The following is a 144179-nucleotide window of genomic DNA, read 5'->3' on the forward strand; positions in this document are numbered from 1 at the left end:
TCGTTTTCTACAAGGTGAAGGCCATAATGCTGCAGAATTCCATCGGAGAATAAGTCGTGTATATGGGAAAAATTTCATGATGGTGTTGTGCGTGAATGATTTTGAAAGTTCAAAGATGGGCATGGTGAAGGGCGCAAACTTGTCTTTTATTTATAGCCTATTGCAGGTTGAAAAAAAAGCGGTCCTCGTGTTTATACCCTCTAAATGAGTTTTTATTTATAAATATTGCTTCGATTATGCTTAAAGAATTTCAATTTCATTAACTCTTGTAATAAACTTTAAAAAAGACAAAACATGTTTCATATTATTTCTGATGATATTATCGAGACCATTATTTCAGTTTACGGTAGGTATTTTATAAATAACCATTCGATAAGGTGGGGTTAAAATCAGATACGTTGTCGCCTAGTCTGATGTGATTTTGAGCTCCCATCCCGCAACTGACAAGTAATCTAGTAGGTCGTTAGGCTGATGTGTATTAATGGATTAATGCAGTATTGAACTGTCAACATACTCTTCACTCATCATCCAATAGCGACAATATATCGATCGCTCGCCATTTTGATATGCACTCTAAAATATAATTCACTGTCAATAATCCATTTCAATTCATTGGTTATAAGTAGTAACGTTTTTTTATTACTTTAGCGCTGCCGTTTCTTCTAATGGATGATATTATTGTAACCGATCTAATGGATGGTGTAACTACAGGAATTATTCAATAAGTATTAATTGAATGTTATGTCTATTATTCAATAAAAAAATTCAGGATAATTTGTAACACGTATAGTATATATATATATATATATATATATATATATATATATATATATATATATATATATATATATATATATATATCGATATGAACACATGATAAAAACAAGGTTGTCATCTTATTGAATACACTGTTTACACCACCACTACACCAACACTCACAATTACACTGTCTGACGCGAGTCAGTCTTTAAACAGTTCACCTTCAGTCTCTGAAAACGATAATTTGGTTATTGAAACGCGCGTCAGACAGTCTAATTGTGTTGGTGTAGTGGTGGTGTAAACAGAGTATTCAGTATAAATATCGTCAAAGGTTCCAGCAATTCCAACTCAGTTATCTTATCTAAAAATATTAAGCTCAATATACCAATATTCACTATTATTTGGTAAACTTTTAGTTCGAAACGTTCTTAGGAAGTCGGTTTGTCAGTATTTTGGAAAAATATATATAAGGCATTTCAAATTTTCAACTAAATGTTTTATTGGAATAATTATGTTTATACAAGGTACGCATGTTTAGCCTGAAACCTACTCTTTCGAATGCGATGTCCATCGTATCTGTGGACAAACCACTGTAGCCGTTGCCTTCGTTTGTATAGAGGCTGCTATTTGTTGTGAAATTTCACATGAAACTTGGACAAACTGAAACTGAAACTTATAATTTATCGGTAATTTTGATCGATCTGAACCTACAAAAATGTGTGCGAAAAATTTTATATGCGAAAAGTGTGTACAAAACTGATGCCCAATTCCGCACTGTCCGTTACGAGGTTTCTAGCCGAGTACAACATCCTAATGTTAGACCACCTACCTTATTCGCCGGATCTTGCACCATGCGACTGATATCTCTTTCTCAAGATCAAGTCTGCATTAACAAGAACAATATTTGAATTTGTTAAAAGTTGTGAAAGAAAAAAGCGACATTGTTTTGAAGGAACTGACAGAAAAAGACTTCCTGTACTGTTTCGAACAATGGAAGATTCACATGGAGACATGTAGGAATGGGGGAAGGGTACCTATATATTGATTATGATGATAAATAAATATACATAATAACAAAAAAAATATTTTTTATCACTAGTCTCGTTATTTAACAGCCACACTTCGTATATTACTATATTTTTAACAGTTTTGATACAGTGTTCTAATAAAATATTTTGGATTAACACAAACCCAGTCGTTATGTTGTTTGTGCGATGAACTATATTGGTAAAAAACTTTATGAAGACCATGACTTGATGAGATACATATATAATAGTAATTTTATATCAATTAATTTATTGATAAGATAATCCCAAAAGATTGGTACGAAAGAACAAAAAGACACTTATTTTAATATGAAAACTGATGACCCATCACGTTACTGATCGGGGGGAGTAAGATCATGGCTAGAATTTTTCTGGAGAGAACTACTATACGACAAACAAGGAAACAACAAAGCTGGACTCAGGAATGGTAACTCTTGCATTGACCATATTATGTGAGGATAATACTAAAGCATATAGTGAAGTAAACCAGAGTTAAGCAATAAATTGAAAGAAAAAAGATGTCTACAGAAATTGTGAAAATCGAAAAATTGGAGTATCGAGCCATCATCTATTACCTCTATTTAAAAAGAGTTGAAAGGTAAGCAGATTTACGAAGATATGCTTAATACCCTTGGTGATCAATGTCCTTCGTGTGCGACCGTGAAAAATTAGACTGCAAGCTTCAAAAAAGGTAAATTCTCCAACGAAGATGATGACCGATCGGGAAGGCCAGTTTCTGGGTCAGTCCCCGAAAATATCGATGCAGTTCATGACATAATTTTATCAGACTGTCGAATTGGGCTAAAACGGATATCTAAATATTTCATACGAACGCGTTCATCATATAGTTCACGTCAATTTGGACATGAACTATATGATGAACGTATAAGTGGTAGAAGCATCGTGTTCGATCTGTGCTCGATTTGAAAACGATGTAGACTTCTTAAACCGAGTTGTTACTATGGATGAGACTTTAGTACATTTTTATGATCCATAAACAAAACAACAATCGATGGAATGGCGACACTCTGGTTCTCCAAGACCTAAGAAGTTTCGTGTCTAAAAATTTGCTGAAAAAGATCTTGCTTCAGTTTTTTGGGATTGCCAGGGAATAATCATGATTGATTTTTTGGACAAGGGTAGAACAAATAACTGGACATTACTATTCGACATTACTGACCACTCTACAGGAAAAAAGTTAAAGAGAAAAGATGCGGAAAGCAATCCAAAGGTGTTTTGTTTTTGCAGGACAACGCCCCTGCACACAAATTTCATGTTGCCATTTAAAAAATTCGTGATTTAGGGTTTGAATTACCAGAACACCCCCCTTATTTACCAGATTTCGCTCCGTCCGACTATCATTTCTTTCCTCAAATGAAAAAAAGTTTAAAAGGTCGTAAATGTCTCCAACGAGGAGATAATAAAAGCTGTGCAGGTCTGGTTTGCAGAGCAAGAAAAAAGGTCTAGAGACGTTGCAGGTTCGCTGTAATAAATGTATCTAATTAAGAGTAGAATATGTTGACATTGAAATGCTGTTTGGTTCTATAGTAGGCTAAGAATTTTTCAATATATCCTCGTAAAATAGCAAAATGGAGATATCTGATTATATAGTTTAGACTTCTAAAAAGCATTTGATTCCATAAACAAATGTGGATAATCTTAAAAGGTAAGTACACAACAATAATACAACTTTTTTATAACATTCCCACAACCAGGATACAATACTAAGGACAATTTTCCCAGGAAATCAAAATTGAAAAGAGAGTGACATTGTTCTAGATGATAAGGAAAACAAAACAGAGGATAAAAGGTCAGGAATCAACTGGAACCTAATAGAAAAATTGGAGGACCTTCATTGGCGGTAGACATATGTCTATTAATAACAAATACATATCACATGGAAGAAGAAATAACTAACAGACTCAACGCCAGTTGGATTTAACGTAAACAATAATCATATGTTTATAAGGAAGCAGGTCGGAAAATTTTCCTATTTAGTCACTGTAAAACATGGTCTTCAACAAGTACCTCAAGAACAACAAAACTTAAATTTAAAATATGTTCCAGAAAAATCAATTCTTCCTTTGAGAAAGAGCTACAACAGATAAACCTAGCATGGAAAGAGACTACCGTCAAAAATAGAAGGAAATGAAGAGCCCTTGTCAACAAAATTAAACGGAACCCACAAAACGACGTAGCTGCTGAAACATCGAGAGGGAGCTCTGGGAGCTAAATCAAAGATTCATTATCTCCACTGCTTCAATGCAATTATAAAATTTTTTCTGTTGATTATCTGCTCTCCTGTAGACTGTTAATGTCAAAGTGATAGGGAATACGCTGTTTTACATTTTGTATTTTGTCTCTAGTTAGAAGTAGTAATGGATAGAATAAAACATTTTCTTATAAATTTGCCAGATCAATTTTTATGAGAATTCCTGGATATATATAGGTAGTTTTAATTGATTCGTATTGAAAAGAGCGTTTTTTAAATCAACTTATGTCGTTATTGCGTTTTTCCGTGTTACAGTGAAAAAATCAATTAGAAATTATTACGATTAGTGGGGTTTTTATCAAATTCATCTGACTGCTCGAGTTGCATTGCATGCATTACCTCGCCGATGCCGATACCTTTGCCGCTCGCCGCAGCTGTAAACATTCCCAATAAATTCATCATTGTTTATCAATTGTCATTACCGATGCAGTTCTGTTCAAAACAACTTCATAGCACACAACAATTCATTTAAAAATTTCGATTTGCATCCGGTGTCTGTCAGTTTATTTCTCACCGTGATTTATCTATGGCTGGCTGTAAATGCTCGTGTTTCTAAAAATGCATAAACAACTATGAAATTATGCGATGATGATAATTCTTAAAATTGTCATGGTTTGCAAGATTTAGAAAATTTTCGACAGAAATGTTTCAATATGGAATTGAGATACGCTATATAAAACTTTTATTAGCTTTTCTATTTGTTCGTATGTTAATTAGAGCTTCTATTGTAGCGCTATATTAAGAAGATGCATGCATACATACAGAAATGTGTAAGCTATATCAAAAATACGCAAAATCAATAGTAACATAATGAATTCTCTTATTTTCTCATCCCCTTTTTTTAATAATATAGAAAAAATACTCGTAGGTAACGGTTTTATTAATTCTTGTATCTATCACTATTCGAACAAGATTTTTAAACATAATTCTACTATAACTTCCATAAAAACAATGGAGACATTCAAGATAGTCAAATCAGAAGTGGAAAAAAATTTAAACACTACTTCAAAAAGATACAAAATTAGTACTAAACTACTATAAAATCCTTTCAAACTTTCTTGTTCTTTTTTTACATATACAACACAACTTCTGAACCTGGATAGCGAACCAACGCAGCTTATCAAAAAGCTACGCCGTCATTTGGACTTCCTACGACCTATGTGCTGGTCAAGCGTCATGGCCGCCTCGTTTTTCAAGATCTGGTCACAACAAAAGTTTTTACATACCATGAAAGAGTAAAAAACTCGTTTCGAATGCCTTACAACGGACTTTACGAAGTGATAGAACGAGGAGAAAAGATTTTCCTCCTCAAGGCCCACGGAAAAGAAAAAACCGTAGCGATCAATTGGCTGGAACCAGCTTTGACGCTAAACGCGATATCACCAGAGGACAATGGCGTTACTATCCACTTACAAAAGCAAGAGGTACCAGTAGCAGCTTGAAATCCGTAACAGTAGACAGTAATAACCAATCACAGCCGATGTACTTCCCTGCAGAAAACGATGTGGTAGCTCAGAGTAACGAGTTCGATTTATATAATGTTATCAAGCCAACACACACACTTATTCACACGTACAAACAAATATACATAACGTAAGACTAAACTTAGCCGATATACCTCGCGCGTGCCTAACCTCTAGCAGCAGCGTAGCTCCGGCTTAAGTATTCGAGATTCGCTGTCTTGATAGAAGAAAGAGTCCTTAGTACTAGAATCTAAAACGTCTCGCTTGGTGTTGTCAGAATCGTCAGTTAATTGCAAGCTATTACATCATTAAGAAGATTAGGAAAGAAAGGTTACTTGGAATTTCTTTTTCAATTTAAGAGAGAGAAAAACGATTTATTGTCAAAAAATTGTTACAATTTGTAGACAAAAGCTTGTAAAAACTGAAAAACATAAAAATAACTAAATAAAGATACAAATACGATCAAATTTCAGCATACAGAAGAAAACCACAATGATTAACAAAATTATAGGTAATAGTAATAGGTATTAGTTTATAGGTCATATAAAATCAACCAACTATGCAGCATGCCCGGAATTGAATATTATTATTAGAATAGAAGTTTACAGAGTAGAAGGCATTTTCCAGTAATATTCCCTCAAATTATTGCGGAATGCGGGAAAAGATGATATCGATTTGATTTCAATTGGCAAGTGATTGTGCATTTTTTTGCATTGAAAAATATTGAGCCCTCAACTAATTCTGAACGTGGAATAGATAGGTAAAGATCGTGCTTTGAGTCGCATCACACGTACCCCAGAAGTGAAGGGCATATCGGAGATGCGACTCAATAAGGGTTTAGGGGTTAAACAGATACTTTCTTTTTTCCTTGCACATTTTAGTCCATTCCTCATTCTACAAGTGTGCTAAATTTTTTGAAATGTACTTCTTCATTAAGACTTTGCTTAGCAATTTTATCTGATCCCTAATTTCTTTGAATACTCTTGTGGCTACACTTCTATAATAGATATTGTGGCATAGATCCTGAGAATAGAATTTGATTATTTCGAATACTTCATCTAAGGAAACTGAGAATCGAAAAATATGACTCACTCAATTACTCTCATGGATTTATTCTTAAAATTTTATTTCAAAGTAAGCAGAACTTCTTAAAGCGGTAGTAGAATCTTTATTATCCAAATCTATCCAAAACATTTACATCTATTTTGAAGCTCCTATATTTTCTTTTGACTCCTATATTTTATATAAAATATTTCCAGTAAAAGGATTGTCTTGGTGAAATATTTCAGGATTTAAAATTCCATTCACGATATCATGTATTTCCTATATGCTGAGATAAATTTAAGCTATAAAATTTAGGGATACGAACGATGTCTGACTCATTTTAACTGTTAAATCTTATACTTCATCAATCTTTGTATCGCAAGACATATTTCAGTGCTGCAAAAATGAGTTTGAACAAGAATAGAAACTAGTAGAAATAAAACATTGCGTGTATGAAGCTATGTTATTTCAATTAAGAGGTTATGACGATATGGTGTAAAGACATAAACGTGAAAAAAGACATATATTTTTTTAATGTGACTTATTAATCTCAACCCTGGCAATTTGTAAACAGCAGGGTTCTAAAGACAGGGGAAAATGAAAGTGACACTGACACATAAAATGATATAGCGGGTTATGTAGACCCGACTATTAAATTAAATTAAAATGTAGACGAGATGTTGGAGAATCACTTATTAAATTACAACATGCAACTATACTACCATTAAGGGCCGGGAACTTAGACCCCAAATATGTATATACGTTGTCTACGACTCCATATTGTATTTCCCTTTGATTTAAATGAATAAATTGAACGAAATATTAAATACGAGGTTTATTTAAAATCACTCAATTCCATTTAAACGTAACTAAAATGCATAGATATATATTTGGTCAACAGAATTAAATATTAGCCAATTCATTGATTTATTGCTTCTTTATATTTATTAATGAACTAACTTTTTCACGAATTTATAGAAATAAAAGAAAAACAACTCCAGCAAGCTCTTTGCGACGTTTGCTAAAACTATTCTTTGGGCTTAGATGCAAAAAATTGTTCCACTGCATTTTAAACATCTCCTAAATGCTAGATGTGGTAGAAGCTCTTATTCTGGTTAACTAAACCTAGATATTTCTCCACTAAAACCTAGTCATTGATAGCTCAACCATCTGGAGTGATTTTGATGTACACCAAACCTTCATAATTCCACCAGACACACAAGATTTACCGCTCTTTGCAACGGGTTCTGGTAATTGTCCTTTGTCTAATCCCTGATTTCATATGTTCAGGTCATTTAGATAAATCCATTTTTCATGAGAGTAATAATGCGTCTGATAGAGCGATCATCTTTTGACAGAGCAAGGAGCTGTTTACAAACCTCTACTCGACGTTTCAATTGGAACTCAATGGTACTATTCAAGTTTTATAAATCTTACCTGATTATTTTAAATGGTGATGTGTGGTATCGTTAGAAAATCCAAAGAAGACCTGAGTGCGAACGATCTTCAAACATCAAATCTTCACTATTGAAACAATCAAATCGACGCTGTGCCGTTCGCTCATTAACCTTGAATTTATAAACTCTTAAGTTCGCGCCTGCCCTGACGATCATTTACGTTACGTTCGAGTTAGAGTTTTATTTATAAAGTTTTTGTCTTGACTACAGCTGTTTTCTAGTGGTTAAATTGGTTTAACCGGGTTCAAATAATTTTGAAACCAAGCATTCTTGCGTCGAAGTGATGACGTCACATTGGAATTGGTTCAAAATATTTTGAAACAAAACTGATCCTCGTTTGAAAATAGAGACATGCGCATTATGTCAAAAAATGTTCAGGTTATGTAGATTTGTTATTATTTATTTCAATTCCTTGACTTCAAGGATAAAAATTATTTTATTTTTAAATTAATATGGAGCAAATTTATTGAAGGAAATGATAATCTGACTCTCAATTTGGATAGTTCATCTGAATTCTCCTCTTTTGGAGCTGCGCTCTTAGCTTTCGAACCACTTGGTACTCTTTTTGGGGTGGCACACTCAGAATCCAATGCATATGGGGGACAAATCTTGTGTTTTTTTCCTAATACTTCATTCGATTCAGTATAATCAGGCGGCTTATCAACAGCACCTTCACCTGTGCGGCGTCTTCTACTTCTACTTCTTTCTTAACTGCAACAAAATAATAGAAGCAAGGTGGTCATTTTTTGTTGGTCATTTTGGTGACTTCCAGAGTTTTGAAACTTCAGGTGCAAAAGTTTTATACTGACAATCAACAGCAAAGGCAGAACTAATAGAAAGGATAACATTTGGGAATTTTGGGATGCCAGAATTATTGGTCTCAGCCTTGGTCTCAGCGTGGTCAGCAATAAGCCCAAAGTCTTTCAAATACTCACTCCCCTGTAAAGGTAACATGAAATGTATAATACCCAGTGGTAGTATTAGGTACTAAGGAGTAGGTACAGATCTACCTACCAACCAACCTTTGTCATCAAAAACTTTACACTGAATTTCACTCTTATCATTTTGGAGGATATCACCACTTCCATCAACTACTATATTGCTGAAAACGATATTTTCCATATTTTTTTTGTGGACAACCTCAAGGAAGCAAAAGGGGGCAAAAGCAAAATTCAAAAAGCTTTGATTTGAAATTGAGGTTATGTCTATGTCGATGACGTTTTGACGTTGACGAATCGGTTTAAAAAATTATATTCCCAATTTTTTCAAGACATTTTTTAAAACAAAGTGACCGCGAGAAAATTTCTTATGCCTTTGGAATTTTATTGACTGATTGAAAATGTCATTCCTCAAAACTACAAGATATTTTTCGTATTTAGACATTTCATTTACATGATAGAAAAAAAGTTTCGGTTCTATTTCATTTATTTCATGATTCAGCATTTTTTTGATTTGTTAAAAATTCGTCTATCCTAGTTATGGTTTAATTTGTTTATTGTTGCTGTGTATGCGTGGTCAGATGACCTGGACACCAGTTTTTATTGGCTAAGCGCTGGAATGTGAGCGTCGAACATAATTGGCGATATCCCAGCGCGAACTCGGTGTGAACTTCAACGCGAGCGTCGGCGTATGTGTTTATAAATCATACTTCGTAACAGTTTATAGATTCACCTTAACTATATCTCTTCTTTCAATTTTGTATATTTTATATATTTTCCTAGCTGTATTAAACTTTTGTATCTAATACACGAATTTCATATTTATCGCACTCCATACTATAAACTGTGCTGCCAATGAACAAAACGAGAATGATTAGAAAGAAGATGCAATTTTATTATTCATAGAATCAGAGGCTAATTTTAACAAGTTGAAATTGAGGCGTAGGAATTTTCCCAAAAAAAAACCGACATTACTTATGAAACACCTCTGTACAAATATCTATATCTGTATATATAAATTTTTTGCATACCAAAATGTCTACCAAAGGCATATGTTTTTGGAAAAGCTAATGAAGCTCATATTTTCATAGTCCATGGTAAAACAGCAAGACTTGCCCATGTGCTTGATCCTCGGAAGTGTGAATTCTGAGTACTCAGAGATGACGTGGATTGTAGTTCTTCACCTATAGCATAGAAGTGGCGTTTTAGAACTGGGTCAGATCCAAACACCAACAGAATACGGAAACTATAAAAAAGAATTAGAAGTGAATAAAGGACAAATGTCAAAACTGTCGAAGAAGATTTGGAAATGACTGCAAACGTAGGAGTACACACATCGATGGGGAGACGAAGCAAAGAAAAATTATACATATCTGCTGGGATCAAAGAGAATTAAGCAAAAAATTGAAGCGAGAAAAGAAAAAAAGGTGAAACATCGTCATTTCTACTGCTAATTTATCAGAAATTTGATGAAATTGCGATGCACCGCATTAATACGAGAATTTAATTCAAACGCATGGAATATACAGTTTGAGGAAATCATTTTCTAAATATTCAGACCTACTCCACTGTTTTTTTTTCAGATGTTGACATGTATATATGTTTTTGATAACTAGGAATACTTAACTAAATCACGTATAGAGAAAATCCTGTTGAAACGAACCGCAACAAAACAATTAAAGAGCATTTAATCGCCGCTTAAAAAATCGCGTGATATTTTTTTGACTAGTCCCCTAGGACCCAAATAGTCATTAACAACGGAAGCCATTCTTCATAGCCGAATAATTGTTGGTTTTATTTACGTTAAAAACTGCATAATGCGAATGAAATGAATGCAATTTTATCTAGATTTAGATCTCCTTTTGCAGAATGACACGCAATGGTCTAGTAAAATTTATTTGTCACTATAAATAAGCCGTTTTGACTTTTAAATATACAAAATTAGTTGAAACCACGTAATGTTAATTTTCCTACTAATCACATCATTTTAACTAATTCTCTTAAAGTGTTGGATTTATTTAATTTAGCGAGATCTCCGTGATTTGCAACCGTGTAAAAATTTCGTGTATCTCAGCTTCTGCGGCATGATGTTATCTAATCTCTTGCTAGTTTCGGAATAATTTATTCCCAAAGAAGCTAGTAAATCCAGCTAAATATCAAAGATCGGTAGAAGCAAAGGATAAGTTGAACTGAAAGTGGAATGGACGAGTGATAAATCAGGAACAGGTAGCCCTCCCGAAGGATCTGATCTCGAAATAAGAACGGCCGCAGTCCTTTCCCTTCAGGACCCTAAGATGGATTGACTCACTAGCCTGTCATTGCTTCTTCCAATCTAATCTTCAACGATCCTAACCGCCTTCATGCAGCGGCGTTTCATAGAAAAATATAATTTTATCTAAACTTTCGAAAACTCTCTCATCTGATATGCAAACATTTAAAAGTGTCAAACGCAACGAAGATAAATTACTTATTGGTACAATTTGTATATTTTAGGGGTTTTTTAGTCATACAGGATACTTTTTTCATGCAAAGGTCTTGGGAAAAAGGTAGTTTTCACGACGAAAATGTTTTTACGAATTAAAATAGAGGTAAAGTCCGGAAAGACAGCGTATGCTAGGTTGGGCTATAATATGTTATAGTATAAATGTATATTATCATTTTAATAAATAATAATCGTCAGGAGTTGTTTACGTGCATAAATACGTTAAATAAATAACGAATTTTTCAATTCTAATTTATTAGATATCATCGATCTATAAGTCCACGATTTAACGGATCACAAACGTCAGCTGTTAAATTTGGAGCTCAGTTTCTCCAAAAGCTGATATGTTCGAAATTTTTAAACTAATTATAAGTTTTTGACCGTTAAGACAAATTCCTGACTTGACCAAATTATAGTAACTCTACTCTGGGAAAATCATCATATATCATCATAATTGACTGGTATGCGAAGTTTCAATTTAGCAGTTCAAACACCGATGAGGATCAGAGTTCAAGACATCAGAAATCACGAAAATATTCAAGACAATTGTAATGGTGAACGAACAAATAAAATTGTGAGAAGTAGGCATTGCATGAAAGTCTTTACATCATTCTGCATAAGTATTTCAGCATAAAAATACCAAAAACGTAGCTCGTTTCCTTGCAATAAAATGAAAACTGTTTGTCAACTCGGAACGATTTTTGAACTGATAATTTATTTCCTAATCATCATATTCTCCAGATCTCGTCTCTACTACGAGGAAAGAAATATCAATTAAATCATGAACTCATCGCTTATTTTGTAAACTATATTGATGAATACAATGACAATTAATTGACCTATGACGATAATTTATTTTGTTGATTCTTCTACAGAGTCATCTACAGAACTATATTATAAAAATTCACCCAAATTCAAAATTCCTTTTTATTTATCTTCGTTTTATTTTTAAATTCGTGGTCTACGCCTCTGTTTTCTATTGTTGTTTCTTGTGTCGCTTGCCACCCTCTGTTTTTAATCAAATCTTTATCTAATTAAGGCTGTACCCATTTTCACTTTACGATACACTACGCGCATCATTTTCGAAAATTATATTTTCGAGACTCTGTTTAACTTATTTAAAAAGATTAGTCAGTTGAATTTTAATATACATAATTAATTTATTGCATTGATATTTTTTTATTAAGATATCTATAAATGTTACTTTATACAAGTCAGTTAAAGATGGTAATAAGTAGTTATGTTGCCATTGGATGTGTTCTGTATTTTTCATAATAGTGAGTAAGTTGGAATTTCTAAAACCGTTGGTGATATTTATACCGAACACACTGTTTACACTACCATTATAACAACACTCACGATTTCACTATATAACGCGCGTTTCGATAACCAAGTTATCGTCTTCAGAGACTGAAGGTAAACTGAGTCGGTCTCTGAAGACGATAAGTTGGTTATCGAAACGCGCGTCAGACAGTGTAATTGTGAATGTTATTGTAGTGATAGGTTGGGTATTTACAGAATGTCGAAATTACCTATATGGATTGACCAACGCTTAGCCAGGACTAAAAACCTATCGAGAATTTATGAGATGAATTTAAAGGCTAAAAATCCTGCACCAGCCACGAAATCGGACCTCAAAACGACACTGACTGAAGGATGGGATAGCATCGATCAATATCTAGTAAAGAAATTTCTTTTTCTTCGATTCTTTTCGATCGTGCGACCATGAGTCGATTTTTTTGCTCACGAGTGTAGTATGTAGTATCAATTCGTTTGTAGGATTTGAAGACGGTACCTTTAGTTATCAAAACTCCCAACAGTGAAAGTGTTTCTAATTCTAATTAGAGAAGAAATATTACTCTAAGAATTATAAAAAATGTTTTTTCCTTCAATTTCACTATCACCTATTATTTCAATAATAATTAATGAACATGTGCTTTTATTCAATGAAGTTAACTTACAACTCTCCCCCTCATCTCCACTTACTGACCACAATTCACGTACTGCTGGCATAAATTGTTTCAGTGAATCATCTAAATCTACATTTTTTTTACATCTGCCAACTGTATTTAGTTCTTCAAAGGAACGCCTTTCGTATTGTTAGTTCCAGTTATTGATCTGAATTATATGATATTTTCAAATGTGTTTTGGTTCTCGATTCGCGACATATTGAAAAATAAAACGATGAACGTTGGGTGTTACCGTCTGATCTAAGTTAACTCGATATGAGCATAAGCGAATTTGCGAACAAGCAACGACGGTTACAGGCGTATACTAAATAATTCAAAGAAAGAGACCATATCAGTGAATTCCCCTGAGCATGTGGCCCCATCCCAGCGTTCTTTAACCCACGATTCGGTCACGTGTGCTATTTGGTATTGTCTACCACCGTTAAAACACAGAACTGTAAAAGATTAATAGCGTCATTTGAATTTTTCATAACGAGAGATGACCCTTCGACATCTAAATATGACTCGTTATAATGCATCACCGATTTATTTATGACTTATCCTGATATCACACATATTTTATGGGAAATGTTCCGGACGCGAGGATCGGTCATTTTCTTTTGCCTTTTTTTTATCCTTATTTTCTAGCTCTTGCCTCCAATCACTCACTTAAATTATAGTCAATGGTATATTTATACAAGGTATTCGTTAAATTAGGGACGTGGTAAATTATTATAGGAAAATATTTGAAATATCTCAATACAAATTTTCTTCTAACCTTGTAGGATAAAATAGTTTGAAAAATATTTATAAATTATATATAAGAATTGTCTATCTCATAATCATAATCATTTTTATTTCTTAACATAATATTATCTTTTTTCGCCAATCTTATAATATTTTTAACCTTCCAAGCAATTTTTCTCCTCAAAACATACGATTACGTCCTTATACGAAAATTTGCATGTGAAACTTTAAGGTTATGAAACAGGAGAAAGTCGCTCGCTGGAGGACAAATCTGCCGATCATGCTAGGTGATCAACAAATTCGAAGTGCTATGAATTATAAATAATAACCATGACGAACACCCAAGTGTGAAAAAGTGCGTTATCCTGATGGAAAAGTACTCAGTTCCTTGTTTTTTCAGGAACAGAGTTTCTTGACTATCCCAAAAATCGTCTTTGTCTATGTCGGAACAGGTTCATAATTTGCCAGCTACTGTCTTAACTGGTTTTTTGCATCCAGAGTGTTGTGGTGAATCCAGGATTTATCTGCGGTTATGAATCGACGCGAAAATACCAATAATTTTACTTGAATCGTGTCAATTAGACCTTGGAAAATGCGCTTTTGGTCCAAATTGAGCAAAGTCGGTACCCAACGCAAGCATAGTTTACTCATGCATCATCCTTCAGTCAGTATATGTCAATTGCATTCTTCTGATATGTTGATAACCTCTTCTATCTCCAATACCATTTGGTAAACATTTTGTGCTGATAGTCGGAGTTTTTCGTCGTCCCAAACGCTCGACATCAATAAATCCGATACATCTTATGAATCCGTTACGAGTTGAATTATGTACTCACACAACCTTTTCGTTTACCTGAAATATCCCTGTCCCGAGTGGCATCCTTATTTGAACGGATTAAACATCGTCACGAGTTGTAGCGCACCCATAAAACACCAAAATTTAGATTAACTCGGGTACATTTATGAAAAGTACACAAAATCTAGATGATCCTGTATTAATATTTAAAATAATTGTACTAAATTTTGTAATTATCATCGCAGTTTGACTTCCCTGTATCCTATGGAAAGTTTTTCCAAGAAAAATAAAATAATTTAATAAACTTTCAAATGAGTCATATCTCAGTAGTATACTATCAAAGAGGAAATAAATTTTCGTTTCTGAATCTCGGAGTTAGGACGTTATCTTGACCGATGACTTTACTCACATGGGCGACATCAATTTTAGCGAACTCTCGACATTTTCATTATATTACGTTATTACGTTATGGATGCATTCGTCTTATGATCAAGGACTTCCATGTGAGGGTCAAACACGTCTCTAAGTTGTTATTTATCTTCATAAGTTTTGTCATGTCTTAGAGACATTTTCTGATAATAATTCAAGTATGTTTTACTTGAATATCATGAATGCTATATAATAATAAATAAAACTGTGCATTCCAAAAATGTATTTCATCGGAATAGATTCCTAGAAATTCATCTTCAAGCACAATGATGAAAAAACAATAACTAAAACCTGATTTTTTTGGGTGAAATGAGATCTAATTCTTCGATGTAGTCTCAACGAAATGCATTACAAGCTTTTTTATTTGATATCTCAATACAAAAAATATTTTAAAAAAAGCTTTTTTGACTGAATATTTTGCAAATTAGCTTTTTTTAGACTTTCAGTTAAGTAACTTACTGGGAATAAAATGTGGAGATTTGAACGGGAGTAAAATAAATTTACATAAATCCGAAAACAGGAACATGAGCTATTCTAATGAGAAGAAATTGATATAATGATTAATAACGCCTCTACGGTGGCATGATGAATCTCGAATTGAGAAAAATTACATACCCAAAATAGAATTGAAACAAAATAAACAACTTCGACCCTACAGCCAGAGAAAGACAATTAAATCATGATATCAAATATATTAAAAAGAAAGTTAAAAATCTTAGAAATAAGAAAACTTTTTAAAAAGGAGACCTGGTAATAATAAAAGTATTACGAGTACCAAATCACAGAAATGGATTATGTTTAAAGTTACAATTACCTTCATATGAAATCCATATATTTGCGGATATAGGATACTCAGATAGATTTAGGTACTTATTGAATAATTGTCAAAAAACTAAATTTGATAAATATATTAAACAAATAAATCGACATATTAATCGATACTTAAGTTTAAGTGTAGATTTGAGTGACAAAAATCCATAAGAAAATTATTTGACCGGAGTGATATTAAGTGAAATAAACGCAATTATGAATAAATTGATGGTTAAAATAGGAGAGAGTTGTTGATGTAAAAAAAAAGAGTACGGAAGTTGAAAGAAGTTAGTGTGAAATTAAAATCAGAAAAAGAAAACTAATGTTATGAAAGGTGAATCTGTTTAAACATCATCATCCTGGATAGCTTCGTCTTTCATATTTTGTTCAATTCCTTCCTTTCAGGTCCTTGAAGGTCTTCCTCGTCTCCTTCTATTCTGCGGTTGATGCATCAATGCTTTCTTCGGCTCCATCCTCATCATATGTTCATACCAGAGCAGCTGCTTAATTTGTTTTATCTCTGAAGTCGTGTATACTCGACTTGTTCTTCGTCGTATATGCTCTGTTCTGGATATCCTGTACGACCTTCATAAGTAGTCAATTTCCACAGTCTCTATATTTTGTTCCTGTCTACCTGTTAGTTGCCAGCACTCAGATCCATACGTTAAAATAGGTGCCACTATGACTTTGTCTATTGCCATTTTTGTGTAGCTTTTCTCCCTTGTTACACTCTATTCCTTATATCGTCTTTTGTTCTTCCATCTTCCGAAATTATGCTTCATAGTTATTTGAATTGTCTACATCGTCTAACCCTATTTATTTGCAGTTCGGGGTCTCCTCGTGTACTTCCTACCGGTAGATATTCTGATTTTGACATATTAATAATCAAACCCCATTTTGTATATTCGTCGTCCAATTTTCTCAGCATATAATCTGCATCGTCCTCGTCGCCAGCTATAATAGCTTGGTTGTCTGCGAAAAATAAGCTGTTAAGCACTTTCTTCTATCTCAATTCCCATTCTCGCAATTTTACTCCTCAAACTACTGAAAGCTTCCTGAAGGTATATTTTAAAGAATGTTGGTGATGAACTGCATCCTTGTCTCAAACCTTTAGAATGCGAAAATTTCAAGGAAATTTGTGTAGACCCGTTGACGCAAGAGCTTTTGGTCGGGAGTCAGATTCTTTGGCACCACAACTTCGAACAGACTTTTGTCATGTGTAAAATTGTTTTACCCGTTTCTTTATGGGCGTTTACAGCCTCAGCAATGATCCGGATGCTCATTCTACGATCTGCACGTACAATTTGGTTGATTTTGGTGACTGTTTCCGGAGTTGTAACAGTAACAGGACGACTTGGGCGCTGGTCATCTTCAGTGCTCTCACTAGAGCGCTTACACCACTCAAAAACACACGTACGAGATAGAGAATTGTCTCCATAGGCCAGTTGCAACAATTTATAGCACTCAGTCGGAGTTTTTTTTCAATTTAACGAGAACTTGAGATTGATACGTTGCTCCTGTTTTTCGGCACAAGAAACAAAAACGTTCGTTTCAAATCGTTACTGCACAAATACTATAATGGTGACGGAAACGTGTTTTGGGACGTGCATAGACAAAATATCTAGATACCCAACGCAGTACTTGTCCATCTAAGGCACCCTCTAGGCGCGCAGTCTCGTTATTTAATAGCCAGACCTCGTACATGAGCGTTCCGGTATGTTTTTATATTTAAATAATATTTTTAAATTCTATTTTTCAAAACTCTGCCGTACAACCTTCGAATCGCGCTACTTAGACTAATGCCACGATAATTGCCTTCTTTTTATTTCGTATCTTGTATATTGATGTAATATATGCACTTGTTGTATAGCTTTGTTATAATTTGGTGAAAAAAAAATTCTGTGAATTTTTTGCTTTGTACTAATATAACATATATGTTGTCGAATCTGTATCACGAATATTCGTTTCAATAAACAAAGTATAGAATGTGTATGCAATGAGGAAATTGATAGCGGTAAAAAATGTTTTTTAATAGGAATTGATCAAATCAGACCTCATCTCATGTGTTAGTAGCGCGTGCAACGTGCCAAAGTAAATATTATTGTTGGTTCTATAAATAGTGGAATTGTCGCGAGTGTCGAGATGAGATCGTGCGTGTTGGTGCTGGTGTTAACTGCTTGTCGCGCGATTTGTTTATAAAAAGCGACATGTGTGTCTGCAGTTTAGCGTCAAGACGCTGTAAACAGATCGACGCCAAAACGATCGCTGGCTTTATGACGATAGCGACGAATGTAACTCAGACCACCTTTACATTTTGTTTATACGTTTTCGTGTGTTTAAAACTAGACCGTTGACAAACTGGGTAATTGCTTTCAAAGATTATTTACACTACTTCACGTTAAAAGAAATTTAATAGAACGGAGGCGCCGGAACATCTACTAAAATAAAAACGCTTATTACTACAACGATATTTATTTTCATTGCCGAAATTTATACATTCCATCTATTATTAAACGGAAGCATTAAACAAATCCCTCTTCCTACTACATTTTCACCAATGGGCCAGGAACCAGCGGTAAAAAACGTTAAAACTGTGGAATTTTGTTAATCAACGTCGATTTTATGAAAATTTGGATTCAAATTTTTATTACCCCCCTTTTCAAAATCTACTCCGTGCTTGTTATTTTTTAGGAGTGAAAACAAACTACCCCTTATCGTAAAAAATTTAAAAATCTTCGATTTTAGCATATATTTGAGTAAAATGAAGTTTAAATGAATTTTTCGTATTTCTGTTGATATTCTCTAACAAATTTATGATTAATCGAACCAAACTCGTGTCCGCAACGAATTCGCTGCACGTGCGGTTTGAAGACGCTCGCAATTCGCTAGTATGATGAAACTCTTGAACAAACCCACCAAAGTGATGATTTGGTCAGTTGAGGCAAGATAAGTACAGAAAAGTATTACAAAATGGGTTGATTCCGCAGCTCAGAGAATCCATTCACTTACATGTAAGATGGAGCTCTCTGTCATACTGCTAGGTCTGCTGAAGCTTTTTTGGCAGAAGAAAATATCCCAATTGAAAATGTGTGGGAGCTGATGAAAAAAGAAGTTGTAAGGAGAAGAGGTGATCACCAACAAATCCCAGCTCCTAGAAAAGAATACTTATGTGTGGAATCACCACCCTCAAATGCAGGAGACAGCACAATCATGCCGAACAGAATTAAAGTTTTAATAGCTGCAAAAGTTGGCTTAACTAAATATTAAGTATCACTCAATTATTTTCATTTTTTTTTCAATTTCAATAAACATATGAGTTTCTAAATTTCTGCTGTTTTATTATGTTAAATAAATCGACAAATTTGATCTCCACTGCCTTTAAAAAATTAATATTACCTCTATGATACAAATTCGTACAATACATAAAAAGTTTTTGCTGATTGATAGATTTAGATGCAGTTTGCCTCCCGTGTGTGGTACAAAATACTTATTCACAACTTCTTAAAAAGGGATTATTTAATAAAGTATAGTTTTGGCACAAAATTTAGATTGCAATAAAACAATATCAAAATGGCTGTTTATTATCTTGAAATTATGTAGACAAGCATTAAAATATCTTATAAGCTGGAAATAAGAAGAAGCATCATTATTTGGTTGAACAAAACCCTTAGCCTGACACAGTTCGCATATTACAAAACCAAAATGTTTCGCTGCACCCGAATGTGAAGAAAGAATACCATGCCTCCAAAAAAATTGAAGACTAAAAATTTCCACCCAAGAAAGAGCGAAAGACTGGTAAGAAGAACAAGAGACAGAGTCAGAGTCAGAGAGACAGAGTAAAAAAATTAGCTCGCGAATATCAGCTCTTCGAGGAAATTAGCACCGATACCAAGACTAAAGCTGATATATTTTGCGAATGAAGGTAAATCCTTCACACTTGCAATTCTAAAATCAAAGGAAACGATGGTTTCCATACGAACAGTATAGAAAATTCCCCTAATAATGTAAAATATTGAGAATAAGCAAAATTCGCTGGTAAAGTTCCGGACTTGTGTGCGATTTTGACAAAAGGAATATCCAGACCTTATGTGGGTCTATTAAGGAGAAAAAGCTGTAGATTTTGAAACGTATATTAATAACTGCCTAAATTAATTGCTTTTGTTAACATCACGTTGGAGGCGATATAATGTTTTGGCTGGACTTAGTCCTGTCATCAAGATCTATTCAAAATTGTCTAGCTTTTATACAAAAACGATATAACTACTCTAAGCTACCAAACTCATATCAGAAAAATAACTTTAACGACCCAGCAACTAGACGTACTTGATATTCCTTCACAAAATTGTGACGAATAAAATTGACTGTCCAGAATCATGGGATGCCATTCGGTCCTATTCTTTATTCTACTTTCCAGTTGTTAGAACTAATGTTCTCAAATTTTCTCTATTATATCGATTGAATCAATATCAATGTCAATCGCAGAACTCACTGGATATGTTTTTCTTTCTTTCTCATTATTCTTATTTGGTTAGTTATCATTGAATACTAGAACTGTTAAATTTACTTTTTACGTATTTTTGTGTGTAATTATTTACACTTTATCCAAATGTTCCATTGTTTAATTGTACTTTACAACTTTAATTGTTCAATTGTTAACTTTTATGTACGTTTTTTCCACCTTCTAGTTAGATCTTGGGCTGTAGGGTTGTGTAAATAAATGAATAAATAAATGAGTAACAACTACGGTGTAGAATTTTTTGGAAAAGTCGTTTAAGAACTAATAAGACTGGTTCACAGATAATTACGCCTAGATGAGGATCACGGACTCTCCATTTAGTTTAAGCCGTTAATTATGGGAAATAAGAAAAATTTCATTAGAGATATTTATAACAAAAATAAGTTGGTGAATATTTTGTGCAAAAACTATTGATACATACTTCAAGTATCTGGAGACGAGACGAAATACATCGGAAAGAACTTTGACAACTGGATCATTAATAAGAAGGGAGATATTTTTAATAGGAGACATAAAGTAAATCAAAATTTAGGAAAAACAAACTGGTCTATAAGATAAGATAATTTTGAAGGAGTCGACTAAATTTTTTTGAAGATTGAACTAGAATATACGCGCCGTATACATAACAAAAAAACTAATTTACTACTAACGATTAAAAGAATCATTATTATGGATATAGGTAACAACGAGGAACGAAAAGAGTATAAATCGAACGTAAGTGTAGTCTATAATATAAGAGATTTGAAAATAAGAATTTACTTTACACTCTTGGTTAATGGATTTTTAATTACCCACAACAAAGTTTTTCTAGATGCAGTTCTCCGATCGAGATTCTAATTATCAGATGTAATTAACATTGCTAACTCATGTCAATTTCAATTACACGATTATTAACAAGTTACTCTTTTTTAATACTATATGGAATTACTTTTAAGTGGTCGAAACGTTATAATTAAAAACAAATTAAAACGATTGGAACACACTATTGGTTAAGATCGAAAAAGGGTTTTTACCTGTTAACAACTATTATCAAAATAACGAGCTTGACTTTGTAATTTTATTGACGTACGGATTCAGTTGTGGATTCCGAAATTACATTTCTACGAGGATATATTGAAAAATTCTTAGCCTACTATAGAACCAAACGAAATTTCAATGTCAAAATATTTTATTACTCAACGTCTCTAGACCTTTCAAAAAAAAAAGTTTCTTCTTGCTTTGCAAACCAGACCTCCACAGCTTTCATTACCTCCTCATTGGAAGAAAATTTACGACCTCTTAATTTTTTTTCAGTTGAGGAAAGAGATGATAGTCGAACAAAGTCAAATCTGGTGAATAAGGGGGGTGTTCTAGTAATTCAAACCCTAAATCACAATTTTGTTGCATGGCAGCATGAGATTTGTGTGCAGGGGCGTCGTTCTTCAAAAACAAAACACCTATGGATAGCTTGCCGCGTCTTTTCTCTTTAATTTTTTACCGTAGAGTGATCAGTAATGTCGAATAGTAATCTCCAGTTATTATTCTACCCTTATCCAAAAAATCAAACATGATTACTTCATGGCAATCAATCCCAAAAAACTAAGGCTAGAACTTTTCCAGTAAATTTCTTAATTCTTGTAGATCCAGAGTGAAGCCATTCCATTGATTGTTGCTTTGTTTCTGGATCGTAAAAATGTACCCGAGTCTCATCCATAGTAACAATATAAGAAGTCTACATCGTTTTCAAATCGAGCACAGGTCGAACGCGATCCTTATACCCTTGCACGCTTTTGGTCAGCATTCAAACATTTGGGGATCCATTTTGCAGCAATTTTTCTCATGTCCAAATTGACGTGAACTATATTCAGTGCTTCAGATATCCATTTTAGCCCAATTCGACGGTCTGATAAAAACATATCATGAACTCCATCGATATCGGGGACTGACACAGAAAGTGGCCTTCCCGATCGGTCATCATTTTCAATGGAAAATTACCTATTTCTAAGCTTGCAGTCCAATTTTTCACGGTCGCATACGAAGGACATTGAACACCAAGGGTACTAAACATATCTTCGTGAATCTGCTTACCTCTTAACCCTTTTAGATACAGGTACTTGATAATGGCTCGATGCTCCAATTGGATATCTTTTTTCTTTTAATTTATTGCGTAACTCTGGTTTACTTTTTTGGCGTCAAACTTTCCACTGACACTTCTAATAATTTATTGTTCGTTGCTATGGTAACGCAATATTTTGTTTATTCATGGAACTGGTCTAGGCTAACTAGATATCAATACATCCTCGTATGAAAGCTCAAATAACTCTATCTATATATTAAAATGTAATTATTGAGTATTAAACTTGATAACATATTTTTAATGTAAAGTGATTTTATAGTTGCTAACTTCGCCTTTGTCTGAAAATATTAATTATTCCCCGTAATTTGGCAATTGTCAAATGTCTCAAGTATGTAGGACAGACGATGTAGTGATCCCTTCAACATCGGAAAACGAGCTTAAGGAAACCTGCAGAGCCTTCAAAGAAATGGCAGAGACAGTGAATCGTTTACGGTTAATCACTTTGTAAGAATGGGAATAGTCAGACAAACAATTTACGATATCTGTTAACAGGTATTTCGAAAGAACGAAATTCATAATCAGCCAGAAACATGAAAAAAATGTCAAAAATAAGAGCGGTTAAAGTGGCTCACGGAAAACTAGGAGTCAGTTTGCGAAAATTGGGAAGAAATTTCAAAATAGATAAGAAATATGTACAACGCGAAAGTGTTGGTATGGTTGGCAAAACCTTCTTTTGGTCGTTCTTCAGCATACTTTTGTCATTCTGGACATTCTGTCATCACCAAAATATATGACAATGAGTGTGTGCAAGATATAAATTGATGAAGTTCATAAAGAAGAAGTATCCTGAAGAAAATCTTGTGTTTTGGTCACATATAACAACTGCTCATTATGCAAATATGGAAAGCAAGCTAACTGGATGCTGATTCAATTATATAAAGTGTGTAGTAACCTTTGTTTCATAGAGTAAAGTGCAAATAATTCTAATTTAGAAATAAATCAGCTCCAATCAGGTGAACAATTGATATACAGGGTGTTTCTAAATACAAGGTCTGGCTATTAAATAACGAGACTGAGCGCCTAGAGGGCGCCTTAGATGGACGAGTACCTCATTGGGTATCTAGATATTTTGTCTATGCATGTCCCAAAGCACGTTTTCGTCACTATTATAGTATTTGTGCAGTAGCGGTTTGAAACGAACGTGTTTTTATCTCGTGGAGCAACGTATCAATCTCAAATTACTCGTTAAATTGAAAAAAAACTCCGACTGAGTGTTATAAATTAATTGAAAGAGGCCTATGAGAACAATTCTCTATCTCGTACGTGTGTTTTGAGTGGTGTAAGCTCTTTAGTGATGGCCGAAAGAGCACTGAAGATGACCAGCGCCAAGGTCGTCCTGTGACTGTTTCAACTCCGGAAACAGTGACCAAAATCAACCAAATTGTGCGAGCAGATTGTCGAATGAGCATCCGGATCATTGCCGAGGCTGTAAACGGTAAGAAAAATTTCACACGAGGAATTAAACATGACAAAAGTCTGTTCGAAGTTGTGGTGTCAAAGAATCTGACTCTTGACCGAAAGCTCTTGCGTCAATGGGTACGCTCAGATTTCCTTGAAAGGTTACAAAAAGGACAACACACCTGCCCATAACGCGTTATCTGTGAAGCAGTATACGTCCAGTAAGTGCCCTTTAGACTTTTTTTGTTTCCAAAGATAAAATTTGCTTTGAAATGGACACGATTCGACTTGAAGGAAGCGGTAATGCCAAAAACGGCAGAGCTCCTAACGGCACTGACCAAAGAAGACTTCCAGCACTGCTTCGATCAATGGAAAAAAACGTATGGAAAGGTGTGTGGCGAGGGGAGGGTAGTATATTGAAGGGGAACATGCGAATGTAGAATAATTTTCATAATAAAACTCTTTTTCGTAACGAGTCTCATTATTTAATAGCCAGACCTCGTACAGACCGAACAATTCATGAGGTGATTGCTCATATGAAATTAAGATGGGTCTTTCCAATCAAAGTTTCCTCATCTCGTCCTTTTCCAGGATATCACACACCAAGTGATGACTAAAATTCAGCAATTACCTCCTGAATTTTGTCGCATAAATTTAGATAAAATTAAAAATGTTATACAAAAGTTCATCCAAATAAAAGGTAAAAAGCTTTGGGATTGAAACTTGTTTCAAAACTTCAATTTTGATGTTATAATTGAGTTGGTATTATTATCATTGGGGAGTTGATGTATTCTTTTATAATAATATGGATGGTTTTCCACAAATATCAAATTTCTAAAACAGTTATTCACATAAATCTTTCTTCTATCGATTAACTTGTGAAAGATATCTCACATACTTTAAAAAATATAAATTTTTTATGGAAATCTGCCAAAAATTTTATCGTCTTTGACCAGAAAATTAAATACAAGTGAATATACAAGGGAGGCACTATATATTTTGATATACAAGACAACTACTATAGAAAATTGATTCTTCATTTTCAAAGTACTTTTGAAACCGAAGTTTCCATAACTTCAAAGCTTAACACTTGCCAAAAAATTGCTTCTTCTATCTCATTATCCGTCGTGAAACTTTGACAACGTGAATTTTTTGTTAAACAATAACCAAAAATCACACATGGCCAAATCAGGCCAATAGAGCAGTGCAAAGGTGTAACGTAGAATTAACATACGAATAATTAGTGCCTCAAAAACTAGAAGTAAATATTGTGTCAAGCGGAATTACTTCCGTTCATAAATTTCTTGACACACCTTTGGTTTATCGCTTTTATTGCTGTAAGTAAACCTTCGTGAATCCACATATGGTTTTCATGGTCGTCAATAGGAATATCATAAAATGGTATGTATGCCTCATTACCTGTTATTATTCTGCTGTTATTATTATACTTGTTCTGCTTTTTGAAAATCGTTAATCACAAAACTAACAAGTTTTTCCACGTGATCATGAATTTATGAATCCAATACGAAGAGTCACGCCTATCAGCACGTGTCTCATCATCAAGCGATATACATTTTCTTTTAAATTCGGTACACCGAAACACTGTTGTTCATGAAGGGCTTTTATCAACAAATAAACTTTGTTGTTCACTCGACCTAGAAATTATAGCGCCCACATGTTATCTTCACAAATTACTTTTTCCAGTTCTTCAGTTTAGTGGCTTGTCAAAATAAACAAAATGGTCTCGTACAGAAAAATTGATGCACTACTACCCAAAAGCTATTAAAAATTTTCCGATAAATTTATGTTTTCAAAAACAACTGACTGCTTTATGTTCAGTATATAATACATAATTACGGTTATTTTTTGTTCGCACTCTGTATATACGAACAATAGAGTTGAATAGAGAAATAAAATATGACAGTTTAACTCGAAAAAGTGTACCGAACTGATTAATTCTAATGAAAGTTTACTGTGGATAATGACGGGTATTTTAGTAATTTTAATCACTCTTTTTCTTTTGGAAGATGAATATAAAATTTGTTAATTATGATAAATATTCACAGCTTTTTCCTGGGAGAGCCATACAACTGAGCGGAAGTCTGTATTGTTATTCTGGGGGGTTTGCTACGTTTGTATTAGTATTTAACCCTTGCCTTTCAGCTCCGTAACTTCCTGCTATATTCCTGCTGCCCCTTGGGAGAACGCGAATGCCAGAGTCCTGCCAGCATCAAATCCTTTCGGTCTTATCTTGATGCTTTTTCCTAAAATATCCCATACTATATATTTTCTCTACTCCTCTGTTCTATCTAATACCTTACTTCGTGTCTCCCTTACGTTGCTCTTAATGATCAGTTTATGTATTCCGCAGTCAATAACGTTTGGTAGCTTATATATATATATATATATATATATATATATATATATATATATATATACAGGGTGTGGCACGAAGTATTTGTTGAAAGTAATGCAGATGGAGTTATGTTAAAAAATTTGTAGCTTCCCCAGCTGGACACTCTTCATCAGTTAATGCATTTAAATAACTGTTGCTCAGATGGAGTGGACGATTAATATTAAATTGGATGCCACCAGCTTATCAACGAACGACGTTAAAAGTAAAAAAAAGGTTGAAAAGCTAGAAACACTTTATGACTTAAATTTATTTAGAAATAAACTATCCCGGACACGATTCTCCAAATTAATAATTATTGCTGTAAGCAATAAAAAAAGTTTCAGTAACAAATAAATTTATTAAAAAAAATAACAAATTCGCATTAACTGTGTATCCAAAAGAGCATCACAAATAAAAGCAATTATTAATTAAAAACCACTCAGATTTCTATACATTAAAGATAAGATTGGGATTTTTATATGGAAAGTCGGGATGGTTGCAGCCCTCAACTAAGTTCCCAGTTGCTGGAGTTGAATTTAATGAGATGGTTGAGTGCTTTGTGTGGCTGAACTCCTGACAGCTGTAGAACTGTGGAAAAAAATCAAAAAAACGGATGAAACGGGAACACAGATGGAAATTACTAATGAAGGAACTAGTAGGTAGAAAAGATATAAAAGAGATTATGCTCTAACATATAAAAAAACTGAATTTATATTTTTTGGAAATACATATAAACAAACAGGAATTTGTTCTATTCTATTCGTTCTGTTCCCCTAACAAATGGAAAATACGGATTTACATGAAAATTATTATATAAAATTTGTTTAAAACAAAAAGAAATTAATAGAGATAACTGGAATTTTGTGAGCGTGTGGTAGGTTGATAACAAATTAATTTCTTCAAAAACAGGAATGTTATAATTAAAATTGAAGTGACTACTAAGGTACAATACGTGAATAAAGGAATATGCAAAATTTTTGAAAAAAACAACATAATAAGCCGAACACCATGTTACAAGTTATAGTCTATTTTTAATAGAACCTATTTACATAACGTACCATCTTTATTTAGATATTTTAATACAGGATAGCCCACTAGAACGTGTATAATTAGATAACAGATCAATAAATAAATGCAAAAAAGGTATAATTAAATTAAAACTAAAGAATTATTAAGTAATAACTGGAGTTCATTTTATAAAAGTAGTACGGTTTATTTTTTTAAAATAACACCACCTAAATGATGACCCTCTCTTCGACGGCACTCTTCTAATTGTGAATAGAAATTATTGAAATTTTCTTCACGACTGCTGATCATTGTTTTTCAAATAATTACTGTGAATTATATGTGTGAGATATCTCCATAAAAGAGTCAAAAGGTGTGGCCTCTGTCTACCTATGACCATCTGCTCCACAACCATCAAGAAGTAATTTGACGTGTGACTGGTAGTTCCGTCTTGTTGAAACCAAATCGTAGAATTCACTATTCCTGAAGTATCTAGTCCCGAATCCAAAAAACCTTCCAATATATCGTTCGGTATTATTCGTGACGTTTTACCCCACATTTTATATGAAACAAAGGAACAATGGGTAAACAAACAACAATTCTTCTGCACGAATTTGCTGTCCATGCTGTCACCTCAGGACAATGCAGTAGTTTCTATGAGTTTGAGATTCTCATTATTCCAGTAACGGCTATTTTGATAGTTTACAAACCCATTGATATGGAAATTGACCTCATTCAAGAAAACTAGAATTTGAAAATCGTATTTCTTAAGTAGATACGAGCATTTTTCTAAGATCATATTTTAATTCTTGTGTTAATTGCAGCTATATGAATACAGTTGCAAACTTACGATAACGGTAAGACAGACAATCGTAGATCTTCCCGTACTGACTGCATCACACTCTTAATATTGTCTTCGGTACTAGATGTTCTAGGATGACCTATTGCTCATGGCTTAAACGTTGAACAATTCTTCTCAAAACACAAAACGCCCAAATCTACGAGCTCCGACTATTAAATAACAAGACTGCGCACCTGGAGGGTTCGGTATCTAAATATCTTGTCTATGCACGTCCCAAAACGCGTTTCCATCACTATTATAGTATTTGTGCAGTAGCGGTTTGAAACGAACGTGTTTTTTTCTCGTGCCGAAAAACAGTAGCAACGTATCAATTTCAAATTTCTCATTAAATTGAAAAAAACTTCGACTGAGTGCTATACATTGTTGCAAGATGCCTATGGAGACATTTCTCTATCTCGTGCGCGTGTTTTTGAGTCGTGTAAGTGCTTTAGTGAGGGCCGAAAGAGCAAATCAAAATTTAAGGCTATATTTATCGTTTTTTCCGACATTAACGGTATCGTGATGACTGAATGGGTTTCAGAAGGTCAGGCTGTCAACTAGACTTACTATTTGTCAGTTTTGACAACACTGTGAGAACGAGTTCGTGAAAAACAGCCCGATTTTGTACCAGGACAACGCACTTGCCCATAACGCGTTATCTATGAAGCAATATTCGGCCAGTAAGTGCCCTTTAGACTTTTTTTTGTTTCCAAAGATAAAATTTGCTTTGAAATAAACCCGATTTAAGTCGATGGAAGCGATAAAGCAAAAAACGGCAGAGCTTCTAAAGGACCTCACCAAAAAAGACATCCAACAGTGTTTCGATCAATGGAAAAAACGTATGGGAAGGTGTGTGGCGAGGGGAGGGGAGTATATTGAAGGAGAGCATTCGAATGTAGAATAATTTTTATAATAAAATCGTTTTTCGTAATCAGTCTCGTTATTTAATAGCTAGACCTCGTACATGAAGGGTGTATGAAGGACAGTTCTCGTAAAATACGCGACGTTTCTTTTTCTGAGTAAAATTCTATGTCTAACAGTTTAAATATTGAAATTATGTAGAATATTATATTTGGAGAGGTTAATAAGAATAATCAAAAATTAATCAATAATTCAATTCAAATAAATTCAAATAATCAATTAATTAAATCAATATAAAGTCAAAATATGTCAAACGGATCACCTTAACAACTTAATCATTTGTCGTCATATTATTTAAAAAAAGTGTTCAATGTGCATGTCGTCGAAACTCAGAAATGACTTTCGGTACCATCAAGGGATGTATATGAACTAACCTTATATTTCCTCGATGAAGAAAATTCCCATTTTCAACTGAAGGGCGTCCTTTTGAAATTTTTAGAACAATACTTGTAGCTCTAGTATCTAACTAATCTAATTACTAATCTCTCAGTAGCTCCTTTAGCTAAGCCAGTTATTTTTCTAAAATTTTTCAATTAATATTGGAGTCGAATCTCTAGAAAACGATATTGATTATCTGTTTCTCGTACAAACTCTCCTTATATTATTGAAAATACACTACTGCTTCATATTTTTTCCTCTGTTACTTTTTTTTTAAATACATCAACCATCTCGTTATTATCTAACTTACAGTGTCCCAGCTCTGTTAGAACATCTCATTACAGTGTTTGCCTAGCCATTGGAGTTTGCTTAAGATTATGAACCCCGTAAGATCGGTTATTAGTGGCTGTCTCCAAGACAATATCAAAATTTCGAGCTTATGTCTTATGAATCTGGAACCCCTTGTTTGTTTTGCTCAACTCGACTGAAAACAATCTTATTACATAAAGTTTGTCTTCTCCTTTAAATACATTAAGGGAGGTATTTAATCGTCTAATATTCATATTTTTTCCCGAGTAAACAAAAATTTTAAAGCAAATAATAAATTATATCAGATCAATATAGAATAAGTTCTATCAAATTAGGAATTATTTGAATTCTATCTAGTAACAAAAATAATAAAGGGTGATTCATTGAGCACGTCTATTTATATTCATCATTACGAGGGATGATCAAATATTCAATGAACAAATCTTATTATAGCTGTTATTGGTAACGCTTCATTTTTTTACAAGTATGTCTCATAATATCTTGAGACATGCATTGACCAGATTGACGCTCTGACTTTTCAATCGGCTACTGTAGCTACTTCATTGAGATCATGTCCAGTGTTTGTCATGAAATTAGCATTGCACAAATTACTTACTACTGAGTTTATGGGTTTTTAAAGTTTTTCTTTACGTTCCAGATTTAGTGATGTGATAAAAATAAACGTTTCAGATCATCTCATGAAGCATTTCAAAGATATTTTCAGTTTTGGTTTCAAATTACTAATTCATATTTCACATTTTGTCTATAGCACATATAATTTTTCTATACAAGGCGGTACCCAAAAGTAACCGGAATAGCTTTGCCATGGGTGGAGTTTTTGTAGTACTGATTTCTACCGCTAGGGCCTGCTTAGCGCAATTCGTTGCCAGTTCAGTGCCGCGCGGGCCGTTGACCTGCCACGTTCTGTAATCACAAGTGACCGTTTTTGCTAGTGCTGTTTCACTGCTGCTTCGTTTTTTTATGATGGCAAATTTGTTTGTTTTCTACTCGATAAAAACGCTGCTGAAACTGTTTTAATGTTGAAAACTGCTTACAAAGATGATACTATGGGCAAAACTCAAGTGTATAAGTGGTTTTCTCGATTTAAAATTGACGACGTGTCGATTGATGACAAACCTCGCTCTGGACGTCCATCAACTGCCCAAATAAATGAAAATGTTGAAAGAATTCGAGAGCTTGTGCACACAGACCATCGACAGACAATTGATCAACTGTCTGAAATCAGTGGAATAATCTTGAAGTTCGGTTCAGCAAACAGGTTACTGGTTCTTCCGCCATGACAACGCACCTGCACACTCAGCCATCACAGTTAGCCAGTTTTTGGTTGAAAATAACATGGTTCCGCTGTCCCACGCACCTTACTCGCCACCCTCAAACAATGTTTCGAAAAGTAGGACAAATGTATTACTTGTAATGGAGAGTATTTTGAAGGGGATAAGGTTATTTGTAAATATTTGTAAATATATAGCATTTAAAAAATAATTCCGGTTATTTTTGGGTAACCCATCGTACAAATTTTTCTAGGCGTAATCGAAAAATACACACTAAGATAATTATGTTAAATTAAACCTATCACTATTCCTATTCCTATCGTACCATAACAAGAATTAACTGCCATGGGTCACTATCGCAAATATTTAGGTCTAAAATATCGTAAGCGACAAACTTTCACACTCCAATTTTGGTTAAAGTACATACAGTCCCACATCAACCACCTATTTTAGATAGCCAACTCGATTTCTCGATTTAGCGCTATCTCTGGGTTCATTAGCTGTACTAAAAGTACTTAAAAGCAACAGTTTTTTGCTTTTGACGGTATATTTTAAATTGTATTTTGATGATCACTTTTTTTGTTATTTAGCAAAATGATTCTTAATACTTATTATTTTATATAACTACATTCACGTATTCAAGCTTTTTTTTCGATTGATTATGATAAAAATACGTAAAAATTTCGCTTAGGTCTAATGTTTTTTTTTTCCAAAATTATATCTTGTGGTCGGTTTCCACTTAATATGGCTCACAAGAAGCTCGATTTGAAAGATTGACCTTCTAAAACGACATGGTATCTATATGGTAACATGGGGAAGGAAGGATCATCTGCTAATCAACTCTTGGAGGCATTACTTAATTATTTACTCTTGAGCATAGTGCCATACTAGCAGCAGAATCTATAGAATATGACCCAGAGCAGAAATAAGAGCTACAAGCGTACCTGATATAAATAATGTGATGACTCCTTCATTCGAGCTTTAAATCCTACAGAATTCAAAAAATAAAGGTTGTAATACCTGTGCAAGATCCTTGATAAGGGGAGAAGGAGCGAAAAGAAAAAAATGGATAGAAGCATGTAGAGAAGATGTAGAAAATATAGGAATAGAGAACTGGCGTGAAGCAGTAATGAACAAAAATAAATTGAGGAAAGTAGTATAACAACTCCAAGCCTTGTGCCTATAAGGTCTGTGTTGAGCTGTTTATATATATATATATATATATATATATATAAAACTGTAATGAAGAAACTGGAAAATACCAAAAGCTAGTCGATTATAGCAGTAATAAGTCAAAAGGATATTGGAAAATATAGAAAATATAATGAGTAAATCTAATGATGATGGGTCTATCTTCGGATCAGAAAATAAATGTCCCTTATTTCTTAAGGGTAGAAGAAAGAGGGAGATTGAAAGTGCCAATAAAAGGAGCAAAAGAAGGCGATTGATGGAAGAATCGTACGTGGCCTACAAAACATAGAAAAGAAAAACGTGGCATAAGCGACAGATAAGATACTGAGTAGACAAAAAAAGAAATTTTAAGTGCATAAAAAGGCGTATGTGCCATTTTTTTAAACAGATTTTTTGGAAGGCTTGAAGGAGACGTCAAAATTATTCGCATCATAATATAATTGTGATAATTTCTACTATAAATTACAAAATGGATCGAAATCAATCATATAGATTGGTAAATATTTCTGAAACATGTTTTTTGCATTTACTGGAAAAACAGGTTCAAGACGCTTACGCCCTTTTGTCATAATTCCGTCGATATAATGACAGGAATCTATTTCCATGACCAGTTCATTTTATAGAGTTTAATATTATGAATTCATTTATTTGGGGATAGAGTAAACGTCCATTCGATTCCGTTTGCCTATAAGCAACGAAATGATGGACAAAATTAGGTACATCATTTATTTACTTAATAATTAACTAATTGTTTTATAGAATTTCAATAAAACCTTGAAGAGTTTTTTAGTAAAACTCCATCTTAGTTTTCTCCAGACTGTCTGCTTTTTTTCAGAATATGACGAAGTAGCTTTCCTAGATAGAATAAAGTCATCACAATTTCTTCTCACTTTTTTGCATTCGAACATTCACATTAGTTAATAGATTTGAGTATTTAGAAATTATACAGGGAAGGGAAAAATAATAGTATTACCACAAATTTACTTTGATTTTAACCTAAGTAAGCATTGCAGAATGTCGTCAGAAGACGTTTTAGAATCGATATGGTGATTTTATTGAATTTGTCGAATACAGTGGAAGTGAATTTCTTTCAAAACTTGAAATATGAGTGTAAATCGGGAATAATAATAAGTGAACAAAAGAAAATAAAAAATATTTGGAAAAACACGTAACAGGCCGAATGGTTATTCAAAGAAATAACTGAGAATTTATTAGAAATTAATTTACTATGAGCTTTTTCAACAGTTCTAGATGGACACAAATTGCAGGGGCTCAAATGGGACGAATAACGGGTTGCTATGAATTAAAAATATATCACTAAAAAATCTAGATTAATTCTAGCGGTAGTAATTTCCTGTAAACATATTGTTGTCGTGAAACCCAAAATATTTTATTACACAGGTTTCCGAGTAGGATCTACAAATTAAAATGAATAATTCAGAAATCATCTATTACTTAATCTGTGGCAGCAATTATGAGTTAGCAGGGCAGGGGTAGAATCTTTATAAAGAGCAAAGACGGCGTTGACGGCACCGAGCTGCCAGTTAAATTGATACCATAATTACAAAGCCAATCAAAAAGTTTTCTTGGATTTCAATTACGTGCAAAATTGAACTTAATTACTCTTATTTCTTGGCAAACTGATAACTAAGTCAATATTATTTGAAAATGGATTTAGGCTTTATTCCAAAGGTTTATTTAAGACGTTCTTTGTGTGATAAAGAAAATTTGTTATAACTCATGAATATTATAATTGACGTAACGTATGACTGATAAACTAATTTCTTTAAGACATAATTTATAAAAATACTCTTCTCTCAAAATAGGCACAATATTTGAAGCACTTTTTTCCACTTGAACCAGAGTTTCCTCAAACAACAGGGACTAGGACAAGGTTTATATTGAATCATAGAAAAAAAAAGTTATTCTAGAGCTATTATTTCAATTCCGTTTTCTTCATATTTTTGGTGAAATGACTCTAATGAATGAATCTAAAAATATGGACGCTTATTAACCTCACTGGCTCACATCGAATTTATGGTCGTTTCCTTACCCTTTGTTCAGTTTAACATGGAGATACCTAGACAAGGACAGATATAGAACCCCTCAAACCCAAAACATATAATGAATTTAATGGATAATATCAATGGATATGGGTCATTTCAGCGTAACGGTCACTTAATATTGTAGAACACATGGGTGCAAGCTGAAAATTAGGATTATATATAATTCCAGGAAAATATAAGTTGGACAAGAAGCTTTGCCCAAATCCAATGTAACCAATGATCAATTTCAGACTTTTTTTTTATTAAACTAGGTATAGATAGTAAACATCTGTGTGAAAAACGTTAGTGGAATTTTATGGAGGCTATACACTCCCGAGCGAGTGCTCTCGCCAACTCTCGCCGAGCGCTCACGCCCAAGAGGCTTATCCACGAGCGCTACCATGTTCAATCTCGTCTATTCAGTTGCGGTTGCGAACGGTGAGAGGATGGAAACATTAGAAGTAGCTTCCGCTGTTAAGCACATTTCAAAGAATTTTGAATTTGTTGTAGCTTTCCTCTGTATGTTGCCATTAAGGAGTCCTTGTTTTTCCTCAGTTTATCCACAGGGAATTCAGTCTATTCCCATATCCTAACTCAAGAATCATGCAACTTTTTTGTCTTTATGAAATGAAATATGACTTGGATGGATGAAAAGCGGGCGAGATATGCTGAGAAATATCGAGACGAGGCGGGAGCTCTTTCGTACTCGGTATGTCTCGGGTCGTCTCGCAGAGAGTGTAGTCGCCATTATTATTGTTATACTACTGGAAACAAACAAAAAACGAGGTACCAGGTAAAAATTAAAAGAAATGTTAATAGGATTTATATCAGCATAGCTGGACAGTTGAGAGTTTGTGTTTTTTTGGCGAGATATATTATGAGCCAAGAACATAAATATATGTTATATTCGGTTAAGACGAAAAAATAATATTAATACTACAGTCATTCACTGATAAAAACTGTTTTTTTGTCTGTTTGTTGTAAATTCGATTTTATTCAGAGCAACTTCCTATTTTGATTGTAGCAAAGGTGGAAAAACAATGCGTCATTTCCTATAAACAGATTTCCTTATCCTTTCCACATCTTTGATAGTTACTTCTTACCAAATTATTCAGCAAAACCGCAATTAATAATTTTTATAGGTCCTCTGCAATGTTATCCGTGTCCTTTCAATTTAAAATATTTTTATATTTTCTCAAATATGTACAGAATTTAAAAAAGAAATCGTACTTTACAGAGGAGAGATGGTTGTGACTGATTTGTTCACACAAACTTAATCTTTACATTTGTTGTTTGTTATAAATCATCAAGGTTTTTCCACGTGTACTCAAAATAAATTTCATGATGTACACACTAACAATGTCTTCAACACAATGAGTAAAGTGGAGAAAATGTTTTATAAGGCTGGTAGATCTTGGTTCAACTGTCTTATATACCTTTGCTTTTATTAGTTTTCCAATTAGAAGAAGTGACGAAATGGCCAATACCTATATTAATAGTTTATAGAAAGAAAAAACTACCGTCATGTTTCTAATTATGTTTTCTTATATGTTTTTGCGAAATATTCGTGGAGCACGTGTCCGCTCATCTTAAAAGTTCCCTACTTGAAAAATTGCAGATTATCTAATAGCGGTATTTGATGCAAAGGAAAATTGGAGAAGCAACCACTCCTACCAACTTCTAAGCTTAGTCGTGACCTAAACGCTACTGAATTATATAAAATGATGATAGAGCGTTAGATCGTTTTGTAAATGCAGGTACTTGACTTTTTTTCTTTTCAACTAAAATCACGATTCGAACGAAGTCAAAAATCTTGTAATAATTTTCACCTGTTTTCACTTGTGATGAAGCAACTATTAAGAGTTATGTCGTATAGAATCTAATTCACTTTTGATCAAGTCAAGCATGAACTAATTTAATTTAATTATTAGAAATTACTAGTGAATGTGAATTATTAGAACAGAAAGTGAGTCGGAAGATTCAAATTAATTTAACAAGAACTTGTTTTTATAGGAAGCAACACCTTTTATTCGTGAGCCATTATAATCGTTTAAATAATAATAAATAATAACGATTGGTAACTATCGTACAACACATTACCCAAACGTTCATTGCCCGCAACAATTAAAATAATATCATATACAATAATATCAGCAAACTAAAAGGACTCCTCGATGATTTTGTTTCGTTAATAATAAGCTTAAATCAAACTGAATGACATAGTACTTTCACATTATACAAAAAAATAACATTACATCTTTCATTTTCATTTGCTACAATCATGGTTCATAGGTTTCACAACATTTGAATTGAATCTTCAACTGTTAGTGGGGTAATAATTATTTGTTATAATTTTTTTCTGCGTGGAGTTAATCAGGATCCAAAACACGAGGGTGGTCTCAGCGTCAATGCAATTGAACAATAGTTAAGTCAAAGAAGACTGTTTACAATTGCTTTGTAGAATTTCGTCAAGATCGTGCGTCCGTCAGTGATGAATGTCGATGTCATTCCAGAAACATCGATGCAGTGCACAACATGATTTTAAAAAAAATGGCTTACAGGCAGATAAAGGCGTCTCTTGGGATATCGCGTTGCGATACAATCGATTCTGCATGAACATTTAGCTGTAAGAAACGAGGGTGAACCTTATAACACTCGAGTTGTTCCTGATTTTTGGAGATGCCTGTGGATATTGATCTTGAACTTCTGTACGTTATAGTGTTTGGGAAAGACGTGCCTTGGTAGATGATTCCACAGGCTTGTACTTTTTCAAATAAAGGAGTCCCCATAAATTGACGTTCTGGACATCTGCTGGCGAACTCGGTGTTCATTAGCCACGTCTGCCTGTCGAGTAGGTCTTGCAGATACTGCTCTAGGTAGGGTTACGTTGCACAGGTTCGAGAAGCATCTGCCGTGGTAGTATCGGTGAAACAGAGTCAGATCAGTGATCTTTCTTTTATGCTCTAAGCTTTCCAAGTTTCTGGTCAACTCTGGATGGCCAATAAGTCGAATTGCTTTCTTCTTTAGTCGAGCATCCTCGTCAACGTGACTATGTCAGGCCATATTGTTTCCAACCTTAACACCTAACAAGCGAATTTGCAGTCTTGATGATATTTTGTATCCAGACAGTATCGAACCCTGACCCTCAGTGTAATCTGGGTCTTTTCAGCATTAAACTCATATTGCCACTCCAGAATGTGTTCGAGATCGGTATTGATGGTGGTGATCTGTTGGTGTCTACGGATTTGGGTTTTAGCCGAGTTTATTAAGGCGGTTGATTTGAACAACGACACTAGTGTCGAATATATAGTTGATGTACAAGAGAAAGAGAGTAAGTGACAAGATGCATCCCTAGGGAACACTAGCGTTGAGCTCAAACCTTTCCAAGTATGTCCATGGATAGTAGCCTAGATGGATCGGTCTTTGAGAAAGCTACTAGACCAGTTGATGGGTGAGGACGACAAACCGTACAATCTTAACTTACTTATTTTTAAGCCGTAATGATGACTGAAACTAAAGCTGAGACTAGTTGAAGGGAATCGCCTTTTTTCCGTTTTTTTGGAATGGGTTGAGCCCGAACAAGTTCCAAATCTGCAGGGACGTAACCTCTTAAGATATGATATCGGAAAATCCTCGTACATATGTCGTAAATAAATGTGATTTTATTGCATTTTGTTAGTTGTTTTTCAGTGTCGAGAGAAAGCAGTTCTTGCTGTATCCTTTGCCATATTTCTCTAATGTTTGTAATCGATTTATCAGATCGAACATTTTTTTATGAAAAAATCACGCTCAAGAGGTTAAACCGTATTACACTCGCTTAGTTCGAGTGGCGCCTGCCGTTTGAAGATGCCTGTGGATATTGATCATGAATAGACTCATTGAATCGAAAATTGTACAACTTTTTTAAATTTTCGTAAACTTAAATTATGTCTATTTTGCTACCATATATTTATATCAATACATGAACAACTATTTAAAAAACTGTCATAACCACGAGTTATTTATTTTGTAATTTGTTGTATACAAGATCTTTTATTCGAGAATTTGATTTATTCAATCTTCAGGGTCATCTCTTATAGCAGCAATCTCGGTATGTCAAATGTCGAGCTAAAAGAAAGTTTCACAGAACGTTCTTTATGCTGTCGCACAATAGAGATATTGTATTTAATATTGTGATGTGTCACAGAGATGCATGTTATGCAACAGCGTTACTGTCATAAGAAGACGGACGACAGTCTCAAGTTACAGTGGTGTCCGGCTTCATTTTATGAAAGTTAACCAACAATTATAATACGTTCTAACATATTTCTTGTTGACTTACTGACTACCGACAAAAATCTCTGGAATCTATCATCTTTCCTTCTAGCTGTAACATCGAATACTCGAATTTTATTATACTGTCCCTTTTTTAGTTACGAAGTAGGTTTCAGTGCGATATTGACATCGATAACAGATTTCTATGTTTTGTGAAATATATATATATATATATATATATATATATATATATATATATATATATATATATATGTTGAATTTTATAAGAATTTTAGAGAGTTATAAAACCTTATTTCTAATGAAAAGCTTAGTAAGTTCATTTCAAATATAATTTTCTGAAATTTTCCTAAATATACGAGAGCTAATACAAGTTTTCGATATTTTATAGGATTTTTATAAACATAAGCTGCACAGAACTATAAGAAAAGGTTTGGAGTGGTCAAAAGCCCTGTGTATTAAGCCAAATCAAGAATCTTTTCTCAACCAAAGTCTGATTGTAGATTTTTTCATTGATATATAATTATTTTGGCAGTGAAATTAGTTAGTAGTACGCTTGGTATTAAGAACAAAACCGAAACCAATTTGAAACACATTTGAAAGAAAAACTATGAAGAAAAGTACATGCGTTCTTCTTTGTAAATAGATTTCCGATAGTAGACAAAGCTATATTCACGTTTCGAGATTATAAGGATTATTCTGAAATGAGTCAAATCATATTACCAAAAAATTACAAGATAAAGAGTATAGATAGAGTATATAATGAGTACCATGAGGACGTGAATGCTGATGTTTTTAAAGAATGATTCGAACAAATAATAGATCTTCACATAACCCAGTTCCCAGATAGTTAAACTTTGTTACCCGTTCAATGTCTTTGCTATTGTATGATAGTTTTACATTCAGAAACTCATCTAATTTGCGGGTGATTACTAGGAATTTTGTCTTCTTTATGTTGACATTAATTCCCATAAGCCGACTGTGTATTCCAACTATGTCCAGAAGTCTTTGGAGGTCATTAATGTCGTCTGCTATCAGGACTGTGCCATTGGCATATCATCTATTGTTAATCCCATAAGCCTTTAATTATTGACCCTCGAGGACTTGACACATCTCTGTCTAACACCTCTAAGGATTTTCTGCGCCTTTGAAAGTTCATTGTCAACTCTAATTGCAGCTGATTGGTTCCAATACAAATTTTCAATACAGCGTATCACTTTCTGGTCTATGTGAAGTCGCCTCAGTATTTGAACGAGGTGTTGCACTCTGTCAAAAGATTTTTCACAATCTAATTTTCCTTTCCTCTAGTCGTAGCAGTTCTGAACCAGTATTTAGGCTGCAACTAGTGCCTCTCTCGTACCGAGACCCCTTCTAAATCCGAATTGAGAAGAAACAACAGCGATTTCAAATATTATAGAAATTCTGTAATGAATCATTATCAGAGTATTCAAGTTAATTAATCTGTGGTCTTCGTATCTTGTAGCGTTGTTCTTTTTTGGCAGTGGGATGAAAAGAAATGCGAGCCATTGTGTTGGGAAATTTCCTGCGTTGTAAATTTTGTTAAAAAACGTTTTTAAGCCTTTTGATACCTTAGTTGTCTAATAATTTGAGTAATTCAACAGGTACTAGATCCGTCTTAATCTTTTTATGTCTTGAGCTATTTATTGCTCTAGTAATCTCTTCTATTGTAATTCACTGTCCAGACAAAACATATTCCAGGTTATTTTCTCATCAAGGTCTTCCATTTACTAATAGGTTGTAAATATATTGTTCCCAGATAGCTTATCTGTTTCTATATATTCCCGATGTTTCTTTTATTTTTTTTTCAGGTTATACTCATCGTGTTATTTTGCAACGTTATATATTTGTCTCGGTTGTCTTGTATTTTCTTCTTTCCTCAAACATGCCTAGTATTTCGTATGTCATCAAATTTTTATTTTTGATATTTTATTTGTATCCTATTTATTCTTTGGCCGAATTTATCATTATTTCTTCTATCTCTTTCTATGTGTTATCAAGATTTTTGTTTTCAGCTGGTTGTGATATCACTAACGTCGTTAATGTTTCATTTAACTTTTTGTTTACTTCATTTTTGATGTTTTCGTCTTAATCTATCTTTGTTTCTGCTTTTTGTTTTTTCATCTTAGTGATCTTTATTTTTATTTTTGTATAATCAGTATGACACAATGCTCTTAACATATTTTGTGGAAAAATATGTTAAGAATATGCAAAAAATGCATTTTTTCACCCGATACATTCCTTACAATTATTCGAATATCATTTCATACAAAAATATTCCAAGTATAACTGCAAAAAATATTTTTATAAAAATAGTGTATAAAAGATTTTTTAACAGAATTAAAGATTCAGAAGCATAAGATGTAGATGTAGATCTTATAAAAAATGTATATTTATTCTACAATAGATAAATACTTAATTTAATTCCATTATCAATAAGAGTAATATTAAAATAATAGAAATTTAGTGGTAATATTTCAAATAAATTTCATTGTATTATCAAATAACTCTTAATAACGTTCAAAGATTTATATTAGTGCTATTTATACTACCTTACATCTCTTTGATGGCTTATTTAAAAAAAATGATTGAATAGCTAGATAAGTAATAATTAATAACATAAAACTAGCTAATATGAACAATAAGATATCACGACATGATTCAAATGTTTATTATTAAGTTTTGATTAATTCTTTGTACAAATTTATATCTTCATTGTCTGAAGTAATGACCAATTATCACGAAAAATTATAAGAAATTTCCGTTTCAAGGTAGATGTAAGTAGATTTTGTATAAATAATACTTCAAATTTCACATTCAAGTTCACGCGATTTCAGAAAACAACCTCGAATAACAAAATTTTTAATTGAAAAAAAAACTGCCATTTTCCATTCCAAATATTTTTACTATCAGTGATTAAACTGGTACCAGTTAATTTTTTTAATAAAACAGTAGTTAAAAACGAATTCCAAGAGTATCTGTCAAAACAAACAAAACCGGGAGTAAAAATTTTATTTATTTCACTTTCTGTAATTTAACTGTTCAAGAACGACGCAAACAAACTCCAATTCAGTAAACATAAATTTATAGTGATTTGTTGATGGCATAGTTCATAAAATGTTATTCTATATATTGAGCAAGAATTCTTAATATCTTTCGTCAAATTGTAATAATTTTGTGTGCGAAAAATCCCAATATACTCATAATGCAAGTAGTGATCCAGTTCTCTAAGGATTAACTCCACGGAACAAAGTCTTCAATACCACTTCTCTATACCATCAATTATCTTCTATCCGATACTTCGATTGACCACCTTGTTTTAATGGTAAGTTAATATTTCCAAGTTAAAAGCGTCCGACTTGACTGGACGCGAATGGACTAGACTGGCTTGGTGCGAAATGGGTCTAAGTGTGTGGTAAGGTAGCACAAGTTTTCTTCTATCTTTTTGTGATCTATTCAGGACGAATAAATATTTCGGAATTATAAAAGAAGATGAACAAAAATCAAACGTTTCCTTTGTGATGACTGAGTTGCCGCAACACCAAAATATACGCCAACATCGCTTGTCCGAATAACTCGCTTCTTTTCATGTAGTGGGTTTTTCTAAGAGGACGACATTATATACTTCAGTCCAGTCCTGGATTAAAACTCTGTATATTAATTAAAAAATGGTTTACAACTTGTTTTCGTCTGAATTCTGAGTAGCAATCATCCAGATAAATATTTATCCACCTAGTCCCGAAATCACTGACTCTACTAACATGGATACATATGATGATGGGCATTCCATAATGTCCTTTAATAGACACTAAAAAATATGACACAACGTAGACTCAGTTTTGTGTAGAAGATTATTTAGAAACAAAAGAGGTTTAGGAGGCAAATATCCATTTATGGTTTGTTGGTGCCTATCGATTTAAATAAATTATTTATCGAATAAATCTTGTTTAATGATAGGTATTTCAAATCACGTTTTGGCGGTTTAATTCATTGTTAGAAATATTGAAATATAAAATAGAGGAAAAATTCTTTTGTATTTATTGTGACATTCTTTTGGAATAATATCCTATCAAGTTCAAGTCACGTTACTTAATTTATTGTTAGTAATACCTGTAAAAGATGTAAATATGATTGAAATTTTGTTATGAAAATCTGTATGATTTATTATAGCTTTTTTGACGTATTTCATTATAATAAAAAATTATGTTCATCACACATAATTTGTAGATTTATTTTCCTGGCTTATGTGATCGAATTACTCAAGAGATATATGTTATTGTTTCCCCCTCGTATAATTATTTCTCTGTTGATGATTAAGTAAGAATTTGTTTGAATTGTTTAAAGGAATTTGCTGAATAAATGAAAGTCGAGACCAATGAAATGATAGGAGAACAGATGAAGGGGTGTGGAAGGAAGTTAAATAGTTAACAGCCATGTTAGAACAGCGATCTCGAAGAAGATAGTTCTATATCTTGTCAATGATTGGAAAAGCAATTAATTTTCAACACGGTGAGAATTACAATAAAAAGTAGTTTGGAAATATGCTTAATTATAGATTGATAGATTCTACCATAGCAAATAAGGTAAGGAAGAGGAATAGGTGTAGGTAAATGTCATGAATCTTTTTATTTCACAGCGGGAGGTAACAGTCTGAAAACTGTGGGTCAGAAACATTTGACGTAGTATTTCTATGTTACAGGTCAAAAAAATATCATTTATCTCATTAAGTTTTCATGTTTTATTTCATCTTGTTATTCAAAAACCTTACTAGACTACGTAATCTGATAATCTGATTATATAGAACTTTTCAAAATTGTAGTTACTACAAAGTTATCAGTTCGGTGATCTCGTGGAGCTCCACATCGTTTTAAAAACTCGCTCATCACCATAAAACGTGTATTCCATGTATGTACATTCCAATATTGTGTCTAGTGGCAGTGTTCCATACCAGCAGCTGATTGTTTCCTATACTGAGAACTAAGTACTAGTCATGTGAAAAAGGAAAAAACTCGAACAGTAAGAGCTGCAAAAATATTGGTAAGGCAATCTGCTTCTGCGAAGCAGATCCTCTATCAAGTGTAGTCTAGTAACCCAACATACATAAATTTATTGCTCGAAAAAATTCATAAGAACCAATTCGAACTATGATTTTTTTTTCCAATAACAAAGCCCACAGCACGATATTTTAGGAAGAGAAAAATATAAGAAGTCTCTGCTCGGTTCTTCAGTCACGAGGGTCGTGACCTCTTTGGAGTATACCTATTCCTTCAACGAAATATGAGAAAATTGGTCTGTGAATTTTTTGATTTCATCAGACCAACTCAAAGGCGACCGGCCTCTTCTTTTTTTATAGACTGATTAGTCCTTTTTAAAATCCGCTAAATTCTAATGGAGCACCAAACTTCAGCTGAATCAATATATTTGTGCTCCTTCCAATGTTCGGACCAGATTCATTTTAGTGTTTTTGGTTATGTATGCACTTTTGGCCAAGTCTATTCTTCGTCTACGCATCCAGCAATGTAACTTATTATTGACCCCAGATATGTAAAGCTATTGACCCTTTTGAAATCGTCAAACAGATGGATTCTGTTTACCATTATCATTAATTCTATTTTGTTTCTGGCCATTTCCTCCTACGTTCCGGCAAATATGTTGTGGTTAGCATATCGTAAGCTGCTTATTCGATCTTCCCCAACATGAATTCTACCCTTTCATTCTAGAAAGTTTCTCATTATAGCTGCTGTTGGTGATACAACACACCTTTATTTTACACATCTTTGTTGATCTCGACTCAAAATATGTTCTATTTTGACTAGAGAGGTACTTGCAAAGGGAAGATTTTTATTAAGTTGATTAAATGATCTAAAATGTCCATTTGAATGACTACAGTTTGGCAAATACAGGAGTGAATGAAAACAATGAAATTAGGTACCGACGCAGTACTCTTTACTATCTAACAGACACAATAGAACTGACAATACTAGTCAAGTATACCTATTTGTGAGACCGTACTAATCCCTACTACCATCATCTAGTAACGCGCATTGACGGGCATGGCTATTTCTCACCCATTCCTGTATTTGCCAAAGTGTACTTTCTATGACCTATTGCAGAAATACTCGATAATAGTTGACATGATCTGTCTTTTATATTTCCATTTGTTTCCGCTGTTTCCTGTATAGTAAAAGCAGGTATAACGATTTATAACGGTAAAAGTTTATTGATATGCTCTATATTTGACAGATTAAATATGACAACGTTGTATGTGTAGATTTCTGGCTATGGTTGCGTAGAAAGAATCAGCAGGGGGCCGTTTCTTCTGGACCACGTATTGTGTCGCTGGCTTCGATTTATATTTTAATGTGTTTTCCCCAAAACAAATGGACGACCATAGTCGGTACTTTTGAGTCCCGATACTTCGGTGTCGGCTGGCCGTTGTCGGTGTATACCCGTTCATCGAAGCTATATTTATTATGTGTTATGAATGTTCAATGTCCAACTGTTTAATTTAGTCTATAAACACTATTATTTATCGACGGAATAGACCAACAGTTATTATATGTTAGGTTTATTTTGTCATTATCTGGAATAATCGTCATAAACAATATTATGGCATCATTGATTTCTATATAACTTATGAATATATTCAATAAGAATTAATGGGAATAAAGTTTCCCAGCAGATACCTTTTTATATACGGGGGAGGGTGAACAACTTTATTATTGGCATATTCTATCTAAAAGCATCAGACAATAAAATTTTCTCTCAACCACCGTGCTCATAGCAAATGAGACGGAACTTTATACAAGCCACAGCCTATTAGAATATGTCTTTTAAAATTATTGGTTAAAGTATATTGTAATATATGAATAATATACCATAAAATGCATTAACAAGCAATAATTGAGATTAGTAACGGAGGCTTTAATTCGAAAACGTAGGTAGTGCGGTCCATGAGCTCTTAACTTAACATACAAAGGTCATAAACATCCACTGTGATTATTTTTCGATATATTCCCCCTGTACTTCCAAACACTTTTCAAAACGACTAACTAAAGCTTCTAAGTTACTATAAAAAATATGATGATGCACCTTTAGAGTCAAAATATTCGTATACCGCCTATTTAATTTCATCGTCGCTGATAAATCTTTCGATCCTTAACTGGGCGTTTGACTTTGCGAGCATAAAATAGTCGGGCGGTGCGAGATCAGGGCTATATTGTGGGTATTCAATCTTTGTGGAACCGCATTCGTATACAGTGTCCTTTAAAACGAAGCAGTGTGGACTGGAACAACTTCGGTTGCTTTTGCCACGATAATTTTTCAACGCAACTGAGTCGGACTAATATACCGGTTTTATTTGATACTTCATCAATCAAAAGGGTACCCTCGCAGTCCCAAAATATTGCAGCTATCACTTTTTGATGCTTCTCGTGACCATATTTTTTTGAACCCGAGGCCACTCCGTGAAACCCCTTTTAGATGTCGGATATTAAAAAATCGTAGTTTCATCGCCCGTTATAACTGATTAAATTACACTTCTTTGGTCCTCAGAGTAGAGCTGTACAGTATTTTAATCGACGCTGCTTCTGCCCTGCGCTGAGGATTCGTGCACTAATTTTTGCCACACTTAAATGCTCATGTAGTATCCTTAGAACACTTGTTTTGGAAATACCAGACTATGCTGCAAGTCCTTCACAACAATTTCTTAGACTACCTTAATGTTCTCTGGAGTAGTCACAGGACCTCCTACAAGTGGGTCATCTTCTAATGATTTCCATCTCCATCGAATCAACTTGGACCATGTTTCAATTGTGGAAAATAATGGACACAATTTGAAACTTTGTGTATAGCTTGTTGAGATTTATCACTAACCCGTGAAATGAAGTGAAGAATTTCGCGAACTCATTCACTTATCAGAATCTGCATTTTGCATTCTCTCTTAATCCTAGCATCTTCGGGAGTCCATTGAGGACATAATTCCTCGACGAGAGTTCTGTTAACTTATTTGAGATTATTTAATTTTATAGCGTTTTCTCTATTGTATTGTAGCTGATTCCATGGAAGGCTTCAGGTCCTACAAATCGTTCATCCGCCTCTTTCATGCAATTTCAACGGTTTTATAAAACTACCTCTAGAATTTTGATTTAATTTAATCGAATACCACCCCACAAACTGCCCTCCCTAAAAAAAGTATGACATAGCCTCACATATTTTCGAAATTTTCTTTGGGAACCGAAATATAGAAGGTGGTAGGCTTTCAAATTGACACACTGCAGATATTTGAAAATTGTTTTTATATTCTTACTGTTGCGAATTGTTGTTTATCGATGTTAAACAGCAGAACATTTAATCTAAATCAAAATCATATGACATTAAGAATACCTAGTTATAATTCAACTACCAACTAGTAATTGATGAGAAGTACTTTAGCAGGTTGAAAGTAAATCTTCAAATGCGATCACAACTGTTCACTTCAGCTTAACTGATTCTGCAACGGTTTGTTACTCATTTAATTAACATCAATTTAGAGACAATCTGTAACCGCATCTATCTACAATTCAATCTAATTTTTTGCGTAGAACGATGCCACGGAAAACCGGAATACGGTTAGAAATAACCTACACTTTAGCTCTGAATTACAGTAATAAATTAACTGAAGGTGTTTTGAAAGTATGAACAACAAATATATATATATATATATATATATATATATATATATATATATATATATAAGTGTTAAGTTAGTGGGATTGTGGCAGAATTAAAGACAAAAATGTACTAACTCTAAGATATTCCGAACTTTAGAAAACTTATGTATTCATTGTCTGGGTATTAAGAATTGCGGAATTTATCACACGAAAACGCTCATATATATATATATATATATATATATATATATATATATATATATATATATATATATATATATATATATATATATATAGATAGATAAAAATGTGAAAGGTTCAGTAAATTGATTAATTCGACTAAATTTGACATAATTTTCGACAGGCATTAATATAAATGATGAATAACAAATTAGATTCGCCACGATTACTTTTGACTTGAGTCATGATTTTCTTGTATGTACTTGATGGAACTGGCGGTGACAGTATAAAATTACGTTATAATTCAAATTATAATGAATTTGCAACGAAAGACCGATGTCGCTTTCTATATCATAATCAGCCGAAGAAATATGTATTATAATGTCATTAAATAACTTTATTTTAATCTGTACAAGCACCACATCAATTTACTTAGAATCAGTTGTCAGTTAAAAAAGTTCAACAGTTATAATTTTTGGTACGCTACATGTCACATTAAAATATTCGAACGCATAAACAAGAGCTAACGCCACAAGTCAGATTTCTGTCGAGAACGCTATGTTTGGTTAATATTTACGGTCGGTTTTTTGTTGTAACCCGTGGTTAACTATTCGTTTAGACTGATCACAGGTCCACTGTGGATGACCGACAAACAGTTTTTATAAAGGATGTCCCAAAACATTACTTTATCACTGTCATAAAGGAAGCTTTGACATATATTTTTATAAGGTATGAAAAGTGGAAAACAAGCAACAACAGCAAAAAGTGTTTGGCAAACTAAGCCTAAGGAAATCGCTGGAAAACACACTTACCGCAATATTAGGAGAAAAAAAAGTATCAGAGAAAGAGGTTATTAATCAAGCTCGAAATAGAAAAGTGTGCAAAAATTTATGAATAAAAGATAAAGCATAGCGATTGACCATAAAGCCCTGATCTGGAACCGTCCAACTATTTTTTGGTCGCTAAAGGCCGAGGTGTTTTGACTTCAAGATGGATCATATTTTTTATAATGGTATAGAAGCTTTAGTTGGTAGACAGGGAGAATGTATTGAAAAATAACAGTTTTTTTCATTGATGACTAAGAGCTCATGGACACTACGTCTATCAGCAAATTACAAAATTTTACAGTTTCTTTAGCATTCTTATTGTCCCGATGTAGCTTGTCGAATTTCCAATTCAAAATTTCATAAAAAATAAAAATATAGTTCCATCAAAACCAATAGTGATTTTCTATAATCTACACAATTAGATCTTTTCCAATAAGTTGATAGTTATATACCAAAATTATCATTAATAAATGATTAGTTTATTGAATTGGAATTTATCACAACAAATTTGACAAAATTTCTAGTTTCTTCTGAATTAGATATTCTAATTATCATTTTTATATCATAAAATTTAAATTCATTAATATTATCGTAATCACTTTCATCCCTCTATGAGGAAAAGGTTACAAGTATCAACTAAGGACAAAAATTTAAGAGAACTTGAGAGGTATATTTGTTCATCGCTTTTCTACAGAAGAAATGTGTGACTGCACATCATTCGTGTTGCTTTGGACTCATCAAATGAAGCACGTAGAATCTAGAGATCACACATCAGAAACAATATGCTGCAAGTCACCATAGCTTATCAATCATGTTGAATTCTGTCGTTTAAGAATTTCCACGCTGTATCTATCTGATTAAAAAAAGCGATACTATTTCCCTATGTGTTGACTGCTCATTGCTTTTTCATTGATAACTTCCGCGATTTGATTGTGAATGTGAGATGGAGACACACACTTCCATAAGAGGCTAATTTTTAAGCCTCTTGTCATTTCAATCATCCCGAACGACATCATTTCGCTCTATGTTATCTGCTTATTGCTTCTCCAACTTTTATCTTTCACGAATCGACTGGGAATGTGAGATGGAGACACACACTTCCATAAGAGGCTAATTTTTAAGCCTTTTGTCATTACAATCATCCTAAACGACACCATTTCGATTTATGTTGTCTGCTCATTGATTCTCAATTATTAACTTTCACGATTTGACTGGGAATGTAAGATGAGGGCACACACTTCCATAAGAGAAAAAAATTCTAAGCGACTTTAAATTTGAATCATCCCAAACCCTCTAGGCATTTTCATTAAGGATACACATAGTTATCATCTATTTCCACAATTATTATATTTTCTCGAAGAAAGTGAAGTTTACTCAAAGTCTTAAGATATTCAGACGCTGCCTGAAGCATCAGAAAAGCGAAGGGTGGACTGCATATGTTAATTGAAGCCTTTTCTTTGACCCTTTCTGAATAGAATCGATCCCGTGGATGAAGCCTCGAGGTCCTGCAATTTAGTATACACTGGGGAGAAGGACGACCTCGTTACTTATTTTATCAAATCAAACATAACGTTGTTTGTTAATCATTTATATACTTTATCATTTTCAATCATCACTATTTATTTTGTATTGTAAAGACAACAAATGAAAATGATTTTTTTTTAATTTAAAAATAAAGATTCAAAGGGACGTTAATAAATATATTAACATTCCGTAATATAAATGGGGTACAAAAGTAGAAGCCAGCCCAACACAATACTCTGGTCTTTTAACAAAGTTTTCAGTAAGAAAGCTTCTTGAGTCGGAGCATAAACAAATTCCCGTAGGCAAGAGAATAAACTTTATGAGAAAGAGTTGTCAGCGGCAATGTTGAGTAAAATCTATAAAATGGCTAAGAATATACTCGTTGGAGAATTTTAGAATATTTTAACATATTTTAAAGAGCTTTGTTGGCTTAATTTGATTCAAAATAAACCAGAGATGCTACTAGAACCAAATGTAATTTAAATAAAAAAAAATTCTCAATAATTGGCTATTACAAGTATTATTCATATAGAATATTGTGAATTTTCGTTTAATTTTCCATATACATTTTTAGGTATACCACATGTGTCATAAAAGTAATGAAACCGATTTTTAATTTAACCAAAGCCTCTTAGTTTTCAAGTGGTATGATTTTTAGTTGCTCGATTACAGCCTTTTGCATGTTCTCCAGACCTCTCCCAAGATTTGTTTCAATTTTGGAAAAGTCATAATAATTCTTGGTGATTAGCTATCTTCTGAAAAAGGTTCCTTCGATTGCACTTCTGTTTCGTTGTAAGATTTTTCGGCACCATATCAACATGAGTCCTTTGTATGTTCAAATCGACTATCATAATTTGATGTACATCCTTTTTCTTAAGCACCGGTCAGATCTTACAAGAGTCCTCGCACGTTTTCGACAGTTTTTGAAGTTAAAGGTCTTACCAAGTGAAGTCAACGTCTTTTCGGTTTTTCAAAAATGATTTTTGTTAGCAGTTCTCACTTTTCTACAGCGATTAATCAAGTATTATATAATGTTGCTTCAAATTTCAATGTTTCATATTTGTAATACATAACTTCACTAATTAAACTATGAAAAATAACTTCTATCAAACCATGTAAAGTTATTTTTTCAATTTAGTTAATGTTGACTGTCTCAAGGGTATTAGAGGATATAGGTTGCCCAGTTTGGTTTCAAATATGGAAAATCTAGAAGTATACACACGACGTAAAATAATTGCCAAAGTTTTATGAACCAAATCAAGAATTGAAGAAATCGTTTACAATTAATCATTATGTAGGAATAGGAATATCCAGGTATTTCGATTGAAAGATCGACAACTTATAAACAACGGTATCATAATAAAATCCCACAAAAATATCCAATATAATTAAATTTGGAATGAAACACCAAGTTTATTATTGAATATTTTAGATCTTTTCTTTCGGATTAAAAATATATTGGGTTTTATTTGTATTCTTAAAAAAGAGAAAAGACAAATTCATGCCATTCCTATGTTCTCGATTGTCAGTTTTCAACATAAGATGTCACTTGTTGATTAATCAAGTTACCGGGCAACCTATCCTCTACCAGCTTAAGCTGTACCTTCTTCGTCTTGCCACCCTTTCGAATTGTCTTATTTCGCTGTCTGTCCTTTTTGTCCTCTTGACTTTGGCGTCTATCGTCTCTTTCTATGATGTACTTTATTATCTCAAGCTGGACGTATCAACTTGACTAACGGCGAGCGTTTGGAACGGTCAAAACTGCGACAACCAGCGATATCCTCGAAAAAGTTCAATAAATGGTACTAGGTAATGTATAGACTCAAAAAGAGACTGAACTTTTCAGACAGTCCTCGTATATGGTGTAGTAGTTCTATAGCAAAAAATTGAGTGGTTGATAAATACTCAATATTTATTAAAAATTGTAAATTTCTGATCCTAAAAATGATTAACTTTCGTCATATTTGCCATAGCTTTCACTTTCGGTTGAAAAATGATATAACGTCATTATATCTGACCATTTAAATAATTCCTCATCGATTATTCGTAGACTTGGTGACTTCCTTGCAGTCTCAGAACAGTATCTAATTGATTATGCATCTGACTAATTTTTATTAGTATACTTATGTCGGTGATGAAACTAAATCATATGAACTCGCCTTCACGACAATAAGTTCAAATATTGTGTAAAGATTATTTGGAGTAATTTATTATTTTTTTATTTAATATTAATCCACATTTAGGTTCACGTATCTTGGGCGATGTCCCATGCTGCGTTCTTATAGATTGATATATTGAACCAGCGGCATATGCTTTTTAATTGGAAGTTATTTTTTATCTTTAAATAATGCTAATCAAAGAAGTGACCCCCTCCGTGTTTCTCAACGTATTATAAAACTATATTGTGTCTATTGATGTTGACTGTATAATTAAGAGGCTTTCCAAAGTTGCACTATTTTGAGGTAATAAATCCATTATTTCAAAACAGTTGATAATAAAATATACAAGCTGCAGCTATTCTTGAATAGGACAAAAAAGCATTTGCCTTTTGTCGTAATTAAATCATAAATTAAATATGATTCAGAATCTTCAAAATGTGTATTAGATATGTCATAATGTATATCATTTATACAAGCGCTAGAAATCATTAGAATGTTAAGAAAAGTTTAGATTCAACTACAAAAACTGATAACGGACTATCACTGTTCGTTTGTATGAGAAATTTAGAGACATCTGTGGCCATAAGAGGACAGTGGAATGTGGACTGATGGACTACCCAAAATAGCAACAACGCGAGGGTGCCAAAAGAATTTCTAAATACTGACGAAAAGTGACTTTGATATCTCAAAAGAAAAAAAATTTATTTCAAAAATAATCCAAGGTAAATAGTTATATATAGATAACAAATAACAACTGATGTCTTCTACACAGTCCATGGCAACAAATTTTTTGACCACATCGTTATCTTTGAGCCCCTTGCGCTCGTGAAATTTGACGGTTTTTCTGCCTTTCGTAACAAGCTATTGAAACTGTTTGTGATGATTTGCTGACAAATTAATTTATTCAAAATGGACACTAGCTACAAGGGTTGCCTTTTAAGTTTTTACAAAAAGTGAACTAGAAACTAAAAAGTTCGAAACATGATATTTAATTGTTTTTTAGAACTATTCGCTCTTAAAGTCTACACATTTTTTATACGCTCAAAACATTCTGAATACATTTTTTCCACTCTGTAGAAACATGGGTTTTAAAGTCTTAGGAGAAAAACAAGTTAGTAGGCGATAAATTGGGTGAATACGGGCAATGAAACATTAATTACATGTTTTTCTCCTTCAAATATTCAGTTTTATGCTCAATCACATTGTATTGCTGTATGCGATATCCTAAGAAACGCATCTATCTGTCTGCGAGTCACATGCCGATCTTTTTTAATCATGTTGTGTACAGCATCGATGACAATCGATTTTGGCTGAATTTCTCAACATTCATCACTGACGGGCGCGCAACCATGACGAAAGTCTCCAAATCATAAACAGTCTTCTCTAACGATGCTTCATTAATAAAAGTTCCACAAAACGATTCTATGCATTGTTGTTGTGTGGTTCCATAAATCATAAGCGCCACCTATTGTCCGATTATAAAACTTAAAAGGCAACCCTCATATAACAATTAGAGCACTACCAGATTGTTTTTTGGTACGAATGTTCTGAGAACTGAGGTTGTTAGGGTGAATGAGCTCGATAACTTGAGATGCCAAATGAAAACATTAAAATCCATCAGATTTTCAAGCGAGCTAGTCATCCCCGGATAACAAGATATTGTTTTATAAACAAGTATTGTAGTTAGAATATTTTCTCAATGAAATAAATATTATAGTTAATGTTTTTATTCCAACTATCATATAATCTAAAATAAGCGCCCTTAGAGCAGCTGTAGATTTGAATGTTTGTCTATAAAGACAAAAGCAAGATTACATACCACCATAATCAATTCCAGGACAATCTATTTTGGCGAACATAAGGACTAATTCAAATTGGGAAACAACAGAACTATAAGAAAGGAAATTTGTGAAGATAATATTTGAACTTTGAAAATGATAATTGAGAATCTTCTAAAGTGAGTTGTTGTCAAGCAAATTCAAAGTGGATTAAGGAGTTCACTTTTAAGATAAAGACAAAATAATGGAATATATCGCGGATTCAGTTTTCAGAAAGTAAGATTTTTCACAAATTGGAATTAAAGTTTTGAATACTGTAGAAAACATAGTAGTTTGTGATGAATATACTCAGAAAATTTAATCATTTTTACTTTTCAAAAAAAAATGACTTATCCACCTTCTCCTGTACGAAAAGAGAAAACATACTTAATCAAAATGAAATGCAGTACAATGTAATCAAAACTGAACTTATTTTGTTATATAAAACTAATTTGAATTTTACTCCGAATCACTTTCATAGTTGGGTGGTTCTGGTACCATAGGTTCCATTCTCCCTATCAGAATGATTTACATCAGTCATGAAATTCTGGAGGAATAACATTTCTTAAGCATAACCTCAAAAGAATTTTTTTTCTTTTCCTTTAATGCTGTTAATAGAATGGTTTACAATGGTAGAGTATTTCGTGGAATATCAGCTGGTCTTTTTCTACCATAAACTCGTAGAAGATTGTACTTGAAAAGGGATTCAACTAGGTTTGGTTTTCTGATAACGCATGACTTTTTAGTTATGATATTTTATTGCCGCCATCTTATTTCTGTTTTTCAGGATAACTAATAATAAGGATTCTAACCTGAGAAAATTTCTCTACATGGTAAGAACTCTTTTTAGCGTGCAGTCTTCTAGAACGAGCCAATTTAAAAATGCTCAATAAATTAACCATTCTTCTTTGCAATTGGTTAGTATTTTGTAGAGTTTTTTCAAGCCCTTTGCTCTTATTACTGGTTTTATCTTTAAATTAATTGCATGCTGCGCCCTTATCTTTCATGGTATCATAAATGTAATGTTGTAGTATTTAAAAAACGTTCTACGATAGGTTATTTCTGATACTTTTACCTGTTTCCAAGCCAAATCGGCTTTGTCATGTTTTGCGAGCGACGGGGACATTATTAAGAAGTAACATAGGGTAAATACAAGACTTGGTCAATTATTTTGAAAGTTTAATTCACTTGGTCAGAGTAACTTCAAATAATTAATTTTTAATTGGTCAGTTTCGGTTTTAAACTCACGATATACATGTTCAATATCGTACTTTATGGTCACTCGTGAGCAAAAAAATCGACTCAGGCTACATACCTGCAATCGCAAGTCCCTGGCAAAAAACTGAGCACGAAATCTGGAAGGAACCGTTTGTTTTTTAAGCTGATGCTTTCCTCTTTTTGTTTCTTTCTTCGAACCCCGTTTGGTCGTTCGTTTTTTCTTTCCTCAGCCTATTTCTACCCATCACTATCAATTAACCATCAAAGGTCAAGTCACACATCTCCTTTAACAAGAATTCTAGCTGAAAATGGACATGACATATAAGCTGCCCAAGTGGTCACCCTATTGCGACAAGGCACTGAACAAAAGTCAGTGTGCTGTTTTCAGAGTTTCTAAGTTTACCATCCTTACGAAGAGACTGGTAACTTTCTGGTTCTGGAGGAAAAAGGTACACATCCGAGAGAGATAACCCAATGTCAGCACATCGCTGTGCAATCGGGCCCTCACTTGTGTTCAAGTCCAACTAGAGATGGAACCTTTTTTCATTCACCAAAAAAACAACTCAATAACAACATGGACCACTCATTATAAAGCTTAGACTAATGGTTTTGGGATGCTAAAATAAGAAAAAGAACCGCGACGTTGGGACTTGATTCGATTTTTTTGTTCACGAGTGTAATCCCAAAAAATTTTGATGTTTGAATTATTTCAATGTACCTACGCCACTGAAATTCTGGTTTATGTTTATCGACAAGAATTGTTTGAATTGTTTTGCGGGGTATTGTTTAATTCTACCCCTTATATGTAACAGAGTGTGTTGTCCGACTCTTTCAAGCTAAACAATAGCTAACTTTTCTACTCAATTCTCATTTATCACTATCAACATTATTTATGTGTTTCAACAATGAAATAAAGTATTTCTAAAGAGAGTTTTACAAATATTTGTTTATTATTTAATTTCAAAACACCGGATGGTTTTTATAAGTTTGAATATAAGTAGAAACCGCAGTTTCTCTTTTTAATTGTTCCAGATCTTCACAAAAAACTAACGAACAAAAACATGTTTTAATATTTTCTAAAATATAATATTTATAATATTCACACCTCTAATGTCTCTGATCAAGCATTAGAAAAATGATATTTTTAAATTTAAATAAATTTTAAACGAATAACTATGTAATTGTAAAATTGAATTTTACCTTTTTGTCAATTGAAACTTTGAAAAAATACTTTTAACATCAGAATACAGCGACGTCTTCATTCTTTTCATTATTTTGGTGTCCTGGCAATATCTGTTTTATAATTCTTCTAAAAAGAAAATAATTTGTGTTAACATCGACGTATTTGCAAAAAAAATCTTCTATGTATTAATTCCAAAGTTTTACTATATTTATAATAAGAAATTTATGCTTTACTCACCATTTTTCACTGTTACATGATAGTATAGCTTCTGGATATTAACTTCCTAGAACAGAAACATACAACCAGAAAATACCCTTACAAATTTCAAATGGCAATTGAAAAAAAATTTGTTTAGTATAATTATGGATGAAAGCCCAAACTACATCTTACTCTTCACAGAAACCGAATTTGTTCAAAATCCAATACAGATCTCCGTGAAAAGCTGATGCAATTTTTTACGAAACCACGATAACGCAAATTTACTCAATTTCCTTCATTAATCACACATGGCAGCAAAATCGGCGGTACATAAACTTCAACTACCCTTCACAGAAACCGAATTTGTTCAAATATCAAAACGGATCTCCGAAAAGAGCTGTCGCAGATTTGTATCTACGAACTATCGATGCGTTTGGTTAAAAATGATTGTAAATGACATCACCAATAATACATTTACTCTGCACGAGCACCTTATTGATTCAAATTTCAACAAGAAGCTGCGAGAAGAGCTGATGTAATATAGAATATAAATTGTATCCACTGAGTACAATTTCCTACGTAATCAACAAAAAACCAGATTCATTTTACATGTAGATGTTTGTATGAAAACAACATTGACTCTATTTGTTCCGATTAGTGAATTTTAATTTCAATAAAAACACCAAAACCGATATCCCTCGATGCAAATAAAAACCACATCGAGATACCACAAGAACACTTTTCCTTCAATCAATAAAAAGTGCTCCAATGATATGGCGATGTAATCCTTAGGAATGATATGTATAATCAAATATCATATGCTTTGATATTAAATTACCCATCATTCGTGAAATATATAACGATATATTAACCAAACACAGACTCGATCACATCCATCCTCGAAATCTTCTATGGATCAGTAAACCCTCTGATAACTAATCCTTCCTATTATTCTTCTTTGATGTCTTTACGGCTGGGTCAATTGTTTTCTCGGCCTTGAGTGCCTGCTGATGTCCATCGTTTAGATGTTGGTGTGGGTCCTCAGTCTTTCACAGCTTCTAATGGTGTCTTCCAATTCGGTAATCTTTTTCTGATCCATCTTTGCTGGGTTCTGATGTACTAGGGAGTGTTCACTGTTTATCTAGTACTGTTGGAAATATGTCTCCGTGGTGTATATGTATGCAGTATTATTGAAATGAGGTAGAACTTCCTTTTCGGTTCCATCTAAGATCATCCTCCAGTCTTTCCAGTCGTCTTTCTGACATTCTTGTCTTGTCTACTAGATAGTCGACGTGGTCCTTAAATTTCAGTTCTTGGTACAGTATTTGGATTTGGTGATCAAGCAGATTTTTTCTTCCGCTATATTCACGTTGTATTTTGGTTCTATATATGTCCTATGACGACAGAATAAGGTTCTTACTGATTCTAAAAAAACATAAATTATGTAGATGAAATTTGAAACTATCTATCATTTATATTTAATTTTATTTTTTGAGTTTAACTGATATTGAGTTGAGTTCAATATCTTATATTGAACTGATTTTATCTGGAGAACTTACCTCTTAAAATATCATTGTTCGAATTTCATTGAATTTTCATGTTCAATGAAACCTAACCAATATTAGGTTCATGTTTATCTGCTTATGTTGATCGAAACGAAGCAGGTTCTATTGTTATATAGACCAAATATTCCTTGGTCTCATTAAAATTCCTAAAAATTGGAATATTAAAGATTTTACTGTGAATAATGATTTAATTAATACTGTCAGTGAAATAAACATTCTATATATCAATATAACGAAATAATAAATTGGTAAAAATCTGTCACATTTCTAGTTACATCTTTATTGAATTGATTTACAATAAAGGAACCCTGGAAATGGTTTTTGCGAATTATATATGGCAACCGTTCGACCGTTTTTCCTATAAATTGAGAAAACGGGTAGGTATTGCCAGGGTAAATTGTATCTAATTTATTCAACTTACATTCATTTATTTGCTGAGCTTACTGCTTGTATCGAAGATAAGTCCCCGTTGCCACTTTCATTTGTATTTCATTCTTAAGATAAAATATATATTTTCCGCACCATAAACTGATTGGAATTTTTGAGATCTGAAACTTATAAAACAATTTAACGAAGCTCATGAAAAAGATAAATCAATAACTATTGTTTGATTTGAAAAGCCTTTTAAGTTTCTACAATTTATCAATAGGTGGCGGTAATAAGTTGTGGCACTACTGTATTTGTGAAAATTGACGTTTGTTATTGCAATTTAGAAATTAAGTGAATAAGTTGTTGATAGTGAACGTTTAAAAGCAGCAAAAATTGAAATCAATATTGGAAGGTTACTTTGGATGATTTCAAGAAAAGCTTTACTTAGCAACAATGCATAGAATCGCTTTGTGCAAATTTTGGTAACGAAGAGAAGACTGTTCACAATGGATTAATAATTATTGCCGAGAAGGTCGGTTGTTATTTCAAAAGACATCGATACTGCGTACAACATGATAGAAGAAGATAGACAATTGAATTGCAGCTAGATAGAGGCGTCCCTTAGCATTGACATTTAGGTGCGAGATGGATTTCGCATGCCAGCTCCCATAAAGTACGTCAAAAACTGAATATTTGTTGGTTTTATCGCCTAATGATTAATTGAGCCCGCAGAAAGCATCAGCTACAGACACTTTAGCTTCACACCTATAAACGCCATAAAACACTGTTACATACAAGCTGGTTACATAGGAGGCTAGCAACAAACTCAGAAATGGTTTGCTTTTTAGTCTGGTAAGTTAACAAAAGTTAATGCTATACGACAACAGCATTCGGCTTTAACGAAAGTAGTTTTCTGGTTTCAACCAACTTTGCATACGTCTGATTGTTGATTGGCTCATCAGGCTCTGCTGGTTGGTGCGCATTCTGGAAACTTATACAACACACATGAAACAAATGAGAGGTTGAGGCCGAATATTTCGCTTAGTTTGGAATTTGTTTCACTATTTTATAAACTTCAAAATTCACAAATAGCCACACAACTTTTATTTAAAAAAACTACACAATGAAAAACTATGGGTAATTCATGATGAACTTTGGGACACTTAAATATTTATAAAAAAAATATTGTCACCATTTCAGTTACCTCTTATACGATTAATTCACAATGGCGGCACCCTTGAAATGGTTAATTATGTATGGCAAATAATGGACCGTTTTCTTAAAATTCAGAGAACGGTGCGGTCTTGCCAAAAATCCATACAAAAATGGAAGATAACTTTATTCCTAGAATTTTGATTATCTCTTCATTCTTTCTCTTTTATTGTATTATATGATATCTACTACTGTCAAACACATATGAATTAATATCAGAATTTGGTGTAGGTTCAACAATCATTTGAAGAATTTGATCACAACCATATGACACAAAATCTACTCATATGTCATACAAATGATTTTGAGGATGTTGAATTCAGCTGAAATTTGCTTAAACTCCAACATCTAATGATGTTACTCTATTTAATACCAGTAAACAGTCGACCTATGCTTTTTTCAGCTTCTCACATCTGATGGAAACATTTGTAATCTTGGATGGGGGGCTCTGAATTGACATTCACGAAATTTTACCCCTCTAATAGAAAGTATGTAATCAGTATGCTTTATCACTCAATTTTTATTTTTCTGTTGTTCAGTTAATATTTATATGGAAGATGTATTAACAATAAATAAATTCCAGTTTTATTATGATTCCAAACCACACCAAATTTTTCATAAAACTAATCTTAGTTCTAAGCTCATTTGTAGCTTTATTTTTGTAAGAATACGTCTAGTGACCACTAAATCAAATGAAATAACTTGGCAATAGCTCCAAAAATTGCCCGAAGAGTTACTGCTAGTAGTTAGCGGCACTTATTGCTGCTCGGGATCTGGAGCTAGCTCAATTAAAACTGAATCAGGTGATCAACAGATAGATGGAGAATCATGTATTATCGTTGGTCTTAAAACAAGACCGAAGCTGCCATTCTTATATATATAATAAAATTGCTCCCATTTGAATGGGACATGAGCAACTTTAAACAAAAGGCACAGCCAAGTATCTTAAAATAATTATAGATCGTGGGCTGAGCTAGGAGCAGATTCGTCTTGTAGCTTAAGAAACTGTAAGCAGGTTGACGAGCGAAAGGCGATTGCTGATGAGCAAACATACTTTTGTTCAATGCGGTTGTGTGGGCCGAAGCCGTTGGAATACAAAACTTTCAAAAAAGACTAACACAAGTGCAGAGAGGACGGTGAACAGAAAAGAATCGGAATATATACAACAGACACAGTCGTGGTGAAGATGTTAAGAGAAGAGAACAACTGGTATCTAGTTTCATTCCAATTCTGTACAGCAAACCTAGATCAGGCAGCGATTTCAGTGAAAAAAAGTAAGGTACGAGCCCGAAGGACGAAAGAAGGGTCCCAACCCAAAGTAATATGTCAAAAAGTTCCAGGCTGGTGTTCGGAAGAAGAGGCGGATATCTTAATTGGTGCGGGGGTATGATGAGTTTCATAGCGCAACACCCTATGCGGAAATGCATGACCTTCTGCAGATAAAAAATCACACGTAGAGCTCATGAGGATTCAAATGAGTTATTACTGAGATGCGTACTACTTTTCAAATGCTAGTAAATGTGTAAAAAATACATCGACCGTGGCCAAAGTCGATTTATTTCTTAAGAAGAACCTTAATTTTAATATATAGTTGTGCTTAAGAGACCGAAATTCCTCTGTACAGAAAAAAATAACATTGAGATACCAATAGAGCGCTTTTCGTTGATGTTTCCAAAAGTTCTTGAAGTGATATTTTTTATTATTATCAAGAAAAGTAACTAACTAACCAAAATATTTTAATCATGTGAGTAGTTTTGTAAAAACCACAATAACCATGCACCAATCCAGTTTTGTTTCAAATTTCAATACTGAATCAATGAAATGGTCACTGAAATTTTCAATGAATACCAAACCAGATGTTTCCACTTATACCAACTTTGCTAAACCAAAAATTATTTGTACTTCTGGATAATATAGATTACTTTTAATATACTTCAGTTTTATGTTGCCTCGTGTAGAATTTCTAGAAATCTCCCAAAAGGACCATTCTACAATACCTTAAATTAAAGATGTTATTATCGAAAATTTCGCTGTATCACAAACTAGCAGATGGAACCACAAGCTACACCTGCTCTGCACAAGCAACGTATTGATTCAAATATCAATACTGAGCTTCATGAAGAGCTGATGTAATTTGGAATGTAATTGATTTTAGTTCAATTTTTCATTTGTTACTATTTTCGTTCAAATGGATACACAGGATCACTTCTAATCCAAATGTTTTATGTCATGTTTCCTTCCAACTTAAAAAATAAATAACTCTTTCCAAATTCGAAATTTTCGTAACTGTGTTAGGAAGTAGTAGTTTTTTTTTAAATCACATTCAAATACCACAAGAATAACATTCTTCTAAATATCAAAAAGGACTCAAGTAATATTATGACGTAATTTTTACGAAGAAAGTATATAATTAGTCCCTAATGAATTAGTTTTTTTCTCAGGAGAATTGTTTTCACTTTTCATGAATTAATTGTAATGAATATATTATTATAAATAAAATTTTAAGGAGTATCTAGTTCAAAATCATTATTTTCATCTAAAATGTAAGTCTAGAGTAACCTTTGAAAAAATTAATAATAAGGGTACATTTCTCCAACAAAATTTTTATTTTTGACATACCCTGTATACGTACAAACTGAGGGTACAATTAGGATTTCAGAAGGCTAAAGATTTTTATGAAATAAAGTTGATAATGAAGAAGTTTTCGATTTGTATTGGGACAAATGTTATTTACACTGTATATAGGATGTCTCATAAATAATGTCAGTTTCCAACGTTCATTAATAGTCGAAGTATAGTCCATCGTATTCAATGGTTCTAACCAAAATTCAACACACTTTTTGAGCTCCTGATAAAACCATTCTTTGGTTCTGGATGCAAGAATTGTCGCATTGAATTTTCAACAACTTCTCCAAGAATTTCACCAGGTATCTGAATAAATAGTAATCTGAAGGTGCAAGGCCCGAACTAAATACTTGATGTGGTAGGAGATCGGTACATCGGTACCACCAAGTTCTTCAATCTTATTCTGCATAACCAGTATATGGTACAGCATTGTCTTATTGTAAGAGAACTGAATATGTATCCGAAAAAACAGCTGTCCACTATATGCTTCGGCATTGACATCTCGATCATCTGGAATGATTTCAAAGTAAACTGAACCTTCATGATTCCACCAGGTACTCAACTAGACTTTCCTCTAGAATCGAACTCTTTTTGCGACTTATTATAGTAATTGTCCAATGCCTAAACACTGATTTTCCATGATCGATTGTTTAGATAGGTAAGTAGGGAGCTGTTTATACACCTTTACACCACGTTTCGCTTGATTCTCGGTTAATTCGTGTGGCAATAGTTGACAACTTTCATAAGTCTCACCCAATGATTTGAAATGGCGAAGTATGACATCTTTAGAAGGTCCAAAGGAGTCCGCTAATGGACGAGTACTGGTACTAGGTTAGTTTTCTACTGCTTCATTTGTAACCTCAATATCCCATGCAAGTGGACGACCTGAGTACAAACGATCTTCAAGCGTGAAATCTTCGTTGTGAAAACGATTTATCGAATGCTGTGCCGTTGACTCTGAATCTTCTGCTTCAATTTCTCATATTTTTCTTGATACCACGGCTGCTTTAAATTTTTGTTTCGAATAATCGCTTAACAATACACGAATTTCATATTTATCGTACTCCGTACTATAAACTATGTCTGTCAATGAACAAAGCGAGAATGATCAAACGAAAGTAAAGGGATTGTAATCTTCATAAAACTAGAGACAAATTACGACATGTTTAAATTGTGATATAGAATTTTTCACGTATGAAAACATCACTTAAGTAAGTGTAAAGTCAATTCCGAATTGTATGTGCTATGAGGTTCTGTTTTTTTTATTAAATTTAGAGCTACCAGCAGCTGATTCGGGAAAATTCCAAATTACAAACTCACACATAATGATAATGAATAAAATACTGTGAGGGATTTAAAGTCTTGCTTTGGTCGATCACAAAATCTGTGAGTAGAGTAAATAATGAAAAGTCACTAGTAAAATCACAGTGACTCCAAAACTTACCCCACGCACAAAATTTGATACTAAATGTACAGCAACAATGAGGTTAATCCAGATAATTCGATTTTTTTTATGGTCTTCTCACAACATGTACCGGGTGTCCCAATAAGAATGGCTCTCGGCCATATTTCGGGAACCGTTTATAGTACAGCTTCGGATTTTAACGCAGTTTCCCGGTTACAAAGGAAAGACAATTTTGAGGAGTCAAAAAATGTTAAAATCCGTTCGGTAAACCCGGAGTAATTTATGTTTAAAGGAAAATGCTTGAAATTTACACATTTCTTAAGATATCTCGTAATACGAAAAAGATATCGACATACGGTTTTCGTTATTCTGTTGCTAATTTGGTCTACTTTTATATTCCTTAACTAAAACTATTTTCCATTTAACATTTTTCAAGGCTAGATTTAAAAAAATAAATAAATAGCGCCCTCTATAGTATACGTTACTCATTAGGTTGTTTCGAAATTATAACTCTTAGGTACAACTGGACTTACAGGCGATTTTTTATAATAAAGTTCCCGCTCCCCCCCCCTCTTATTTGAAGAGGTATACTAAAACCTGTAGAATCAAATATACGCTGAATTTTTTGAAGAATACGATAATCATAGTTTAAATGCATCTTAATTAGGCAAAATTTGTAAATTATTCATTTTATAATTTTTGGTATTTAATTACGCCCTCTGGCGGTGGACCTACAACTCTGTAAATAATTTCCAGGTTTTTCTCGAGGTCACTTTTGTTATAAATTTTTTTTCTTGAAGCTGTACTATAAACGGTTCCCGAGATATGGCCGAGAGCCATTCTTATTGGGACACCCGGTACAATAAACTAAAGGGCTTCTGAATCTGAATAAGATAATCACAAAAAATCTCACAGGGTGTTCCACAATGCTGTGCCATATCAAAGTTACTTTTTTTTTCTATAAAACACTATATTATTTATTTCGTTAATGTTCATGGAATCTGATAAAGGTAGAATCAAAATACCAATACATCGTTATTTCGATTTTTGCAAATAAATCAACCTGTATTTTATGTATTCAAAAGTACTACTTAAGTTGGAACCATGGAAAACTTTTTTATTATGGTTTTATGAAAAAAAGTTATTCCTGATAAAAAGTTCTGCATGGTCCAAAAGTTGAAACGCAATCCTCAGATTCTAATTTTTAAGGCAGTATGCGAGGTTTGTCAAAAATTTGAATTTGTGCAAGAGTAAAGTACCTATCTTTTCACAATTCAGAATAAAATTTATCGCAATCTAGGATGCCCTGACATGAAGTATACAATAGTGAATATCAGAGTGAGTTGTTGTTACATTACTATAAAAATGGCAAATTTACTAAATCGCGAAGAAAAAATAGAAATTGTGTTAATTGTTGTAGACAATTACAAAACACATAGAGAGGCCGTAGATATTTTTAATAATAGACATTTGTATAGAAACATTAGGCACTCAACATTTACAAAAATTTGAAATAAATTCAAGGCTAGTGGAAGTATAGAACATAAATTAAAGAATAAATGCCGAAAATGGGTTGCGGATGAAGATACTGAATTTATGATGCTCTCTGTCGTAGAAGACCCAAAAATGACATTAAGAAAAAGGGCCTCTGCAATCCAAACTACTTCAGTAAGTAAAGATACAGTGGCAAATATTTTGAAAGGTAATAAATATCATGCATACAAATAGCAATTTGTACACACGTTACTACCAAGGGATTATGATATTCGTTTCGAATTCTGCGTTCTGATCCAAGGAAAATTGGATTAAGACCCCTTTTTTACAGGAACTATAATATTTTCCGTTGAGAAAACATTTTCTTCATACCGTCTCATCACAAAATTGTTGCTGGTCGTCTAACAGTAATCCAAACTTTGTAATAAAAACTCGGAACAAACATTCTTTTAAAACAAACGTATGGTGTGGTGTTCACAAAAATAAATTAGTTAGACCATTTTTTTTTCGACATTCCTTAAATGCCGCACGAATATTAGAAAATCAAGTAAGTGATTTTTTGCACGACCTTCCGTTACAAGAACTTATGACAATTTGGTTCTAGCAAGACAGCGAGGACCATTTGATGATGTAGACCATTTAGAGAGGGTTATATGTGAAGAATGCGAAAATATTACTCCAAATATGATACGTGAAGTAATACAAGACTTTGACAAAAGAGCAATTAAATGCTTACAAAGAGAAGGTGGATTTGTCGAAGCTGTACGACATCGAATTAAAATTTAACTATGTTTGTGTTTGTTTGATAAATATTCTTTCTATGGATTTTTAAATTTCTACAATAAATAATCATTATGCATTCATTACGTATGTAAATTGCAAGGTTTTCCAAAAACAGTTATAAATAGAAAGGTTATTATATTTTTAACAGGTATGAGAAATAAATTGTATCCAGCCAGAATAATTAATTATAATTTAATTTTCCTAATAAATGGCTGTAATTGCTTATTTGGATATAACTTTCAATTCAAAACAACTTTACTTCACAACATTTTTCTGAATTGTAAAAAGATACTTTACTCTCACACAAAATTCAAATTTTTTGACAAACCTCGTAAACTGCTTTGAAAAATTGATATCTGATGGCTGCATTTTAACTTTTGGACTATGCAGAACTTTTTATAAATAAAACTTTTTTTCATAAAACCACTTATTAAATAATTTTCCATATGGTTCCAACTTAAGTAGACACACTGTATATAAATAAACTTCAAAACTTCAAATTAAAAGGGATTTAGAATCTAAATGAGATAATCACAAAAAAACAGAGAAGGAAATGACAGTCACTCCAGTTTTTATATATTTATATAGCCATATCATTATCCGTCACATTTTAAAATTATATACAATCTTACAGGGTGTTCCATAATATTGTGCCATATCAAAGTTACATTCTTTTCAAAAAAATACTTTATATTATTTACTTTGTCATTGTTTATTGAATCTTATAAACGGTGAAACAAAATGTACCTATATCTAATCATTTAATACCTAATTGTGAGTTGGCTATGAATTATTTGTCAAAAAATGATATTTGACAATGACTTGACGTTATTGTTTTTTTTTGGTACATTTTTTGGTGATTTAAAGAATTTGGATAAGGGTAAAAATTTTTTATTCTCTGCACACAACATGGAAAATAAACTAAAAGTGTTTTAGAATCTGAATAAGATAATCATAAAAAATAGTCACTCCTAAATTTGCCTAACATACAAAATTTCATTTTATATTCGTAGCATAGATTTTTGATAGATGCTAAAATATGTGTATAGTGCTAGTAATAAAAAATCACTATAAATACACTGGTTTCTATAATTTCTTATTTCTTATATCTGATATATTAATGTATCTAAATATTCTTGATTTTAGGTCTCTCCTGTTTTAAAATTATATCTTCTACATCATGAACATCAAAATAAGAATAAAATCAAAATAGAAAATGTTCTGATAAGAAAAATATATTTTTCCTTAGTCTTAACATCTCAAATATGTAGCAGTAGTCAATTAAATTATTTATAGTTTCATTAGAATTTACAAAATACAGCTTTAAATTATTTAGATCTTTTCTATCATTTATAGCTTTTTAGTTTTTATGGATATTTCTAAAAATTCTCTTTTTCTTGCATTAGATTTTTGAATCTTTATAATTAAATTTATTTTATTTTACCATATTGATTACCTTTTCTAAATACTAGGATGTTCGCCCTATGTAGACAGCGTCACAATTAGTAAAAGTCACTTGATACATAATATTACTACAAATTATTTAATTGATTAAGTACTGCTACATATTTAAGATGTGAGGACTAAAGAAAAATCAATTTTTCTTATTAGAACATTTTTTATTTTTATTCTTATTTTGATGTTCATGATGAAGGTCTATTGATTAATATAAATATACAAATTGTCAGTGTCAATATCATATTTTGATAAAGACTTAAATAAAAGTCGAAACTTCAAATTTTATCTTTCTTTTAAAAATTATCAAAAAAAAAATTAATTTTAAAACAGAAGAGACCTAAAATCAAGAACATGTAGATGAATTAATACACTGGTTTAGCTAGGCGAGGGCGACACAGATTTTGAATCGAATTTTCGTCAGCCAAATGCTTCAAGGTTTTACAAATTTGTATATTTGCCTCAAATGTTTTTCGATGTTTGTAAATAGAAAAAAAGCCGTGAGCATCAGAGCTCCATCACGAAAGTCGAATTTTTCGTCGAATGAAGAATTTAACTAATACACCAACCAATCTTTCCATAAAATGAATTTCTAGGAAATCAAGTAAAAATGGCCAGATTTGGCTAAGGAAAATGTGTTGTTTCATTAAGACAATGCACCAGCACACACATCCGTTATTGCAATGGCCAAAATTAATTAAATAAAGTTTAAGCTGCTACCTCATGTCACCATATTCGCCAGATTTAGGATTATCGGATTATTTTCTGTTCTCTGACTTGAAAAAATGGCTCGGCAGTCAAAGATTTTCGAACAATGAAGAGGTGATGCCGTCTATTTTGAGAAGCTTGACGATTCTTATTATCAAAAGGGTATCGAATAACCGTGGGAAAAATTGAAAGATAGTTTGTTTTTGTTGGGCCAGGTATTTCTTGGACCATCCACGTATGAACAAAATTCTACGGAAACTTCTGAGAACTATGAAAGGTTTCTTTATAGTAGATCTTAGTATTATAATAAAAACCGTGAGCAGTACAGCTCCTTCATGAAAGTCGAATTTTTCGTCGAATGAAGAATTTAACTAATACACCAACAAATCTTTCCATAAAATGAATTTCTAGGAAATGATATCAATTCTCAAACTTATTTCTTCATATGGAAAATTTGCTATTCCTCAATAACTTTTCATTTCACAATTTAACTCTCTCTCTCGAATGAAAATTCATAATTTCAATAGACCCAGTGGTCTCGAACCCTCTTGTTCAATTCCAATTTATAACAAAGAAAAAATTGTCATAATGACAAGAAATTTCAAAAATGGGAAGTAAAAACAATCACCCTAGCAACGATCATACTCGTATTATTCATTAAATAGAAGGCGGTCCAGTTCAACAATTACAACTATCAAAATGATTTCGGGCGTTTTGTGCTAGAAGAACTGAAGAATAAAACTTTGAACTTGAGAAAGACAATTCTTCAACATCACCCCTACTTGCACGCGAAGTTTGAACCCTCTAGTTAAACTTTTTCTGGCCAAAAAATGACCATAAAATGGAGAGGGGTGGAGATGGAAAGTTTCGACCTTAGACAGGAAATCATCTCGCAACTAATTGAACCTACATGTGAAATTTCATTTTTCAGTTGCTTTTTTTGCATTGCGACCCCTCGAAATATTCATTTGATTTCAACCAAACTCTAATAACATCAATCCGCCGCCAAAAAAGAGCCATGTATGCTAATGTTGAACCAAATCGGACCCATAGCAATTGCTCGAAAGACGAAAATAAGAATTGTAGCTTAAAAAACCATCATAATCTTGTTCAGGAGGTCTCAAAGCATGGGAAAAATGATGTGCCCCCCATTTTTCTTTTAGTCATGCCTACCGTAATAGTCTAATTTTTCCTTGAAAAATTCAACTAAAAAATCAACAGAACAAATAAACATTTTTTCTTAGAATCCTTCTGTAGTTTACAAGAATGTTAACAAAATTTGTATATAAAGTGAGTAATTGAGGCACTTGTAAAATGACAGTGACTCAAGAACTCACATATTATACAAACTTCTGAACTAAATTTTCATATAATTTAATTATTTATAAAATAGTATTCAGAGAATGAATGGAATCCACTATCAGTTTTTATTATAATTTCACTCTTCTCCCCGACCAAAAAATCCATATTTTTTTCAGTATGTCACTAAATGGTGGATAACATACGACGACTGGACGACCATTGGATTAAAGTTAAGGAGATGGAAGATTTAAGGGATTTTTGTATGCGTTTATAACAGTAGATCAAACCTGCATCCATCACTACACTCTTGAGAAACGAAAAAAATAGTCAAGATAGTGGATTGCAAAGGGCGAACCAGCTCCGAAAAAGGCAAATATTCCCATCTACAAAGATGTAAAATAATAGCAGGAGTGACCGCATTTGAAGAAGAAGAAAGTGCTTTTCCATAAGGACAACACTCCTTCGTATACTACTCGCCATGGTTAAAATTCATGAATTGTACTTTGAATTGGTTCACCACCCACCTTATTCACCAGATCTTGCCTCCAGCAACTTTATACTGTTACCTTACTTTATATTTTCCTTTGTAGAGTAGAGATTTTAATCAGATGAAGAAGTTATGCCGAAGATAATAACGCCAACTATTATTTGGAAGGATTATAAAAGTTAAGGCATTACTGGAAAAATGTAAAGACTCAAAAAGAGACTTTGTTGAAAACTGAAAATGTTTATGCTTGTTCCTTTGTTAGAATGAAAACTTTCCAGACAACTCTCGTTATTTAATATAAAAGGCTTGAAAATTATCAGCAAATTCCAAAGATATAATTAATAATGTAAATAATAATGATAAGCTTATACTTTGAGTTTCATGTTTATGTTACTAAGTTTTGATAAGGCCATTGCTATGTGAGCTATTTTATGACTCAATCAAAACAAGATATTTTTATTTTGACTACTTGACTTGATTGACTATCATTGAATCTGTAAAGTATGCAATATTATATGTTAAACAAAACAAAACTTTTATTATGTGAATATTTATGTTTAATATTTACCAATAAATAATTTCAGTTATATAAAACATCAACAATATATCAAATAACAATAATAGGATGAAAAAAATAGAAAAGCCGGTAACATACGTCAAGGAAGGAAATTTATTTAATTTAATTTATTTGAAATTGAAATTGAACAAATTTTGAAATATGTAGAGTTTTGGCAGGCGTTTCAGGACAAAAACAATTTTATGCATCTGCTATTCTGAAGCAATTACATTTATTGCAGTTTTCATAAAACTAATCTCAAACCAGGTAGTCTTCTATTCGGGGTTAATTGAGAAAATTGAAGGTAAAATGCACTGACAGTGGCCAGATTTGTACAAGAGACTCTTTGGACCTTCATGCTTTCTACACCGGTTCCTGGAGATAATTTTTTCTCATTTTGTCAGTTGTAGCATCGTACATGAGAAAATCTGGTCAAAATTTGAAAATATTTTTCCTAACTTAACACGTGTAACATGTGTTGCCCATGCTTAAAGTTGCTGAAGAGATTAGCAGACATTTTCTTCTTGTGAATAATTTAATTTCAATCATGGAAGAGAATCTTTGAGGGTTCAGTTCTATAATGGAAAATTATCTTCCAGCTCAACCTCTAATTACAAGATGTTGCACCTGGTTGTATCCCGATTTTTGTTAACTAAAAGATTTAATTTCAGAATTGTCTCACGAATCTTCTCAAACCCTTCCTCATGTTGGGCAAACAACTTTCTAGAACCAATTATAAATCTAGTTTATCACTAACCCGAAGCGTAAAACTGATAAAACAATCTGAGGCAGCTGTTGAAAATGTCAAGGGAAGGCATTATTTTTCAAAAATTCAAATATGTTATTGAAAAGAATTGCAGGTTTCAATATTTTAGCCAAGTAGTTAATATTTTAGAAGATTTTACTTAATCCATTTGGATCCTGAAATAAGTTGTAACAAATTCTGAATAGTGATTATGTAGATAGCAGAGTAGAAAATGGAATTATGTTTGACCGATATATCAAATACGCTTTTCCATCGTGGAATTATAGCATAAGAATCGATTAAAATATACAGCGTGTTCCGTGACGTGAAAATAATTCTGTGACATACAAAAATCTCATAGTTATAGGACTTTAAAGTTACAAAATCTGAGGTTTTGATATATTAATGCATCTAAATGTTCTTTATTTTAGGTCTTTTTTGTTTTAAAATTATTTTTTTTTCTAATTTTCTTATTAGAGTAGTTGATTCGGTAATAGATAGTTGTATGATTTGGAAAATAAATTTAGATAAAACGTGATTTTGATATTCATACTCCAGGCGACTATTTGTAAATTTAATATGGGATGATTTTAAATTTGGGCAAGTAGGTTTCAACTTATTTTTTTTGTAGTAGAAAAATTCTTTGGTTTTTCTGTTTTGCAGTTTTTCAGACTTTGTTTGGCTTCAGTTCCATATATATGTTCAATGTTATGGTAGTTGGGTATTATTTCATCCATGCCGGTATAAATTTCTTTAATTTCTTACACCTTTTATATAGTAATGCTTCCAAATGTTCTTGATTTTAGGTGTGTTCTGTTTTAAAATTAGTTATTTTAATAATTTTTGAGAGATTGATGAAGAATTTATCAAATTATTATGAAGACTGAAGTTGAGTCGAAACATTGATTTTTGATCAAACTCTCGAAAAATACTTAGAAATTATACATTATGAATTTGTTTGACGGAATAAACAATTCTACACTACTACCAGAAGGCCAGGACCGGCTCATGCCTAATGGTTAGCAATCCGTAACTTTTAGAGAGACAACCTGTACAATCTAAATATAGCAAAAATGAATTTTTCAATCGATATTTAAACAAAAATTTAGTTTGTTCAACTCGATAAAATGTATGGTTTAAGAGATATGTAGATTTTTAGATCGTTGCACATGCCAAGGAAGCCGTTCGCCATCAAAAGACATTCTGAAGAAAATAATCATACATTGTAATTATTTATTGAAAATACGTACAGGAGGGTATTAAACTTTGCACTTCTTCACACTTCCAGAGTCTACGGTGGATATTTCTTTGAACATAGAAGAGCATTACAAGATTCTGCCTTAAAGCATTAAAGCGTCACAATGGAAGTTTGTTCTATTGATCATTTCGTTCCTTGTGTTTACCGGTGTTGCATATACCAAGCTTTTGAAACATCCCGAAAAAAATTCCATTGGATTTAATTCAAGGGAACGTGGTGGCCATGCAAATGGACCTCCTAACCAATCCACTTATTAGAAAAAATGTTATTAAGATGATTTTTTACATAATTTAGTGGAGAGGGGCTCTATCGTGCATGAACCACATGTCTCTGCGAACATTTAGAGGAATATCACATAACATGGGTGGGAAATCATTTTGGAGAAAGTATCCGTTGATCTCCTGTAAATATTATCAATAAATAATTACAATTTATGATAATTTTTTTTAGAATGTCTCCTTATGGCGAACGGCTTCCTTGGCATATACAACGATCTAAAAATTTACATATTTCCTAAACCATAAATTTTATCGAGTTCAACAAACAGTACCTTTTTGTTAAAAAATCGAATCAAAAACTTATTTTTACTATCTTTAGATTGTAGAAGCTACGGATTGTTAACCATTAAATCCATTAAAAATTTGTGATGTTCGAATGTATAAGTTCCGATTTTGCAACATTAAGGGCCTATAACTCAGAAAATATTGTATAAGAAAATTTTTACATATCATCTACTCACTCACGAATTTTTTGCCCCGGAACACTATGTAGATTTTGAAAATCGTCCATACTTCTGTCAAATGTGAAACATAAACGTCAATTTATAATCTTTTAATTGTAGTTGAGATTGAAATTAGATATGGAACTTTTGCCGAAAAGAAACAGTTATAATATAAAATGGCCCACATTGTATGTAAAAAAGCAGAAGAAAAATATATTATTTTCAAGAGCTGAATCAAACGAATAATGCTTCATCTTTGTAGTGTAAATATTCGATGAATAAAATTGGTGCTTGACAATAAAGAAAACATTAATATCTCCAATTATTTTTTATAAAAGAAATTTCTTCTTACAAATCCAAAAATGCATATACTGTTTCAATATGTAACATAACAGAATTTATTTCGGAAACAACAAATTACAAATGAATTCTTTCAAATGACTATTTTTTTAGTTTGATTAATAATAAACAACTTTTCTATGACTTTTCGGAAACTAGGATCGGGTTAAGCTGATCGTAATCTAAATGTTCGGAAACTAATCTGGATCACGTTCATTGTTGTTCGGAAACTGATCAAGTTAATAATCGGGTAGTAGTCATATGATAGAATCCTTTCCACCCTAGTAGACCGCTGGGTACATTAGATTAGCTGACGGGTTGTTTCATTTGTCTATGGTTAACATTAAATACTATTGATAGGTTATTAAGATTTAAGGTATTTATTTATACTGCATTTCAGGAAAAAAGCTTATTAGTATTAAACTGTAGAGCAAAATCTGTGTGCGTAGGTATATCGTTAAAACTGCTCAATAACATTGATTGAACAACAAGAATCTTTTATACAACTAAATAAATATCATAGAAACAGTAATAAAAATCAAAAGTTCTTTTAGATCATGTTTTAAATTTGAAATTTCCAGCGAAAACTGAACGCGACGCGACGTTCGGAATCTGTGATCTAAATTTCGTTCTGGGTTAATATCCGCATTTAGCTGATACGTGATCTACCTTGACTCAGGTTGTAGCGTCCGAAAAGTTCTTCTTCCTCAATATGAGCAAGACTTAGAAGTTCTAGTGAGAAAAATTTTATTGTTCTACTTTGAAATCATATGTTCATAAATTCGTGCAAAAACCGTCAACTAAATAAGTATATGATGGATACTAGAACGAAATTTCGTATGTTAACGCCAACAAAACCCCTCAAAATTATTTATATCGATACCTTTTAGGCATATGGATATAAATTTTTTACTATAATTGATACTTTTTTTTTAAATATGTGGTTGTAACAATGAATTAAATTTATAATTCATCATGGAACACCCCATATGAAAGTATCCAGTTCTGAATTTAAAAATGAATCTTAATATATAGACTTTAAGATTTAAGAAAAAAATATTAAAACAAATATCTTAGGGTATTTTAGCAATTATCAGTTCAATATATAGCGAAACTAAACAAAAACCAATTGAAATATTAATTTGAAATGGGAAAATTTGTATAAGATATCCAAAAACTAACAGTGAAGTTTTCTGGAAATCAGAACATATTTTCAAGTATGACAAAAACTAAGCTAACGGTTATTTGTTCTCCACGAATTAATAAATTTGTTAGTTATGAAAGGTGCTGCATCTTTTTTGATACAATGAAAAAGATATTTCATACATCATTTAAAATCAATTTGAAGAATTAAAAAGTGAAAATTATTAAGGTATATGAAAAAAAATTGGCTATTAATTGGAAAAAAATTAAAATATGTTATTAAAAATCATTTTTTGAACCCTATTTCAGAAAAACTTGAGCAACTAATCTTATGAATGAAAGGGAAATTTGCTCTGAGAATTACAAATTTTCGATAAAAAATTGGAAAATGAGAATAGCTCATTTCCACATAATTGAATTATCGTAAGACCAAATGAAACAAATTTGAAAAAAAATTAGATAAATTATCAACAGTTTTAGTATCTAGTGAGAATTTATTCTTCCAACCCTTAGGAGAGGTTTTAATTTAGTGGCGTGAAACTTTTAAGTCTACCACCTTTGAAGACCAAAGTTTTACTCCATGCTACTTAAAATTAATATTCTTCAACAATTAAACAAATGAAACGTAAAATTAGAAAATAAATAATAATATATCGAATATTTTACCCTTCACCAAAAATAAAAATTCAAAAAATTATGAAATTTCATATTCAAATATCATTTATAATAATATTGAACAATTAAATAACAATCAGTGAAATGCAAAAAAATTCTCACCATCTTTTGGATCTGGAAATTCACTTCTCACACATAAGACACAAACATTCAATAAACAATATTTTTCACTTCACCAAAGCACTTATTGAAAAGCCCCCGAAAGTTTGCTGCTTAGTGCGCATACTCGAAATAAAATGTCACATGACTTTGCAATACTCTAATTAATATAGGTCAGGTGCGGATTAAGTAGATTTGTAGCTAGATTCAGAAGAAATAGTCAATTAAGAGTCCTCATTTTATTTACAGTTGTTCAACTTATTCAACAGTACTTTCATTCGAATTCAAAAGATCGCAGTTTGCTATAAAATTGTAATTTCCATTGACTTATATCAAGTAATCTGTCAATTTAGATAGATTACCTCCTTTACTTTAATAACTTACATCATTTTGTTATTTGGGCTTCTTTGAATTAATGGTTTCAACTTATTTTTCAGCTATTGCGATTGTATCTATAGTATAACAAACTAAAATGAATTCAGTCAGCAACATTATAGGTACATAAAAACATTCGAATTCAAACGAAGACATCTGATATATCTATAATAGTCCCGCATTATTTAAAATAGTGGCTATTTTTTTTTATTTATACACAGTTTCGTGATTACAAATATGTACAAATATCATGAGTATTCAGGTGAAAACCCTCATGTAATAATTCCTCGACATTTCCAACGTAAGTCTAAAGTGAATGTTTTAGTCGGACTTATTGATCATTATTTGATTGGACCAATTATTACCAAACCGGTTAACTTGCAGAACATTCTCCAAAATAATCTTTCATTTACTTTATTATACTATTTGACGATTTACCAATACTAATGAGATTGGAACATTGGTTTATGCATAATGAAGCACCACGTCATTTAGGAAAAATCGAACTCTAATAACATAACATATCCACTTGTTCGTTAAATGATAATGTTTCACTTTAAGTCAACTGATAGATAAAAAACTTCTGTGAAATTTTAAAGCTACTTCACCCCTTCTTAACTCCCCAGAATGGTTTGATCGCATTCTACTCACCATAACTTAATACTACTAACCGTCTTATACAGTGTACTAAATTTGGTATTTTCAAGCTAAAGGACTGTAAATTAATTCATTTTTCCAAAAATCTTATGACCTACTTTGAGGCTCTATAATTTATTAACGATCCAGCTTTATATAGTTGTTGGTTCTTATTCGGGACACCCTGTATATCAGTGTAGTGATTACAAGTGACTATGTTTTATTGTGTACAAATATCCATTCTAATCAATCGTCTGCATTGGTTTGTATTGTCATTTCATTATGCAACTAGGTGGTTCGAGGAACCAACATGATTTCTGGTAATCCTAGCTCAATCAAGTGATTCCTTAATCCACAATGTCCAAGCCAGTGAGAAGAAGTATCGTATTGCCAGATTATTCCTACTCCTCGGACTCTTTCTTGTAGGTAATTTTTCCTATACTCTAGAAACCCACATTCAATTAAGAAACTATAAGTCACTTTCATTTGCCTGTTGGTGCTTGACAACCTATGCATAAAACAGCATTCCAGTTACCGTAGGTGCAGCATTTACCCTTGTCACTTTTACTTTTCCCATTTTTCGATTATACGAAGATAGACCCAAAAGTACCTGACCTGACCTATAGATGACGGTAGTTGCTTGAAAAACATCGCAGTGGTCGACCAAATGAGGTGACAACTCCAGAAAAGTTAAAGAAAATCCACAAAACGGTACTGGTTGATCGTTGACTGAAAGTGCTCCAGCAAGAAGACGCAGGAATTCCAAAAAGAGCGGTACATTGCCTATTAACTGAAAATTTGAAGATGAGAAAGCTGTGCGCAAAATAGCTACCACAATGGAACAAAAACAGCCAGAAAAATGGCCAGATTTGGCTAAGGAAAATGTGTTGTTTCATCAAGACAATGCACCAGCACGCACATCCGTTATTGCAATGGCCAAAATTAATTAATTAAGGTTTGAACTGCTACCTCATGTCACCATATTCGCCAGATTAAGGATTATCGGATTATTTTCTGTTCTCAGACTTGAAAAAATGGCTCGGAGTCAAAGATTTTCGAACAATAAAGAGGTGATGCCGTCTATTTTGAGAAGCTTGACGATTCTTATTATCAAAAGGGTATCGAACTTGTTGAATAACCGTGGGAAAAATTGAAAAATTAGATATAATTTTTGCAAAATTTTCGTGTTTTTTGGTTGGGTCAGGTATTTCTTGGACCATCCACGTATGAACAAAATTCTACGGAAACTTCTGAGAACTATGAAAGGTTTTTTTATAGTAGATCTTAGAATTATAATAAAAAGCCGTGAGCAGCAGAGCTCCATCACGAAAGTCCAATTTTTCGTAGAATGAAGAATTTAACTAATACACAAACAAATCTTTCCATAAAATGAATTTCTTGGAAATGATATCAATTCTCAATCTTATTTCTTTATATGGAAAATTTGCTATTCCTCAATAACTTTTCATTTCACAAGTTAACTCTCTCTCTCTCGAATGAAAATTCATAATTTCAATAGACCTGGTGGTCTCGAACCCTCTTATTCAATTCCAATTGACAAATTGTCATAATAACAAGAAATTTCGAAAATGGGAAGTAAAAAAAATCACCCTAGCAACGATCATACTCATATTATTCATTAAATAGCAATTGCTCGAAAGACGAAAATAAGAATTGTAGCTTAAAAAAACCATCATAATCGTGTTCAGGAGGTCTCAAAGCATGGGAAAAATGATGTGCCCCCCATTTTTCTTCTAGTCGTGCCTACCGTAATAGTCTAATTTTTCCTTAAAAAATTCGACTAAAAATCTAAAGTATTATCATTATGGCACTATTTGTAAAGAAATGTGACAGTGATGTCTGTCCGCCACTGATAAAAAACGTATTTAAAAAGTGCTTTCTTAAATTGGTTAAAAATTGTAACTGGATATCTTCTTCTATCGATATCCAGTTTCCATTTAACTCGTTCGAAGATTTGAATCTTCTTGTTATTCAGATGTTTGTGTTTCTAATTTCACTTAACGCGCTTTGTAAGCCATTATGGCTTTATCATAACTGAAGATGACTCAATGATTCAGCACGTACAAATTATAATTTATCTATATGCTATATGTATCAATTTCATTTGTATTTAACACAAATTTTTTTCGTGACTTGTTTTACTGACAGATGCATTTTAATAAAACAAAGTGGATTCACAAATTGTTCTGAAAAAACTTCTAGTCTATTGTTAAGTCGAAATGAAATTTCACCAAGTACCTAAGTTACCTAATCAGGTAATACTAAAAATCTGTAAGGCTAACACGTATTATTAAGGAAAGTTTATTTGGGTTTTGAGAGAAAAATAAAGTTGACTGCTTTGATCTTGTATCACTTTATTACAAAGCTGCATTATACATTCAAAAATATCTATAACGATTACAATAGTTCTGGTTCTAGTTTCTTTCCACATAATTAAAAAAAACGAGTTTGTTTACTCCCCATTGTCTCAATCAAGTAAGTGGATTTATAGGCGCTAGTCCTAGGGTTGAGGATGGTGAAGAGATAGCACAATAATCATAATTCGATAATTATTTCAACTTACTATATGTAGACCAAAAAAAACAATATATACCAAACGTACAATTAAACTTAATAACGCGTGTCGAATCTCTAGGAACAACGTAGTTCCGCTGAGATCCAGGCGTTCAAGATCTGCTTGCTTCGTTTTCCCGAGAAAGAGTGAACTTCGCTTCGATCTAAAACGTCTCGCCTGCGCTTGTGTAGGTAAATAAGGAATAGGCAGTAGTTATGTTGGTTGTTCCTGAACCGTGTTCCAGGTATATCGGAGAAGACTATTTCAATTGCTTTCTATTAGTACATAAAAGTATGTTATAAAAGAAAAATCACTTGAAATTTCCAAAAGAAGACAACTTGGAATTCTCGGGGTCGAAGGATTATTGTTTTATTGAGGAAATAGTTCGGGGAAATGGTCGAAGGATTAAAAAATGTCGTTGATGAATGTGTACCTGTATTATGTCCTTATTATCTGTCGCTGGGCAAAGTATATAGAGCTCAAAAGCCACAAAGGAAATATGTGAAAAATAAAATGAGTTGTTGATTGGAAATAGTCGTTTATCACTTTAATATCATTACCTGAACCATACATATATATTTTTACTTCTAAATGAAAGTCCTAAATCAGTCATAATTGACTCACCGAGTATCATCATATTTCTCTGTTGGACGAATCTCCCGCATCAAATTCATAACGTAAATTATTTTTTTTGTTCGATGTCAATAATGAAAACAATACGGTTTTGTTATTTTCTTATCGCATTTTCAGCAAAACCTTTCTTAAATCATATAAAATATCATGAAACGGATATTGAGAAAAACCAAAACAGTTTAATTTATATGGACATTAAGTTTTAGTTTATGTAATATCAACTATTGGGTTTATATTTGATTAGTGGCTTTGGGCTAACCTGGCCCTGGTTGCTAGTATACAGGCACATAGTATACATAACAGAGCTCATAAGATCGAGCATAGTCCAGAATGCACAATTATCAAAGATAGGAAACAACAACATGAGCAGTAACCATTGACTTTGATAGTCGTTCTCCCTTTGCCCCCTTTACTGCTGTAACATGTAACAATTATGCTGAAATTTAATCATTCGAGTAGCGATTATCTTACGCTTCGTGATCACAGAACACGTCGCGAGGAATGTCCAGACCAGAACTACGATTAATACAATGCAAATTGTTGACGATTCCACACCGCTCAAAAAAATATTCATCAAAGAGAATTCACTCCAGTAGGAAGCACCCCAGTTCGCTCAAATAATATCAATGAAAAGCTAAACTCTTCACTATACAGTGAAAGAATCTTATAATATAAAAAATATGTAAGGGTTTTCATTATCTAGTTGTGGATCCAGTTAATTTCCATTCTCAAACATCTGGAGAATCGATTTCATAGTTCCGAATATCTTCAGCTTTAGTTAATCTGAAAAAAAAAATTAATGAGTATGAGTTTCATTAAAATACCTGAAATTGTGTTTACTCCACCATTTAAATAAACAATGGAAACATTTATTGTATTACCAGATAGGTGGACTAAGATTTAGATTGACCATATGTTAATAGAAAGAAGACATCAAAAGTTGGTGAAAAATGTAAGAAGTTTCAGAGGTGCTGATGGAAATGGAAGAGATGCAAGTAAAAAAATTAATGGAAAACCGGCAAAGTAAATGCTAGACTTGGAAAAGAAAACAAGCGAGAAAGGATAGTTCGATGAGGGATGTAAAAATAAGCTGGAAAAAAAATCTAGTACGATTAAGCACACTAGAAAATGACTCAATAGGAACCAAGATAAAATACTCAGAAATCTGAAAGACAATTAACAAAATAGTTAGACAAACAAAGACAGAATATACATGCGCAATTAACCACAAAATATTAAAGAATACTTTAGAAACAAAGAAATCAAGAGAGAGCTTAGTTAATCACCAAGTACATTTGATCAGGGACAACGAGGGAAAATTTTTGATAAATCCATTTAGAAAAATTGAAAGATGGGCTTAATGCTTAAAAGGAATATTGAATGGACAAGAGAGAGAACCGAAACAGGAGGAAGATATAGGAGAGAAAATAGAAAATGAGAAAAAGATAGAAAATTTGGAAAACCTTCAGAGTACAGTAGACAAAGGGATTCCAGTATAAATTATCAAATTCTGCAGGAAATATATACAGAAAAGAGTATGATTATCAATACGGAAATTTTGGAATGAAGAACAAATGAATAATGAAATAATTTGTCCAATATAGATGAATAGAGATAAAACTAGATGTGAAAATTATAGAGGGTGATCACTTCTGGATGCGGTGAACAAAGTTTTGACTAAAGTTGTGAGAAACAAACTCAACGAGTATCGATAAAGAGTAGGATGATACCAAGGGGGTATCAAGAAAAGAAAAGGAACAACCCTTAAGTCAATTACCGATAAAAACTATGAGCGTAATCAGGATTCATGTTATGAAAATTTTTATTCAAATACGCTTTACAAATACTCAATTATACGATTGTCAAACAGAAAATAAAATAAAATTTTAATGAGAATCTTTCAACACATGCGCAAATATATTTCCGAATTTATACTAATTAATGATAACTTCTTGAGGATCAGATTTGTAACTTTTCACACAACCGTCGTACACAACAGCTTAACTCTTCTCAGAAAACGAAGCAGGAGTTATTTCATAATTTTAAAAAAATACAATGTTGTACACACAAAAAAATTAGGGATTGATCCCCGGGGTATTAATATTGAATAAAAATGGTCTCCCCAATATCATTTGACGTGTTTTTACATTTCCGAGTACATTAAATTTTTGTTACAACACCGTGTATACCTATAATTAATATAAAATGTGTCATAATCAACTTAAAATTTGTTAGTCGCCGCCTATGGAAGTACAGAAATTTTGCTTAAGCTGTGCTGTATGTAGAAATAATAAAATGATTGAAAAAGAAGAATGTCTCGGCAATTACAGGCATGTTTAAAAATTTCTAGTTAACAAGAACCACTTCAGTAACAATGAGATTTCTCAGCCATCAATAGAGTGGGCGGATAAGAAGTCTTATAAATATTTTAAACAATATTCACCTTTAGAGTCGAAGTTCAAGAAGAAATTCGATGAAGTCCAATGGCATCACAGCATAAGGATTTCACAATAGAAAACTTTATTTTTTACGTATGTACCTTAAAAATATTAGCAAAAAACAAAATAATAGTTTTTATATTCTTACATATATATCTTAACAAATTTATTGTTATAAAAGTTTGTATATTACAGAGGTGGATTATAAATAATGTCTGTAATAATATGTGAAAATTACTACGCTTCAAACACGTTAAGACTAGTCTCTAATTTCATGAAAACTACAATTGTATTTTCTTCTAATCATTCTTATTATGTTTATTGGCAGACACATTTTATAGTGTGTCTGGCAATAAACAGTATGGAGTGCTTGTATTTTTAAGACATACTTGGAAACAAAAGTTTAAAGCAGCCGTTGCAGCAAAAAAAAATATGTAAAATCGAAGGCTCAGGATTCCTTCAATAGACCAAATAAATAATAATCGCATGGCGACAAATTTGGTTTTCGAATCAAATTCGTTCAACGTTTTCATGGTTAGCCTAGGTCTGGCATTATCTTACAACAATACCGCTCTACAGAGTGGAATATCGCGTAGTTGTGATCTGTAGAGAGGTTTTTACATGGTTTTTTATGAGGTTACTCTATTACTACTGATTCAGAAAGAAAATCAACCGCAATTCCTTATTTAAGATCCCAAAACACGGTACACAACACTTTCTCCGCTAACAGTATAACCTTAGTTTTAACTGGCGCTTCTTCTTTTTTCTTCCTCCACTCCATAAACTCAAGTCTCGTCTGTGATGAATATTCGGTGCAATGAATTTTCTCCTTTCCCTTTAAACCGCTTCATGACACGCGTACAAATTTACCAGCGTGTGAATTTCTGCTCAAAATTCAGAAATTTTGGCATCAATCTGGCTGAAATTTTGAGGTAATCGAACCGTTTATAAATTATTTGCTTAATTTTTCAGCCATAGCGTATTCAGTGCTTTGTCTGTCTTCCAAAATGAATTATCCTGCTTTACGCTGAGATCAGTTTTCAAAGAACTCAACTTATCCATCTCCTTAACAGTCTATTATGCCCTTATTGAATCGCATCTCCGATTTGCCCCTCCCTTCTGGGGTACGTGTGGTGCGACTCAATTTAAGCGAATCTTCAAACTACAAAAGGGAGCTGTTAGATATTTACTCGGACTAAACAGCAGGACACACTGTAGGAACTTCTTTAAAAGATTAAAAATTCTGATTCTTCCTTCCTTCTTTATCTTCGAATCCGTGTGCCTAATTTGTAAGATTCTCGAGGTTCAGAATGCACAATCAATTGCTAATTGAAATCAAATCGATATCATCTTTTCCCGCATTCCGCAGTAATATCTACTCTGTAAACTTCTATTCTAGTAATAATATTCAATTCCGGACATGCTGCATACTGGTTTAATTTTTGCTATGGACTCATATACTAATTATTACCTAAAATTTTGTTACTCATTCTGGTTTTATTCTGTATACTCATTTTTTAGTTTGTTTTTAATTTTTACAAGCTTTTGACTACAAATTCTAACAATTTTTTTGACAATAAATCATTTATCTCTCTATTCTACAGCGCTGACGTTCTCATCGCTAAAACTGGTTCTGCCCTTATGTGACACGTTTGCCACCAGTTCTTGTCGTTTCCAGAAAGTAAAATAAAGTAAAATAGATTTCCGCAGATTTTACATTATCTTTGACTAGAAAACGAATAATGATGCTTTGAGCACCAAACACTGGTACAACCCTCTCCCTCATGGCTAAAAGTACACTAAAAAGCGAGGTTACGCAGTAACAGACCAGTCTAACGCCCTGTGCAGCCATTTTTACAGCCATAACTTTCTCGCGCGTTTATTCAAAAATTACATTTTATATATGAATCATCCTCGTAATATATTGGATATTTTAATACTTTTTATATTTTGTTTATTGTTGTGACTGTCATAGTGAAAGTAGAGTCATCGTGAAATTAGAACAGTAATAAGATGGTACCGCGCCTGTGCAGTTTGTAGTTACTTTTTTATTACTTCACTTTCAAGTTATCTAACCTTGCGTCCACTGTTGTCTTATTATAATCTTACACTATAAATATCAAAAATGTAAATCAGCTGCATTGTTTTTAAGAATTTTGTTTCGTAGTTATATAAAATTTAGTTTTTCGGTTGCTTTACCTAGGGTGATACATAACGAGTGAATTTCAAGGGGCGTACATACAAAAGACAATATTTATATGATGTTATAGCGGGTGAAGTGGACCATGGAAAATTTTCATATAAAGTTGCATTGTACATACTGCGGCCTTCTTTGATACAAAATTTCGAAATTCGCTAGAACTACTCAAACCCAGGCAGTTATCTTTTCATATTACATGCATGATTTAGTATGTTATTTTGTATAGAATTTTTTAAAGACACAGGTTCGTATTTTTACCTTCTCGTGTCAAATATTTTTGGGTAATATAAACTGACAGAGCACGTTAGTTGGTTTTTTATGATGATGTAAAAGAAAATAAACATTCTTCCTTGCCGTGTATTGACATAAGCATTTAAGAAAATTTCAATATGAAAATATATTTTTTGGTGTCAAAGTATTATTTGTTGAAATAATTTTATATTTAATTTAATGAAAACAAAGTAGCCATATCAATCACGTTTAACTTCAATTCTTGACTGTTTTGAAATTAAACAAAATAATGGATTATTAATTCGTGTTGTTCGATCCACTTAGTATATAACGATACCTACTCAAAATAAGGTTATGTAGATAAGTATAAAGGTTTACACGCTACGTTTTATTGTACGTTTTGTAGAACATGACAAATCCTATTCACATGACGTGTAAACACTCATGTGACGTGTAATTCATGGGAGATGTATCGTTTTGCGAGAATGAAACGTTTAGACGAGACCTCAGATCACAAAACATACTCAATAAGAAAGTCAACTAAATTTCAACAACCCAAATTTAGTTCTGTCACTTACCAATAGTGTCACTTGTGTAATAAAAATGTGTTAATACTGTCAATGTCAATTGTTAAGATGAATAATCATTTTTTTAAGTTTTCCAAACGCTCTCCTGATGTTTTCTAAATAGGAAGAATTTTGTAAAATTCAATAACCAACATCAAATTATCGCTTAGTGATTTTACAAATTTCAATGGAAAATATTCGGAGTATAAAGCTACCCCACCAATTCCTACCATTCATCTGCTTTCATTGTCTACTTCCATTTATGAAGATCACAGTTATGTCGAAGTTCATGACTGTAAAGTAAACCAAGACCATTCATTTGCTGTAAATACAGATATAGTAGACACTGTTATGATCGTCGAAGAGCATCAAGTTGATAGTTTACGCCCACACATCTGGCAATTTAGAAGAAGAGCCATTGGGGTTTTCATGTGAATTTTCAGATTACATGGTTACAGTAGTACTGTCAAACAAAAACCGAGTTTTTTTACTCTAGCTGGAACTAGTAAGAAGTTGATTGGACACCTAGGGAAATAGTAATGTATCAATTTCATCGGAATAAAACAGCCAATATATCAAAATTGAAAAACAGTTTGAAGAATAAGAAAGAGCAGGTAAGGACATTGAAGAACATGTATGAAATTTGAACATTTGAGTGTATAGACAAGGTACAGCAAAACGATGGACTATATATGAAAAATAGTTTTATTCTTTCTATGTACAAAAGAAGTCTGTACAACCTTTTATTTTAAGATTTTGTTAAATCCCAAAATTATAGTACAATCTGTTCAACTGAATTACTGTTTTATTTCTGGTTAGTATTTATTCACTTTCTGTAATCTTCTCAATCCATTTTATATAATATTCGGTCCAAGTATAGTTCTCAGTATTTGTCTGTCGTTTATCTTCAGATCTTCTTCTATTTTAGCCATGATTGTTGTTGACTTGTTGTTTGGCGTATGCAATCACTGGTCTTATTAATATTTTATCTATTTTTATTTTGTTATTTTTACCAATACTTTTGCTTATGATTATGATAAATGCACAAAAAACAATTCGATTCTATTTAGATTGTTAAATATTTTTGTAGATGGACAGCTGCAATTCTCGACACGGCTCGTCATATTGCACAATCATTAGTAAAAACGACTTCTATTTCTTTTTAAAAATTATTATTAGCGGCAAAAGAGCATTCATTTAATTTGCCCCACGATATCGACACTATTTTCGGTAAAACGCTTAGACAAAAGATAAAAGGCAATCGTGGGCTGTAGAGTCCCTAGGGTGGATTCGAATTGTTTGAATTGTGTCAAAGAGTTTCCAGCTGCGCCCCCCTGCGTGCGGGACAACATCCTGCGGCATCCGACAGACCAAAAAAACAATGTCCCCTCAGACAATCGTGTTCTTTTAATTAATACCAAATTTTAATATGAACAACCATCATTTCGAGACGGGCCGAAAAATATACAGGATTGTATAACAACTTATATTATAAAAACCGTAAAACAAGATACGTAAATAACAAAAATCATCGTTATCTACGATAAAGAGAAAAAACAAGGAATAAAAATGAGGCTAGTGATAAACACATAAAAAAAGTATATGGGTGAAACATAAAAGTAATTTAATCAAAAGTTATGCTAGGATACGCTGGAAACTTAATTTTTCTGATTAGAGAATATCATTTTTAAGCAATATTATCAGAGAAATAACTAATAGAATCAAAAAACAAGAACACGTGTTTGTAGAAGGAATCTAATGTCTATATTGGGTTTGGTACTAATCATTAGCTCGTTCCTAAGGTTTAAAATAGAAAATAATTAATGATAAACTAATAAAAATATGATTTAATTCAGTCATTTATATATTCACTTAAATCCATATTTGACCTTATCACTGTATGATTTTGATATGATTTTAAGTAGTATAACTTGTTTTAAACGTATTTTTTATTTTAAATTTAGCAAATCAGTTTGGAAATTCCTAAATATAATTATTTATCTGGACAAGCAGCGGTTGAACGTTTTCTTCACGAAATTACGCCTCTGTTAATGAAAATAACCGTGATTAATCTATTTTTGGACTGACTTTGAGAATCTACGACACAATGACTAGGTTAATGAAAATAGAGTTCGGTTCACTTAATGATTCTTTACTTCCATCGTCGTCTTCTTATGTAACCTTTCATTAATTAATGTAATTATAGAGACACAAGTGATGCAATCAGCATTTTTTTCTTCATACAAGCCATTGAGAACGTAGCCCGAAGGTAAAACACTACAAAAGTTAATTATAGAGTAAGTTAACGTTGGTCGAGGTTCGAACTCGGTGATTTTGTCTAAAGCGACATATGACAAATGGGATGTAGTGTTCTACGTTCAGCGGAATTCTACCAACTCGCTTGATATCTTTGACATTGGCTGATCTCAGCTTTATTGGAAGAGACAAACCCGGACATAGTTGAGTTACCCACCAGTGACGGAGCAAAACGAATATATATATATATATATATATATATATATATATATATATATATATGCTAAATAAATTATAATTTTTTAATATAATTGGGCAAGAGATTGAAAAAAAAATATATGAAAAACCAAAAAAGTGTTAAAAGAAGAAAAATCGTTATACAAAACACTTCGTTTTGATACGAGGGTTATTACTTAAAAATAAAAACAAATATTTTTAAATGGATATGACTTTATCGTTTTTCAAAATATTCTCCATTTATATCAATATACTTTTGCCTGCGTTTGAACCAATTATCCATTCCGATTGAGGTATCTTCACAGCATGTGAATTGAACCCTTGTTTAGGTGTAGAGAAACGTTGACCTCGCAATTTATTTTTGATCTTCGAGAATAAGAAGAAATCATTGGGCGCAAAAACAAGAACTGTACGGCGGATGATCCATCAATTCGATGTTTTGACTGTTCAAAAACGTTTTTGGTTGAACTCGTGTGGGTGCTCACATCGTCGTGGTGTAGAATGATTCGTTCGATGCGATTAGTTTCACTGATTTTTCCATTGACGGTTCAACGCTGCTTCAGTATGTCCAGTTTTCCGAAAAAACAGTCGACCATTTACTTTGAAGCGCCGCGATTGAATTTTTTCAGCATTTATTTGCATAAATCAACACGAACTTTTTCTTGAGCGATTGTCAAATTATGCGGTATCCAACTGAAGCAAATCTTTTGTACAGCCAAATGTTCATGCAATATTGAATGTATGCGAATACCCAAAAATGCGTCAATCTCACTGTAGGTCACATAAAGATCTTGCAATATCGCAAACATCTAGCAGCCGAAATTCATTGTCTAGTGAAGTGCAACCAATATTAAATTCGGAAACATGGTGATAGACAATCACAAGCAAATGTTCGTTATTTAGTTCTATTTTTCGACCAAGATGAATGTTTCAAATATCTGTAAACCACTCAAACAGCACTCGTATGACAAAACGTTCGGAGTACGTTCATCCTAGGATATATCAATTTCAAAACAATTGAATGATTGAAAAATTCAATAAGTGAAAGGTAACCAGTCTATGGGGCTGAATTATCAGTACAATAAAAGTAAAGAACAAATAATAACCTCGAAAACCTCGAAAAATACGACTTTCTTGAGAAATTAGAGAATATTGGTGCGTACTCAAAATTCAAGATTTAGATTTGATGATGATTTATTTTGCATACTTACTAAATACTACCTTAACGTTATCTCAAAGGTTTTCATAATTGAACATTTTTTTCTCTCAGAAATCATTGGAACTAAACTTTAAAAGGATAGATAACAGCAAGATTCTAATAAACTCGTACAAGTTTTCTATTCATTAAAGTAAAGTTCATTATCACCATGAAGCAATGATTGGAAGTATTGCGTCTACTCATTTGGTTAGTTGATTTCAACAGATTTCAAAATCTTCAAAACCTGGTTTCGCAGAACAGCACTTCCTCACTTTCTTCCCATAGTTGAAGCCACGTCATCATTGGTATGATTAAGGATTTTCCAATTGTTTCAATATCCTTGAAATATAGATTGATTCTCTAATTTTTGTAAGGCATTCTCTGTTAGATGAATAAGTTTTTCTCTTTACAGTTCGCTCTAAAATTTACCGAATCGTTGCATGTGAAAACTGGTTCTTTCTTACCGTTTCTCTGATGCTGTGTTGTTAGAAATTATTTTTAAAAGCAAAATCTACATCGACTTCATATTTTTATTCTAGATTTGACCACTGCAACTATCTGATCATAGAGTTAACACATTTCATTTCGTCCCTTTCCTGCTATCACTTCGTCCCATGGCGTGCGCATGTGTAAGGATTGTCAAGCTTTGCGAGTTTGTTAGGTTAGGTAATAAGTGGAGTTATCATTTGTGGTTCTACACAATAAAAGGACTCAAGTTTAAGTATAGAGTTTGAAACAATAAACAAGAATTAGTAAAAAATCCAATTGTACCTAGGCTTCTCTAGCTTTGAAGTACAGAAATAATCAGTTTTGGTAGACACATCCTTTTTTGACTCCATTGTAAAAATTTCAACACATACGGCAATCGAAAAAAGTTGAAAGTGACACCCAATCTTTGACTGAAAACAGAACAACTGTCTTTATGGTATTATCAATTCTGGATTCTAACATTTTTTTTTGGACATTTTGTATATTTGTGATTAAACAATTATGAATAATTTAATATTATTTAATGCTCAGTTTTTTCCTTTAGTGGATCAAAGTGATAATGCTACGCTACTGATTTGTCGTTAATGAAATTTGTTTGCTAGTTACGCTAATTTCATTCAATGATGGCGTAATTTTTTATAGAATAATAGTTTTCTCATCAACATATTTATTGGAAATAATAACTGTCATTTATCTTGTGCATAGATGATGAGGTGAAAATACCTAGGGATCGAATCAACTCAAATAATTTCAGTTTTAACTCGATCTTTCAACAGATAATTTCTTGTTAATCTAGGAATTTCCAAAATATCGTATACAAATTATAGAAACAAAAAATTTGATTAGAAAGGCAGAGTTTCTCCAACTTGGCATTCTAACAGATTCTTATTCGGTTCAATTTTTCAATCATAATTCTCCTCACTCCTTTCTTATAGTGTCTTGTTCATTTTTCAACATTCTCTCTGCCATACCTCGAATTTCGTGTGTCAAACCAGTCAAAGGACATCAGCCTTTGGTATCAAAAATCCTATGTGCTTAACGGTCCTTGGCAAAACACTTTTTTACTATGAACTATGAATTGTCAAATCAGGAATCAAGAATATCAGTTGTTTGGGCAACTCTGTATTAGTAATTATAAAATAACTTCATTCAATGTGCTACTGTCATGTTATTGATGTCATATGTACATGCAATTGTAATAGAATGTTTTAAAATGGTTTCTCTTTTCTTAATAAATAGTTTCAAAGGTTGCTTGCGTTCATAATAGAAATATTTTTTTCATTGTTAGTACCTACGTGAATAAATATTTTGAAAACATAATATATTATGAATAATTATGAAGAAAATTTTTTGCTCCAGTAGAAATCAATTAATTTGAAGTTAGTTGATTGAAGACAACCAATCAGTCCAACATTATACTGAAAACAGATCCCATAGTCTGGATACAGACGTTTCAAATATTTAATATTTCAAAATGTCACAACTTGGTTGTAATAATGACAAGAATATTACTGAAATTATAGAGTCAATCAAACCAAAAATACCGTATACAATAAAAAATTTGTATGGAAAGCATTTACGAATTTTTGCAATGATAGAAAATATTGATTTCAAAGGATTGAGCTGTGAACATGAGAAAAAAAGATGGTACAGAGTTTAAAGAATCTACAGTCAAAACCATGTGGAACCTAACAAGAAAAATATTATAAAGAAATGAAAGTTATTATTGACCCATTCAAAAGTATTTCAACAAGCGCGCGCTATCAGCGATTCTATACGACGAAAACTGCAATCAGATCCCTGTAAAGAAAACAAAGTTTGGCGTTTGATAGCATTAAGTTCCGTAGAAATAACGAAAATGATAAATTTTTGGAATGAACATTCCCCTGAAGTGCTGCAACGAAAATTCTATCACATAGCTGCGGAGAAGCTGCTGCTTGCTTTGACTTTTTTTGGTATCGAATCAAACAATGGTGGTTGTGTAACAAATCGAGTTGAATATAACCCTGTATTAAGAAAGACTTGGAAAATGGTTCAAGAATGTGTAATGAAAGTAAATTTTTATACAGAACAACGACAGCAACGTTTGTCCTATCAGATTATTTAAAAAATAGATGTCAAAAAAGGGCTTAAGTATTAAAATCAACAGATTATCCCTAAGAATAAATCATCACTGGAAATCCGAAAATGATCACTGGTATGATAATACACAAATTGGAAAAAATACGATTCAAAATTGAAGAATATCGTCTGCCGAAGTGATTGGGGTTGAATACCAAGGGAAAAAAAATTATCAACCACCAAAGAAATCGACTGCGGTTAGTCGATTGGCCAAATTTGGTGTACAAGGGGCCACAACAATGCCAACTCAATAAAACGAAGACGAAGAAAAATAATTAACAGCATGCGTATAGGGAATACATCTTCATCAGTTATAGAAACTAATACCTTTGATTTAATTATTTGCTATATATTTTTTCTATAATTAACAAAAAATTTTCTCTTCGATTAACCCTTGAACATTGATAAATGCTCAAAAACTTTCTCAAGCTTGTTGCTTATAGGTCCAAGCAATGATTATCCGAAATCGAAAATTTTTTGAACAATTATCAATGTCCTTGTGTTATTACTTCTCAAAAAAAAAGACTTGAAGTTTTAAAAAGGAAAATGTACCTATTATCTTGACATGTGATTGTTAGAGTAAAGACTTTCATTTTAACAGAAACAATAAACGCATTTTAATTGCGTGGGCGTTAATTTTTTTTTTTTTTTCTAGTACAATAGTAAACATTTCAACGATTCGATCTATATTAATTGCCCCACCTACATCGAGATATTCTACACTGGTGAATATAGAAAGGGTATTTCTTAGTTTCGAACTGATTTTTATAGCCCACGGTTATATATAAAATAATTAAAAATTGATTTTAATTTGTTGAAAACTTTCTCTGGAATTACACAGAGGAAATATCGTCTGCTTGGAGGTTAAAGTCATTAGGTGATAGAATCAATTTTTGTCAGTAGAACAAAATACGGAAATGATAAAACATCCACAATTTAAAATCATTCTTTTTCCAAAACAATTTTGAAATATCTTTTTAGAAATAATATTTGATTCATGTGATTTTCCCATTTAATGAGCTTTTCATAAGGTTGGTGTTAACACGCAAACTGTTGTTGTACTAAGGTCCAGAACGATACGTAAAATTTGTTGTGACGACCTGTCACTGTTAAACGTCAAACAAAAAAGGTAAAAACGTATTTTTTATAATATCCTCCAAGAAGTGAACATAAATTTGCAATTAAATTCTTCACCTAGTTCTCTATCCATTTTCTTATTTTCAAGGAATTATTTACGTGTATTTTTTTATTATTATTTACGTGTATTTGACGTGTCAGCAAATAATTTTTGAATGTTTCGATTGTTTGTTATCAGTGTTACCACCCAATTATAGTTACCACAACTTTCTTAATAAAATGCTCAAACAATTTTTTAATCTAAAATGGAAACAAGGGGTAAAATAGAAAATTTTGTATTACACTTGTTTTATAAGACAAAAATAGTACCTTATAAAACAAAGATATGATAAATAACTATTGCAAAATACTTTTATTGAAAGAGAGAAATGTTTCACTAACATTTTATTAACAAAGATAAACACTTAACAAATAAAGAATAATATACAACTAAATTTGACAGTTCAAAATTAATCGAGAGTCAATTTTTCATTGTTGGTATCATCTATACAAGGCTCTAGAGCTCGTTCATATGAAGTTTCTAGATCAGGTATATTTCAATACCAATATTGGGCTTCCTCTTGAATGATTTCTTGGTCACAAAGTTGAATCAAGTCTTTTTTCTTTGAATATACGAGAAGGAAACAATTGTCATAACTTCGTGGTCTTTCACGATTTGATGAACTTTGTCTTTGAGGCTTCTGTTTTTGGGAATTAGAAACATTCGATTTTCAGCCAATTAACCTTGTTTCCCTTATGATCGTTTTATTTAAGAAATTTGTATACTTTAGCTCAAAACGTTTGTGAGTATTTTCTCCTATCCTGGCTCTTCAAGTACTATTCATTTGAAGACTCATTTCTCTTTTTCCTTTCTATACCACACACACTATTTACACTACCACTATATCAACGCTGGAACCGATTGGTAGTCAAACCATGCCATACACTGTATGTGAATTCATTTAATTTCTATAGTAGAACGCATGTGAGAATGGTGGGTCCTAACAATTCATATTTGATTATCTCGAAATGTTTAGACTTCACAACAGTATAAAGAAGATTCTTGAGAATATGATCAAAATTACTCGAGTCGAGTCCCTTAACTTTAACTAAAGCGCCAAATGAACAACTGTATGTAGAAGGCAATAGTTTGAAAAAGGTAGAAAGGTATGACTACCTGGGAAGAAAGGTTGACTGCTCCGTGGATTACTGTTTAGAAATACGGCTTCGAATCGAGAAAGTCCGTGCATCGTTTATGAAAATTAAGAACCTTTTTTCTAGCTGTTGCCAGAGTTTGATCTAAGTAGGAAGCTGCCGATGCTCTGCAGCCCCTTAATTACAAAATATCAATCATAAGCTTTTTATCTTCTTCTCTAGAACCTATTATGCAATTTCGAGCGTCAAAGAATAAGGATTTTAGTTTTCATTCTCCTTTTATTAATTTTTTACACTTTTTTCGATCCTTTGATACTTCATTTATCTGTTTTTATACCTTCTCCTATTTCTTTTTGCCCGAAAATTGTTTTATTAAGACATAGTAGATTTGGTTTTCTTATTCTGTTTTCTATCTGTACATCCATTTTTCCTCTTCTGTGAAAATAACTCTCAGATATTCCTTTCATTATGAAATCTTACCCATGTTCTCTTTTTTGATTTATTACCATCCTTTAGCAGTTCTGGATTTTCACTTCCATTCTCAGGTCTTCTATTGTTTTTAACCGTATTCTACATTTTCTTGAATGTATCTGCATATACTAATCCGTCTTTTTTACCGGTTCTTGGTTTCTGTAGCCAATTATTGTCTTTAGTTTATAGTTCTTCCCTTTTATTGTTTTCATCATGCTATCCATGTTTATTTTTCTAAGGATTTCTATTTTCCTCATTCCATGGTATTTTTTTATTTATTGATTCTTTTTCTTGAATATGGAAAAAATTGCATTTTGTGACTGTTGCATGTAAGCATATTTTCGAAAGCAAGGAGCGTCTAGGTCTAAGAGTCACTTAAAAATTCGGAGTTAATCCTTTTTTGAACCACAATTGAAAAAATTTATATTAATTCATTGCCCAGATATGACTTTTAAGACAAAAATATCTGTTGGAAAATACATAATAATTGGTTTGATGTATTCTTTAATGACTCGGTATACCAATTTCACGGCTAGTGCGGTCGAAAACAGTATAAGTCAGTCGTTCGGTTTATCGAAAATCTTTATTTGGTTTTTGGTACGCAATTATTTCAGAAACGGTGATCACGAAAATTCCATGCCGTCAAATTAGATGGTGAACAAGATTACCAAATGTCGCAATAGAATGAGTTTGAGAAGAGTCCACCGGCCACTTTTATGATAATAATTAGACCATAATTTGAAGGTGTAATCATAGATCCACATGTTTCGAAGATGTCACGATTCTGAATAGACATCGACATTGGCATCAAGATTGGAAATTGCTAGTTAGGCGACGATCTGACCATCGAAACAAGAAATTCGGCAATAAATCATCAACTTCAATATTCAGATTATACCGGGTGCTAACAAAATTATATAATAACAACTATCAAGTTAATTGACATACTTATTTTTGATTTCAAATGCTCAACTCATGTTAACGTTGAAACTACTAAGAAGTAAGAGTTAGAGCTAAAATGATCCGTCTTAAGTAATGAATAGAATTAAACTAAAATACCAATTCTTCTTCTTTAATAAGTATTATGAATAAATCAAATGAAGAGGCGAACCACCCCGAAACTGTCTTGATTTCATTTAATGAATGATTCATGTAAATACTATGTCCACCGAAATTGTGAAAATCGAAAAATTCGAGTATCGAGCCATCATCAAGTCCCTGTATTTAAAAGGGTTAAGAGGTAAGCAGATTTACGAATATATGCTTAATACCCTTGGTGATCAATGTCCTTCGTATGCGACCGTGAAAAATTGGACCGCAAGCTTCAAAAGAGGTAAATTTTCCATTGAAGATGATGACCGATCGGGAAGGCCAGTTTCTGTGTCAGTCCCTGAAAATATCGATGCAGTTCATGACATTAGACCGTCGAATTGGGCCAAAACCGTTCTGATCTGAAGCACTGTATATTTCATACGAAGAGGTTCATCATATAGTTCACGTCATTTTGGACATGAGAAAAATTGCTGCAAAATGGATCCCCAAATGTTTGAATGCTGACCAAAAGCATGCAAGGGTAGAAGCATCGTGTTCGATCTGTGCTTGATTTGAAAACGATGTAGACTTCTTAAACCGAATTGTTACTATGGATGAGACTTGGGTACATTTCTACGATCCAGAAACAATCGATGGAGTGGTGACACTCTGGTACTCCAAGACCTAAGAAGTTTCGTGTCCAAAAATCTGTTGGAAAAGTTCTTACTTCAGTTTTTTGTGATTGCCATGGAGTAATCATGATTGATTTTTTGGATAAGGGTAGAACAATAACTGGAGATTACTGTTAGACATTATTGACCACTCTACGGAAAAAAATTAGAGATAAAAGACGTGGAAAGCTATCCAAAAGAGTTTTGTTTTTGCAGGACAAGCCCTTGCACACAAATCTCATGTTGCCATGCAAAAAATTCGTAATATAGGGTTTGAATTACTAGAACACCCCCCTTATTCACCAGATTTTGGCTCCATTTATCATCGCTTTCCTCAACTGCAAAAAAAGTTCGTAAATCGTAAATTTTCTTCCAACGAGGAGGTAATAAACGCTGTGGAGGTCTGGTTTGCAGAGCAAGAAGAAACATTTTTTTTGAAAGGTCTAGAGACGTTGCAGGTTCGCTATAATAAATGTATCCAATTAAGAGGAGAATATGTTAAGTAATAAAATATTTTGACATTGAAATTTTGTTTAGTTCTATAGTAAGCTAAGAATTTTTCAATATATCCTCGTATATACGATTAAATAATAAAAAGAAATTAACTTGATTTTGAGGGTAGATTTGATAAAAATTGAGCATCAACCATACAATTCGTGTCAACAGACAGAAAGTTAAATTTTGTGAACTAGTGATACATTCTATAAATAACTTTCCTAACTTTTTATTATCTTGTAATTGATAAGGAGGCATCAGGCAAGTTGACAGCCTCAGCCCCTTTCTGTTCAATCTCTTAATGGATAGAATTATAGGGGAAGTATCATCACTTAATATGGGATACCGAATAGGACAACTACACAAATTTTGCCAGGTCAGCCAAGCGATGAACATGACTATATCCACAGAAAAAACGAAAAGCATGCTTCGGGTAGCCGAAATGAAAACGCTCAGGACTATAGTGGGAAAAACAAAAGTAGATCGAATCAGGAACACTGACATCAGGGAACAATGTGGGGTTCAAGACATCGTAAGATGGGGGAGACAATAAAAAAGATACTGATACGCCCACTTGAGAAGAATGGAAGAGAGTAGACTGCCACGCATTGTACTTGAAGGGAAACCAATAGGGAAAATAGAACCCGGACGACCCCCTAAGAGATGGATGGACAGCTGGCAGTCCACCTCCCAGGAACTGATACAGAGGAACCTGAAAAACTAACAGATCATGAGATCTTTAAAATGAAAAACAAGAAGAAGGAATGGAGCATTAAGTTTTATGAATTTTTTTATGAAATATCAAGACTACTATAAATTTGAAAGAATAAGTTACAAGATAAGATGACTTTTTATTCCTTATTTTTTTATTTAGTTTGGAAAAACTGGACATTGGACAATGAAGTTTTATAAATTATAAATTTGACTATGGAAAATCAAGATGTCGACCCATTTAAATGGATAAGTTAACTGATTGTTAGCGAAAAATAACATAATAAAATTGCCCAATCCGAAAATACACGGAAAAACTTTTAGAGTTGATTCTATGAGTCGGTTAATTCTCTACAACTTATTTCGTTAGATCCTTGTTTGACCATTAAACTATTGGTTTCTTCAATTATTTGTGCTAATTTCAATAATCTACTTCAATTAAATTTACCATATAAATTTGAAAGATCCATATTGAATAATAAAAGAAACGTGATTAATTAACCCCTACAATTAACAAAACCTCAAAATTTGAGACATCTACAAAAAATCTAATTGGAGATTGAGCCCAATTATGTCACTCTTCCCTTGTAAAAAGTTAAGTTATTTAATAGCTATCTGTCCTTATTCCACTTAAAAGATTCTTACTGACGGTTTTTTATGGGGGGAACTGAATGTAAGTCTTTTATAAGCATCGAGGGTGTTTTTTATCTGGCCACTTTGTCGTTGACGCTTTGTGACATCCACTTGTTGAATATTCGTTGTACATAGGCGCACCAGACATCCGAATCAATATCGTTTCAATTTTGGTGTTGGTGTTTATAAAAATTTACAGAACCATATAAAAGTGAAAATTACATACATTTTCCAACTACTAGTAATAGTATACAATACACCTAGATAACTGTTTTAAAACCTGGTATTTTATTCACATTCACTACAAGCTTAAATTTATAGTTTCAGTAATAATTACATCTTATAATTTTTATTAATTTCATTATGAAAGTTAGAAATAAATGATGTAACGATACTCACAAAGCACTTAAAACATGATCAGTGGTTAAGTAGTGACGTTATGGTATCAAAAGGAAAGTGAACACTTTTGATAAATATATACGTAGTATTGGGATTTCATCGCCAGAGTAGGTTTCTCAAGTTTTTTGCGTGTATACCAGCGCCTGTGCCGCTTTCCGCCGAAGGCACAAACGTGTTAGCATACATTACACAGTGACAGGGGGGCTGTGCGGTTGTAGGAGCCTTTGTTGCGACCGAGACGGTCTTAATGTCATCCTGAGGCGCGTTCTTGTGTTGTGTTCTCTTCGCTCAACTTCAGGACAATCCCATTTGCTGTCAAATTGGACTCGGCACTCAACCCGCTAGCTTATTTCACGTTTCGTTCCCTTCTTATATGAGACATCCACTTGCTCATTATTATGAACGGATATTTTACATATTATAAACTACCTAGGATGCGATATAGATGCATAAAAAATATAAAAGTTCATGGTAAAAACGATAACCGCGGAATAGTTTATTGAATATTATAAACATATTATTAGTCAATGATGTAGATTAAGTGGTTCTATGTTAGATAAGAAAATAATTCTTCGATTCGGAAAAATAGTAGCGAATATCTGAAACTGGAAATAATATTCATAAATGAGAAAAAACATTGGAAAAATTAACGAAATATTGTGAGATAATAATTGAGAGCTAGTCTGAGAAGTGAACACAAATGTAATGAAAAGGGACGATTCATTGGTCCCACTGGTTGTAATGAAAGTGGGAAACAAGAAATTGTACTGCACCTAAATTAAAAAAAAATAATGAAAATCACCTGAACTTGAAAATAATGATACATTTTGAGAACAAAGGAATGAACATAAACAAATATCAATATGTGGTGATACAACGGTGGATCTTTAGTCGGAACTCAACGGCAATTCTTATGATGAGTTATTAATAAAATTACAGTGTAGACTTATCAGTTGCACTGGTTCTAATAAAAGTCCAACACAATAAATCTAACTATACTTTTATTAAAATAAATAGTGACGGATACCTGAAATTGAAAATAATAGTCACAAATGTTAAAAAATATAGTGAAGAATACCTAAAATTGGAAATAACACAATCAATCTAGCTGCACGTTAATTAAAATAAATAGTGACGGTTACCTGAAATTGGAAATAGTTGTTACAAATATCTAAAAAAAAAAATACTGAAAAATACCTAAAATTAAAAATAATCCTGATACATTTTGAGAACATAGAATGAAAATAAATAAATTATCCGTATGTGGTGATACAGAATTCGAGTGTTGTCTGAACGCAACTGCAATTTTCATGATGAGGTATTAATAAAATTTCAGTTTAGATTTATAAGTTGCACTGGTTCTAATAAAAGTCCAACACAATAAATCTAACTGCACTTTCATTAAAATGAATAGTGACGGTTACCTGAAATTGAAAATAATTGTCAAAATTGTTAAAAAATATAGTGAAGAATACCTAAAATTGGAAATAATCGTGATACATTTTGAGAACATATGAAGAAAATGAATAAATTATCCGTGTTGTCTGGACTCAACTGCAATTCTCATGATGAATTATTAATAAAATTACAGTGTAGATTTATACATTGCACTGGTTCTAATAAAAGTGCAACATAATAAATCTAACTGCGCTTTTATCAAAATAGTGACGGTTACCTTAAATTGAAAATAATTGTCACAAATATTAAGAAATATAGTGAAGAATACCTAAAATTGGAAATAACACAATGAATCTAGCTCCACATTAAAATAAATAGTGAAGGTTACCTGAAATTGGAAATAGTTGTCAAAGTATCTAAAAAAATATTGAAAAATACCTAAAATTGGAAATAATCGCGATATATTTTGAGAACATAGAAAGAAAATAAATAAATTATCCGTATGTGGTGGTACAGCATTCGAGTGTTGTCTGAACGCAACTGCAATTCTCATGATGAGGTATTGATAAAATTGAAGTGTAGATTTATGAGTTGCACTGGTTCTAATAAAAGTCCAACACAATAAATCTAACTGCACTTTCATTAAAATGAATAGTGACGGTTACCTGAAATTGAAAATAATTGTCAAAATTGTTAAAAAATATGGTGAAGAACACCTAAAATTGGAAATAATCGTGATACATTTTGAGAACATATGAAGAAAATGAATAAATTATCCGTGTTGTCTGGACTCAACTGCAATTCTCATGATGAATTATTAATAAAATTACAGTGTAGATTTATTAGTTGCACTGGTTCTAATAAAAGTGCAACACAATAAATCTAACTGCGCTTTTATCAAAATAAATAGTGACGGTTACCTTAAATTGAAAATAATTGTCACAATTATTAAGAAATATAGTGAAGAATACCTAAAATTGGAAATAACACAATGAATCTAGCTCCACATTAAAATAAATAGTGAAGGTTACCTGAAATTGGAAATAGTTGTCAAAGTATCTAAAAAAATATTGAAAAATACCTAAAATTGGAAATAATCGCGATATATTTTGAGAACATAGAAAGAAAATAAATAAATTATCCGTATGTGGTGGTACAGCATTCGAGTGTTGTCTGAACGCAACTGCAATTCTCATGATGAGGTATTGATAAAATTGAAGTGTAGATTTATGAGTTGCACTGGTTCTAATAAAAGTCCAACACAATAAATCTAACTGCACTTTCATTAAAATGAATAGTGACGGTTACCTGAAATTGAAAATAATTGTCAAAATTGTTAAAAAATATGGTGAAGAATACCTAAAATTGGAAATAATCGTGATACATTTTGAGAACATATGAAGAAAATGAATAAATTATCCGTGTTGTCTGGACTCAACTGCAATTCTCATGATGAATTATTAATAAAATTACAGTGTAGATTTATACGTTGCACTGGTTCTAATAAAAGTCCAACACAATAAATCTAACTGCACTTTCATCAAAATGAATAGTGACGGTTACCTGAAATTGAAAATAATTGTCACGAATATTTAAAAATATAGTGAAGAATACCTAAGATTGGAAATAATCGTGATACATTTTGAGAACATATGAAGAAAATGAATAAATTATCCGTGTTGTCTGGACTCAACTACAATTCTCATGATGAATTGTTAATAAAATTACAGTGTAGATTTATACGTTGCACTGGTTCTAATAAAAGTCCAACACAATAAATCTAACTGCACTTTCATCAAAATGAATAGTGACGGTTACCTGAAATTGAAAATAATTGTCACAAATATTTAAAAATATAGTGAAGAATACCTAAAATTGGAAATAATCGTGATACATTTTGATAACATATAAAGAAAATGAATAAATTATCCGTGTTGTCTGGACTCAACTGCAATTCTCATGATGGGTTATTAATAAAATTACAGTGTAGATTTATACGTTGCACTGATTCTAATAAAAGTGCAACACAATAAATCTAACTGCGCTTTTGTCAAAATAAATAGTGACGGTTACCTTAAATTGAAAATAATTGTCACAAATATTAAGAAATATAGTGAAGAATACCTAAAATTGGAAATAACACAATGAATCTAGCTCCACATTAAAATAAATAGTGAAGGTTACCGGAAATTGGAAATAGTTGTCAAAGTATCTAAAAAAATATTGAAAAATACCTAAAATTGGAAATAATCGTGATACATTTTGAAACATATAAAGAAAATGAATAAATTATCCGTATGTGGTGGTACAGCATTCGAGTGTTGTCTGAACTAAATTGCAATTCTCATGATGAGTTATTACAGTGTAGATTTATCAGTTGCACGGGTTCTAATAAAAGTCCAACACAATAAATCTAACTGCACTTTTGTTAAAACGAATAGTGATGGTTACCTGAAATTGAAAATAGTTGTCACAAATATTAAAAAATAAACATCAATAAAATTATCGAAATATTGTGAAACACTAGTTAAGCGCTTGTATGAAAAGTAGACTCAACTAAAATTCTCACCATGAGCGATGAATAGCTCCTCATACAGTGGGATACAATAAATCGTACCACACCTAAATTAAAGAAAATTCTGAAAAAGACATAAAATAATTATGATAAATTTTGAAAACATAGAAATGAACATAAGAAAAATAATATTTCGTTGTACAACAGTAGAACATTTATCTAAACTGAACGATGAGTAAAGACGATTCATTAGTCCCACTAGTTCTAATGAAAGTGGGATCCAAGAAATCGTACTACACCAAAAGTTAAAAAGAAAACTGAAAAATTCCTGAAATTGAAAATAATCATGATAATTTTGAGAACAGAAATCAAATCATTTTCAGTATGTTCTTGTACAACGGTCGAGCGTTAGTTTTAACTCAACTGCAATTCTCATGATGAGTTATTAATAAAATTACAGTGTAGATTTATTAGTTGCACTGGTTCTAATAAAAGTGCGACATAATAAATCTAACTGCACTTTTATTAAAATAAATACTGATGTGTATACCTGAAATTTCAAAGAATTCAATGATTAACATAGAGAATATAAAAATAATTCTTAACAGACAAGAATCGAAATCTGGTTTAGAGTCAAGTCCAATTCTCATCATATGATTAGCGATGAATAAAATGTATGACAATATTGGGAACATTGAAAAGAACATAACGAAAGAAAAAAAAACAATGCAACGACAAAGATATATGGTACAGAGCATTGAGGTGAGATATCTAAAGATAAAAGAAGAAACACGAGATTGAACTGAACAAGGAATAATAGATACAATTGAAAAATACTTGAATACAAGCAATTTACAATATTACAATAATGAGAAAAGAAAACATGGTTTAAAAGAGTTTGAAAAGCAAGCAAAAAAAATAAAAAAAAACGAAGATTGAGAAGAATAGGGGATGTGGCAATTAATTTAGCGGCAAAAAACATTGAATAGAATAGGATAAGATGGAAAGTAATGGAAAAGTGATAAAATAACTTAGCTCGACTCCACACACGCCTTTTAACACGTAAATGAGACACTAACATAAAAAACCATTAGTTATTCCGACGAGGATTATTGTGGAGATCAAAAATACTGTAAAACCATTGATGAGTGCCAATTTTTCAGCTCCTTCGGCTTAACAAAAAGGGGCATAACAAATCAACTAAACTTTTATTCTAATTTGCCTGAATTTACACGTAACCTGTTGTTCTGCAAAGTGACAGTTTTTGTTTATTTAATTTCATCCTCTGTTTTCTTGGCTACTTAGAGAGTGATTGTTTTTTATTTATATTTATATTATTTCAACTATAATTTTTTATATTGCTGAGAAAATTTATAAACGTTTTGTTACTGATCACCATCCTACAACTCATCTAAGTCCACTGCTGGGCATAAGCCTCCCGTAATTGAATCCATCTGTGTCGACATCCATCCCTCATATCTCGTGGTGGACGTCCCCTGGTACACTGAACGTCTTAACGAGGTCTCTAGTGGTGAGTAATGGAAAAATTAGTGTCGTAATTTACAGATATCACTAGTTCTAACAAGGGACATATGCGACAAATTGGACTAGATTATACTTCAACTAAAACCTGACAATACCTGAAATTAAAAATACTAAATTATCATCAAATTGAGCAAAACAAAAAAAACTGTTTCTGTGTGAGCCCTGTATGTATGTTAGTGAGCGGGATTTGTCACACGATCAGATATAGATCTTCGCCGTGAGTTACGATTAACGGCAGACTTGGATCTTATATGCAGGATCTCGCGGGACCGCTTCAATAAACCTTCCACAGCTATAAAATAGGGATATGCCAAAAGCCGAATGGCAAATATGATAAAGTAATGATGGAGAATTCACGTCGGCAACGCAAAACACCCACTCGAGATAATTGTGATCTCGCAATTTCGATTCGAGTTTTAAAAATATATCAACGTCTGATTTTTACTGCCCCTCAAATCAGATACATCAAATTTTGTTTGATGTTGACTTTTGCGTAATGCAAAAGAAATTATGAATTTATTTTGAAAACACCATAAAAATTTAGAATATAATAGGTCCTTTGTTTTGAATAATGTCTACGAGGTACAGTCAAAGGTCTACCGTATCAAGTTCTATGTCAAGTTGAAACATAATGTAAAAAAGCATAAATAAATGTCAAAATCTGTCATACACTTGTATGAACGATTTTGAAGTGGAACTTAGTCAGGAAGGAAATCGTGGAATTGAAAATGGTCTTCATACAGGTACGGATTGCATTGCCAATATTGTTATTAAAGTTAGGTCAAGGGGTATTACCGCTAGATAAAAATTCAAAGTTTCTAAGGAAACTAGCGACTATTTGGACAAGTCGTGGTCACTGTCTTCTTCTATTATGAGGATTAATAGCATCAGACTTAGCTTAAAGTAAACTTTGAATTCAAAATATTTTTCCAAAATAATATATACCAAGAGGAAGGACCGAAAAACAAACAACTTATTTATTCTTTGCACTGTAAATGCGTCATTTTCGATTCAAGTCTTTAAGTTTACTTAAGTTTAAGTCTTTTAAGTTTAAGACTTTAAGTCTACTCTAGTAAAGTCTACTTAAAGTAGTTCTGTTTGAACTCGCCAGGTTTAGCACCATGCGAGTTCTGGCTTTAATGTGATGATAGAAAAACGTTTTTACACTAAGTTAATTTATGTGTATTCGCAGCCAATACTTTGCAAAATCTAAGTAATATTAGATGAGCTAGGGGTAAATGCCGTAAATCGACTTCTCTAGCACTTTGACCTTTTGAGTCTCCGAGAATGTATACCAGTCAGGTAGATTAGATTAGATGAACTAGGGCATAAGGTCATGAATCCACCTCGCTAAAACTTTGACCTATTCGCAAAATCAGCATCTATAAAGACACATAGCGCTCTTTTTATTTACTCTGTAGCTTTTTCCAGGGAAGATACAATCAGTTTAACATTTTGGTATGCAAATTGATTTCTATGTAGGTTGTAGAGGAATCAATACATTTTTCCATCGTTTTCAAAGGGAAGAAAGCTTCCAGTCAATAGCAATAACAAAGTAAGTTACCTGTCTGAAGGCTATACGGCTATTCTCTTCTGGTAAAAAAAATACCGATGGATAGCCTCGCACTAACGAAAGAGGTGTTCTGATATTTCCTCTTGGGGTTCCCATAGGAACGACAAATACACGGGACAATAAATAAAGGGATGTCTTGGATTGTTTTAGATTTGTTAATGATTTTCTCATTTTCTTACTTTCTTATGACCATAAAAAAAGTTGTGTCGCCCTTCTTTAGCAGCTTTGTCATTGCTATGAGCTGTGATGTAGCCAAGTATCTACTCATGTTCGTATGTTTGTTTTTGTTGTTATTTGAACAAAGAGAGAAGAAGTTGTTTCATCTGGGCCTGTCGTTTAAAGAGAGTTAATTTGTATTTATATTGACCGAAGTAATTTATTCCATTTGTAATCATAAGTAAACACGAGTGACTCGATCTGTAAAAATACAAAGGTTTCTAAGTCTAAGATCTAAAATTTCCAATTTCTATAATTCTATAGGATTCGTACCAATCGTTTTTAAGGCCCACATGTCACATTTCTTTCGAAACTGAAAAATACTATGAATAAAATACAATAGTATAATGATTAGTTAGAAATTTGAAATAAATAGTTAAATAACATTAAGTTTCGATGCGAATAATCTAATTTCAAATAATTACATTTTCAGAGTGGTATTGCAAGAGTATGTTCGCTGGCCTTATGTTATCTAATAACGGTACCACAACTATTTTTTTAGTGTAATGCTGACGGCATCAAAGATGTTGAATTGACTCATGTGGAGTATTTCATCAAATCAAATACATAAACTTTCTATTACCCATTGTATATAGTATTGAATTCGCGCAGGTAATTGACTTTGACATAGAATATTCGTTGCCGAAGCAGTAATTTCGAAAAGTGAAATGTTACTTTAATTCATTATTTTTTTTCATGACATGTCGATATAATTTTCAAGGATACATCGATTTCGGTTAATATAAATTCAATTTCTTCGAATTGTGTTCTTACGAAATTATTTAATGATTAATGGGCGATTGTCATTCTTGAACCGAACAAAAAATAATTATTATTTACTGTACACATTACATTAGACCAATACTCATATTTATTATCATTAGATACCTACAATAATTGGCTTTTAATAGCAAAGCATGTTATTATTATTATATGGACACGTCACAATACGGATTAGATATCAATTGTCCTTGACGTAAATTAGTTATTAGAAATGAAAGATGAGATTTGGAACTAAGGGGTCATCCATATATTACGTGACACGTTAATGGGAAGGGAGGGTATGACCAAAATGTGATGATGTGTGACAAGAAGTGGGGGGTAAGAAGTCTTTTGACGTACTACTACTAATTAAATTAGTCTTCTATTGTCGTTGGTTTTTTTGTTATGTGAAATATTGGACTTAATGATGATTTTATTAGATTATTCAATGAAAATCTAAGTAAAAAATGAAAATAGCTGTTGATTATTTCTGAATACATGCATAAATAAGAAATGTCACATCAGGAGGAATGTTTATAAAATTGTGACAACTGGTGGCAAGGACGAGGAGAGGGGTTGAAAATTTTTGAAATTCGGGCGATTTAAATTATGAATGGCCCCTAATGAATACCCGAAATTGGTTACAAACATGCTAGACCAGAGTAGAAGCCTTTGAAACTGATAAAAATTAAAAAAAAAATAATAGTAGCATGAAACCCATTGAATAAAGGAGGAGAATATTATTGAAATAAAAGGAAAAATAGTTTACGAGCGATCTGAGGTCAGGAAGGGAAAGGGGGTAAGTTGTTAAGGGTAAAATAACTATGGAAAAAAGTCAAATAATAAAGGTTTTCGTTATTAATTTTTATCTTTTACAAAAAACACGAAATTTGGTGGAAACTCATCTTCTTATGTCTCAAATATACTGTAATTGTTTGAATTGAAATATTTATTTTTTCACTTTATTTAGATATATTATCGAGAAAGCACCTCAATTTTCGAACGAAAATTCTCCCGTCAAAATATCACTTTTTTTTAAGAACTCGGTGAGATTTTTGTTCGTTGAAGTCTTCACTTTCTGATAGTGTTAAAAATATTCCATTACAATTATAAACTGTACAGCAGAAAAGTGAAGCAGTGTGTCATGAAGGATGCGTACACCTCGGCTGATTTACATGTCATTTGTCACGTCTTTTACTTGTTTAAGAAATCATCTGGGGCGAATCAGTTTTGCATAACCGGTTGATAGGATTTTAGTTAATTTTCCCAAAAAACTTATCATTGGTCTATTCAGTACCGAATTCTTTGGAATCAACACTCCTCGTTAGATAATATCCATAATTGTTTTTGTTGTATATTAATAAAAATTTTATTTTCAACAAAACATTTACTTAAATGATGATAAGAGAGTTTACTGTTGGTGATTTTGGTATAAAAGTGAATTAAAAAGTATCTTTATGTGACATTTAAAACTACGTCTCACAAGTTTTAGATCAAATTATATAGATGCTATCGTGTGTAATAGAAAAACCGATACGTTATGTCTTTCAAAGGCTTCCAAAGATTCCATTAAATTTGCATCTGATTGTGTTTAAATTCCATGCGATATTTTTCGGTTTCACGTTTTGTGGAGTGAAAATGACGTTGCGACAGAATTTTGCATGACAAAGGACCACTTGACAGCCCTGTAAATATGTGAGGAATTATTCATGAAACCGCGATACGGAATGCTCGACTGACACTGACTTGACTTGCGTTGTGCCGTTTATACGTTTTACATTTGGCGGTTCACTACACTTTCTATTTTAAAAAGTCCTTTTTAGTATGAAAGTTAACTGGGGCTAGTCCTTAGGGAATTGATGGTAATATATTGTCTATCAATTGCTTGTTTTTGATATACGATGTTCCCGAAAAGTGCAATGCATCGATAATTTCGAAGCATATAAAACCTACTTGTCAAAAATGCCCAAAACTATAAACTATAAAATAATAAATACATACATCATAAAAATATATAGCAATTTTTTTATATACAAAATGCAATGTTTTTTATATTGATCTAAAGTATTTTTGCTGTCTGTGATTATATAGAGACTGAGGCCCATCATGTAACAATGTAGAAAATAAAACGAAAACCTTGAAGGCCTTTCAAAATCTGTTGAATCTAAAAATGTCTATGCCAAGCTCCAACTGATTAAACCGTCTTGTGGAAAATATGTCGTGATATATGAGGCATCTTTTGATATTGGTACAACTAGCATTAAAATAAACTGGCCAATACAAGTCAAGCACTGATGAACAATCACAAAATAACACAGCAATGAACTGTGAGGCTACAGACAGCTGAAATTAAACAAGATATGCACGTGAAAGAACCACTTCCTAACTTAATGGTTGTCATTGTCAATTTAAGTTGTAACACCACTGTTGAAATAATTGAACTTTTTTTTTGCTTTGAAAGTGCATATTTTGGATCTACCTCAGTCGGAATAGAAAAGGGTTTTAAAAATTGGTTCAAAGGCATGGAAAGTATATTAATCTTGATGATCAATAGTTTGAAAAACGTTAAAACTAATTTTGATGGATATTTCATGGATAAATCAGAAATAAATGTGACAACCTACCCAATTTTAGATCTTCAAACGACAATTAGAAATATTTTAAACAAATTAAATTACATAGTTCGGAGAAAGTCTCATGAGTGATGTTGGTTTTCATGTCTCCCAATTTAAATATGTGATATATTGTTAAGATTAGCCTCTAATTCTATGAAAAGTACAATTGCTTTACTTCCTTTCAGTTATTTTCTATTAGTTTATAACGACGCAGAACATTTTATATAGTTTGCTATATAAAAGTTGTCACATAGTGTTATTATTAATAGAGATTCCAGCGAAACATAGAGGTGTGTAAACAGCTCTTACCCTGCCCAAAGATAATCGTTTTATTAGACGTATCTGAACAACCTGAACATGGAAAATCAGTGTTTAGACAAAGGACAACTAACGAAATCAGAGTATAGACAAAAGACAATTATCAGAATTCATCACAAATAGCAGTCGATTCGAGCGGAAAGTCTTCATCTGTACCTGGTGGAATTATGAAGGTTTAGTGTACTTAAAAATCATTCCATAGCTATCAATGCCTAGATATATAGTGGACAGCTGATGCAAATGGATGAAGTTTTATTGGAGAAAAATCTAAAGAATGATTTTAACAAGATCCCAAAGGGCTTGTTGAACTTTGACCTGAAATCGTAGCATTTAATAAACAAAGTGATGTGTATCAAAGCTTTTCGTGTTTGAAATTGCCATATTTTAGAAAGAAAGAAAAATAATCCATTCCAATAACTTCAGAGAAAGAGAGAAATTCGTTGGATAGGGTTTGGTGGGATAATGAAAATTTTAATAGGAAGAGGGTTTGTTGGAGTGGATCCTGATATAGGAATTTTTCCTCTGCAGGGCCGGCGTTATGGTGGTTGCGTTTAAGAACTATTCTGGAGAAGGAAAATCGGAGATGAAGGATGTTTAGCTAGAAATCGAAAAGAGAACTTGCTAGCGAAAACCTAGTCCTTCTCGTTTTGTTTTTTTTAGATTTTTTAAAAATTTCTATTTATTTCATCCAATAATTTTTAAAATAAACATTGATTCCTCTTTACAGTAAGTTTAATTTGTTATTTTTAATAATTTACCAACATGTAATAACATAATAGAAATAAACCCCGTTTTATGCATCAATTCTATTATGGGAATTTTCGAAGTCGAATGCACAACGACAATTATTAAGCCAGTTAGGGCTACTAAATTTTGACCACGAGTGTGTAACTATTTTTTTGCTTACGAGTATATTTTCAGTACCGGCCGAATGATAATAATAATAAATTTAATGATTTCTCTACAATTTTCTGATGTAATAATTTTTTCAAAATTACATAATATAATTCGCATTTAGATAAATAAGGTTTGATTTAAAATCACACATGTCCTTGATGTTGCGGTCTTATAATTGATAATGTATTAAGCAATAACAGCATTATTATATTGGTGGCCTTAGTGGCCTAAAGCTAACCTAGCATTGTAAAAACTATTTTACCTTCGAAAATATGAATTGATGATTGGTTATTAAAAATTAACCATGGAAGTAATATTATAGGTATTAGTTTCGCACGTTACATTTGATTTTAATGTAGATATGAAACAGTAGAAAAAATATAATGATTAGTTAAAGTTATTTACGAGTTCTACAAAAATAATCACAGCATTTAAGGCTTTTTTTTAAACCTCACTGTATAAAAGGTCTCGATTTGAAAACGTATCACCCTCTATATTTCAGCCCATAGAAAAAATTTTTCCATAGGGACAGCTGTTCTAACAAGATCAAAAATAGAAATATGCAACGTCCTATCAAGATTTGAAAAGGAAGAAAATATGGACTAAATACAAATGAGCAGAAAATAAAACAAATGGTGATGGAAGGGGATTCACAACGAGCAACATAAACCGCAGTTGACAGTGGAAACGAATACTGGTATTTGAATATCTGGGGGTAAAATTTCAAACGAAAATGCAGAATTTCAAGAGATGGAAAAAAGAATTGGAAAGAGAAACAAGGAGCCATAAAATCATTGTTAAATTCCAAAATATTATACAGAAAAGCGAATGAACTGGATGAACGTTTTTGGAGGAATTCAATCTGATGAAGGTGTCAAGAGAAGAACAAATCATTTACACAGATATTAAGGACAAAAAGAGATAAATGGCTGACGCACGTCTCCTGAATTAATAATTATAGAATGCCGAAAAAGCAAATTAGAAGCAGGAAGACCAAGGAATGAAATGGCAAAAGAAGAAAGAGATAGAGGAGGTGAAGATAGAAGTTTGGAAAGATGGGAAGATGAGGCACAAGACAGGATCGAATGGAGAAATTTAGTAAAGAAGATCGAGCTAACAATATAAAGAAAAGTTTGGAAACAGTGCCGATACGGCTTGTTTGCATTTATATATATATGAAACGAAGTCTTTGCCAGCTAGATTATGAGAGTTTTCTAAGGGGATTTTTGGCAAAATTGAGTACCATGGTGTACTAACTCTAATATATTTCCGAGCTTCGAATATTTATCGTCTGGGACTGAAATTATGGCCAAGAACAATATAAAAATATGATTGAAAATATAACAATAAAAATAACAATAATTAGTAAAGAATTGCGTTGATTCTTTTAGAAAATATTGAATTCATCGATTTCAAAAAACAATATTCAAATTGATGCTTGATAGAAATATTAAGGTGATTGATTATTATTATTTTCTTTGGTTGTTGTGAATATTGTTGTTAGTTATAGCTATATTCATAACGACCTAGCCTATTAAAATTTCATGTAATTTATTAATTAACCAATTAATATTCAACATCATTTAGAACAACTTAGCCCAATCTAACCTATAAAAATTTTATGTCATTAATAATCTAACCAATGAAAATGAACAACAATTTCAATAAAAACCATAATCAATAACCTTAATATTTTTATTTTATTATAGCGTTAATTTGAATATTACTTTGAAATCGATTAATTCAATATTTATTTAAAAGAACTAACGAAATTTAAATCCCTACAATTCTTCACGAATTAATTTAATTGATTTTTATTATTGTCATATTTTTATATACATATATATTTTTAAATTTACTTGACCATAATTTTAGTGTCAGACGATGAGTTAATGCACTTTGGTGTTTAATTTTGCCACAATCCAATATAAATAGTGTAGTACGTTTCCAGATTGACATCCTGTATATCATTACGTAACCAACGTAAAAAGTGTGAACACATAAAATGCATATAATAAATTTTCTGTGTATTACTCGTTCAAAATCGTCCGTAACAGTACTAATTACAGTCCCTATGAATAACCCTTGGCCACGAAAATGGTTCGTATTTTTTAACTACAAGATTAGTTATTTTCATCAATACAGATGTTCTTGGCTGGACAGAGACAGGGAGTGAAGTAGCCTTTACCGTATAGAACAATAAGGTCTCTACAATCGTCAAAGCAGATGTTCAAGCAGATGCGACCGAAAAGATACATCTAAACGATATAATATACTACCTATGAGTCTAACCCAAATATTGCGATTCACGCACCCGTCCATAAAAAATTATGGCCAGCGTGATGAATCCGGAACTCCCTCTAATGTTAAATATCTTTTTAAAATCAACTTACGAGATGTGAACTAGATAATTTTAATTATGTGGGGTAGTACATAAAGATTTTCATTGTGTGAAGTTGATAAAGCGATATAAGGTGTTGGAACAAAAATTATAACATGCACAAATACGAGGTCTGGCTATTAAATAACGAAACTGGTTACGACATCGATTTTATTATAAAAATTATTCTCCATTCGAATGCTCCCCTTCAATATACTCCCCTCCCCTCGCCACCTCCATACGTTTTTTCCATTGATCGAAGCAGATCTTTTTCTAACCTTTCCAGGAAATATGAGCAGACCTGTTGACGCAAGTGCTTTTGGTCAGGAGTCAGATTTTTTGACACCAACTTCGCACAGACTTTCGTCATGTGTAAAATTTTTCTAACCGTTTCTTTACCGGCGTTTACAGCCTCGGCAATCATCCGGATGCTCATTCGACGATCTGCACGCACAATTTGGTTGATTTTGGTCACTATTTCCGAAGTTAAAACAGTCACAGTCACCTGAGCGCTAGTCATCACCAGTGCTCTCTCGGCACTTACTAAAGCGCACCACTCAAAAACACGCGCAGGAGATATAGAATTTTCCTCATAGGCCTCTTGCAACAATTTATAGCACTTAGTACGAGTATTTTTTCAATTTTACGACAAAATTGTTTTCCGTCACTCATGGTTTTCGGCACGAGAAAAAAACAAGTTCGTTTCAAGCCACTACTGCACAAATATTATAATAGTGACTTAAAAAGTGTTTTGGGATGTGCATAGACAAGATATATAGATACCCAACGCACTACTCGTTTTTTACCTCATCCTTATAAGGACGCCCTCTAAGGGCGCAGTTTCGTTATTTAATAGCCAGAACTCGTATACTTAAATAGACTTATTTTGGTTTAGAAAATATATGTGGTGTGTGAACTTTTATAACATATTGTATATTTTACTTTCTCTGTTATTTATCAGATTGAAATTATTTGGAAATTAGCGTGTGCAGTGAAAATAATGGAAAAGAAAACGCCTTTAAAGGGAAAGCATAAATGAGATTGAAATATAGTCGGATTAAATTCTCGTCCCCTCTTTATTGTCCCATTGCGACGCGTATCCACATTCATAAGTGTTGTTACTCTGCAAAAATGACAAAATGCGAACGTAAATGGGGTGAAAATGTTTCGCGTTTCACATTTCATCCTCTTTACCACAGAGAGGGTGTCTGGCTCTAATCGCATATGCTATTTTACTCTTACGCGGAAATTTTTTTTTCTAGTGCTATTAGAAAAACTGGAATTTTGCGAAAAAATAATTTTCAGTTATGAAGATTTACTACTTGCCAATGTGTTTCTTAATTTACAATTGGTTTAAATTAAATAACTATACGTAATAATTTCTGGTTGTCCATTGATACTCTCGAAGACTTTGCATCTTGCGCAGATTCTCAATTTCTTTTTCCACTCAAACTTTCAAATGAATCAAAATCAGTTTTTATTAAAATCTGAGATTGTGCAAGAGCCTTAAATCAATGAAATATGTATTAATAGGGACATTATATTCGGGTTGTTGATGTTTCAGAATGACAAAACGGCTATTCACAGGCTTTATGCACCATTAACAAGATATAGTACGAGTTTCCTAAAAATTATTGAAAGACGTGTTTTGTGGTAAGAAGGCGTTGAAAATGTCATAGAAGACCCTCTTAAGAATGTGTAACTGAGCAAATAATTCAAGTATTTTCAAAATATAAAGAAAGACAAAGATTGTTTTAAAGGTATTTGTGAATGTGACACGATAATTATAGTCCATTCGTTCAGCGGGTGAATAAAATTACTTTCGAAAGCAACAGAAATTTTTGACTCTTTCAGTACATCAAGAATAGAACCATGACATATACATATAAATGAGGGTTAAAATTTTTATTCAGGTGATTAAATATTGAATATACTCAAATTTATGACAAATGAGTAAATATAATGATATATAATTACTTCATTTGATTTGTTATAGATTTCAAAATACATAACATTGTTTTCTATAGTTTCTCCTATCATTTTGTCAATCTCGAAGACATCTTTTAGTTCTTTTTGGAAATTGGTTTAACTCACAGTGTTTCACCGGTAATTTAAGAGCAGTAATTACACAGTTCATGGCGGTGTGAAAATATATAAAATTCGGAGAATCAAATATAGAGTAGGTCAAAAGTTCCACATACCTTGGCATGGGACTAATACAAAATGGAAGATTGCAACAAAAAAGCATAAACAAGATAACTGGAGCAGCTAGAAGATTGTTCAACGGAACCTAAACAAATGAAGAAAGAAATATATACATATCGACATACGGATAAGAGATCTTGACAGGGTTAGGCCAAACTATTAAAGTATAAAAATAGTATGATCCCTTCGAAGCGTAAACATAGACTAATTTGATAATATGAAATAGTCCCATAGTTTTTATGAGAAATAATAATTATAAACCTGAACATGTGGTCTGAAAATAACTCATACAAAGATGATTATCGTGATATTATTTTCAGGGATTTTCAAATGATTTTGATCGTTTTAAATTGATCTAACGCCCCTGTTGCCACATGGCTGGTAATACATGAAACTGCAACTGCAACACTTTGCTTCGATGTGCTCCTTCCACCAACACTTTTTGCTGGATTTGGCTCATCTGGAAAGATCTGCACAGTGGATAGATAGTTGCTTTTTTAGTGAAATATTCATAGATGTGTTTGGCTCAGCTGTGTAGATATTATACACAATCTTGTATCGTTTATTTGATCAGTTACCAGCATAGTATTTAGGCTGTTGGGCATGCATTTTATGCTGATATGAACATCTATTCTATTCGTTCTATTCACTATAAGAAGTTTTTACAGTGCTGCATAATTTATCGGTCATATAAAGTCGAGTTCACGAGTCAATTCTATTTTCTACCAAGGACTGCACTTAAAATTAACAATGCACTAAATGTCATTATTGAGGTTATGTTCAACAATGTGAAGTTACAATAAGAACAGTCCAAAACATAAAAGACAACCCTCGTACATCAAGTAGTATATGTGAATACCCGCATTGATATACAATACGTAGGTGCATTGTAGGCGATATAAGCACCGCCGACACGGGCAGGAAATAGTGGAAAATGAAGCGTGCTACTTCCAAGCATAAGCACCCGGTTTTTGAAAAGTTGAGAAGTTGTAATTAGTTTTGGCGAGACCCCGAGATCGGTCGTTTCACGTATACTCTTTTCTGTTTTGCTCCGCTCTGTCCAATTGGGATTTTTAATTAAGCTTACCTCGGCTTTTTATATTCAGAAAGTGTTTTTCGACCGGAAAAATATTCAGTTCATTTGCTATTTGGCCGTCATCGCTCCCTTGGTTTGTTTTCTTGCCTTCGTCCCTTGCCCCTATGCCCTTGCCTTCGGCAATTCATTCTGCATTAACTGACCACCGTTCAACGTTCCAACTAACAAAAAACATCCGCCATCAATCAGTGGCGCTACAATCAGTATACAAACATACTCAGATTTCAAAAAATGATATTTCTTTTTGTGTTTGTGACTATCATTGATTGAAAATTTCAATCATTTTCTCTCTTCTCGCAACAATGAGTTTATTTCAATACATCATAATTGTTGAGGACCTTATATGTCTACAATAGATTGTATTTGTATATATAAATTAGATAAAAATATTATGTTATTGTGTGTGAATTTGTTGCTAACATGGAAGACCATATTATAATAGGCAACGGCCTTTTTATCGCCAACAACTCTTCCCCGGAAGATAGTTTCCAGCATTCTCACCAACGTTTAGGTAATCTTCCTTATGGATTTCTTATTTTTGCGTTCTCAACAAGTCTTTCATTCTTTTATTGCAGAATTTTCGTCTCTGTCTCACGTATCTTCCTGTATTCCACTTTGCTGTTTAATATCTTCATTCCGTATTCTGTCATGTAGTGTTTCGCCTTTTATACTTCTCAGTATTTTTCATTTCGACTGTTCTCATCGTTAATATTATCCTACTCGTTTTACAAATCTTGATTTCTTTCGGTATTTAGATATTTGATTTTCTAAATTATCTTTGAGGTATCACGACATTCGTGGCGCTTTCATTGTTTGTTATCTTACTTCGTTAAAAAGATTCCATGAATAGTTATTTCCTCTCGCAGGTAATTAAAATGATTCATGATCATTTTTGAGTAGATTTCCAACTTACATCGTATCGGTTTTTCGAACATCACTAGGCATTTGGTGGTGGTTTTGTTTTAGTGTTAAAGGAATGTAGTAGCCTTTAAATTTTGTCTTCAGTATCGGATTTATTGTCAGCATAACAGGCGACGGGGAAGACTGAATTTTCCTTTTTGATTCCCGTTATTTTGGACAGTTTCCATTATTTCATCCATTATTAAATTAAGTGTGATAGTACTGAATCTCCTTGTCTGATTTATATCTTCTGTTGTTGTATGCCCCCATTCCTTGCTTTGCACTTGGTATTTATAATTAATCTAGGATTCAGTTTCTTTTTTTTTCAATATTTCTAAAACATCTCATTTAATCTCACTCTATCAAAAGCATTGGTCTGGTTAGATTAGGTTTATTGTATTCTAGAGATTTTTCGGATATCTGGTTGATAATTAATCTTTCGGAAACATTGTTGATCTTCCCGTATACTCATGATTTCGGTCATGTCTGCCAGTATATTTTTTGTGAATACAAGCAGTATTATTTTTCTGGATGAATTTTCTGTCCTATTTTAAAAATGGGTATTGTTCAACTCGTTTGATATTGTTTTTTTTTTCTATGATGCTCTCAAATAAGGTTGATATTTCGTTTTTCCTACGTATTTAAGCATTTTGTTGGTGAACTAATATGGCCCAGGGCTTTTTCTATTTTTAAGAGATAAAATGTTTCTCATCTTTTTGTTTGTTAGTTCTATGTCTTAATCTTCCCTATATTCATTTTTCATTTCATTGTAAAGAAGTATGTTTCTAACTGAGCTGGTGTGCCTTTATTAGGTCGTGTTATTTCTTTGACTTAGAGCTTGTTTCTTCTTAGCATCCCCTACATTCTTCTTTGACTTTCATTCATGTCTTTTTCCATGCCTTTAGATAATTTTTCCCAATGGTTTTCCTTTAGTGTTCTTATTCTTGCGTTTATCTCATTTCGTTACCAAGTTTTTCAGTTGTTTTATTTTGTATATATTGGATATATCCATTTTTATTTTATTTTTTATTTCTGGTGTGAACCACGTCATTTATTGATTGTATTGATTGGATTGATATTCATACTCTCATCTTATGGGGATTTGAAATTGAATTTACTAATTGTTTGCAGCGTAGGTTTGGAACTTTACGGCTCATTTTGCAAAGTGCAAGCTTATGGTCACTTAATAGTTACAAGTTCCAATGTTAAAAATAAATCTTGAGACTACTTAGAAAAAGTTTCGATATCTTTATCCTTTATAGAACGTAATATTTTTTCTGAAAAGTTCGTACTCAGGTCTTGGCGAATGATTCTTAAGAGTCCATTTGTGAATCAATCGAATTTTTAAATAAATGTTGTCTGGTCTTGTTGACTGAAAAGATATTTACTTCGAATGCAAATCTAAGATTTAGTTACCCAGTAAGGCTGCCGATTTGGAAACTGTGATAATAAAGAACAAGAAACAACCTCAACTGAAGGTTTGTGGTTCATGTACATTTCAATAATTCAGTAGAACTACTTTTGTATGAAGAAATTAGTTTAAAAAAATCTTGTTTTATTGATATTTGATGAAAAGTATTTCGGGTGCATGTCTCCGCCGCTGGTGTCCTTTTATCCCTGGGATTACATTTCCTCGGTCGCTGTTTTTCTCATTTTCCGTATACATCGTTATTTGCTCCTTTTTCATTGTATTTGCATACCACCTTCTATTGTTTTTATGTGGGCCAATCAATGTAAGTGTTACTCGGTGCCATGTGTTATCGATATCACGTACACATGTTTTACAGAATCGGCTTTAAACCATATCCATTTTTTCACAATTATAGTGAAAAGTTGGATTAACTTTAATGAATGTAATTAACTTTATCGTGGTTTATCATTAAGTTTCATTCATTTATCCTTATCAACGAATTTGATTTTATCCGATGTGCCTGGTGTTTGGAAATCGTCCAGCTGGTGTGTGGTTGATGTATTTTGGCGAATAAGAAATAACTCGAAGCAACACATTCAACCACTTTGGCATTGCACTTATACAAAACAAGTATAAATTTGTAAAAATTTCGTAATATCCACTGACATTCAATTTTCTCTAATATACAACATTTCTAAAGTAGTAACCGCAATAAATGCAATATATTAGAAGGTGTAACGATAAACAGGAAATATGTACACTCATTGGATGTTGAATAATAGTCATTTGATGTTTGCATCGGCAGATTTTGAACTCAACGAAACTAACAGAATACCTTGGAAGGTGTTCTAATTGTAACGAATGACTCTCTTATAAATACAGTCATGAGTATCTTTGACAATATAAGATATTTTTATCATAATACCCACATTTATTTAACTTATATTTAACATGAAAACTTTAAAGAAACGTTGAATTCTATTGTCACCTTCCTTTTATCAATTATCAATTTACTTAAAAATAATTACAATGAAATGATTAAAGAGAAGAACACAATTATATATGTCAACTGCTTTCCCGTTTACCAATTGGATTGGATAAACGAGACGTGATAGCGCCAAAGATATATTGGAAGTTATTTGTTCAACTTACCATTATCTGCGGCCGTAACTAAATATGAATGTTCTACTAACTCGATAAAAAGGTTTTCTTTGATCCTGAAAAATATAAGAATAAACATTTATCGAATTCAGGCATGATTTCCTAAAAAGTGTCACCATCCATTGTCCAATTTATTTCGAAATACAATAAATTGATACGTGGGAAGGATTTGATTATATATGGCAACTACTTTCCAGTTTTCACATTTAAATGAGAAAACGGACTGGAAAGTGCCAGGGTAACATTGAAAGACAATTATTCAACTCACCATCGTCTACATCCGTAACAGGATAATCGATTGTGTTCATATATTCATATAAATGTCCCATATCTCGCTGAAGAGGTTCCCTTTGATCCTAAAAAATATGAAAATTTCTTATCATTGAATTTAGAGTTGATTACAAAGAAAGTGTATCATTTTCCCATTGAATTCGGAAAACGAGAAGCCACAGTGCCTGGAATACTTTGAAAAGCAGTGGAATTTAACTGACAATTGTCTAATTGAACTTTTACTGATAGGGATGTACTCATAGTCCCGCGAATCGCTCAAGATGTTCTTCTTCCTAAAAAATATGAAAATCTTCATTTTTCGAATTCATAGCTGATTTCAGAGAATGTGTCACCAACCTATATCCAATTTATCTCGAAAATAATTACAACAAACTGGCAGATGGGAAGGATTTAATTATATATGGCAACTTATTCCTCATTTTCCCATTGAATTTGGAAAACGAGAAGCCACATTGCCTGGAATACATCAAGAAGCAATGGAGTTTAACTTACCATTGTCTATATTCGTAACCAATTGAGCTTTTACTGATAGGGATGTACTCATAATCCCGCAACTCGCTCAAGATGTTCTTCTTCCTAAAAAATATAAAAATCTCTATTTTTCGAATTCATAGTTGATTTCAGATAATGTGTCACCATCCTATATCCAATTTATCTCGAAAATAATTACAACAAACTGGCAGATGGGAAGGATTTAATTATATATGGCAACTTATTCCTCATTTTCCTATCGAATTCGGAAAAAGAGAAGCCACAGTGCCGGGAATACAACGAAAAGCAATGGAGTTTAACTTACCATTGTCTATATTCGTAACCAATTGAGCTTTTACTGATAGGGATGTACTCATAATCCCGCAACTCGCTCAAGATGTTCTTCTTCCTAAAAAATATAAAAATCTCCATTTTTCGAATTCATAGTTGATTTCAGATAATGTGTCACCATCCTATATCCAATTTATCTCGAAAATAATTACAACAAACTGGCAGATGGGAAGGATTTAATTATATATGGCAACTTATTCCTCATTTTCCTATCGAATTCGGAAAAAGAGAAGCCACAGTGCCGGGAATACAACGAAAAGCAATGGAGTTTAACTTACCATTGTCTATATTCGTAACCAATTGAGCTTTTACTGATAGGGATGTACTCATAGTCCCGCAACTCGCTCAAGATGTTCTTCTTCCTAAAAAATATAAAATTCTCCATTTTTCGAATTCATAGTTGATTTCAGAGAATGTGTCACCATCCTATATCCAATTTATCTCGAAAATAATTACAACAAACTGGCAGATGGGAAGGATTTAATTATATATGGCAACTTATTCCTCATTTTCCTATCGAATTCGGAAAAAGAGAAGCCACAGTGCCGGGAATACATCGAAAAGCAATGGAGTTTAACTTACCATTGTCTATATTCGTAACCAATTGAGCTTTTACTGATAGGGATGTACTCATAGTCCCGCAACTCGCTAAAGATGTTCTTCTACCTAAAAAATATAAAATTCTCCGTTTTTCGAGTTCATAATTGATTTCAGAGAATGTGTCACCATCCTATATCCAATTTATCTCGAAAAAATGACAACAAACTGGCAGATGGGAAGGATTTAATTATATATGGCAACTTATTCCTCATTTTCCCATCGAATTCGGAAAACGAGAAGCCACAGTGCCGGGAATACAACGAAAAGCAATGGAGTATAACTTACCATTGTCTATATTCGTAACCAATTGAGCTTTTACTGATAGGGATGTACTCATAGTCCCGCAACTCGCTAAAGATGTTCTTCTTCCTAAAAAATATGAAATTCTCCATTTTTCGAGTTCATAATTGATTTCAGAGAATGTGTCACCATCCTATATCCAATTTATCTCGAAAAAATGACAACAAACTGGCAGATGGGAAGGATTTAATTATATATGGCAACTTATTCCTCATTTTCCCATCGAATTCGGAAAACGAGAAGCCACAGTGCCGGGAATACAACGAAAAGCAATGGAGTATAACTTACCATTGTCTATATTCGTAACCAATTGAGCTTTTACTGATAGGGATGTACTCATAGTCCCGCAACTCGCTAAAGATATTCTTCTTCCTAAAAAATATAAAATTCTCCATTTTTCGAGTTCATAATTGATTTCAGAGAATGTGTCACCATCCTATATCCAATTTATCTCGAAAATAATTACAACAAACTGGCAGATGGGAAGGATTTAATTATATATGGCAACTTATTCCTCATTTTCCCATCAAATTCGGAAAACGAGAAGCCACAGTGCCTGGAATACATCGAAAAGCAATGGAGTTTAACTTACCATTGTCTATATTCGTAACCAATTGAGCTTTTACTGATAGGGATGTACTCATAGTCCCGCAACTCGCTCAAGATGTTCTTCCTAAAAAATATAAAAATCTCCATTTTTCGAATTCATAGTTGATTTCAGAGAATGTGTCACCATCCTATATCCAATTTATCTCGAGAAAATGACAACAAACTGGCAGATGGGAAGGATTTAATTATATATGGCAACTTATTCCTCATTTTCCCATCAAATTCGGAAAACGAGAAGCCACAGTGCCTGGAATACATCAAGAAGCAATGGAGTTTAACTTACCATTGTCTATATTCGTAACCAATTGAGCTTTTACTGATAGGGATGTACTCATAGTCCCGCAACTCGCTCAAGATGTTCTTCCTAAAAAATATAAAAATCTCCATTTTTCGAATTCATAGTTGATTTCAGAGAATGTGTCACCATCCTATATCCAATTTATCTCGAGAAAATGACAACAAACTGGCAGATGGGAAGGATTTAATTATATATGGCAACTTATTCCTCATTTTCCCATCGAATTCGGAAAACGAGAAGCCACAGTGCCGGGAATACATCGAAAAGAGATGGAGTTTAACTTACCATTGTCTATATTCGTAACCAATTGAGCTTTTACTGATAGGGATGTACTCATAGTCCCGCAACTCGCTCAAAATGTTCTTCCTCCTAAAAAATTGAAAAATTTCCATTTTTCGAATTCATAGTTGATTTCAGAGAATGTGTCACCATCCTATATCCAATTTATCTCGAAAAAATGACAATAAACTGGCAGATGGGAAGGATATAATTATATATGGCAACTTATTCCTCATTTTCCCATTGAATTTGGAAAACGAGAAGCCACATTGCCTGGAATACATCGAAAAGCAATGGAGTTTAACATATCATTGTCTATATTCGTAACCAATTGAGCTTTTACTGATAGGGATGTACTCATTGTCCCGCAACTCGCTAAAGATGTTCTTCTACCTAAAAAATATAAAATTCTCCATTTTTCGAGTTCATAATTGATTTCAGAGAATGTGTCACCATCCTATATCCAATTTATCTCGAAAAAATGACAACAAACTGGCAGATGGGAAGGATTTAATTATATATGGCAACTTATTCCTCATTTTCCCATCGAATTCGGAAAACGAGAAGCCACAGTGCCGGGAATACAACGAAAAGCAATGGAGTATAACTTACCATTGTCTATATTCGTAACCAATTGAGCTTTTACTGATAGGGATGTACTCATAGTCCCGCAACTCGCTAAAGATATTCTTCTTCCTAAAAAATATAAAATTCTCCATTTTTCGAGTTCATAATTGATTTCAGAGAATGTGTCACCATCCTATATCCAATTTATCTCGAAAATAATTACAACAAACTGGCAGATGGGAAGGATTTAATTATATATGGCAACTTATTCCTCATTTTCCCATCAAATTCGGAAAACGAGAAGCCACAGTGCCTGGAATACATCAAGAAGCAATGGAGTTTAACTTACCATTGTCTATATTCGTAACCAATTGAGCTTTTACTGATAGGGATGTACTCATAGTCCCGCAACTCGCTAAAGATATTCTTCTTCCTAAAAAATATAAAATTCTCCATTTTTCGAATTCATAGTTGATTTCAGATAATGTGTCACCATCCTATATCCAATTTATCTCGAAAATAATTACAACAAACTGGCAGATGGGAAGGATTTAATTATATATGGCAACTTATTCCTCATTTTCCCATCAAATCCGGAAAACGAGAAGCCACAGTGCCTGGAATACATCGAAAAGCAATGGAGTATAACTTACCATTGTCTATGTTCGTAACCAATTGAGCTTTTACTGATAGGGATGTACTCATAGTCCCGCAACTCGCTCAAGATGTTCTTCTTCCTAAAAAATATAAAATTCTCCATTTTTCGAGTTCATAGTTGATTTCAGAGAATGTGTCACCATCCTATATCCAATTTATCTCGAAAATAATTACAAAAAACTGGCAGATGGGAAGGATTTAATTATATATGGCAACTTATTCCTCATTTTCCCATCAAATCCGGAAAACGAGAAGCCACAGTGCCTGGAATACATCGAAAAGCAATGGAGTATAACTTACCATTGTCTATGTTCGTAACCAATTGAGCTTTTACTGATAGGGTTGTACTCATAGTCCCGCAACTCGCTCAAGATGTTCTTCTTCCTAAAAAATATAAAATTCTCCATTTTTCGAGTTCATAGTTGATTTCAGAGAATGTGTCACCATCCTATATCCAATTTATCTCGAAAATAATTACAAAAAACTGGCAGATGGGAAGGATTTAATTATATATGGCAACTTATTCCTCATTTTCTCATCAAATTCGGAAAACGAGAAGCCACAGTGCCTGGAATACATCAAGAAGCAATGGAGTTTAACTTACCATTGTCTATATTCGTAACCAATTGATCTTTTACTGATAGGGATGTACTCATAATCCCGCAACTCGCTCAAGATATTCTTCTTCCTAAAAAATATAAAATTTTCCATTTTTCGAATTCATAGTTGATTTCAGATAATGTGTCACCATCCTATATCCAATTTATCTCGAAAAAATGACAACAAACTGGCAGATGGGAAGGATTTAATTATATATGGCAACTTATTCCTCATTTTCCCATCGAATTCGGAAAACGAGAAGCCACAGTGCCGGGAATACAACGAAAAGCAATGGAGTATAACTTACCATTGTCTATATTCGTAACCAATTGAGCTTTTACTGATAGGGATGTACTCATAGTCCCGCAACTCGCTAAAGATGTTCTTCTACCTAAAAAATATAAAATTCTCCATTTTTCGAGTTCATAATTGATTTCAGAGAATGTGTCACCATCCTATATCCAATTTATCTCGAAAAAATGACAACAAACTGGCAGATGGGAAGGATTTAATTATATATGGCAACTTATTCCTCATTTTCCCATCGAATTCGGAAAACGAGAAGCCACAGTGCCGGGAATACAACGAAAAGCAATGGAGTATAACTTACCATTGTCTATATTCGTAACCAATTGAGCTTTTACTGATAGGGATGTACTCATAGTCCCGCAACTCGCTAAAGATGTTCTTCTTCCTAAAAAATATGAAATTCTCCATTTTTCGAGTTCATAATTGATTTCAGAGAATGTGTCACCATCCTATATCCAATTTATCTCGAAAATAATTACAACAAACTGGCAGATGGGAAGGATTTAATTATATATGGCAACTTATTCCTCATTTTCCCATCAAATTCGGAAAACGAGAAGCCACAGTGCCTGGAATACATCAAGAAGCAATGGAGTTTAACTTACCATTGTCTATATTCGTAACCAATTGAGCTTTTACTGATAGGGATGTACTCATAGTCCCGCAAGTCGCTAAAGATATTCTTCTTCCTAAAAAATATAAAATTCTCCATTTTTCGAATTCATAGTTGATTTCAGATAATGTGTCACCATCCTATATCCAATTTATCTCGAAAATAATTACAACAAACTGGCAGATGGGAAGGATTTAATTATATATGGCAACTTATTCCTTATTTTCCCATTGAATTTGGAAAACGAGGAGCCACATTGCCTGGAATACATTAAAAAGCAATGGAGTTTAACTTACCATTGTCTATATTCGTAACCAATTGAGCTTTTACTGATAGGGATGTACTCATAGTCCCGCAACTCGCTCAAGATGTTCTTCCTCCTAAAAAATTGGAAAATTTTCAATTTTTGGAATTCATAGTTGATTTCAGAGAATGTGTCACCATCCTATATCCAATTTATCTCGAAAAAATGACAATAAACTGGCAGATGGGAAGGATTTAATTATATATGGCAACTTATTCCTTATTTTCCCATTGAATTTGGAAAACGAGGAGCCACATTGCCTGGAATACATTAAAAAGCAATGGAGTTTAACTTACCATTGTCTATATTCGTAACCAATTGAGCTTTTACTGATAGGGATGTACTCATAGTCCCGCAACTCGCTCAAGATGTTCTTCCTCCTAAAAAATTGGAAAATTTTCAATTTTTGGAATTCATAGTTGATTTCAGAGAATGTGTCACCATCCTATATCCAATTTATCTCGAAAAAATGACAATAAACTGGCAGATGGGAAGGATTTAATTATATATGGCAACTTATTCCTCATTTTCCCATCGAATTCGGAAAACGAGAAGCCACAGTGCCGGGAATACAACGAAAAGCAATGGAGTATAACTTACCATTGTCTATATTCGTAACCAATTGAGCTTTTACTGATAGGGATGTACTCATAGTCCCGCAACTCGCTAAAGATGTTCTTCTACCTAAAAAATATAAAATTCTCCATTTTTCGAGTTCATAATTGATTTCAGAGAATGTGTCACCATCCTATATCCAATTTATCTCGAAAAAATGACAACAAACTGGCAGATGGGAAGGATTTAATTATATATGGCAACTTATTCCTCATTTTCCCATCGAATTCGGAAAACGAGAAGCCACAGTGCCGGGAATACAACGAAAAGCAATGGAGTATAACTTACCATTGTCTATATTCGTAACCAATTGAGCTTTTACTGATAGGGATGTACTCATAGTCCCGCAACTCGCTAAAGATGTTCTTCTTCCTAAAAAATATGAAATTCTCCATTTTTCGAGTTCATAATTGATTTCAGAGAATGTGTCACCATCCTATATCCAATTTATCTCGAAAAAATGACAACAAACTGGCAGATGGGAAGGATTTAATTATATATGGCAACTTATTCCTCATTTTCCCATCAAATTCGGAAAACGAGAAGCCACAGTGCCTGGAATACATCAAGAAGCAATGGAGTTTAACTTACCATTGTCTATATTCGTAACCAATTGAGCTTTTACTGATAGGGATGTACTCATAGTCCCGCAACTCGCTAAAGATATTCTTCTTCCTAAAAAATATAAAATTCTCCATTTTTCGAATTCATAGTTGATTTCAGATAATGTGTCACCATCCTATATCCAATTTATCTCGAAAATAATTACAACAAACTGGCAGATGGGAAGGATTTAATTATATATGGCAACTTATTCCTTATTTTCCCATTGAATTTGGAAAACGAGGAGCCACATTGCCTGGAATACATTAAAAAGCAATGGAGTTTAACTTACCATTGTCTATATTCGTAACCAATTGAGCTTTTACTGATAGGGATGTACTCATAGTCCCGCAACTCGCTCAAGATGTTCTTCCTCCTAAAAAATTGGAAAATTTTCAATTTTTGGAATTCATAGTTGATTTCAGAGAATGTGTCACCATCCTATATCCAATTTATCTCGAAAAAATGACAATAAACTGGCAGATGGGAAGGATTTAATTATATATGGCAACTTATTCCTTATTTTCCCATTGAATTTGGAAAACGAGGAGCCACATTGCCTGGAATACATTAAAAAGCAATGGAGTTTAACTTACCATTGTCTATATTCGTAACCAATTGAGCTTTTACTGATAGGGATGTACTCATAGTCCCGCAACTCGCTCAAGATGTTCTTCCTCCTAAAAAATTGGAAAATTTTCAATTTTTGGAATTCATAGTTGATTTCAGAGAATGTGTCACCATCCTATATCCAATTTATCTCGAAAAAATGACAACAAACTGGCAGATGGGAAGGATTTAATTATATATGGCAACTTATTCCTCATTTTCCCATCGAATTCGGAAAACGAGAAGCCACAGTGCCGGGAATACAACGAAAAGCAATTGAGTATAACTTACCATTGTCTATATTCGTAACCAATTGAGCTTTTACTGATAGGGATGTACTCTTAGTCCCGCAACTCGCTCAAGATGTTCTTCTTCCTAAAAAATATAAAATATAAAATATAAAATTCTCCATTTTCCCATCGAATTCGGAAAACGAGAAGCCACAGTGACGGGAATACAACGAAAAGCAATGGAGTATAACTTACCATTGTCTATATTCGTAACCAATTGAGCTTTTACTGATAGGGATGTACTCATAGTCCCGCAACTCGCTAAAGATATTCTTCTTCCTAAAAAATATAAAATTCTCCATTTTTCGAATTCATAGTTGATTTCAGATAATGTGTCACCATCCTATATCCAATTTATCTCGAAAATAATTACAACAAACTGGCAGATGGGAAGGATTTAATTATATATGGCAACTTATTCCTCATTTTCCCATCAAATCCGGAAAACGAGAAGCCACAGTGCCTGGAATACATCGAAAAGCAATGGAGTATAACTTACCATTGTCTATGTTCGTAACCAATTGAGCTTTTACTGATAGGGATGTACTCATAGTCCCGCAACTCGCTCAAAATGTTCTTCCTCCTAAAAAATTGAAAAGTTTCCATTTTTCGAATTCATAGTTGATTTCAGAGAATGTGTCACCATCCTATATCCAATTTATCTCGAAAATAATTACAACAAACTGGCAGATGGGAAGGATTTAATTATATATGGCAACTTATTCCTCATTTTCTCATCAAATTCGGAAAACGAGAAGCCACAGTGCCTGGAATACATCAAGAAGCAATGGAGTTTAACTTACCATTGTCTATATTCGTAACCAATTGAGCTTTTACTGATAGGGATGTACTCATAGTCCCGCAACTCGCTAAAGATATTCTTCTTCCTAAAAAATATAAAATTCTCCATTTTTCGAATTCATAGTTGATTTCAGATAATGTGTCACCATCCTATATCCAATTTATCTCGAAAATAATTACAACAAACTGGCAGATGGGAAGGATTTAATTATATATGGCAACTTATTCCTCATTTTCCCATCAAATCCGGAAAACGAGAAGCCACAGTGCCTGGAATACATCGAAAAGCAATGGAGTATAACTTACCATTGTCTATGTTCGTAACCAATTGAGCTTTTACTGATAGGGATGTACTCATAGTCCCGCAACTCGCTCAAAATGTTCTTCCTCCTAAAAAATTGAAAAGTTTCCATTTTTCGAATTCATAGTTGATTTCAGAGAATGTGTCACCATCCTATATCCAATTTATCTCGAAAATAATTACAACAAACTGGCAGATGGGAAGGTTTTAATTATATATGGCAACTTATTCCTCATTTTCCCATCAAATTCGGAAAACGAGAAGCCACAGTGCCTGGAATACATCAAGAAGCAATGGAGTTTAACTTACCATTGTCTATATTCGTAACCAATTGAGCTTTTACTGATAGGGATGTACTCATAGTCCCGCAACTCGCTAAAGATATTCTTCTTCCTAAAAAATATAAAATTCTCCATTTTTCGAATTCATAGTTGATTTCAGATAATGTGTCACCATCCTATATCCAATTTATCTCGAAAATAATTACAACAAACTGGCAGATGGGAAGGATTTAATTATATATGGCAACTTATTCCTCATTTTCCCATCAAATTCGGAAAACGAGAAGCCACAGTGCCTGGAATACATCAAGAAGCAATGGAGTTTAACTTACCATTGTCTATATTCGTAACCAATTGAGCTTTTACTGATAGGGATGTACTCATAGTCCCGCAACTCGCTAAAGATGTTCTTTTTCCTAAAAAATATAAAATTCTCCATTTTTCGAGTTCATAGTTGATTTCAGAGAATGTGTCACCATCCTATATCCAATTTATCTCGAAAATAATTACAACAAACTGGCAGATGGGAAGGATTTAATTATATATGGCAACTTATTCCTCATTTTCCCATCAAATCCGGAAAACGAGAAGCCACAGTGCCTGGAATACATCGAAAAGCAATGGAGTATAACTTACCATTGTCTATGTTCGTAACCAATTGAGCTTTTACTGATAGGGTTGTACTCATAGTCCCGCAACTCGCTCAAGATGTTCTTCTTCCTAAAAAATATAAAATTCTCCATTTTTCGAGTTCATAGTTGATTTCAGAGAATGTGTCACCATCCTATATCCAATTTATCTCGAAAATAATTACAACAAACTGGCAGATGGGAAGGATTTAATTATATATGGCAACTTATTCCTCATTTTCCCATCAAATTCGGAAAACGAGAAGCCACAGTGCCTGGAATACATCAAGAAGCAATGGAGTCTAACTTACCATTGTCTATATTCGTAACCAATTGAGCTTTTACTGATAGGGATGTACTCATAGTCCCGCAACTCGCTAAAGATATTCTTCTTCCTAAAAAATATAAAATTCTACATTTTTCGAATTCATAGTTGATTTCAGATAATGTGTCACCATCCTATATCCAATTTATCTCGAAAATAATTACAACAAACTGGCAGATGGGAAGGATTTAATTATATATGGCAACTTATTCCTCATTTTCCCATCAAATCCGGAAAACGAGAAGCCACAGTGCCTGGAATACATCGAAAAGCAATGGAGTATAACTTACCATTGTCTATGTTCGTAACCAATTGAGCTTTTACTGATAGGGTTGTACTCATAGTCCCGCAACTCGCTCAAGATGTTCTTCTTCCTAAAAAATATAAAATTCTCCATTTTTCGAATTCATAGTTGATTTCAGATAATGTGTCACCATCCTATATACAATTTATCTCGAAAATAATTACAACAAACTGGCAGATGGGAAGGATTTAATTATATATGGCAACTTATTCCTCATTTTCCCATCAAATTCGGAAAACGAGAAGCCACAGTGCCTGGAATACATCAAGAAGCAATGGAGCTTAACTTACCATTGTCTATATTCGTAACCAATTGAGCTTTTACTGATAGGGTTGTACTCATAGTCCCGCAACTCGCTCAAGATGTTCTTCTTCCTAAAAAATATAAAATTCTCCATTTTTCGAGTTCATAGTTGATTTCAGAGAATGTGTCACCAACCTATATCAAATTTATCTCGAAAATAATTACAACAAACTGGCAGATGGGAAGGATTTAATTATATATGGCAACTTATTCCTCATTTTCCCATCAAATCCGGAAAACGAGAAGCCACAGTGCCTGGAATACATCGAAAAGCAATGGAGTTTAACTTACCATTGTCTATATTCGTAACCAATTGAGCTTTTACTGATAGGGATGTACTCATAATCCCGCAACTCGCTCAAGATATTCTTCTTCCTAAAAAATATAAAATTCTCCATTTTTCGAATTCATAGTTGATTTCAGATAATGTGTCACCATCCTATATCCAATTTATCTCGAAAATAATTACAACAAACTGGCAGATGGGGAGGATTTAATTATATATGGCAACTTATTCCTCATTTTCCTATCGAATTCGGAAAAAGAGAAGCCACAGGGCCGGGAATACATCGAAAAGCAATGGAGTATAACTTACCATTGTCTATGTTCGTAACCAATTGAGCTTTTACTGATAGGGATGTACTCATAGTCCCGCAACTCGCTCAAGATGTTCTTCTTCCTAAAAAATTGAAAAATTTCCATTTTTCGAATTCATAGTTGATTTCAGAGAATGTGTCACCATCCTATATCCAATTTATCTCGAAAATAATTACAACAAACTGGCAGATGGGAAGGATTTAATTATATATGGCAACTTATTCCTCATTTTCCCATCAAATTCGGAAAACGAGAAGCCACAGTGCCTGGAATACATCAAGAAGCAATGGAGTTTAACTTACCATTGTCTATATTCGTAACCAATTGAGCTTTTACTGTTAGGGATGTACTCATAATCCCGCAACTCGCTCAAGATATTCTTCTTCCCAAAAAATATAAAATTCTCCATTTTTCGAATTCATAGTTGATTTCAGATAATGTGTCACCATCCTATATCCAATTTATCTCGAAAATAATTACAACAAACTGGCAGATGGGAAGGATTTAATTATATATGGCAACTTATTCCTCATTTTCCCATCGAATTCGGAAAACGAGAAGCCACAGTGCCGGGAATACATCGAAAAGCAATGGAGTTTAACTTACCATTGTCTATATTCGTAACCAATTGAGCTTTTACTGATAGGGATGTACTCATAGTCCCGCAACTCGCTCAAAATGTTCTTCCTCCTAAAAAATTGAAAAGTTTCCATTTTTCGAATTCATAGTTGATTTCAGAGAATGTGTCACCATCCTATATCCAATTTATCTCGAAAAAATGACAATAAACTGGCAGATGGGAAGGATTTAATTATATATGGCAACTTATTCCTCATTTTCCCATCGAATTCGGAAAACGAGAAGCCACAGTGCCGGGAATACATCGAAAAGCAATGGAGTTTAACTTACCATTGTCTATATTCGTAACCAATTGAGCTTTTACTGATAGGGATGTACTCATAGTCCCGCAACTCGCTCAAAATGTTCTTCCTCCTAAAAAATTGAAAAATTTCCTTTTTTCGAATTCATAGTTGATTTCAGAGAATGTGTCACCATCCTATATCCAATTTATCTCGAAAAAATGACAACAAACTGGCAGATGGGAAGGATTTGATTATATATGGCAACTTATTCCTCATTTTCCCATCGAATTCGGAAATCGAGAAGCCACAGTGCCTGGAATACAACGAAAAGCAATGGAGTTTAACTTACCATTGTCTATATTCGTAACCAATTGAGCTTTCACTGATAGGGATGTACTCATAGTCCCGCAACTCGCTCAAGAGGTTCTTCTCCCTAAAAAATATAAACATCTCCATTTCTCGAATCCATAGTTGATTTCAGAGAATGTGTTCCCTCCTATATTCAATTGATCTCGAAAAAATTACAATAAACTGGCAGATGGAAAGGTTTTAATTATATGTGGCAGCTCTTTCTATGTTTCTCATTGAAATCAGAAAACGAGGAGCCATTGTGCCTGGAATACATTGAGAAGCAGTTTAATTTAACCTACCATTATCTACATACGTAACAGGTTAATCTGGTTGTATTCATATATACATATAAATGCCCAATATTTCTCTGAAGAGATTCCTATTGTTCCTAAAAAATTTGGAAATGTGGAATCATCGAATTCAAAGATGATTTTAAAGAAAGTGTCACCATCCTTTATCTAATATATTTCGAAATGATCACAATGAACTAGCAGACGGGATGGATTCAATTATATATGGCAACTACTTTCACGTTATCGCATTGAATTTCGAAAACGGGACGTTATAGTGCCAGGGATACATTGAAATTCAATTATTCAACTTACCATTATGTACTTCCGTAACAGGATACTCTGGTTGTGTTCATATATTCATATAAATGTCCCATCTCGCTGAAGACATACCTATTGTTCCTAAAAAATTTGGAAGTATCGAATCATCGAATTCAGAGGTGATTTCAAAAAAAGTGTCACCATCCTATATCCAATTTATTTTGAAAAAACTGCAATAAACTGGCAGATGAGGAGGTTTTAATTATATATGGCAACTTATTCCTCGTTTTCCCATTGAATTCGTAAAACGAAAAGCCACAGTGCCTGGAATATATTGAAAAGCAGTGGAATTTAACTCACCATTGTCTGCATTCGTAACCAATTGAACTTTTACTGATAGGGATGTATTCATAGTCCCGCAACTCGCTCAACAGGTTCTTCTTCCTAAAAAATATGGAAATCCCCATTTCTCGAATTCATAGTTGATTTCAGAGAATGTGTCACCATCCTGTATCCAATTTACTTTACAACAATTACAATAAACTGGAAGATGGAAAGGATTTTATTATATATGGCAACTTATTCCTCGTTTCCCCATTGAATTCGGAAAATGAGAAGACACAGCGCCTGGAATACATTGAAAAGCAATGGAGTTTAAGTTACCATTATCTGCATCCGTAACAGGATAATCTGGTTGTGTTTATATATTCATACAAATGCTCTCGCTGAAGAGGTTCCATTTGTTTCAAAAAGATATGAAAATTTCGATTCATCAAATTTAGAGGCGATTTCAAAGAAAGTGTCACCATCCTATATCCAATTCATTTTGAAAAAACTACTATAAACTGGCAGATGGAAAGGAATTAATTATATGCGGCAACTCCTTCCCCGTTTTCAAATTTCATTCAGAAAACGGGACGTGCTAGTGCCTGGGATCCATTGAAAAGTAATTGTAGCACTCACCATATTCTACATTCGTGAGCAAATAGCTTTTACTAATGAAGATGACCTAATCGTCCTATAACTCGCTAAAGAGGTACTTCTGTTTCCTGAAAGATATTAACCTTTTCATTCCTCAAATCAGAGTTGCTTTCAGAAAGAGTGTCACCATCCTATATCCAATTTATTTCGGAAGAATTACAATAAACAGGTATGTAGGAAGGATTTGATTATATATGGCAACTACTTTCCAGTTTTCACATTTAAATGAGAAACCGGACTGGAAATTGCCATGAAAGACAATTATTTAACTCACCATAATTTACATCCGTAAGAGGATAATCTGATTGTGTTCATATATTCATATAAATGTCCCATATCTCAATGCAGAGGTTCTATTTGTTTCTAAAAAATATGAAAATTTCGAATCATCGAATTTAGAGTTGATTACAAAGAAAGTGTCATCATCCTATATCCAATTTATTTTGGAACAATTACAACAAACTGGCAGATGGAAAGAATTTAATTATATATGGCAACTTATTCCTTATTTTCCCATTGAATTTGGAAAACGAGAAGCCACATTGCCTGGAATACATCGAGAAGCAATGGAGTTTAACTAACCATTGTCTGCATTCGTAACCAATTGAGCTTTTACTGATAGGGATGTCCTCATAGTCCCGCAACTCGCTCAAGAGGTTCTCTTCCTAAAAAATATTAAAATCTCCATTTCTCGATTTCATAGTTGATTTCAGAGAATGTGTCACCATCCTATATCCAATTTATCTCGAAAAAATTACAACAAACTGGCAGATGGGAAGGATTTAATTTTATATGGCAACTTATTCCTCATTTTCCCATTGAATTCGGAAAACGAGAAGCCACAGTGCCTGGAATACGTTCAAAAGCAATGGAATTTAACTCACCTTTTTTTGCATTCGTAACCAATTGGTTTGGTTTCGCTGATATAAAAAGTTCCGCAACTCGCTAAAGAGGTTCTTCTTCTTCCTAAAAGATTAACCTTTTCATTCCTCAAAATCAAAGTTGACTTCAGAGATAGTGTCACCATCCTTTATCCAATTCATTTCGAAATAATCACAATTAACTAGCAGATGGGAAAGATTTAATTATATATGGCAACTGCTTTCACGTTATAGCTTTGAATTCCAAGAACAAACTTGATAGTGCCAGTTAATTGCTCAACTCACCATTATCTATATCCGTAACCGGATAGTCCGGTTGTGTTCTAATAGTCCCATAACTAACTGAAGAGACTCTTTTTGATCCTAAAAAGTATATAAATCCTCATTCATTTGATTCAGAGGCAATTCCAAAGAAAGTGTCACCATCTTCGATCCAATTTATTTCGAAACAATTACAATAAACCGAAAGATGTGAAGGATTTAATTATATATGGCAATTGGTTTCTCGTTATCCCACTGAATTAAGGAAACGGGACGTATTAGTGCCAAAGATACATTGGTTAATTGTTAAACTCACCATTATCTGTATTCGTAACCAAATAGTTCGATTTTTCGGGAAAAGATGTCCTTATGGCCCCATTAGTAACTAAAAAGTTTTTCCTTGATCCTAAAAAATATAAAAATTTCTATTAATAGAATTTAGGGGCGTTTCGTTTTTAGAGAAATTGTCACCATCCTATATCCAATTAATTTTGAAAAAACTACAATAAACTGGCAGATGGGATGGTTTTAATTATATATGGCAACTTTTCTCCCGTTATCTCAATGAATTCAGAAAACGGGTACTGAAGTGCCAGGGATACAATGGAATTTAATTTTTCAACTCACCATTATCTACACCCGTCATCGGATTGTCTCGTTGTCTTCATATAAATGTCCTAACTCAATGAAGAGGTTCTCTTTGATTCTGAAAAATTAATAGATCTCCAACAATCAAATTCAGAGATGATTTTAAAAAAAGTGTCATCACCCTCCCTCTAGATTATATCGAGAAAATCACAAAAAACTGTTAGATGGGAAGGTTTCAATTATATGTGGCAACTGCTTTACCGTTACCCCATTTGATTAGGAAAAAGGGCTGAAAAGTGCTAGGAATGCACTGAAAGTTAATTGTTCAACTCACCATCACCTGCATTTTTAATCAAAAAGTCTGGTTTTGCTCATTTAAATGTTCAAATAGTTCCCTAGCTTCTGGAAAAGGTTCTATTTGATCCTAAAAAAAATATATAAATCATATTCATAGAAATCAGAGGTTGAAGAAAAAGTCACCACACTGTATCCAAATTATTTCTAAATAATAACAATAATTTTGATTTGATTATATAAAGCAACTTCTTTTCCGTCATCCCATTGAATTTCGGGAAAAAGGCGTAACAGCTCCAGAAATACTTTGGTTAATTGTTCAACTCACCATTATATTTATTCGTAACCAAATAGTTTGGTTGTGCTTATATAATTGTCCCAATATTTCCAAAGCTTCTTGAAGAGGTTGTCTTTGATCCTAAAAACGATAAAAATCTTGATTCATCTAATTCAGTCGTGATTTCAAGGAAAGTGTCACCATACTGTTTCCAATTTATTTCGAAATAATTACAATAAACTAGCAGATTTGATGGATTTAATTATATATGGCAACTACTTTCACGTTATCGCATTGAATTTCAAAAACGGGACGTTATAGTGCCAGGGATATATTAAAAGTAAATTATTCTACTCACCTTTATGTACTTCCGTAACAGGATACTCTGGTTGTGTTCATATATTCATATAAATGTCCCATATCTATCTGAAGAGGATCCCTTTGTTCCTAAAAAAATGAAAATTTCGAATAATCGAATTTAGAGTTAATTTCAAAGAAAGTGTATCATTTTCCCATTGAATTCGGAAAACGAGAAGCCACAGTGCCTGGAATACTTTGAAAAGCAGTGGAGTTTAACTTACCATTGTCTATATTCGTAACCAATTGAGCTTCTACTTATAGGGATGTACTCATAGTCCCGCAACTCGCTCAAGATGTTCTTCCTAAAAAATATAAAAATCTCCATTTCTCGAATTCATAGTTGATTTCAGAGAATGTGTCACCATCCTATATCCAATTTATCTCGAAAAAATTACAACAAACTGGCAGATGGGAAGGATTTAATTATATATGGCAACTTATTCCTCATTTTCCCATTGAATTTGGAAAACGAGAAGCCACATTGCCTGGAATACATTAAAAAGCAATGGAGTTTTACTTACCATTGTCTATATTCGTAACCAATTGAACTTTTACTGATAGGGATGTACTCATAGTCCCGCAACTCGCTAAAGATGTTCTTCTTCCTAAAAAATATAAAAATCTCTATTTTTCGAATTCCTAGTTGATTTCAGAGAACGTGTCACCATCCCATATCCAATTTATCTTGAAAAAATTACAATAATCTGGCAGATGGGAAGGTTTTAATTATATGTGGCAGTTGAATTTAACATTATCTACATCCGAACAGGATAATCTGATTGTATTCATATATTCATATAAATGCCAATATTTTGCTGGAGATTCCTATTGTTCCTGGAAAATTTGGAAATATCGAATCATCGAATTCAAAAGAGATTTCAAAGGAAGTGTCACCATCCTGTATCCAATTTATTTCGAAACAATTACAATAAACTGGAAGATGGAAAGGATTCAATTATATATGGCAACTGCTTTCCAGTTATCCCATGGAATTAAGAAAACGGGTTCACCATTGCCAGGTATACATGGAAATTTAATTGTACAACTCACCATTATCTGTATTCGTAACCAAATAATTCTGTGCTCATATAATTGTCCCAATAGTTCCATAGCTTCTTGAAGAGGTTCTCTTTGATCCTAAAAATGATAGAAATCTTGATTCATCTATTTCAGTCGTGATTTCAAGGAAAGTGTCACCATCCTGTTTCCAATTTATTTCGAAACAATTACAATAAACTAGCAGATGGGAAGGATTTCATTATATATGGCAACTGCCCTCCCGTTGTCCTAATGAATTCAGGAAACGGGTACTGTGCCAAGGATACAATGGAAGTTAATCATTCAACTTACCATAATCAACAACTGTAATCAAATAGTCTGGTTTTGCTTATATAAATTCCCCTATAGTTCTATAGCTAACTAAACATGCCTTACTTGATCCTAAAAGTTAAAAAAATTCTATTCGTTAAATTTAGAGGTGGTTTAAAAGAAAGTGTCACCGTCCGATATCAATTTATTTTGAAAAACCACAATAAATTGACCAATGGGAAAGGGTTTAATTATATATGGCAATTGGTTCCCCGTCATCCCATTGAATTACGAAAACGGGACGTATTAGTGCCAAAGATACATTGGTTAATTGTTCAATCACCATTATCTGTATTCGTAACCAAATAGTTCTATTATCCTGGAATAGATGTTCTGATGTAACTGAAAAGGTTATCTTTGACCCTGAAAAATATACAAATTTCCAATCATCGAATTTATTTGTGCTTTGGTTTGGAAGAAAATGTCACCATCCTTTATCCAATTTATTTCGAAGAATCACAATAAACTGGGGGAAGATAGAAAGGAATTAATTATGTGTGGCAACTGCTCTCCCGTTATCCCATTGAATTCAGATAACGGGTTCGAAAGTGCCAGGGATACATTTAAAGTTGATTCTTTAACTCACCATCATCTACAGCCGTAACTGGTTAGTCCAGTTGTGTCGTAATAGTTCCATAGCTACTGAAAGAGGTTGTCTTTCATCCTGAAAATTATAAAAATTTCCTTTTATCGAAATTAAAGGTTATTTTGAAGAAAGTGTAATCATCCTATATCCAATTCATTTCGAAACAATCACAATAAACTGGGAGATGGGAAGGATTTAATTATATATGGCAACTGCTTTCCAGTTATCCCATGGAATTGAGAAAACGGGTTCACCGGTGCCAGAGATACATAGAAATTTAATTGTTCAACTCACCGTTATTTACACCTGTAACCAATTAGTCACAAACTAAATAGGTCCTTCTTGATCCTAAAAATAAAAAAATTCTATTTATCAATCTATTTATAGATTGATTGGAAGAAAGTGTCACCATCCGGTGTCCAATTTATTTCGAAGAAATCACAATAAACTGGAAGATGGGAAGGATTTAATTATATGTGGCAACTCCTTCCCCGTTAACCCATTGAATTCGGAAAGCGGGACGTGCTAGTGCCAGGGATATATTGAAAGTTAATTGTTTCATATCATACATAAATATATGAACCTTACCCTCTTCAAAGTTCTTCTTAATCCTTATTTCCAATTATCAACTTTACATGTAATTTCACAGAAAAGTGTTAATGTCGTTTCCACTTTATCGAATGAAATGCTTATACAATGTTCAATTATACAGAACACCGCTAAATTTGGAAGGAAAGACTGAGATGTGCCCATAATAGTTTCAATGATATTCGCTCAATTATTATTTGTCTGCGTGTTGTAACAAAATTATCTTCTGTAATATACTTCTGAAGAATGTTTTTCTTATCCTAAAAACTACAACATCTAAGAGTCTTTACATCAAAAGGTTAAGTTATAAATTGTTCCTGTTCTGATTACCAACTTATTTAAAAATTTACAATAAGATGGCGAATTAGAGCAGTGGTATTATATAAGGCAATTGTTCTACCGTTTTCTTAATAAAGCCAGGAAACGATACAGCATTGCCTGTGATATAATGAGGAACATGCAAGTTTGAGTCTTACTTTACCTGTTTAATTTTTCAGAGCTCCAGTATGCAGCTGATTACCAAATAAAAAATCTGTAGCTGTCAGTTTTGTGAATACTTCCTTTGGTCTCGTATAAGGAAGTTAGTGAGAGGATCCAAATGGTTGTAAATCTGGACACTGCCTAAGTGTTTTTCTTCCTCTTTATTTCGAAAATTATTCCACATTCCACAAAAGGTTTCGAACCAATAAAAGGCATTTGTAATCTTTTCATTGCGAGTTTTAGCGGCCTCTGCATTTCTTTTGATTCCTGTATTACCAGAAATACAAAATGAAAAGAACAATAATTTTTTGTGAATTTTATTCATTGAGCCGACTTGTGCTCTCACCTTCCATATTATCGTATTCAAATACAGTCAACCAAGGGCTAAAGAAAAAAATAGTTGAGAATTGTTTTGTTATTGATGATTTCCACCACTCTACATTCATTTAATTTATCTTCTTTGTTAATTTATAGTTGATTCTGCAGTCAATTTTATTTTCTACTATAATCTTGGCATGCTGTTTTTGAGTGGAAAGGACATGATTGTTCGTTTGGATTTGGGCTTTCAAAGGTCTCTCTAAGTAGAAGGAAAGATGGTAAAGATGGTAGAAATGTTAAAAATATGAAGCTGACAGAAAGAGAAGGAATCACATAACAATAGTAAGATGTTAGATACAGATGAGAAGAAAAAGATAAGAATTTCTCAAAAAAGGGTTTCGAGTAAAACAATGAGAAAGTTGCTGTTTATTTTGGAAATAGAAACAACAAACTCAAATAATTTGTTTTATACAAATGGCATAATATTTACTGTGAATTCAGAAAATAAAATGCAAATATCTATGTAAAGCAGAGAAATTGGAAATAAACACAAACAAAAAGTTATGATCATTAATGAAAGAAACAAAGATGACCAAGAAAGAAAAAAAATCACCTCAAGAGAAGGTGGATATATATATATATATATATATATATATATATATATATATATATATATATATATATATATATGTATTAAATAGTTTTAAGCCTATGAATAAATCAGTTGATAGTTTTAAGAATTATGCAAAAATGATATTGAATAACACCCATAATAAAATAGTTGTCGATGGAACCGTATCGGTAAATGTTGAAACAAACAGTGCCCTCCAACCTTTAACCAAAGATGATCCAAATCCAGAGGAAGATTTACAATAAGAAAACACAAATCCTTGTCTACGCAGATGATATGGTATCTGCGTAGACAGAAAAAATGTTCCTACTTATTGAAAAGAAAGCAAAAGACTTGACATAAGTGAACAAAAGACTAAATATATGGAGATGTGAAGGGATTTGAATAACTTTAACCAATTAAAAGTGACAACAGAGCAAAATAGTCCATGTCCATGAGCTCGAGATGTCCAAGATATTTCAAGAGCCGCCATGTTACGAATTTACAACCAACGATGGGTGTAGGGCAGCGAGTGTTGGACCATGAATAAAAATGAAGATAACAAAATAAACATATGGTAGAGGAAAGTACTATGAAGTAGTTCAAAAGCAAAATGAGTGGAGGAAAAGAACGAACGCAGATATTAAAGCAATGTATGATGGTCAAGCTGAGATGGTTAATGTGGTCAGAGAAAAAAGACTGCGTTGGATGGGGCATATAGCCAGAATGAACGAAGATAGTTGTGTGGAAGGGGGGAAGTAAAGGAAAGGAAAAGAGGGCGGCCACGGAAAAAATGGATAGAAGTGTGGCAGTGAGAAACGAAGAAGATGGAAACCAAGGAAATCGACAAATACCTGGCGAGAGTGAACAAAACGTTTGGAATCCTAGAAGGACTATGAAGATATTTAAAGAGCCGCCAAGTTACGTATTTACAATTAAACAACTAACGGCGCTGTATGGTAGCGAATGTTGGACCATGAACAAAAAAATTAAAACAAAATAAGCATATGAGAAAGAAAGGTACTGAGAAGGATGGGATAGGATATGTGGATGGGACATATAGCCAAAATGGATGAAGATAGTTGGGTGAAAAGATCTTTGGTAAGGGGCGAAGGAGCGAAAAGAAACGTCCATAAAAAAAAATAAATAGAAGCATGTAGAGAAGATCTAGAAACCTTAGAAATAAAGAACTAGCGTGAAGCAGCCATGAACATAAATAAATGAAGGAAAGCAGTAGAGACCGACTCCAAGCCTTGGGCCTCTAAGGCCTGTTTTATATAGTTCTAAGAATTTAATTTAAACTAAACCGACATCAAAATTAGTTTTAATAAATTTATCAGAAGTCTTCAAACGAATATTTGGATTGTAATAGTTTGATTATCCCTCGTATATGTTATGAATTAATAGCCAACATTAATTTCAAAGTTTGTGCAGTTTATTATGCTTATGATAATAGATATTTAGAATCGTTGTTGTAAATAATCCCTCATTTTCTGAATCAGTTAATTAATTCATTAGAAAGTCATTCGTTTAAATTTCATCGCAGGGTCCTCGATCGTCCAATAGTGCGACATGGGTGTTTCAAATAATCAGAATTTCAAAGTCGTCGGCCTTGAAAATAAAAATGTGGATGTGATGTCCATAAATTACCAATAGAAAAGCCATTAGCGACGACAGATACAGATGACTTTTTTTAATAAGGTTGGGACAATAAATCGATTGAATATTTATTTTTTTACCAGCTGCTTGATTACTGTCCTTGTCTGAATCTGATTACTGTCTTTGTCTGGCCCGGCCAACAATGGCTTTGTTGGCTCTTGGTCGATCACTACCAAATAGACACTGCTGAAAGGTTATTAATTTTTATTAAAATTAGTTTTCTGAAATACTTTTTGTGCCGTGAAAAATGTTGGAGACTAAAAAAGGACAGCGAACAGATTTAGAAATGTTAAAAGAATACTGGGTGAACAAAAAAAAATCAAATGAAATAAGTTAATAAATATATCATACAATAAAAAAAACACCTTGGTCTTCGTTTCAGTTGAGTTGTTTCTTATCAATTTGGCCCCCTTAAAGCCCCGCTAGTGTCGTCGCTAACCGTGACAAACGTTTCTTTAGCATGTATACAACGAAATAATTCTTCTAATTGTGTAAATGAAATTCAAAATTATTCATTTTCATGGTGACTTGATTCTTGGAATAAATATTAGAGATTTTATAGGGAATATATTCGTTATGGTAGACGACTGTCCTGCTTTATACTCGCAATAATTAAACACCGCATCCGTTTAATTTAAAAACTAACTTATCAGTTCTACAGATCAAGTTCTTCTAGAAATAACACGAGCGTCGAAATTCAGAACTGTGTCTATTATTTTATATAACGGTTCCTATACAAACATTTTATGAAATCCTATTTTTTGGTTCCCAGGAGAACAAAGCATCCTCACAAGAATAACTTGTCTTTCTGTCTAGATTTGTTTTATTTCTGATTCGGGTTCAAACTTTCAATGTTTGATTAATTGTTGTCCTATTTAGTTTTAGTGAGTTTTTATACCCACTTATGAGGAAAAGAAGATTAATAAACACAAAGACTTTACATACTTCTACCTTTAACTAAAATGGGCGAGTCTGATTTTGATATATACTTCTTATTTCGTAAAACGAAAGGGTGTATCTCAATTATATATGTAATTTGATTCTAAAATTATTGATAGTATTAATTGCCGCTATGATATTTGTTTTAGGGGGACAATATATTTGCCTTCGAGGGCGATACAACGATTATAGCGGTCCTTGTTAGGACTGAGGAAAGAAAAATATCGCTAGAGACCTGATCTGGGGAGTACAGTGGATGCTTTGTGACATTTGTGCATTGTCTTGAACAGCTTCTTCAGATGGGACCGTTTTTTCGCGATTTCATCTTTCAAACGCTGCAATAGTAGCTATTTATGGTTTTTTTACCATACGCATCCCAAAATACTGATGCCATAACATTTCCAGTCGACTTAAAGGTGTTTTTATTCAAGTCGGATTATCACGTGTATCAGCCTAGGAACTTTCAGCGCATAAAATTTTGTTGTTGTTTTGTTACAGTTAAATTATATTAAAATATAGTTAAATTGGAATCAGTTCTAAAGATATGTTCTAGCCATTTTGTTTATAAAACTTACAGATGGAATGAAATCCTGTAAGTCCTCGACCAGGACTGCATTGTCCAATGTCCATCTCCGTGTTTCCTAATTCCGTTTTTTTTTCCAATTACAATAACGACAAAAACCGATAAGCAGTATACGACAACAACTAAAATTATGTAGTTAAGAAGCATAAATAAGAACTGAAAAATGAAATAAAAAAATTGTGCCAAGATAACAATGTAGATTCTCGAAATGGACCCAATAGCCTCTACACTTTTTTGAAGTAAAGTTTTATCAAATCACTGTATAATGTAATTATCGATTCTTCAATTATACTTCTTGGGGAGTCTTGCGAAAAATTGAATGTTTCCTGGAGAAACTGGCAAATCAGTAATTGGTGTCAAGTGGGTCAACAATGAATGTTAATCATAATCTTCTTAAAAAATTGTTTCGTTAGATTATTCTTTTGAAAAATGATGAATTGTTATCATCTCGATTGATGAACCGGAAATTTGGATAAAGTTTTAATCGCTGCTAGCAAAGAATTAAATTGCCTTCGGC

Source organism: Diorhabda sublineata, chromosome X (assembly GCF_026230105.1).
Source record: "Diorhabda sublineata isolate icDioSubl1.1 chromosome X, icDioSubl1.1, whole genome shotgun sequence".
NCBI lineage: Eukaryota > Metazoa > Arthropoda > Insecta > Coleoptera > Chrysomelidae > Diorhabda > Diorhabda sublineata.